The sequence below is a fragment of the Ptiloglossa arizonensis genome, chromosome 1 (assembly GCF_051014685.1).
Source record: "Ptiloglossa arizonensis isolate GNS036 chromosome 1, iyPtiAriz1_principal, whole genome shotgun sequence".
Classification (NCBI taxonomy): domain Eukaryota; kingdom Metazoa; phylum Arthropoda; class Insecta; order Hymenoptera; family Colletidae; genus Ptiloglossa; species Ptiloglossa arizonensis.
In genome coordinates, this window is record NC_135048.1 from 10,229,980 (window position 1) to 10,374,158 (window position 144,179).

At 38.3% G+C, this 144,179-nt stretch overlaps 1 protein-coding gene across 2 annotated transcripts; it reads left to right on the forward strand.

Moving 5' to 3' along the window:
• The first annotated feature begins 40,064 nt into the window (after positions 1–40,064).
• Positions 40,065–107,859, forward strand: LOC143153409 (uncharacterized). 2 transcript variants are annotated; one of them, XM_076324531.1, is made up of 9 exons: positions 40,065–40,473; positions 56,179–56,233; positions 64,114–64,353; positions 86,784–87,118; positions 89,160–89,363; positions 92,547–92,693; positions 102,200–102,414; positions 103,105–103,295; positions 104,870–107,859. In XM_076324531.1, the coding sequence occupies exons 1-9, from the start codon at positions 40,162–40,164 to the stop codon at positions 105,034–105,036; spliced, it is 1,866 nt and encodes a 621-aa protein (XP_076180646.1). In that variant the 5' UTR covers positions 40,065–40,161; the 3' UTR covers positions 105,037–107,859. The 2 variants fall into 2 exon arrangements, with proteins under 2 accessions (XP_076180646.1, XP_076180656.1); XM_076324541.1 differs by having other exon boundaries at positions 40,068–40,473; positions 103,105–103,286.
• Positions 107,860–144,179: the final 36,320 nt, after the last annotated feature.

Genomic DNA, 144,179 nt, shown 5'->3' on the forward strand with positions numbered 1-144,179 from the left:
ATCTTATTAAAAAGATTAATGTAATATTAAAACGTCGAGAGTCTCTCTCTCGTCCTCGAAACTGAGCTATGACAATCTCTGTTAAGTAGCTTCGTTAATAAAATAGTTTCCACTGTACGAATAAATGGAAAGGAACCACGACTCGAACTGAATATCCACGGAGTCGAAAAGGTATCATTCGGTCATAATTCTGGCGCACTCTTCATCGTGAAACCTCAGGGACCGATAACGAATTAACCCTGACAGTCACGATTAATCGTCCGGTTTCAGTATCAGTCTTATTCCGTGTACAACTGCATCGTTCACGATCCCACGGAGCCCTGATGCCCTTCCATTATGACGACGAGCTGGAGAAACGTTATCGTGGCTAATATCATCGATCCGGCCGGTTTACGTTTCGATTACTATGGCGCGGCTGAAGAGGGAACCAGTGCTGGCTGTCGCGGCCTAGCTGACGCATAACCGCAGTCTAGATGCACCCGTGCTCCGTCGCATCGGCGCGGCTAATTGAAATCTACGACTTTGAACTTCGCTGTCGCGGAGGGAGAGTGATATTAACGAGCGCGCATAATGCCCGCAGCGTGCCAATAACCGACGATTTGTCGCGCGATCGCTAATCACTGATTACGCGTGTCTCGGTTAACTGTGGCGCTAGTTCCTCCGGCTGATTTGTGCGCACGTTGCCGTTTCGATGCTTATTGGACCTAGCAAATCCTGTTCCCGTGGGTTAATGCGGTGTTTTTGGTACTTAGGGAGCTCGGTTGCGGAGAATTTCGAGGCGAGTTTACGCTAGTTTGGGCCGCGTTTATGTTTAGGACGGTTAAGTACGAAAGAATTCGTAGCCCGATTCCTGAGTACGGGCCATTAATTGATCGTACCTAGCGAGCTTCTGATAAGAGGATTTACTTACCGATGAATAGCTCTTTTCCGACAGGTATATTAAGAATTGATTATTAATTTAGTTGGTCGTATCTGATTGGTCTCTGATAATAAGACGATTCAGCTGCTGGTGTGGTAGCAGCACTTGGTCGGGTTTCAATTCTCTTTAGAAGTGGAATCTATTTTTAGGCTCGTAATTCACCGTTCGAAATATCGTATGTATTCAGTTACTTGTGTTTGTATGTTTGATACAATTTCGGAACAGTTGCGCGTTGGTGTTTCTTAATTCGTTTGCGTTTTCGATCGAGGTAATTCACACGAAGCCGAGACTTTTTAATTCGGAACCTGATGCAAAGTATCAACCGGATACAGTGTATTAATACACGATCGCTGGTATGTAATTCGTACTGGTGTACAATTTTGATAAATTTAAAACGATACAAAGAAAACAATCAGTTATTTTCGTGTAATTAAAGGCGGTTAATCGATTGGATAGTTCAGAGTTGGTTAGGGGTTTTTTTTTGGATTGAATGACAGATAACGAGTAAGATACCGTAACTCGTTAGTTGGACCTTTGATGAATTTGGGGTACCTAATTAGATCTTCAGTGTGATTAGGCTTCTAGTTAAATCTGTAGGGACTTGTGAGAACCTACCTGGACATCTACTAGGTCTAGACTCTCTATAATTAGGTACCTCTAAGGTGTCACATGTCTTTAATTACAGAGCAGATGGCAGGGAACGATGGATTCTAGTATTATATTATAATCAGGTCATGAAATGACAGTTTTAAAAACCATTAAGCAGCTCTTCTAGTATTGGAATACTAGAAAGTATTCTTATTGTTCTTTCAGACACTTCTGTAAAGTTTGAACTTATTCTGTTGCAATTCAATGATGTTCATCTTTCTTTTTGTATTTTTCATGTAATTAAAGGCGGTTAATCGATTGGATAGTTCAGAGTTGGTTAGGTTTTTTTGCAACCGCAGTATACACTATTCGAAAGTATTGGAATACTAGAAAGTATTCTTATTGTTCTTTCAGGTAAAGTTTGAACGTATTCTGTTACAATTCAACGATGTTCGTCGTTACTTTCGTTTTTCTAAGTACACCCGTGGAATTGTAACGTATCGTTTCAGGTTTCGATACTACTTGCGATATGCTTGATCCCATCGCTAAGTATGTCCACAACTGCATTCAACGCGTATACATTGACTGCATCGCGGCTGCGCTGAATAATTGGATTCTCAAAGTATGCAGTAGGTTCGCATCAGATGGTGACGCAGGTCATCGCGCATTTTTCGAACACCGAGTACATCGACCTGCTTGTGCCAGACGGTACACCGGGCGAGTGTAATTTGCAGACAATCCTTGCCGATGCGACGGTGGGGGGGAAAACTGTTTTTTCTTTTTTTTTTTTTTTTATTCGTCACCTTGCTGAATATACCGATGAGCTGAAAACACTGCGCACTTGGAACGAAAGTTACGAACCGTTTAAAATTTTGTTAGAGATTTTCTCGAAAGATTTAATTGTTTAGAAAATTTGGAAAATCTCGAATATCAACTGATATCCGTAATAAATAATCTTAAATGACAAGAAAACGTAGAATTTTGTATCTATGAAATAATTGTTGGAATACTTAGAAACGTTTTTCAAATATCAGACCTTCGAAGCTTTAAAAATTTGCTTTAGAGATTTTCTAGAGTTTTTAGTTACCTCGATTACTGACGAGTAGCGCACAATTAATTTTATTCAACGTATTTGAATTCCTCGTGTGACTCATCTTTTTAGAAATTTGTAAATCGTACTGTTAGATCGTTAGACCGATCTATCGCCAGATGATTATTATTTTACTTGCAATTCCGCTTGCGTTGCAATATTTCTTTACCGAGGCCGTTCCAGTTTCTTTCATTGTTTAAGGCACAAGCTTGCGAAGGCGTCGTTAAAAAATTCTGGACACAAAACGGTGTTTGCGTCTCGCTAGTCGGAAAATGGAAACGTTTCGTGCACTTTGCATTCGGTGACGCATGACGTCGTTACGTCAGGTCATTTGTTATGAATGCGGGTCTCCTGAATAATTGTTACACGTAAAATTTATGAAAATCGTCGCAGTGAATTATTATTAGATTATAACGTAGTCCTGTCTGCGCTGCACATTCGAAACATTTATTTAAAAAGGGTAAACATTATTGGACAGGTTGAACGATCAAATTTTACCGTAATAACAACAAGCGTCGTTATTATATTTGTTGAAAAAATTTAACATTATTGGCCCAATTTAAACGAACCGTTACTTTAATAATAATCAAATGTCACTAATATTCGTTACCGTTCTTCTCAGTTGTTCATAAAATTAAGAATTTTATTATAATTATCTTATTTTTAACAGTTAAGCGTATAATATATCTTATTTACGTATATTTTAAATTTGTTTAATTTTCTAAATACAAATTTTACGTTCAGAACACATCGAAACATTAATAATAAAAATAGTTTGTTTAAGAGTAATCATCAGTCGTTACTTGGTAAATTTTATTTAAAGCAAATTAATGTTCCCTCGATCGATTTGAAACCGTTTTGTTTCAATGTTAAATTAAGCCTCTGACGTTGTATGTATCTACTAGTACAGGTATGTACTGCGCGGAGCTGAGAAATTGACCTCTGAAAGGAATTATGAACCGTATTGGGTCAGATATTTTAGTCAGCTCTCGAAGACCTACGATTAAGTAAAACTTGCTCGATAATATTCACGTTCTACACATGGAACTAAATTTTCCTTAATACAGCAACCATCTTTCCAGCTCTCAACTATATAAATTGAGAGTCGTGCATGCATTCTCTCTCTCACACACACATACACACACACACATTGAGAATGAAACCGTGAGGCACCGACAGACGTTCCACCCACTTCTGTTGAAGATGCCAAGACTTCTGACAATGAGTCTCGACCTCAGCAGTTCTCACCTAACTAGCCACAGAAATAATGGGATAAATATTTGGACGTTGGTGTTTAACAATGGGATTAAGTGAAATATATACTCTTGACTATTGATCAATCTAAAACCTAACTTTCATTTGATTAGAATCGAGTAATATTCATAGAAATAAATTCTTCGTTACATATTACTTGAGATATACACTATTTCCTCGTTAAGTGATTGAATTCTTCCCTCGATAACTGAATCAGAGTCATTCTCCATCACTGCGTTTGTGTGCTAAAAGATCTATTGGTATCCGAGCTCCATGACTAAACAGGATTAGGTCTGATATGCGTTTATTAATTAAATCGAGAGAGAGTAGTAAACTTTTGGTGGTAGTTGCAAAGATTTAAAGCTAGGATGTACCTACCATAGAGTGTATTGGTAACTTTGAAGCAACGATATTGCCCCATGGATGAAATATTTTGAACTTTACTCGATAAGGGTGCAGCCAATTATTATTTTACTTTTGTTTCGTAAATTCTTTGAGTTGTTCCACACTATGAAGTCCCTTATTCATGGTCGTCAGGAAGGTTGCAGGTTCTCTAAAAGTATACCTTCATCTATACATAGATTCCTTTTGAAGTGAACTAGGTAACGATGTCACTTCAAAGTTACCATTATGTAAAATATAGGTGGTTCGAGATACAAAAGGTCAACTCCTGGGACAAATTGCTACCTTCTGGGTGTAATTAAACAGGAGGGATTCCGGTTCACGATTAGTTGGCTAAGGGATTCGAAAGTATATTTATCAGAACTTGAGATCCAGTAAGCATTGAAACTCTTGAAAGTAATATCTGAACCTCGTTAAATTTATCATTGGTTCCCATACCCCTAAATATGAATCTAATTCACGACTCTCTCTTCATTATTTTGGTCTACGTACTCGAGCAAACACTCCTGATGATCTATCGCTCGACGTGACAATTGAGTTCAAGTTGTTCCACAAATTTTTAACAAATTCAATTACCAATAAACGATTAATATTTAATTACAAATGGTAATTTCGTGAAACGTATCTTTTCCTCGTGTCGGTTAATCGTACCGGAGTTGAATTGTGATTTTGGTCCACATACTCGAGCAAACACTCCTGATGATCTATCGTTCGACGTGACAATTGAGTTCAAGTTGTTCCACAAATTTTTAACAAATACAATTACCAATAAGCGATTAATATTTAATTAAAAATGGTAATTTCGTGAAACGTATCTTTTCCTCGTGTCGGTTAATCGTACCGGAGTTGAACATCGAGGTGATACCTCGAAAACAAGTCGAACATTCGAGGAACGTTCTATTTCCGAATAACTTTCGGTACAGGTCCACCGGCGGTAAAAGTCGTAGAAAGCGAACGATTTTCCGTGCTCCTGGGGATCTTTTTAGCGATGACCAAGGTTTCTGCGAGCGACGAAAGTGAAAACACGTGGGCTTCCTGCAGTCGCAGCCGTCTACCCGTCTAATTATATCTTACTTTGTTTGAGTACAACGCACCTTTCGACACGCTGCCGCCACCTCTTCTCTTTCTTCGTTGACTCCCTCCCCACGCCATCTCCACAACCGTAGCTTGCAACCCTCCCTTGTAAATGGGAGCGATTGGAGCTTGGCCAAATCGAACGATCGTGCGTTAAATCAAACCGCGAATTAGGCAAATATCCGCTCGAAACGACGATTATGGCTTGGAGACGTGAGAATCATTGTGTGATTTGTGAACGGGGATCTCTCGATTCTTTTTTACCGCGCTTGTGAGTTGTTTACAAGTACCAGGAGATCGATTTTGATCCGGGTCAAAGAAATTGCGAAGTTGATACAGAGGGAGGAAATTTGCAGTTGCAATTGTTATCAGATACGGTAATTCCCGCTTTCAGGTGTCTCTATAGGTATCGTCGGTTCGCTTGAAAACGGGGTAGGTAGCGATTTTCATCTCGAAACAAGTCGATGGATCGTTTACTTTACATGAACGTAAACAATGGGACATACGATTCCATTACTTGAATCCGGGGTAATATATGACACTTCGAAGCAGGATTTTTGTAGCGAATAGAAAAAACTCGCGATTACTCGTGGAAGGTATTCAAGATTCTTTATTTTGGTATCCTTTCCAACTTGTTCATGAAGTGTCCTTGAAGGAATCTTCAGAAATTATATTAAGTAGGTAAATAGTTTGACGCAAGGCTTTCAAAGAGATACTCGGGGAGAATAAATAAGCAATTTTTGATGGTCAAATTTAACAAATGGAAATTCGTGTCGTTACGTATTCAATTAGAATTATTGTATGGAATTATTATATAAAAGCGGGTGTTCATGTTTCGAGGTCAAAATTACTTGCCTGATATTTAATTACAATCCATATGTAAAACATACTTAAAATTCTAGAAAAAGGGAATTATACATAAAGAGAACATGTAGTACCTGAATTCCCTATCTACGTTTGAGAAATTTACAAACCCTTCTTATAAAAAGAAATCCCAGTGTTTTAATCATATAGTGGATAATACATGGAAAAATAATGAGACTGAAGGTATGGCAGTTTGCCATACACATTATAGACAATTTCAGTATTAGTAACCTAGAACCACATTTTCTAAGAATGAAGAGTGTTGCCTCGTTAAGTGTTTGCGGTTTGAACCTCGATATTTGAGCGTATTTGTCGTCTCCATCACTGTATTCAGTCATTCAGTCACTCTTACTCTTTAACTGTATCTCAATCGCTCTCATTGTGGTTTACTTCAGTCTACACTGTATTTAGAGTCGAATCGTGTATATGTAGTTAATTCTTGTGAACTAACCTCGCCAACTGGATTGTCCTTAGAAAGGCTACAGTAACCTCCTTAGGATAGAGGTACGTAAAGTAAATGGTACCTCTGTTATCCAAGTCGTCAAAACTGATTCTAGTATTTTTTATTTTGAAGAATAAATACAGAAATTTTACCTCAGAATCTAACGATCACTAAGTACGAAAAAGATGTTAAACTAACCTAAAATTTCCGAATACTTTCGAATTACGGTTTGATAATGTTTAATCGTTAAATATATCATTATCTACAATAATATCATTGCAAATTTCGTGTGGATAACAATTGGAGTCTAACGATCTAGACTTATTCGAGACATTTCCGAATAAACAAATCCAAAGGATCGAAGTTCAGTCCACTGGTTGTCTATAGAAATAAATCTCTATTAGAGGTTTGAACGTATTTGATCAAATTAATAAAAACTAGTACCGTCGTCTTTATAATTATTCAGCACACATAATCTGCACCGTGTAAATTATAACATTTACAACTTTAAAGTAACGCATTTGCAGTCCCATATTTACGACACTTAATCGGCAAGATCATCACCACAGAATACACCGGTAAAGTTAGGTAGACCAGTCTAGGAACACCCTGTACACATAGACGTATTCGTGAACTTCACATACACTTCGGAGCACCGTTCGACGTTCACCAGGCCAGAGACAAGCGTCCGAGTCCATTGAACTGGTCCCAGCTGTTTCCCGTTTTATTAGAAAATCGTGTTGCACCGCGGTGTGTCCTGGTCAGCCAGGAGGATGCACCTGAGGACATCGCGGAACATCCTGCGCGACCTGCTTTCACCGTTTCGGGCCGCCACTGAAAAAAGCCGCCACTCTGTGACCCACTACCCTCGTGACTCAGATCCCTACCCCTGCGGAAAAAACGCGGATGATGAGACGGGACACGGAGGAGGGGTTCGAAGCGTTTAACGAGTTCGCCGCACGAACGCGAGGAATAAAATGAGCAGCTAATCGATAGCAGTTCATTGAGTTTCAGGCGTGCACGCGCGTCACGCCTCCCCCTCCGCGCTGGAAATTTATTGCTGCGTCTCCCCCCACCCCGCCGCGAGGATGCGGAGTCTACTTTCTCCTCCCGCTGGCCCTTCAATCGCTCCCGTCAGCCCCTGCGCCCCGCGTTTCACGGCGACCGATGCGCCGCTGACGCCGACGCGGTGCCGCGTTCCTCGCGCCGCTGACGCCGGATGACGCGGTTCCACCGGGAGGAGACCGGGGTAAGTCACGTGAGTTATCTTTTCGCGTTTCGCGCGACCGCCAGCGCGCATCTTACGTGCGCGCCAGTCGCCACGGTGACTCCAACCGGGTCGTCGCGGTTTAACGGCCAAGTTTCGTCATTTTTTTTATCGAATGATCCACTCCTTTTCTCCTTGTTGCGTTTTATTAAACGATTCGAGAACTCGAGTCTCATTAGGAATCGATTTCACGATGAACTCCAGTTTTACGGGAGTTTAGAGTCTAACGACGTTTTACGGGATTCTGGTCGTAGTATCTCAACAGTTGCTCGGGCGATTGACTTGAAATTGACTCGACTCGGAATGTTGCATAGTTTGATTTTTTAATCGATGCAGAAGAAAGAAAAGAAGCTGAAAAATTGAATATTTCTGATCAGTGAGACGCCGTTTTCTTAATTTTTGAAATTTATGACTTTACGGGGATAGAGAAACTAATCTCGATTAATGTAACGATGTTTTGATTTTTGTCCGTCAGATTAACATTTTACTTGAAATTTCCTTTTGTTTTTTTGTTATGAAAATAATATGTATTTCGTTGAATTACATTAGAGGACGTATGTGTTTGTTAATTTTTGTACTTCACGTTCAGACGTGATTATATGACTGGAAATTAGTTTTTTTTTTATTTTTATTTTTTGGTAGTATAAATGCCCTAGATTAATGAAGATGATACAACATGTTTTCCTTTCTTGTGGTTATTATTGATATTTTATGTTGTATCGTATTAGAAATACGTACTTGTCCGATTTACTCTGAATTTATACGCATCATCAGATTTTTATCCATTAGCACTTTGTTCAACTTTTTCCAATTTGTCAATCTGTTTTATTTTGTCCATTAATCTTCAGGTTACGTTTAAAAACAGCGCGTGGCTAGATATTTACATTCACTTGTACTCTGGTATGTTATAAACACTTTTTTATAGTTTGTTTAATTAAGATGTTATAAAAATAATAACAACGACGACGACGACGATAACAATACTGACGACGACATTGAGAACATTTCTATTTATTAATTTTTACCGTATCTTAAAATTTACATGTTTGTATTTTATTCTAATTTATTCTACCTATAATTTTAATAAATTCATTCACTAGTGACGATAATTGTAATAACATTCAAGCGACTTTTTGCAGAAATATTATTAAAAAGTTAGTATTTGTACGTAAACTTCTGTAAGAGATAGAACAAAGAGTTTTACAAACAAAAGAATGAAAATAATTTAAATGAATCAAATCGTATTTTAACCGTTGAACTTGTCAATTAGAATGCCGTTCAGTCGGTCAATCAACTTTTATATTTGACTTTTGTTCGACTTTGTTATTCACCGCGAAGTATAGTCATATTAACACTGTTTCTTGAGTTTGAAGTCTCGATAATTAGTATTATCTTTCTCTTGATGGTTTAACACGTGTAATGGTTCCTTTAATGGCAGTACATACTCCTTTGTAGACTTACGTCTAACACGAGCCACGTTACTGGTATGTGTTAACGAATTACATGATTCATTCATGCTACATTTCTGCTATAAAATGTACACGTACGTACGTTTATGTACTTCGCAATGGTACAATTTCAAATAAAGCTTGTAACACAGAATTATTCTGATCATTTCTAGATGTAATACAAGCACAAATTTGATCCTCGAGTTTTCTACTGGATATAAAACCGAAAAGTACACAGTAAATGAATTAAAATAAAAGAAGAAGAAAGAATATTTTTATCATCCAAAAATAATTCAAAATACGCAATATAGTTTTTCGTCCAATACTTCAATTTTAAAACTGTGTCAAGCACACTTGCCTAACTGATTAATATCTCTCTCTACAATTCGTCTCTTCGTCGATGTAAGAGATCGTTGCAGTCATCGTATCTAAGAACAATGGTATTGAGGTAAATTAGTGAGTTGGTACAATGCTGATATTTCTCCTTTTAAAAGTTTATTGTCACGTTTCGTCACCTATGGTCCACTTTGGATAAAGTTTTAGAATAACCTAAAATTATAAAATATGTTATCGTGAGAAAATATTCTTTTATTTAAAATTACTTGAAATTATTTTACTACCTTGTCGAGAACTACTGGAATTGATCCATTAGTGTCATTTACATGTGTTTATACTTGTGGGTGTTACCAATGGTTAAGATTTATTAGAATCTTACTGCGGTAATCAGAACGAATCGAAATTCTTTTCGTATCGATGCAACGAATTAATTCTTCCATTAAACGCATAACTACTTACTCGATTAACTCGATATTTAAATTGTATATGTACAACAACACTCTATCGTTCTACACACACACATTTTACTTCTACTTGTTTTTGAGAAGACTTTGAAAACTCTCGATTGTTTCTTCAAAATTTCCTTTTTTCCCCCTTTGAAACAATTCACCGTTTCTAAACCAATGAATATTTCCCAAAGTTCATAGGTGCATAACGACTTTCGTCCAGTTTCTAGAAATTCCAATTTCGTTCACTTCCGATCGTTGGAACCAAAGAAATCCATCCCGTTATCGTGCAACTAAGAAATTCGTGTGCCACGGTACAAAGACGTTTATATTTTCCGTATACGTCGATAGTTTTTCACGCAACTTGACAAAAGTATTGTGCAAAGTGTGTACTTTTAACGTACCTATGAATCATCTGTATTGGACTTCCGTGTCGTAGGAAAAAAAATACCGCCTTAAGCCACGCTCGAGCAACGCGTTGCGCGAAACGATGCGAGTATTCCGCGATTCGACGAGCCCGTGTCAGCTTCGAGGAGATCAGCGCGATTGATGAAGGAGACCTTGAATATGCCGGGGACGGTTCGTTAAACCAGGAATGTGTGGGACTTCGTTACGGTGTTCTGGTTCCATCACTAACGGCTGGAATCTCGCCAATGACTTAAGGCTGAGGAGCGGCTACAGGCGAAATCTCTCTTCTGGAAACTTTCATCTGGATCTCCTCTGTCAGAGTATTTAGCCTTGTTAATAAGTCAAGCTATGCTAATACTTCCCAGGTGTCCCTGCAGTTTTAGCAGGCCGTCTCTCCCTTCTATCTAGAAGGGATTTCGAACCAGCTGCGCATCTACTTGACAACAAAAGTATCCTAATCGAGAAAAAATGGATTTAGATTTTATTAGCGCGATTTAACGGCAGTTGGCCGAAGTTGATTTCGTCTGGATGATTACTTGAGTGGATTATTCCTTTATTGGATCGATGAAGTGTTGTTTATATTCCATGAATATTGATCGGCGTTCGTAAACTACTGTTACGCTTACCGATTCTTTGTACCGTACCACCTCGTTTATTGATCGAACCTCTCCCTCGATATACGAACCCGAGTCGTTTAACGTCACTGTTGTTTTCTTTTTCGCTTGCGTTCGATGTGTCCTTGAATTTTTGGTCGACTTGTCAACATCTCTTCAAAAAGTTTTTATTTTATGGTATAAATAATGGATGGACCCTCTGTTAGTATCAGTATTAGTATTGTAACCGCATTATGTGCGTTGTATTTAAATCAATGGACGAGGAATAAAATATCGTACCTTTTTGAAATCTCGAGAGAAACTTCAAACAGCTTCTTGTCTTACTTACTACTTAACAGCTGCCGGTGGAACATTAGTAGAACATAATTAATCGTTAATACGTGTAACAGTATTTATATAATTATTTTTTCGTTGATCACTTTGTTACTTTTTCCTACTGTCGTTCTTTTGTAACTTAATATTGCTTGGACAGCACACGTGCATTGCTTCGACACATGAATAATTTTTGAGCAAGACTCGTCAATTTAATGTCCCTTGAACAACACTGATTCGTTGTTTTTACATTTCAATCTCTTTGGACCGAGATTCACCATCTTAATATTACCTGAACAACAGTGATGCATTGCTTCGATACGTCATCACCTCAGAGGTCGCTTTCTCGCATCAATCTCGTTCTTCAGCAACTTCAATTCCGTCCCATTTTCCATGTCATCCTTACTCATGGCAACCAACTGCAGTTTGAAACGGCTCCATTCCCATCCAGCATTCCCATTACCGGAAGATAAACTCCTATAAAATCTCACTGCCGTTTTAAGGCTCCCCCTACCTAGATATTTCTTGGACTAGCAAGCCAATATCATTCTCCATTGCAACGTGTAACCCCTTTTGCAGACGGTGGTTGGTGTGGGACACGGTATTGCGTCATCGTTCATCCATTCCGCGAATTCTCGATGCTTGTTAAAATGTTCGACGGGATCGCTACCATTTATCGTTTCTTGCACTTGTTTAATCGTCACTCTTGCGTTTCGTTCATAGAATTCACATCTTTTTACATTTCTTCTTTCATCGAATATCCCGTCTCCCCTATCGTACTTTAATTTTCACATATACGTATTGTTCATTCTGAACATTAATTAATTATTATCTTTAGAATTTTAGTTCTTACGTTTCACTTTTTGGTATGGTTTTTAATTTTTTACGTTAGTCATCTGATCAAACGAATGGGGTTTATACATTGAAATTTTGCTTTAACGTTAATTTTTTTTTGGATACTTGAAAATTTTAATTAATACACGTGTGTATTAATATTCACAAGGAATTGTAAATAATGTGACGTGTATTTCTTTGTATCATATTGAATAGGTTATGTTTATTCGGTGGATAAATTCATCTAATTTGTATCTGAGAAAATTTAAGTTCGTCAGGGGTCTCGGGTGACCCCAGAAGTCAAAGAGGGTACAAGTCATCCTAGGATTAAGAAACAAAATCCTCGAATAGGAAAACAGAATAAGATATCCCATTTCTTCTTTCTTAATATTAATTTTTTTGGGGGGAAATTTTAATTAATACACGTGTGTATTAATATTCACAGGGAATTGTAAATAATGTGACGTGTATTTCTTTGTATCATATTGAACAGGTTATGTTTGTTCGGCGAATAAATTCATCTAATTTGTGCCTGAGAAAATTTAAGTTCGTCAGGGGTCTTGGGTGACCCCAGAAGTCAAAGGGAGTACAAGTCATCCTAGGATTAAGAAACAAAATCCTCGAATAGGAAAACAGGGAGTAAGATATACCGTCTCTTCTTCCTGTGGGGCGTGGGAGTAAAAACAAGCCCAGACGTCGACGTTTCTGAACCAGTAAAAGTTTAAGCCTCCCTCGTAACTCCGCGAGCTGTTATAGCGCCGCGACGCTGATCGTCCCGTGCAAACTGCCCCGCGATCGCGTCGTTTATACGACAGTTACCAGCGGTCTGGCGTGAACAGGTGCTTCAAAGACCTGTAACGAGTCGGCGTCACGGCGTGCGCAAAGACTTCAAAGAAAAGCGAGGATTCTGAGCACGCATTGTCACACGATGGTGGCAATTTGCACGTGTTTCTGTTGACGCCATCCGTTCACGACTTCCTTTGGATGAACTTGTTTCATCATGACTTAAGTTATTTCCACCATTGTTTTTATTCGTGCATGCACGAGCGATCGATCACAGAAGGCCACATACGTATGCGATTCTTATTACACGCGAGATTAAATTTGCCCAATTACTGAAAATTAAAATTGTTAAATTTATCTTTTTATCGTCACCAACGAATTCGCGGCGATTTCCCGATTGAAATGAATCCAAACACGACCACATTCGGATTAGTTTTAGTTGTACGTTTTTCGAATCAATTTTGAAAAATTTTGAAAAATTCGAGAAAAATAATCGAAACCAGGTCGTGTTTGTACTCATTTTAATCGGGAAAATCTCACAAATTCATTGGCGATACTCTTATGGAGGTATACCAAAAATATAAAAATTAACTGTTTTATCAATGAATAATTCATTCCGCGCGCAATAAAAATCCCTGTCGGCTATTTATTACAGATACTTATTTGTGGGGTACTCTTGTTTACTTCCCTCCGTCGGAGGGTTATAAAAAGGTCGATATTTGGAAAAATATTGCTACTTGTAAATATATAAAGGGATGCATCCATTATGCTTTTTTAGAAGAAGTTACATATCATTGTATATACGTGTTTGAAATTGAAGAGTAGTGTAGTCTTAGAAGGAATACGAATCCTATTGGTCGTTAATTTGACTCCTTTGCAACATATCAAAACGAGACATATAAATAGTGCCATCCAGTGTTGAGTTTAGGCATCTTTCTAATCCAGAACTACTGAGTCAGATGCTTTTTGGTATCCCTCAGAATTATTCTTTTCAGCCCCTAACTGTAGACATTTTCTACCTTTCAAACATAGCCAAAAACTAACGCGAAAGAACGAATCATTTCTAACGTGACTAACATCGTAAAAATGGCCTTGAGCAGCCAAATGAGTTCAACTTAACTACAGTTGAAGTAGGTGGGTTACTCTAACAGTTAGAACACTAAATAACGAACGTAAAACCGAGTATACAGTAGTGTCTCGGTTATTGATGAACTTTGTTGTTCGGAATTGCGATCAGGAGTCATCCCCATCACTGTTTGTGTTTCTTCGACTCGAGCGACAGCCATTTTCAAGAATATATACTTACGAAAACAAAACCCATTGTGTCCCATTCATTGGGATACAAGTGGCTTGGTAGTGGCTTGTTTGAGTTCGAGCAGTTCCGAAAAAAAAATTCCGTATCCGTGCTTCGCACATTGATAGTTCGCGGTCTCGATTTTCGAACATTATGCGAGGCCTTACTGTATTTTCGTAACGACCGCGCATACCAATTGCAATGTCGATAAATCGGCAGATTGTGCGTGGCTCCCGGTTACCGGTGTCCAACTTGCGCGTTCTCTCGAAAATTGGATCAGTTTTGGATGCATACGTATGAACTGCTAGGAGAAGTGGACCGAAGATGACGTGTTGGAATTTTTTAGAAAACTGATAACAGTTGAACTAGATGAATATCTTGGTGGAAATGTTCGCGTTACCGTCGGAGCTTTTACTCAGTTTCGATCCTCGTTTCGAGAAACTCGTTCGATAACCTAATAATTTAACCTACGCCCGAAGTGACTTCCACAAACGTTCCGACACCCCAGTACAAACAAACTGCGCGTAGAAAGAAGCTGTCGATTCTCGTGCTGGTCAAACAAGGTAAAAGCGTAACGCACAGCGGAGGACGAAAGTTCGAACAAGGGGGGGCCTCTCGTCCCAGGCAATTTCGTGCCCGCATGGGCAAACGTATTAGCTGGTTGATTGGTATTCCAAAGATCCTTAGTGTGGGAGAGTCGAAGTACTTTCCCTCCTTCCTTTCCCCGCTTCACGAGCCATAGGATCTTCATCACAGTGCCTGTTACGAATAAGCTCTTAATTCCTTGTAGGGTTCTTGACTCCCACTTCTGGCGTCTCTGGCTCTTTCTGCCCCTCCGTGCGTCCCGCTTCCTCCTCCTCTTTTCTCAATCCGACTCTCAGTTCTCTCCTACTGACTCTTCCTCCCTGTTCCCCCCTAACCTCCCCCCACGCGAGAGCCACCGTCGTCTCCCAGTTTCTTCGTCTAACTCCTCGACCCACTCACCCACCCACCCAACGAACTCCACCCCACCTTCTGCCGCCACTTTCTTGGCTTCTCTCGCTGTGCTTGTGCTCTTCTCTCTCCCGTTTTGCTCTTGTACGAAAGCCGACGTGGCCTGTACGCCCGTGCAGATGTGCCTAGCAGCGGTCTCGAGCGCACCGAGAGCAGGAACAACCCGCAGATAAGGATGATTCCTCGGGACACGTGGAACTATAAAGCTGCGTTTGAATTTTTCTCTCTGGAGAACTTCGAAAACCAACATTTTCGATTTATGTGAAACTTTGCAGGTAGCCTCGTGTGAATGCGTCTAGCAGCGGTCACGAGCACATCGAGAGCAGGAACATCACGATAATAAGGAAGATTCCTCGGGACACGTGGAACTATAAACCTGCGTTTGAATTTTTCTCTCTGGAGAACTTCGAAAACCAACATTTTCGATTTATGTGAAACTTTGCAGGTAGCCTTGTGTAAATGCGTCTAGCAGCGGTCACGAGCAACACCGAGAGCAGGAACTACACGCTAATAAGGACACTTCCTCGGGAGCGGTAAAACTTTGACTTGGCATTTAAATTTATTTCGTAATGGAACTTCGAAAATCGAAATTTTCGATTTATGTGAAACTTTGCAGGTAGCCTCGTGTGAATGCGTCTAGCAGCGGTCACGAGCACATCGAGAGCAGGAACATCACGATAATAAGGAAGATTCCTCGGGACACGTGAAACTATAAACCTGCGTTTGAGTTTTTCTCTCTGGAGAACTTCGAAAACCGAAATTTTCGATTTATGCGAAACTTTGCAGGTAGCCTCGTGTGAATGCGTCTAGCAGCGGTCACGAGCACCCGAGAACAAGAACAACTCGCTAATAAGGGTGCTTCCTCGGGACACGCAAAACTTTGACTCGGTGTTTAAATTTTTTTCGTAAGAGAACTTTGGAAATCTGAAATTTTTGATTTTTTTTTTAAACTTTTCAGGTTCTTAGGGGATTTCAAAAAGTGTAACGAACAGTTTTTTTTTGTATTAGTTGCAATTCAAAATATCCTTTGAAGATAGATAGGTGTTTCTCTATTTTACTGTACATATGTATAGTAGATAAACAGAAATGGTTGGAATAATAGTTTTGGTGGTTTTTTATTCTTTATAAAATTATGTAATTAAATATATAAAAATGTATTGTTTAAATCGATTGACCAATGTTTTTTTATTACACACTAGACAACACAGGGTTTTATTACTTGATTCGTGAGGCGGTCATTGTTCAGCTAATTTAGAACCAGAAATATCACACGAGAAGGAAGTAGTATTTCGAACAATACTAAAGACAATTGGGTTAATTCGACCGTTAGATGTTTATGATTTTCGACAATGGAAAAAATTGTTTATTAAATTCCATTTCGACAATGGAAAAATTCCATTAAATATAAAATATATAGAAAATAAATATTCGTTTATCAATCAAAAACAACAATGCATATGTGTGTATATTTTACACATATGATAAAATATATTATGTACAATATACTTCATTAACACTCTCTCTAATAATGATTGTAATACATTTTATATATTTTGCTAAAAAATAGTAAAGTTCAACGAAATTTTGTCACCATGTCTAAGTCAATTAGTAATATTGGAATAAATATCTTTGTCCACGTTATTCTTTATACTTTTATTTTATGTCGTCCGATGAAAATATACTTGATAACTGATAATGCATCGTTCGAAGTGCAACGGTACAAATATCGCATTATCCGATAAGTTTAATATGTTTGTATAATGAGATTGCGTACATATTTTTCAACGTGACGGAAAGTTTGTAATGTTTTAAAATAATAGTGATAGGGCATTTTCTTTTTTTTTTTTAATTCGAACAAGAAATTTTTATCAATTTAACGGCATAGTTTTAAAAACTGTAGAAAACTATTTTAGTTTTATTGCTACCATTTTTTATATTTACTACAGTTTCGAAGATACGTAAAGAGATAGGGAAATACCTACCTACTTTTATGGGGTGTTTGCACCTTGAAGGACCGAATTGCAGTCGATAAAAAAAGTGCTCGACACTTTCTTCGGGGTTCTCTACAAACTTGCTAAGTTTAAATAAAAACGGAATTTTCGAGTTATCGAAATTCTCTTGTCAGTTGGAACGAAATAGTAGGTTGTTAAAAAACTTGAGTCTATTTGAATAATTTAATATTCAAATACTTGAGTACTCTAATTATTCGTCGAATATTTAAGTCATCGAAATGCTTGAATATTCGGATACAGAAAAATTCGATAAGATCCAGTCGTAGTTGTTCTCAACCTTTTGTGGCGACAGTCCGAGGCACTTCATACTGAAACGATAACGTTAGCTGCTCCCTGACAATTCATTGTATTGCAAGATAAGTTATGTGAGGTTAGCAGATAGGGAACTAGATGTGCATTCTCGATACTGGACCGAGTGCCATTTTCTTTCGTTTTTACGTTACACACCCATTCTTTGTAAATCACCCAATAACTTACGCACAAGGATATTACCAACACCTCTGAGTCTACAATAGCTAAAGCTGTTCATCGTTATTCAATCAGAATTCATTACTCGTACAAACATCGTTCATTTTGTCGATTTTGTTCTCCTTGAATGGTAAGTGTATTCGATTAGAGTTTGTTCAATTTCAAGTGATCAATGTACTATAAGTCAAATGTCTTCGTTATATACTTTGATCAATGTGAGTCTTCGTTATGTATTTCGATCAACCTGAGTCAAATGTCTTTGTTATATACTTCGATAAATGTGAGTCAAATGTCTTCGTTATGTATTTTGATCTACGTGAGTCAAATGTCTTCGTTATATACTTCGATCGATGTGAGTCTTTGTTATATACTTCGATAAATGTGAGTCAAATGTCTTCGTTATATACTTCGATCAATGTGAGTCTTTGTTATATACTTCGATAAATGTGAGTCAAAAGTCTTCGGTATATACTTCGATAAATGTGAGTCAAATGTCTTCGTTATATACTTCGATCAATCTAAGTCAAATGTCTTCGTTATGTATTTCGATAAATGTGAGTCAAATGTCTTCGTTGTATACTTCGATACGACGTGTTTCCAAGTTCCTAGAGAAAATGATATTCTCGTATGGAAACATTAAACTGATCGTTTTAAAGCAGTGGAAGAAGCATACCGAAGTTTTTGGAATCGATACTGGAATGGTTGAAGTATTTGGAATGGGATTGATACTTGAACTCCACAGTTATTGAATTCGTAACGTACAGAGTAGACTGATAGTGCCTAGTTGATTAGCCTCTTCAGCGTTGAGCACCGTTGAGCAGTGCGCTGGGAAAAATTGATCCGACAGACACGTGGAACGACGTTTCGCAACTAGGAGTGCCGTAGGATTCGTTGCAGTGAAGGCTAAGTTGGAGTACTAAATTTGTGTTCGTAAGCGTGTAAAGCAGTATGCGTGTATGAAAGAGAAGGCGAACCGAAGGTAACGCAATGTGAATATAATTAGGAATATTTACACTTCAAACACTTTCCTAATTCTTTTTTAACACCGAATAACTGAGCTCGGATTAGAAGCTGTTTACACCTACGGGGTGTATAATTCTGCGTTTCGTTGCGTACCAATGCACTCTTTTATCGATCGAAGAGATAATACTTCTTACGTTTCTTTTTCTCCTTCTCAAATTATAAATACGAAAGCGCACCTAATGTCCGTGTCATCATTATCCGAGAAACGAAAATTTCGCTCGCGTCAGCCGACTCAACATCGCGTCCCTTCGGTCAGTATTATTCCCTGCACGGAGTTTGTCATTATCGGGATGATTAGTAACCCAGTTACTTTGGATAATCGTGTCAGAAGTCTTCGTGGAATAAATATTCAGAAAGTGCACATTCCAAACTGGGAAGAGATTCTCTTAAAAACTGCTCGAGACTGTTAACACACCAGGTTGAACGAGTCGGTGATCCAAAAGTTTCCTTTGTCCGTAACGAACTCCACACTTCTATATTCATTGAACGGGTAATAAATACAGTAAGTAAAGTCTAATAATCGAATAATTCGAGAAAATGAACTCCACCCTAATACGTTGGAAGTTAAAGCAGGACCTGTCGCCTAAATCAGATTCTCTTGGAAACTGGACCGAGTTTATAGACACTCGAGACTACGTAGTCGTCTATGGCAGGGTGGGTGGTGGGGGATGGGGTCTTGCAGTTTCTCTTGACTGTAATAAATTCCAGAATTCTACACAGTTCGTGCCAATCGGCTTTGCTCCTCCGTGTCAGAAGTTAAAGCAGGATGCTTCTGATGTTTGTCGAGGGGTTTCGCCCTCCTCGGTCCAGGAGTCTTTATTATCTTAAAAGACCCGGCCGGTCTTACATCTACTAAGAACGGATCGAATTCACCGCACGCAGATCCTTGATCGCTATCGATCGATAACAGCGGTGCAGCCCAAATCGCAACAACTCACTCGGCAGTTGTGTGTCCCTCTGGCAGCCAGAGACCTTATCTTATCTGACAGCCTTGCTGCGCTGGCTGCTCGTCCGTTTCGGCGCACAGCGGCTCGGTGGCTGGTTCGTGCGTGCACGTAAACTCGTCTCCCCCGCGCGGCTGGATTCCGTGTCCTCCCTCGACCAAGCAAAGCGGAGCGGAGGAGCGTGTATCGACCTCGCTCGGCCCAGTAGGTGTGGGTTCGGCCGAGAGCGGTCGGTTTGCTCACGCTTGGCAGCCTGGCGACTACGAGCCGCTTTTCTCTCTCACACACACACATACACACGCGCGCGCGCGTACACACGTACATAGAGAGAGAGAGAGTCCCTCTCTGTCTCTCCGTTTCTCTCTCTCCTTCTGGTTGTTCCTCTCCTTCTCTCCCCCTTTGGCTCTTCCTCTCTTGGCCGAGCCCTCGAAAAAATCCCCCAATGCCAGGGGAAATGGGGGCAAGAGTGGTCCTGTGGAGCGGCAGGAGGGGCGAGTCTAGCCGGGAGAGGACGCTGCCTCGAAAGGAGGAAGGAGAGTTACAGAGGCTTCCCTCCCTCCCTCCATCCGACCGTCCCTCCCGGCCTCCCTCTCCCCCGGCGCGCTACCTCTTCTTCGTCGTGGTCTTCTTCCTCCGCACGGTGTTCCTCCTTTCTTGCCCGAGATGCTCTCCTTCGCTCCCTCGCTGTTCGTCGACCCGTCTCCAGTCGTATTCCATTTAGCAGGGGCGCCGCTGGAACCGACGAACCATCATAGAATACCTTATAGCGAGCATGGCTGCCAATGCTGCCGGAGAAATAAAAAGGATCCATCCCCCCCCTCTTTCTTCGCGGCATGTCAAAATAAAACGGCCGAGCCCTCCTCCCGTCCCCCCCGCCGCCGCCTCCCTCGGTGGGTTTCTTTTCGCTTTTCACTCTCGGGCCGCGATCAACGGATCGCGGTAAGAGGAAAGAGGAGGACGCCTAGAAGCCGACTCGGGCCAGGTAGCCCGTGCCAGACGGAGACCACGGCTGTTTATCGGACTCTGGGAAACCGATTCCCCCCTCGAGGGCAATTAGCGAAGCACAAAACGGAGGTATCTCTCGATTTATGGATTGGACGCTGAGAACGGACCGGAGTCCCGTGCACGTTGCGATTCCTGTCCCGCTAAGTGTCCCCGATGGCTCAATCCCGACGACGCAGCACGAAACGCCTGCCTATCGATTATCGAAGACGGGCCAGTCGGCCCGATCGAGGGCTGTTCATCATTTCGATACGGCTACCGCGTTCCTGTGTCGAGTTCTAGGCAACGCTCCCTCCCGAAGTGTTAATAGACTCTCAGTGCTGCGACCCGAGCACACTGTTCACGCTTTTGTTGCTGGACGGTCCTTATTTCCCTCTTCAGCTACAGGTCAGTCGTGACCGATACTTTTTAAGTTGTTGCTTTTGAACACGATGACACGTAGGAGGATCATCTCTTAATCGACCGATTCCCATTTTGACGAAACTTGACAAATAGATGGAGCAGTGAAAAGCAAGTCATAGGTGACGCCATCGTGACTCCATTAGTTTGGATATATGACGCTTTTGAAAGATCATCGTCTAATCGAGTAATTCTAATTTTGAGGGAACTTGACAAATAGATGCAGTGAAAAGCAAGTCATAGGTAACGCCATCGTGACTCCGTTACTTTAGCTATATGATGCTTTTGTTATTTACGTCTTCTTCTACGGGTTAGTCATGGCCAATACTTGTTAGATTGCTGTTTTTAGATGAAATGACACAGAAAGATTAACGTCTAATCGATTAATTTTGACTTTTGACGAAACTTGACAAACAGATGTAGTGCAGAGCAAGTCATAGATGACGTCATCGTGACTCCATTAGTTTGGCCATATGACACTTTTGAAAGATCATCGTCTAATCGAGTAATTCTGATTTTGACGAAACTTGAGAAACAGATGCAGTGCAGAGCAAGTCATAGGTGACGCCATCGTGACTCCATTAGTTTGGCTATATGATGCTTTTGTTATTTACGTCTTCTTCTACGGATTAGTTATGGCCAATACTTGTTATATTGCTGTTTTTAGACGAGATGACACAGAAAGATTAACGTCTAATCGACTAATTTTGACTTTTGACGAAACTTGAGAAACAGATGCAGTACAGAGCAAGTCATAGGTGACGCCATCGTGACTCCATTAGTTTGGCTATATGATGCTTTTGTTATTTACGTCTTCTTCTACGGATTAGTTATGGCCAATACTTGTTATATTGCTGTTTTTAGACGAGATGACACAGAAAGATTAACGTCTAATCGACTAATTTTGACTTTTGACGAAACTTGAGAAACAGATGCAGTACAGAGCAAGTCATAGGTGACGCCATCGTGACTCCATTAGTTTGGCCATATGACATTTTTGAAAGATCAACGTCTAATCAACTAATTCTGATTTTGACGAAACTTGACAAACAGATGCAGTGCAGAGCAAGTCATAGGTGACGCCATCGTGACTCCATTAGTTTGGCTATATGATGCTTTTGTTATTTACGTCTTCTTCTACGGATTAGTTATGGCCAATACTTGTTATATTGCTGTTTTGAGACGAGATGACACAGAAAGATTAACGTCTAATCGACTAATTTTGACTTTTGACGAAACTTGACAAACAGATACAGTGCAGAGCGAGTCATAGATGACGTCATCGTGACTCCATTAGTTTGGCCATATGACACTTTTGAAAGATCAACGTCTAATCGACTAATTCTAATTTTGAGGGAACCTGACAAACAAATGGAGCAGTGAAAAGCAAGTCATATGTGACGCCATTGTGACTCCACTCAGTTTGGCTATACTTTTGTTGTCGAACACTTCTTATTTCCGTTTTCTTCTAATGGTTAGGTGTGACCGATACTTTTTAGATTACTGTTTTTAGACAAAATGACACATAAAAAAATCATGGCTTAATCGACTGCTTCTGATTTTGACGGAACATGACAAACAGATAGATCAGTGAAGAGCAAGTCATAGGTGACGTCATCGTGACTCCATTAGTTTGCCTACACGATTCTCGGAATTCAACGACACTTGGCAAACGTGTAGTACCTTCTGTTGTAATGTTGGACCGTTGTTTCTGCTCCATTGCGTAGATTTAATTCGTAGCCGATGCTATCGGATTGTTGTTTTCGGACGGAATAAAATTACAAGGGACATCGTCCAATTGACAAACTCTGATTTTAACGAAACTTGACGAACAAAGAGAGCACCGACAAAACAAATGACAGGTGACGCAACTGTGGCCAATCACATTGCTCTTTCACAAATTTTAGTTTGGCTACAACGACCCCGCTTATAACGTGATATTTTTATTCGCACCCTTACAACTCGTCAAAGACGAAATTTTCTCAGCCGGTATATTTCGAGATGGGTAACTCGGTAGATATTTCATCCACAATTGTGAGGATAGTTTTCGCCCGTTGAACATAAATAGTCGCCTATAAAGGAACTACGAGTCCAATATTCTTTATTACGACATCTGCGTGCCAAGTTCTATCCGAGATCGGAGGTTGTCCCGTACGGTTGATACACGCACGTTAAAGAAATTATTTATCGCAAACAATTCCAAGAGGAGTATTCACAAGGTTCTTATTTTTTTTTTTTTATCTCAGTTCTCGTTTATCGTCCGTAGAAACGAATCACTCGACAGACACAGACACCTTCGTTTCGTTCCGTATCGATTGTCAATTGTGTAATTCCGGCTTTCGAGATCCAACTTTTACCTTGGATTCAAATAACGGGATCACTCCCACCGTTGTTTATCCAGCGTGAGCGTCCAATAAGTGATCCTCCTTGGTTTCGATCCGAGATAAAAAATTGTTATCTACCCAGGCTTGTTTCTTGAAAGCGGGAACTGCTGCAATGTACTCGGACAAGTTGTAATGCACTCTATCGGTCTCGATTATGATCATCGCTGTACCATAGCCGTTTACGTATTCCACCGGGAGGTTGAGCAAAGGAGAGGGAAAAGGGAAAGCAAGGAAATCCGATAATCGGGAACCCTGGGAACGCGGCTCTCGAAGTCTGCCAGTGTTTGGGTATCAAACTTGAATCAACGTGCAGTTTTTTTTTTAACGATTTCCTGCTAGGAATTGTTTCGAGGGGAATAATGAATCCTAATGAAAAGTATATAAATTGAAACTGTCGGCACTCGTCTTACCTGGAATTGGCGCGATCGTGTTACAGGAGGATTCACTGTGGTACTCTGAATTGCACGTTAGACGTCGATGAACTTATCTACTCGGAGTCTCCCCTATCGAGTAACAAAGCAACCATTACGTTGAACAAATTAAGATCGGATCTATCGTCGGTTGAAAATTTTGAAAGTAGATCTAAACGCTACAGGCACGATAAGCTCGTGAACTGAAACGAGTCGCGAAGAATTCAGTGGATGGAGACATTAAAGAGAGCCAAGATAACCAACCGATAGTGTAACGTTGGGTATATCGTACCAACGATTGATTGTGTTTTAATCGTAGCCCGATAAGATATTATTTTTGGGGGAACTTCAAAGGATTACACGATGCCCGGTAAATCAAATATTTTGGAAGCTGAAATAGTTATTAACGTATACATAAATATACACTTGGTCAGGTGTTGTTACTCTACCCTGAATATACGCGAATTTCGCTCAAAATTAGATCGATGGATTTTCTCGTCGTACGAGGCATAACCTGATACACGGTGATTCCTGTTAGCAGTCATCGTCATGGCGAAATACATCTTCCTCTCAACGCTGGATACCGTTTTCTCGATCCACGTCCTGCTTTATTGACCTCGATCGCGATGCCTCGCGTCCCGTTATCACGCACCGGCTAAGGAATAAAAAAAAAAAAAAGAAAAAAGAAAGAAAGAGAGAAGTGCAACCGCTGATAATTAAAGAGAACCATCCTCTGCGGGTCTGATCTCTGGCAGCGTTCGCTTCTTTCTTTCTTTCTGTCGCGTTCCGAAGCGCAGACGGTATCAGCGAGGACGAGTACGTCGCGATCTCTTACTTTTCGAGGTCCCCACGTGTCACCGTTCCCCTCTTGTTTGGTCAAGCGGCTCAAGGACAGGCTGCTTCGCTCGTCGAGCACCGGAAACACGTGGCCAGTGTCTGAAAATGTAGCTGGGATGCCTTTTCTGAACAGTTCGGTAAGTTCTTCATCGACTCTGGTACGTCAACGTTTCACTATTAAGCTTCGATTATCATTTGGAGCGATTGTATAAATAAATCTCGTTCGTAGACTCACCTCTAGGTAAATTGGAATAGAATATCGTGTTGCTCGAAGTAATGGTATGCGAGCGATGAAGTAATAGTATTCGATTATTAGCAATTTGTTTAATCTCTCGTATTTTGTGATGTCTGGAATCCTGGATCTCTAAAACTCGACTTACTCGAGATTTTTAAGAGCTGGAAGGTTTCGAATAGATTCTTTTTCAATTGCTTTTCAATTCGACAAGTCTGGTTTATATTAGAAACTATCAAGAATTGCTTTCAATTTGAAACAATGTTAAAGTTATTCAGTCACTTGTAAATGGAAGTTAGACGCCATAGACTGCTTTCTAGAAATCGTAGAATAATGCCCATTGTCGGAGGAGGAAATTATAAATCGAAACCTTCCCTCACTTGTAGACACACTCCGAAATATGTACGTATTAATTAGTTAGAAACATGTTTACCTCCACTGCATAGAATGCAATCAATAACGAAAAAGTAACGCAGACGTTAAGAGCGCAGTAACAGTTCACAGGTAGAGCACATTTGGTATAATACACGGATGAGAAAATATCGAATAATTGAACGTGGATCGCATTCGAAGCACACGTTCTTGAAAATATTTATTCTCGTGTAAATCTATCGCAGACTTGTTACAACTTTCGTTTGTGATACATCACCACGTCGCCTATATCAAATAGCTCGTACGAATTTAATTTATCGAGCGGAGGTACATCGCGAGTAGTCGCAACTTCGTGTCGCAACGTTAACATAACTTAAGTAAGAACTATAGATCAAGTGTATCACAAGGAGTGTTGAAATCTAATGATACATGCTTGAATCCACTATAAACACTTTGAAGTCATTTTCTAATATAGTGTTGGATGGGTTTCACTGTGCACGAAGTTTAGAACTTAATCACAATCTTCAATTAAAGGAGTTACCTAACCCATGCTAATCTAGAGTCCCTCAGGTTTAGAATTACAGTCCTTTCTGTCAGGTTGTCACAGGCTCTGCCCCAGGCTTCTAACAACCTGACAAAGAGGTAGGTGCAATTTGATCATTGTTATCTCTCTGGTTTGCTCGTATTTGTATACATCAGGGACGAGAATCAGAAACAGTGAGAGCCGGCAAAACACAGGTAAGCATCAAGGCTTGAATTATTCGAATCATTTCTAGATATTCAAATGTTAAAAATAAACTTTGAATGTTCGAGCATTCGACCAGTATTAAGTATACTCTCTACGAAAAAGCTTTTTCTACAGTTGTAAATACAATATAGCGATTGCAAGAAGGAGTTGCTTACAATAGAAAAATATAAACGCGTTAATTTCTTTTTATTATTTAAACAAAAAGTTTCGTTAATAACATAAAAATTAGAAAGAAAAGAATAGTAAACGTAAAGAATTTGATTGATAAACCATGGCATGCTATTCAAGCACTACAAATAGTCAAACACTTGAACAATGCACAAAATATTCGAGCACTCAAGTATTCGAATTGTATTCCAATGGTCAAATATCCAAGTAATATTAAACTGGTATTCTAATAGTCAAGTATTTAAATGGTATTCGAGATATATTTGCTGAGAATTGAAATCGTTGACGTATTCAAGGGTTTAAGAACAGAAAAATTCTATCGAGTCCTAATTAATATAGTAAAAACAGTTCCAGAAAATATGTTGATAATTTTGTGACAACCTGACAGAGAGTATTCGATTTAAGTTGCCCGTATTATAGAATTCTGCGCGTAGAATTCTAAATTTCAACAAAGTCTCCACAAAGTAGAACACTCGTCCCATAGAATGAACGATCGTTAAACCGAATCGCAGTAACGACTGTACATGGGGTCTCGTTAACAGCGTTAACCAAAATGATCCAAAAGGCTTCGTGCGTTCGAACGCAGCCACACACCGTACCTATTACCAGCCTTCGAATCAATTAAACCTACCCCGGAAGTCCTTGGCATACCTTGCTGCCAACGATAAACGATGCTGCGATTATCAACCGACACATTTTACTTTCTCGCTGGTGGATTTCTACCGGCAATTCCTCCCGATATCTCGCGAATCACCCGTAGATCTTGGCTGGATGTAGGGTCAAGGGACGTCGGTTCTACTTTCAGCTAACGATTCCTCCATTTGCTCGAATCTATACGAACAAATCCACGCGAGGAAGATTGATGCAGACAGGCCCTGTCTGATTAAACCTTCGGTGTGTCTACGTTCTCTACCATTCGTACGTTTTGTTCTCCCTTTTGTTCTTGACTTCTATTGGGCCCCTGTCGTTCATTTAACAGCTCGCATTATATCATCGTTTTTCTTATATTCTGCACTTCATACATAGTCGACATTTAAGCGTAGCCATTCGTTGCCTTTATTAATTTGGTTCTCGTCTAATCCTCTCGTGTTGTATTCCTTATCTTCGAATTTCTTTACGTTTAGGTGTCCTTATCTCTTCCTCTCCTGTATATTCTGTACTTCATACATAGTAGACATTTAAGCGTAACCATCCGTTGCCTTTATTAATTTGGTTCTCGTCTAATCCTCTCGTGTTGTATTCCTAATCTTCGAATTTCTTTACGTTTAGGTGTCCTTATCCCTTCCTCTCCTGTACATTCTGCACTTCATACATAGTAGACATTTAAGCGTAACCATCCATTGCCTTTATTAATTTGGTTCTCGTCTAATCCTCTCGTGTTGTATTTCTTATATTCGAATTTCTTTACTTTTAGGTGTCCTTATCCCTTCCTCTCCTGTTCTCTAATTTTTCACATTTTGGGCACTTTTATCCATTCTACTACCTTAACGCGTATTTTCCTTGTTACGACATGCGAGTTTCTGGCTGGTCGTCGGACCACCAGTGTCACTGTCATTGTATACGAACGTTTCGTTAATTAATCTTCATTCGAGATCTCGAGTTTGCCTGGTTACTATTTTTCCTTATTGTCGTATATTTAATGTGCAATATATAATTGCAACAAGCGAAGCGGACAGGCTGTGCCTTAGAGGTAACAGTCATCTATCGATGTCGCTCCCTTCTATCAGTTCAGCTGTGTTGGAAGTGGATATGTAGGCCATTTTCGCTTCAGTCTTCTCACGACAGTGTGGTTGTTTCTAATCAGTGTTGGATATAGGGTTGGCGCTTATCTTGAACCCGTACATTTTTCCGAACTTTATTTTCGTCCGGTATCTCTTTCACCGAAGGCGATGCGTCTAGTTAGGCTTTCAACGATGTTCAAGGTAGCCGTATCAAATCTTGGGATAGGTTAGTCGTCTCGAAGTCCTACTAGGCAAACAACAGTCTTCGATGTAAAAATGATATTTATTGAAATTCCTGAAGACGATCAGGTGTCCCCCACAGGATCTCCATTTACCATCGTTAGAGCTCCATCGTGCACCAAACATGTTAGATCCGTGATCCAACTTTATATCAAAGATTGACATCAATGATAAGCAACCACGAAATTCTAACTAAACGTATCGTCTATTTCTGTCGTAAATAGGCCGTTAAAATTTCTTCCTCTACACTCTAACAATTTCCGTTTCCATTCCTCACTCGTCCAATATTTTTTAACTCTCCAACTTATTTAAACTTCTCGACTCTCGTTCTCTCATTGTCTCTCTCGTTCTTTCTTTTGCTCGGGTGTCTTCCCCACCCTGCCCCTCCCTCTACCCCGTCTATCCTTCTTTCTCCCTTGAACTCTCAGACTCCTAGTCTCCCGTTTCCTTGCCTTCTGCTCCCTCGTTGTCCCCCCTCCCCCCGTTTGTTCCCTCCTGCCCCCTCCGCCGTCCTCTGGCATAGAGGCGAGACAGGCCTCCTTCTCGCGGCGTGTACGCGTCATCGCCAAGTATAATATTCCCTTGGCAAGCCTTGCCTGGCTCCTCGTATCTCGCAGGCGAGTTCAGCTCGAGGGACCCTCGAGGTCCGTGACGCACGGAGAAAGGGGGTTGCCACCACTCGAAAACGAGGGTGAGCTCGGTTCCGCCGGTGGTAACCGCGTATCAGTCCTTTTTGGGGAAAATTTTTTCGAGACCATTGACTGCATAGCGTAGCGAGGCATCTTCATGAATTAATTCTGATTCAGAACGTTCCGTGGCCCCGTGAAAGGAGGTCTCCCTTTTCAATGAAATGGACAATGGCCCCGCGCAGCTCCAGATGTTATCTTCCCATTGGGATATGGGACTTTTAAATGCCACAACCTACTCCCGTCTTGGAATACTTTCGTGGCGACGACTTTATGCCGGGCTCTCGAGTCAACTGTAATTCGTGGTATTCGGGACCTTGATGCGCGCGTTTGTTACGAAGAATTTCAGGGGGGGCATCATTTGCACGATGCCTTTCCACGGATTTTCTGTTCGGGCTGTCGCGTTTACGTAAAGAGTGGACTTTACGTAATCTAAACTAGTGGTCGATCTAAAGAGTAAACGTTACGTAATTGAAACTAGTAATCTCTCTAAAGAGTAGACTTTACGTAATTAAAACTAGTAATCTATCTAAAGAGTAGACTTTACGTAATCGAGGCTAGTAGTCTATGTAAAGAGTAGACTTTACGTAATCGAGACTAGCAGTCTATCTAAAGAGTAGACTTTACGTAATCGTCACTAGTAGTTTATATAAAGAGTAGACTTTACGTAATCGAGACTAGCAGTCTATTTAAAGAGTAGACTTTATGTGATCTAAACTAGTAGTCTATCTAAAGAGTAGACTTTACGTAATCGAAAGTAGTAATCTATCTAAAGAGTAGACTTTACGTAATCGAAACTAGTAGTCGATCTACAGAGTAAACTTTACGTAATTGAAACTAGTAATCTATCTAAAGAGTAGACTTTACGTAATCGTCACTAGTAGTTTATATAAAGAGTAGATTTTACGTAATCGAAACTAGTAGTCGATCTACAGAGTAAACTTTACGTAATTGAAACTAGTAATCTATCTAAAGAGTAGACTTTACGTAATCGTCACTAGTAGTTTATATAAAGAGTAGATTTTACGTAATCGAAACACCCGTCTATATAAAGAGTAGATTTTACGTAATCGTCACTAGTAGTTTATATAAAGAGTAGACTTTACGTAATCGAGACTAGCAGTCTATTTAAAGAGTAGACTTTATGTGATCTAAACTAGTAGTCTATCTAAAGAGTAGACTTTACGTAATTGAAACTAGTAATCTATCTAAAGAGTAGACTTTACGTAATCGTCACTAGTAGTTTATATAAAGAGTAGATTTTACGTAATCGAAACACCAGTCTTTATAAAGAGTAGATTTTACGTAATCGTCACTAGTAGTTTATATAAAGAATAGATTTTACGTAATCGAAACACTTGTCTATATAAAGAGTAGACTTTACCTAATCGAAACTAGTAGTCTATTCAAAGAGTAGACTTTACGTAATCGAAACACCCGTATTATAAAAAGGGCTAGAACTTGTCACGCTATTCACATGTGAAGCTTCCCTACGGAACAAAAGAAACATTTTCCACGGCGAAGTTAGGTGCCTCATTTTGTGGCGCAAGGATCTCGACTATATCTTAAGATTTTCTTTTTACAAAAAATATTGCGGAGATTTTTATTTACAGAGCTTTTATTCGTATCCGTTCATTTATCTTAACCTCTTCTAGGACGATTAATTCGCGCGAGGGAAGAAAAAATTGGAATTGGTGACCCATGATGTTTATCGATCTTGAAACGATGTTGTATTATTGGAAAATTTAATTACGAATATTTGTTCACGATTACAATGGTTATGATACTATATTCAAATGGTGGGGAATATAAGTTTCATATTTGGCTTTAAATTTTGGTGTCCAAGGTCAATCCAAGGTATGATTGTACATTTACGAAGCGTATTTACGCTAGATACGAAAAATATTCACGACTTGGAAAATTTGGAAAAAAATGGCACTGCAACAAAATTTTCGTTACATTGTATACGATCTTTGATATTTTTTATGTCCACGAAACTAGAAGAGATGGATAACTCGTTTCGGGACAACTTGTGTATAAATATATGAAACGTGGAGGGGATTGTCCTCAGCCCTTGGTTACCAAACGAGTAAGATGAACTTTGCACGAATTCGGACTTTGAAATAGAAAGTGAGACGCGTGATGAGTAATACGCTCCGAAAAGAACTGCTAGAGCAACGTTATCGGTTGAGCAAACAGTGATTCACGACGAAAAGGCTGGTCGTCCAACAGTAGCTCGACCATACTTTGTACTCAGGAAGAAATATTAAAACCAAGGATTGATATAACTGGCACATAACACGATTTCACGTATGCGCTTGTCTTGGCTATTGCAACCCATGCGTCAGCTTCTTGGTGTCAATTAATGTGGCTCGATTAGGTGTGCGGAACAACGGTGCCGACGGAGAGCGCGTGTTACGCGCGGATGCGTTTAATAAGAATATTATACGTCTCGTTAGGAATTAGCACGGCGACCACTTTAATCGTCTCATCTGAGAGTTGCATCGGTGGTCACGGTGCGTTGCGTAAACACGTAAAGTTTAATTTATGAGAAACATTAATTCGGTGTCTCGGTAGATTGGAACGGTATTGCTTTTTAATATTTTCTGCAACGTTTATTGCGCGAGCGTACGAGACTCGAGATTTCGACTGTCGATCGTTAACAGATCCCTCTGTGTTGTTCGAGGGAGGTAGACTTTTCATGAACAATTTTCTACTTGGAATTCTAACGCAGTTCGATTCGAGTAGAATTCGAGGTCCAATTCAAATATTAGCTCGGTATAATTCAAGTCTTGGAATTCTAATGCAGTTCAATTCGAGTAGAATTCGAGGCCAATTCAAATATTAGCTCGGTATAATTCAAGTCTTGGAATTCTAACGCAGTTCAATTCGAGTAGAATTCGAGGTTCAATTTAAATATTAGCTCGGTATAATTCAAGTCTTGTAATTCTAACTCAGTTCAATTCGAGGTCCAATTTAAATATTAGCTCGGTATAATTCAAGTTTTGTAATTCTAACGCAGTTCAATTCGAGTAGCATTCGAGGTCCAATTCAGATATTAGCTCGATATAATTCAAGTCTTGTAATTTTAATGCAGTTCAATTCGAGTAGTATTCGAGGTCAATTCAAATATTAGCTCGGTATAATTCAAGTCTTGTAATTCTAACGCAGTTCAATTTGAGTAGAATTCGAGGTCCAATTCAAATATTAGCTCGGTATAATTCAAGTTTTGTAATTCTAATGCAGTTCAATTCGAGTAGAATTCGAGGCCAATTCTAATATTAGCTCCTTAATTCAAGTCTTGTAATTCTAACGCAGTTCAATTCGAGTAGAATTCGAGGTCCAATTTAAATATTACCTCGGTATAATTCAAGTTTTGTAATTCTAATGCAGTTCAATTCGAGTAGAATTCGAGGCCAATTCAAATATTAGCTCCTTAATTCAAGTCTTGTAATTCTAACGCAGTTCAATTCGAGTAGAATTCGAGGTTCAATTTAAATATTAGCTCGGTATAATTCAAGTTTTGTAATTCTAACGCAGTTTAATTCAAGTAGCATTCGAGGCCAATTCAAATATTAGCTCGGTATAATTCAAGTTTTGTAATTCTAACGCAATTCAATTTGAGTAGAATTCGGGGTCCAATTCAAATATTAGCTCGGTATAATTCAAGTCTTGGAATTCTAACGCAGTTCAATTTGAGTAGAATTCGAGATCCAATTCAAATATCAGCTCGGTATAATTCAAGACTTGTAATTCGAACGCAGTTCAATTCGAGTAGCATTCGAGGTCCAATTCAGATATTAGCTCTATATATTTCAAGTCTTGTAATTCTAACGCAGTTCAATTCGAGTAGAATTCGAGGTCCAATTCAAATATTAGTTTGGTATAATTCAAGTCGAGTTCAAAATTTAGCTTCTAATTCGAGCCAAGTTCCAGTGTTAACTCAGTCTAATTTCAGTCAAGTTCAAAATCTAGTTTATATGTTAACCCAATTCAATTTGAGCGGTGTTCAAAGTCTAGTTCAAATGCTAACTCATTCATGCTCGTAGCTGGAAAGAGGCAGTAATGTCTGCAAAGCATGGTACGGATGCACGAGATTGGAAAACGCGTGGGAAGGATTTAATAAATATCAGTTCGTGCGCTTCCTAGCTACGATTTAATATTAAATATAGCCTTTTTCCTTTAACAATTTGAATATCGTGTTGGAGACTTTTAGTAGCAACGCATAGAACATTCTACAAGTGTATTCTGAAGGAAAATTTGATTCAACTATATAAAAATGCCAGTTCGTTTGTTCGTGTTGTAATTTAAAGAGGTTTGGTAATTTTATAGAGGTTTGAAACCTTCTCATTTTTTAATCGTATAAAAATATTTTCACCTGTTCGAGTGTTCGTAACGTTATCTCGATCTAACGAGTAATAATTTCTTAATGAAATGCAAATAGCTATAGTTGCTATTGTAAACATGAATTGCTTACGAGAGATTATAAGTACTAAAGAGAACATAAAATAAAATCAGTGGAAGTATCCTGTTCAACGACTTGTAGATCATTCTCTTCATACCTGGAAGACCATCGCTGACTTAAACAAAAAATTTTATATTTATCGTATTTTTATCCCAATATGTGCACGCAGTTTTTGCAAGATGGAAGAAAATTTTTTATAAAACAACCACGACAGATGGAATTTGATCAGAAAGTCTATCCTTTGAATTTAATTAGTTCAACATTGAAAATTCAGGATAAAGATAAGTTCCTTAGAATAAAAATTAGAAAGCATTGTTGCTCCACGATTGAAGTCAAGGTTTGCCTGAGAATTCATAGTTGAGAAGGTCCAGACGATCGTCATTAATCGCTTCATCGTGTGTGTTTGAACGTTTCTCAGTCATCTGGAGTTCTCGTTAAACGTTAAGATCATCGTGGCCCTCGTGTGAAACTGACGAACAATATAAAGAAAAAGAGACACAACACTAGGAAGTACTCTTTTGCGCGAAAGTCATTCCAGCACGTCGAACGATTAAAATTGGAATTTCACGCAGAGGTCTCCCGGATTTCCATTAAAGGTTTATTAAAAAACTTCATCGTAGAGATTTCAATTTGGCCCATTTACGGCATTCGGCGAATAATTCCGGCCATGCTGGTGCAATAAACGAGTCGCGTTAGAAATCTAAAACTTTTTTGGATTTTCAAGATTCACGTGCGAATTCCACGAATATGTTAAATCGTAATTATGTAATTTTTGTCACCTGGTAAAGACTGATCTGTCGCATTTTTACTATAATGTTTCGACAAGTAGAAATACGATACACTAGGATAGTTTGTAACTAACAATTTACATAGTTGAAGTTTTGTTTCGAAAGATCATCGATAGATTAGGCTGTGGTTCTCCTTTGGTTATCTTTCTGGATCTAGAAATAAATTTAACTCGACTTGGACTCAAAATTTGTCAAAGAAAATATTCAACCTAGAGTTCTAATCTTTGTCGGAGTTAAGTTCAAATTCTTTTTCTAAAGTTCTGTGTAATTGAGATTAAGTACGACATTCAATTTTTGTAGCAACTCAATCTAATTCAAGTCAAGTACAAGCGTTGATTCGGTCTAATCCAAGTTAAATTCAAGTTCTGACTCAGTCCAATTGGTGAGTTCAACTGCTAACTTAGCCTAATTCAAGCTAAGTTTAAAGTCCAGCTTGTACTAACTCGGTCCAGTTAAAATCAAGTTCCGAGTCTGGTGTAAGTGCCAACATAATTTAACTTCAGTTTATTTAAAAGTCTAATTTGAGTCTTAATCCTGTTCAACTCGAATCGAGTTCCAAGACCACTACTTGTACTCCAATACGACTCAAGCTCAAAAGTCTCCAATTATTCTAATTAGACTGCAGCTTGATCCAATTTCTACTCCCAATTTGATCCGAATCTACTCAATCATTCGCCCAGTCCATCACCAAGTCTACAATTCCAAACTTCTAAATATCGTAGTCTTTACCTCTCAAACCTACACCATCGAGTCACTTGAACAGAAGTGTAGGAGATCCTTCGACAGAGTAGACTTTACATAATCGAAACACCGGTATTATTAAAAAAAAAAAAAAAAGAAAAAAGCCTAGGACTTGTAACGATCACTCTGTCCACACGTGAAGCTTTCCTACGTAACGAAAGAAACTTTTTTCACGGCGAAGTTAGGTGCCTCACCTTGTGTATTCGGTTACATGAATTTCTGTTCAAAGTTCGAGTAATACCGCAAAAGTAAAGTGCCGGATAAAACGATCGTTGCGAGAGTTGAATCACAGGTGGTCCGACAGAAAGGAAGCGAATTTCAGCGGGGTCCAATCGCGTAATCGTTTCGCGGATTGAAAGATCGCAAGGAAACGGGTCACGAAGAGTCCATACTCCCTGCTCGTGGCGCGAGACGCGACTGGAGAGAACGAATCGAACGCGTCTACGCGGCAGAACCGAATAGAGCAGGGCGCGTGCTCGAAACCGACGCTCTATTCTCTTCCTCTTTTTAGCCTCCTCGTCTCCCCGTGTTCTCCACCCCGGTGTCGAACGCCACGGATACTCGACCAGGTGATATATCTCACGCACGAGCACACCCGTCCCTGATATGGGTCTCGTCGTTCGTTGTCAAGTGATATCGGATGTACACGGCGCTCCTGCAGAAAGGGCTGGCCAAACTTTCCAATACATCCTATCGAGTGTAAAAACGAGAAACGTCATATAGAATAAGTGCTCCCTTCTTTGGGTCACAGATCCTTGTTGTTCTTGAGATCTTTATATTCTGAATCTTTTCGGCTTCGATGTCTGAAGCAGTTTGACGCTGTATAACAAACGTCTCGTATGTTTCTCGGTAGTCTTTGTAACAAAGACATTTCTTTGGATGAAAATATTTCAAAGATAGATACTAGTTTACAAATCTTACAAATTTTCATTGCTCTTGAGATCTTCATATTCTGAATCTTTTCGGCTTCGATGTCTGAAGCAGTTTGACGCTACGTAACAAACATCTTGTATGTTTCTCGGTAGTCTTTGTAACAAAGACATTTCTTTGGATGAAAATATTTCAAAGATAGATATTAGTTTACAAATCTTACAAATCTTCATTGCTCTTGAGATCTTTATATTCTGAATCTTTTCGGCTTCGATGTTTGAAGCAGTTTGACGCTACGTAACAGATGTTTCGTATGTCTCTCTGTAGTCTTTGTAACAAAGACATTGTTTGGATAAAAATATTTTAAAGATAGATATTAGTTTACAAATCCTCGTTGCTCTTGAGATTTTTATATTCTGATTCTTTTTGGTTTCAATGTTTGAAGCAGTTTGACGCTACATAACATTCGTCTTATAAGTCTTTCGGCAGTTTCTGTAACAGATCTAGTCATTGTTTAAACAAAACATTTTATAGCTACTAGTTTATTCGATCAGATGTTAGTTTCTTCGTAAGTGAAAATAATTACTCTCTGAATTATTTCGATGTTTGAAAGAGTATGATAACCTCGGCAAGGTAGGTCATATCTTTTCTGTGTTGTCGAACAATACTATTCGGATCTTTGAAAAATCTACGGGTACGTGGAACAATTTCTACTTGGATATATGAAACGGTTAGAAATCATTTGTCTTTTCGGTTCCAATGTTTGAAACAGTTTGATGCTACGTACCAAACGTCTCGAAAGCTTCTCAGTAGTCTCTGTAACAAACCTAGACATTGTTTAAATAATACTATTTTAAAGATAGGTATTAGTTTCATCAGATGATAGTTTTTCATCAGATGAATTATTTCGTTGTTTGAAACGGTATAGTAACCCTCTCGTGGCAGGTTCTATCTTCCTTATATTCAATACTGTATATCCTTATGCAGTATTACTTAGATATATGCAACATCTACAAGTATATGTACCAATTTCTCCACATATATAAAACAATTGGAAATCGTTCAGGTAGAAATAATGGGACAACCTCTATGAAATAAATTCTACCCATATACATGAAACGAATTCTCCCCGGATATATGAAACAAATTCTACCCGGTTATACGAAACGAATTCTACCTGGATACACAAAACGAGTGCATTCATTCTCTGGTCTACCACTCATTGCACAGAGCAAAATTCGGTGCAATTTCTTCATTGTTCGCTAAACGTAAACGTACCTTAACACGAGCGCCAATCAGCGACGCGAGAAGACGAAGAGGCACGACGCAACTAAACTTTTCCCTGTGTACGTCGAGGACAACGAAAAAAAAATAAAATAAAATAAAATAAAATAAATAAATAAAACGAGAAGTTGAACGAAAGATCCGGAGGCATGGCAGATCAAAGTGAAAGAACAGCTCGATTGAGTGAAAGAGAAAGATTGGACGCGTCGTGTGCGTACACGGGAACACGGTCGCACACGCGCTGCACCCCGGGAATAATGGACGTGTTACACGGCCGAGGATTCAGAGAAACACGGACGTTCTGCACGGACGAACGGCTCGACGGATGGACGGACAGACAAGCGAATGGGAGACTGTTACACCCAATTGTCCCTCGTTGTGCGGGGGTCAAGTAAGGTAGCCAACCGGCCACAGTGTGCACCGTTGTCATCCGTGACTGGTGCTGGATAAACTGCAGGCCGGCTCGAAAATACCGCGACAGCCTGGTGGGAAAATAACGACGTTACTTTACGATATCGTCATGCACGTCGCCCGGTCTAGTAGCTGGTGACGAACTGCTCTAGCTCACGGTGTCGTTCCCTAAGAGGAACAGTCTGCATTGACAGATTAGAATACGAGCTCGAAACGTCCTTATCGCGTCTAAGGTCCAATCGATCGAGGAATCGGCTCTATTAATAGAAGTTCCATGAACGAGGACCTCCACCCTCTACTGGAACTATTTGTGGACTCGTCTGTATTAGAGTATTTAAATAGTGATTCGAATATTCGAACACTTGATCATTCAAATAGTGATTCGAATATTCGAACACTTGATCATTCAAATAGTGATTCGAATATTCGAACACTTGATTATTCAAATAGTGATTCGAATATTCGAACACTTGATCATTCAAATAGTGATTCGAATATTCGAACACTTGATCATTCAAATAGTGATTCGAATATTCGAACACTTGATTATTCAAATAGTGATTCGAACACTTGATTACTCAAATAGTGATTCGAATATTCGAACACTTGATCATTCAAATAGTAATTCGAATATTCGAACACTTGATCATTCAAATAGTGATTCGAATATTCGAACACTTGATCATTCAAATAGTGATTCGAATATTCGAACACTTGATTACTCAAATAGTGATTCGAATATTCGAACACTTGATTATTTAAATACTATTCGAATGGTACTCTGATCAAATATCCGAATATTCGTGGTATTTGAGTAGTGAAAACTGGTCTATGAATCGAGCTCATTGAATTCGTCTTTTTGTCTCATGCTTCGTTTTCATTTAATATTAGAGTAATAGTATTCGAATATTCAAATATTCGAGTATCTATCGTGTACTCGAATCAGTCGAAGAATTCTGATCTTACTTTCTTCTGATCTTCTCTTTCTCTGTTGATTCGCTTCTAGCGAAGTATTACGAACGTTTTATTAATTTATATTTATCGAGCAACATTGTCGGGTATTTAGTTATTATCGAAAGCAATGGACGATGCTTGAATCGAAGAACAACGAATAATATTTTATTCGAGAGCTTGTTTCCCAAAGAAACTTTCTTTCAGTTTGCATATCAAGTGTATTAATGGATTCAATGTTCAAAATTTTATTCGTAAAAGTAAAGATTCGTGCGATATGTTCGAAACCATCGCTACTTTCGTTAAAAATGAGGAATCCGAGTCGTGGACCGAAACAGTAAGAAGGGGAGTTGAAGAGTTCCCTTCAACAGGGCAACTAGTGGAAGGTCTCCCAAGTCGTTTGTTGGTTGACTCGACCTTAGGTTCCTTTCATTGAGAATCCTTTTTAGACGATGATCTTTGAGATGTTTCGTCGCGATTTTCATCTTCATTGTATTTCTGTTTTAATGTTTCTAATGGAAAATATTGATCGAATAGACTCGACTCGTTAGGAATTTCATCCTAAGAGGCACTTAGGTGTCCATTACTTACTATAATTGATTATCCATTACACAAATACCTTTAATTTATTTCGTGAATGATTTATAAAATATTAAGAAACTTCGATTGAGAAATTTCGAGAGTGACCAGGTTCGTTTGCATTATTGCGTATACCTACACATAGTTTGACTGTACTGTAGTCTGATGCACGACTATGAACATCAAACTTTTCACTTGATTGTAAATTATACCAATTTCCCCATGACGTCAGCTGAGAACAACGAATTAATATCACGAACGACGTAAATCTGCACCCACAGGTAGTGACGGATTTAAGAGGTTTTGAAAAATTCTAAATTTAGAATCACAATCTTCGTCAATATTCAGTTAATATTAAACAAGAAACAAAATGAATGAAAAAGTCAAACGAATTGAGCTTTTTCGTTTTTGAAAAATTCCTTCTTCTAAATTTCCTAACCGTTATACGACCGAATACAAAATTAAGTAAAATTGAAACTAATAAAGCCTTTATTCAATAAATTAGAGTAAATACCAAGAAGAATTGTATAAAAATAAATTTCTATTCAAATTAATCGTTCCAAATACTATAATAATATAATATATTATATTGTTACAAATAATATAATTTCCAATGGAAAATAATTCTTTCAATCCAAAACGTTCTTATTTCGTATATTTACTTAACGTGAAAATACTAGTTCTGTAATCATTTCAGAGCCTCTTCGATTTAAACTAAAATAAAGAATTGTAAATGCCGAAGAATATCGCCTCGCAGAATTTCAATTCGAGAAATTAATTTCAAGCGAAACCATCGATTCGATTCAACGTTACTCGCGAACATTTTTATTCGTCCATAGTAGCCAAGTCGGATCACTATTTTCAGACCAACACCGTTACCAGTGGAAAGTTTTCTACGCCCGTATCTTTGACTCGCTCCAAGAGGACGAGACAATCATTATCACCGGTGTGGCGCAATTAATTGGCGATCACTGAGTCCACCGCTGCTGATAAGTCGATTCCTCTGGTTTTATTTCTCCCGGTCGTTCTGGTCTTCTCCGTCGACAGCACCGCCTCCAATGTCGCCGTCGTCTCTCCTCCTGGCCTTCCCTTTTTTGTGGCCGCACACGTGTGAGGTTATCCCGTCGATGGTGACCCCGGCGTACACTCCTCCTACTCCGCGGCTGCTTTTCAGATCAGAAGAGCTCCGACAATCATCGCTGGTCCCCCTGACGCAACCTGTAACGCGCCGCTTTAGAGTATTCGTCTCCGATGACGTCAGACCGGAGCTACTCCTTTCCTCATCGCGCGTCTTGCTCGTGTACAACGACGAATACGCTCCAAAACGAGTACGACGATTGATATCCTTGGCCAGGATACACCAACTGGCGGTGGGTACATCACATTGTTTCTTTTCGTCGCGAGTCCGATGGTGGTTTGCACGACTTATATGGCGATCATACACGTCAAGGTATTAGAATTTTTGCTCCGAAATTATCTAGTTTTTTTTTTGAAAAAAATACTATATTTAACACTGGGGTTAACAGTTACGAGTTAGAGCTATTCGAGTTACTCGATATTCGAATATTTCATAGGTATTCGAATAGTGGGAGTATAAACTTCGAATATTCTGCTGCTCGAATATTCGAATTGTATTCGTTGAATATTCGAATTGTATTCGTTGAATATTCGAATTGTATTCGTTGAATACACGAATTGTATTCGTTGAATATTCGAATTGTATTCATTGAATATTCGAATTGTATCTGTTGAATATTCGAATTGTATTCGTTGAATATTCGAGTTGTATTCGTTGAATACACGAATTGTTTTCGTTGAATATTCGAATTGTATTCGTTGAATATTCGAATTGTATTCGTTGAATATTCGAATTGTATTCGTTGAATATTCGAATTGTATTCGTTGAATATTCGAGTTGTATTCGTCGAATACACGAATTGTATTCGTTGAATACACGAATTGTATTCGTTGAATATTCGAATTGTATTCGTTGAATATTTGAATTGTATTCGTTGAATATTCGAATTGTATTCGTTGAATATTCGAATTGTATTCGTTGAATATTCGAATTGTATTCGTTGAATATTCGAATTGTATTCGTTGAATACACGAATTGTATTCGTTGAATATTCGAATTGTATTCGTTGAATATTCGAATTGTATTCGTTGAATATTCGAATCACTAAATCGACGAATTTAAAGAACTTGGTTCGTAATTTGCATCGTTGGAGTGGGGATATTCGTGTACAATGATCGTGCAAGTAGCATGTGCTATTTATATACATTGAATATATGCGAATATAAACGAAAAGTATACAAAATATTCACGGACAGTGTATATTTAGGATCCGTTTTGCAATTGTTGCGGTATATCGTAGTTAAAGTTAGAGTAAATAAATAATTAATAAACATTTATTCTAAACATCACTGCTATCAGTTTGCGACGTTTGTGAAGATTAATTTATATTTAGAACCTGACATTTTTACGCAAGATATTACACTCTTAGCTATTGAAAAGCGAAGCCATACTTGCTCTGTGATTTTGTGTAAGCTGTGAACTACACATGTAACATGTATCACGTTTTTGTAAAGCAATTTTCGATTCATTCTTGCTTTGATCACGTATGGCGCTGCATCTTTACGAGCAAAAGATTTCTTTCTTTGTTAACATTAGATAATATATATATATATATGATATGTACAATCGAATTGATAAATTGTGTTATAGTCGCATGAACGTTTCCTTCGGTAAATGACGTTTGGTTATTTCATTTTCGCACAGTTTTTCTAGCTTTAAATTTGCTAAGTATGAACTACTACTAGTAGTTTAGTTAGTAGTTTCATTTACGAAAATCTATACGTAAGAGTTTGCTACATTTTCTCTGATATTTTGTATACTTGAATCATAACGTACATCTAACTAACTTTTTCGTAGCTTTTATTCATCCAGAATAGTGATTTATATATTCTGTCACGAATCAGCTGCTTTCTCGACATTCTTTGTGCGCATAGAAATATTATGTTGAAATAATTGACATTTTTATTCGCACTTTATATTTTTCTTTCAAATTCTGCGATAAATATTTTTTTCATCGCTTTCGTCGATAATAAAATTGAAATTGTCGTGGATACAACTTTGTATCAATGTTTTCCAACTTTTCAGAACTTTCAACTTTTTTAACAAAATTGATAACACTTTAATACGTTTTATTCTTCGTACAAGTCGCGTTACAGCTACGAATGTACAATTGAACTATTTGAGCTGTCACATCTAACTTAGGGTTGTTTTGCAAACATATAGTTTGATGTGGTCTGTAGCTGATATTGACTACGTTCTATTGTTATCGACACAATACAACAATGATGTCAGAGTTTATCGACAGACGATTATAAACCAATTTGACGAGATAAATACTTCACGTAAGTACCAAATATACATACGCACATGAGAAAGCATATTCTCTTAAGTATAAAAATGCAAAGCATGTTGTGCAAAATATGTAACATAAACAACGCATTTTTATCATCTTCTAATTACATAATAAATTTCTATCTTGGTTTCATTACTTTATATTCATTCTATAAAAATGTGTACTTGTATAAACGTTTGCAGTCTACGCATTACACAATTAAAATATTATAAATATCCACACAATATTCGAGTAGTCGTGTATTCGATTAGATTTTTATTACAATTCCTCAAATATTCGAATCACCGAAGTGTTCGAATATTCGAATGCAGAGAAACTCGACAAGTGTCCCAACCTTAGCTATGATCAAATTGGATAATTAAAAATAAATCTGTAAATATAATTTTGAAAAGTATCTCACATTTAACACACAGCACTACGCTACTTAATTCAGTTGTTCCAATTTATACACAGTTCGTTCCGTGTCAAGTATCCCCGAGGTTTGCATTCCTGGACAACTGAACTGTCTCGAGTATGTGATAATTAGCATATCTGCGGTAAATTATCCAGCACACCTTTCTTGAGCCATAATCGTATTACCATATAGACGTTCAGTATTTAACCATATCGATTTTCAGCACTTTCTACGATAGACAACACATGTACACCCAAACGTATCTACGTAAATTAAAACGTATAAAATTCATCAGAAAAAAAGTCCTATCGGAGAATCACTGAGATTACATTCAGTATAATATTAATTTCCGTATAATTAAATTAAACGAGATCACCTGCGACCGGTGTTTCCATCCATGTTCAATATTCTCTGTGTCAGGTACTGGTACCTCTCTTAACCGGAACCGTAAAAATTGAAACGTTCGATCAATGAGGACCAATTTGGTATCAATCGAACACGGTGCGACAAATGATAAAAATCGCTTGGACGAAGACCAGGGAAAAGAAAATGTCCATGTGCAAGGACGTAGCGTCGTTTCTGCTGTAATTACCGGCGACCTTGAGACCCGTTCACCGTTCGAGTCTCCGTGTATTTAGAGGCCGCCGGATTTGGTAGGCAAATGAGCCGAAATTGAGAGCCGCTCGCGCGGTTTGACGAAGAGCCAGAACAACAGGGAAGGATAGAAAGACCGGAGTCACTGATAGACGCTCCGTCCCAGTCAAAACAGACGATCCTGAAATCACCGGTAGGCCACAATCATTTCCCCATTATCCAGAAAAGTGGCCAGAAGATTTAACTAATTCAGCCACTCTAGTGACCGTTGTAATGGCCCAGGTTCCTCTACTTCTCGACCAATCCCGACGCAATCGCTGCAGGCTCTAAGCAAACTGTGACTTTTCGTGGACAATTTACGACCGTGGCTGTTCTAGGTGCAAAAGTTGCGGTGTCATTGCCGCAAATATTTTCAGAATGTTACCGAAACACACCAATATGGTAATCTTACGTAGATTACGTTTGATGGATAAACGGTAAGACTGAAAATTAATCCTCGAGATTGCAGGGAATTGTTACTTTGTGACGAGAGACACTTCTTCACTTTACTATTGGTTGTCGTGATATTGTTATTATCTGTGATAAAATAGAATTTTTAATGTAGGTAGTAATCTTGGTGGAAAGAGTGTTACTATTCGGTTATTGTGTATAGATTGTACGTGGAAAAGTTACTGCGTTATAAGTCCACGAGACGTCGTTAGGTACGGGCAGTTTAGATACGGAAATCGTATTTTATATTTAATTATTTATTGAATGGAGAAGCCAGTAGAAGGTATTGGTAGATGCGGTAGGATGTTATTAGAAATAGGGTAAAGTAAATACGTTAGTAGATGCAGCAGGGGATTAAAAACAATATTTAAATGCACGGTGCAATAAGGAAATTATTAGCTGCAGACGTAACGTAAAAAGATATTACGTATATGTTTGAAATAGGAGAGGCACTGGGTACAGAATTTATCGAAGAAACCGATATGCTTCCAATATTTGAATATTCGAGTAGAATTATTAGAGCATTGTTTAGTCGAAGAGCTACTAGTTAGTCGAATATGATTATTCAATTATCATTATTCGTGTATCATTATACGAATATTATTTTCCTTCACCGAAAGAATCTTTCCTATAACTAGAAACATAGCGAATAATGTAAATACATTTGTTGTTGCTCACAAAAATTGAAATGTTGTATAGAATATCGTGAAAATAAAACACAATTTTTTTAGAGTGATCGATGCATAAAATATTTAAAAAATGTACCACTTAAATTATATTTCAACAGTTCGATATTCAAATAATATTGGAATAGTATTAGAATAGTCGAGTATTTGAATAATATTAGAATAGTTTTGGAATAGTTATGTATTTGAATAATATTGGAATAGTTATGTATTTGAATAATATTGGAATAGTATTAGAACAGCTATGTATTCGAATAATATTAGAATAGTATTATAATACTCAAGTACTCTAATGATATTGATGTAATGTTGGGATACTCGAGTATTTTAAAATATCAGAGTAGTATCAAAATACTCAAATATTCTAATATTTGAATGATGTTTGACTACTCGAGTATTCGAATAGTATTAAACTACTCAAGCATTCGAATAGTATTAATCTACTCAAGCATTCGACTAGTATTAATCTACTTATACATTCGAAAAGTATCAAACTACTCAAGAATTCGAATAGTATTAAACTACTCAAGCATTCAAATAGTATTAATCTACTCGAGCATTCGAATAGTATTAATCTACTCAAGCATTCGACTAGTATTAATCTACTTATGCATTCGAAAAGTATTAAACTACTCAAGAATTCGAATAGTATTAAACTACTCAAGCATTCAAATAGTATTAATCTACTCAAGAATTTCAATAGTATTAAACTACTCAAACATTCGAAAAGTATGAAACTACTCAACCTTTAGAATAGTATTAAACTACTCAAGCATTCGAACAGTATTAATCTACTCAAGAATTTCAATAGTATTAAACTACCCAAACATTCGAAAAGTATTAAACTACTCAACCTTTAGATTAGTACTAAACTGCTCAAAAATTCGAATAGTATTAAAATACTCAAGTTTTCGAACAGTATCCGAGAATTCGAGTATGAGAACAGTACTCGAACAGTGTTCGCAGTCTATTCAAACCACCGGTGTTCGAATATTCGAGTACCAAATACGTATTCAATTACGAAAAGCTTGAAAAAGTAGTCACCAAAGCTCGATAAAAGTGACGAAATAATAAGAATAAAATGAAGAAGTAACAGGAGACACCGGGAACTCGTCGTCGAGTTCACTAACGCGTCGAAAGATCCGCTTGTGTCGCAGCTTCTAGTAAACAAGTGGTTGCGCACGCCGTTCGAACTCCGCCATTCTAGTAACAATCCCTCATTTCCCTGCAGAATTTCCGGTCAGCGGCGATAGCTCTCGGGCGCTGATCGGCTAGCGATCGCCGGGGTCAATAAAAATTCAGAGCACGCGGTCGACGCAAAGCGGGCGCGGACGGTCGCGTGACTTCGGCGCACAATTCATCGTGTCCATCCACGGCGCTCAAGACAAAAGGCAATCGTCTGAGCCGATCTCGCGGACTGTCCGACCGGTTGCCGACCGCTGATTGGTCGGACACCGGCTACTGGACCCGGTTGACCCCTAACCCCGGCAACTCGCTCGGCTTTATCGTCTGGAATTGCCGTGTTGGTGGCGAGTTGGTACAACAACGCACACGCGTCCCCGCGCTTTATGAGCCGCGTACCCGCACGTGGGAGCGGAATTCTGTGCTGAGCGACAAACAATTGCCGCCAAGTGGCTTAATTGCAGCCAACTAAACAAATGTTCCAACCGTATCTCCCTGGCCTGGCTCTACCCTGGGCCCAGGGGGCAATTTCTTTCTCTATAGGCCTGGTTCCAGGTCCTTGGCGAAGACAGTTTGAGGTTCTGGACTTGACTACTTTCGGTGCCCTCTGACGACTCGCGCGCGAAATTGTTGATTTTTCTCCGAACGACAACACCCAGGCGCGACAATTGGACGACACGTTGAACAATGATAAACCGTGAAACGTCCACGCTGTTAATCGCACGTGATAAATGGAAATCGTTGGTAAGAAAACGTTGAAACCTCCACGTTCACAGTGAACGCGCGTGGAAGAGGGAAACTGGACGTTGTTCTGTCGTAGGTATACCTCATCAGCGAGGCTCTATTTTGAGCGTTGTACCGACAACTGCCGGAACCAGGTGCTTTCTTTCTAGTGAATGTGATTTAAATAGGATTAGGTCAACGTCTCGTATCCAACTCTTGAGCAAGCCTGATTCGTTTCTCCAGTTTATTCGGTGACGCATCAATTGCTACTGAAAGGAAGTCAACCGGCGATACGAAATTATTTCCACCGTGGTTAATTCCAACAACTTGGGTGATTCGATCGCAACGTTCCTTCCTCGTGAACACGGGGCACTTCGTACAGCAACACAGGCCACTCCGAGAACAGCGAAATCTAATAACCGTTTAAAAAGCATTCATCCTTTCTGGACACGGAGTACTTTATCACGGTCCTCGGTGTATTTTAACATCACTCGTCACCTAACGAAGAACAATCTAGTATCGTTCTAAATACCATTCGGTTAAGTGTTATCTAGCATCGGATATGTATCTTGAGAGCAGAATCGATTAAAATCCAATAACCGGTCGGAAAACCGTTCGTTCCTCGTGAACTTATCGCTCTCAAAGGTGAATTTCGGTATTACTCATTACCCAAATAGAACATCCGGGACGATCCAACGTTCGTTCCGAACGTCCCCGAAATACTTCTCGTTGTGCGATTCGGTGGATGTTGAAAATTGGGTACGGACCTTGGGAGCGGTGAAATCCAATAATCGTTGAAAAAAAAAAGGAAAAAAAAAGAAAAAGGGACACGCTCGGAAGAAACGAGGCTAAATTGCAGAAGCACAAAACCATGTAGTCCAGCACGGTAGACCACAGGCTTGTTTCGTCTCCTGGAACGCTCCTCCCAGGACTCCTGGCGGCCGTCTCATGAAATCATTAACTCGACAGTTCCTTCTGGCGTTAAACGACGCAGGGACGAGCCAGTACACCGGCTCTTCCCCTCATTTTTCTCCGGTGGTTCTTGTTGCCGGCCTCGAAGACGAGCACCGCTCCCGGCTCGTTTCTCATTTGGCGCCGTGTGCGTCGTCGTAGGTGTATACGGCCGACTGGTCGCGCGCTCAGCGAGATTCCCATTTATCAGGGTACATCCGCCGGAAGTGGGGCGGCCCGTGCGTAGGTGAGACGAGGAGAAAGAGAGAAGGTGGACAGCCGCGAGAGAGAAAGCCAGAGGACATTGTTCATTAGTACCTACGACCTCAGGATACCTCAGGCCTCTCGTGACATGATTTACGAGTCGGTTTAGGACCGGGAATCGACCACAGGGTGGAATCGAGCGTGCCTTTCTGCGGATTTTCGGGGACCCGTGGCTCGAACGAGACCCGGTACCCTGCGAAGACAACCTTCCTACGGTTCTTGTATTTTGTAACTACGGCCACGTCGGGGGACTATTGTTTGCCAATAACAGATGGCCAGCCTAACACTCGGGTGTCGGTGCTCAACGCGTTGAAACGGGGGAATTCTTCTTCCCTCAACTTTCAGTCAATCGAGTTAACGTCTTTGGATATATGATCGTCATCAGCACTGTTGTTCAGTGTGTTCACCAATTCACGAAGTTTACGTATATGTAGGTATCGCTGTATTTACGTGTTTTGGAGTAGAGATGTTTTTTATCGTTTCGATATATCATTTCGACAAATCTCGGTTGGAACGAAAGGAGAGTGAGGTGGTTGTCTCTCAATTTCGTCGTTTTACTTAGAGTAATATCAATATTAGCGTAATTCGTAGACGTGTGAGTGTCGATCAGACGTGGTAAATGTTTCTCGCAGTGTTGGGTTGTAAATTACGATCAAGTTGCAGGACCTTTCACTTTGCTTTCTCTGCAGTATATCGTGTCTTCGTGAACTTGAACTTGTATTTTTATAAAATCGTTAAACAAAAGTGAACGAGTAACTTGAAATCGGTTGGTCTTTGGATTTATGTGGATAAATTCTCAAATGTTTAAAGAGCATGTAATCGAAGATCGAGTTAGAATTTCTTACATTTTTCATCGTTCGAGTCGAACGCTCGAAGTTTATTGCTGTTGTCGTTATTATTATTACTGTACATTCATCGTCAGAAAGATAGCAAAATCTTTCAATTATGCATACTGACAATTGTACACCTTGATTCGAAATTTCGATCATTCCATGCTGTTATTATAAAATGGTTAAATTAATAAAGTGGTAAAACGAAATAAGTTTCTTACGAAAATTTGAAAATTTTACCAACATCGAATTGAAATTTTTTAGAAGAATGAACATCTAAAATGTATTAAATTGTGTGGGTTGTAAATTTTCCAGTTAGTCTTCGTTAAATTCCATATTGTAATTAGGTTACAACCAAGACTGCTTTTTCACCTACGAATCGCCAATTATAGATTCATGCGAAAATACGAGAGAGAGAGAGGAGTGGAGAACGAGTCGAACGCTATGGTGGGGATAGACCTCAGTGGCCTCGAACGGCCACCATAGTACTTCGTCGCGCTACATAAATGAAAATCAGTGTAAATTACTTAAAAGTCGTACGTTCTTAATTAAAAGTATTAAAATCTCGTAATCGTTGAGTTGTTCGATTTCTGAATATTCTCTGCAAGCGAACTTCTCGTTTTACCCTCTTATTATGTAAAATCGTACAGACACGACTCGTTCGTATGAGTGTCCAATTTTTTTCCTAAAAATCTGTTCGCTTCGTATTTCCCGGGTCCCTATGAATTTCAATCACGGTTGTCGCAGCCGAGGCGTGTCGCGGATATTGAATTAATTAAACTTCTGAAACGAATTACTCTTGTTGAGAAATGCTTCTGGCTGATCGATTGAACAACGTAACCGGTTATGCTTATTGCTGGTAGCGGACGAGTCGCGAGAAAGTTGAACATAAATTGCTCCTAATTTTTTGACACACAATATTTGATAGCGAAACTATTTATATTTATCATTTTCTGAGGGAGGAATAGAAAACCGACAGGTTAACAACCGATGGGCGTATTATGTTTGTGTTGACTTTTCGTAATGGGAGATTTCCAGTACACGATTATTGTTCCTATATATAGTTCTGTGTTTTATTATTTTGCGTAAGGTGCGAGCAATTATATTAATTGTAGTAATTTGCAGCTACTATTATAAATCGTAATACGTGAAAATCTGTATAATAATCATCAATCAATTTCTTGCGTTACTTTTTATGAACTTGATAATAGTAATAAAGTTTTTTGTCTTTGTGATCTAATATGGTTCTTATGCGGTAAGATGTAACAGAGATAAGATTAATTTATCGATCACTGAAAAAATTAAAGTGACTATTATCACGCTTTAAGCTGATTCATAAATTAATGGAAAAAACAATCTATTATAATATGGATGATAGGAGGATTGAAAATTAATTTTAAATTGAAAATGTATAAAATGATAATTATGTAAATTTTCTAGAAACGTGCATTCTTCGGTATCTCTACGTTTAAACTATAATATTCCATTAAAATATATTCCGAAGAATATTGAAACCTTTCGCAAGCGTGTAAAATGTAAAACAATGTTACCTTCTTCACTGAAGACAAGAATTCATTTAATTTTGAAGTTTAACCATTGATAAATAATTTACAGATACATTTAAGATTAAAATCGAACGATTTAACGAAGTGAATTTTTAAGATTCGAAACGTATTATATTAAAATTCGAACCAACTCATTTATACTATTTTTAATGTTTGTAATTCTAGTAGGATAAATATTGAAAAGTTGGATCCACATAATAGAAGGTCTTTGTAGTCCTGTGATTATTTTTAGAAGACTCTGCAGTCTAAACGTGATGAGAATTTCATTGCGGAAACAGGAAACGGACGTCGGGGATCGAAAACGTATCGATAGGTAGCTGGAAACGGGTTATATTAAATTCTTAATGAAAGATTCTTAAAGTACCTCGCGATAGATGTTGAAGCTGTAACGCAAGATTGAAGATGCACGTTTCTAGTCAATAAATTCCACCGATTATTAAAACAGAGTCTGCACACGGTACTCCATGCCCTATGGGTCATATCAAAATCAACTGGCCGCTCAAGGCAACTGTAGTGCTATCCCCACCATACCATCTGTCTATCTCGCCACTCTAATCGTCGCTTCTTCGTGCAACCTACAGACATACATAATCTATCTCATAAAATGACAAACTGGTATGGCATGAAATTAGAAAGGGGAACTTTTTAATGAAAATACTCGTGTCAATGATCCTTATTTGATATTGAAGATAATTTATATACTGTATTATTTATAGTACATTAGTAAGTTTTGTGTGTGTATTTGTTGAAAATCTATGGCTCGAAGAATCTGACGAGACAAGAAATTCAGAAAGCTTTATTTTATCACCAGAAATAGAAATTTAATGCTTCGATTAATAGTTAGAAATTTTTAAATACTATAGTGTAGTTACTTATTTTTAAATACTATAATTAAACAGTTCGTGCAGAGTTTTTTGATAAATTGCATTTTGAATTTTTTGATCATTAATGCGTAACGTGCATCCTGCAAAGGACTGTTTTCCTAAACATTCAGGTGTTCAAATTTGTACAAAAGGTACCGATTAAAAAAAAGTAACTCTGTCACTAACACTGACTAAAATCTGTCACTATTGGTCAGAAAAATTCAAGTTTTAGCAAATCCTGACGAGACTTTGAACTTTTCTGGACTACAAACTGGATAATAGCTTTTAAATACCCGAAATTTGGTATTCGGTAGCGTTGTTCTAATCACATGCTAAATCCTATTCAATCTATTGACCAAGATCAATGGTTCGAAGAAATAAGTCGTTCCAGCTACTGCAGCTGCAAAAGTAAGATTTCTCTGTAAATCTTCGCTGCTTGGCTCGCTCCACGGTTACCTTATCTTCAATTGTCTTACATAAGTTTCTCTGGGTATGACGGCCCAGTACAATAACGTATAGAACAGAAAGCAACCTGTAACTACTGATTAGATCATCGTTTCAGGTGTACAGACTGATCAATTCTGACTCGTAGAAACCAAAGGTCCTATGTAACAGCATCTATCTCGGTTTACATCCCAATAACAGCGCAGTTGGGCTAACCTCATCGTGACATTACGTGTCATTAACTTAATCGACAGGTGTTTATTTTATTTGTATCGTGAAATCAGCAGAGTTCTAACAGACTTTTGAATCGAATTGTTTATCTTGTACTGGACTATTTCTCTTGTCCTGAATTGTATTATTCCTCTCAGTTTAAGTTTGACTTAGGTCTGGGTTAGGTGTATTTCTTCTGTCCTGGACTATTTTTCTTGCCCTGAATTGTATTAGTTCTCTTAGTTTAGGTTTGAGTTAGGTCTGGGTTAGGTGTATTTCTTCTGTCCTGGACTATTTTTCTTGCCCTGAATTGTATTCTTCTTCTTAGTTTTAGGTTAGTTTTAGGTTTCAGGTTGCGTTAGGTCTGGGTTAGATCTATTTTTCTCGTTCTGGACTACTTCTCTTCCCCTGAATCGTATTATTCCTCTTAGTTTTAAGTCTGGGTTAGGTCTGGGTTAGGTCTGGGTTAGGTCTATTTCTCTTGTCCCGAATCGTATTACTCCTCTTAGTTTTAAGTCTTGGTTAGGTCTATTTCTCTTCTCTATAATCGTATTACTCCTCTTAGTTTTAGGTCTGGGTTAGGTCTATTTCTCTTGTCTGGAATCGTATTACTCCTCTTAGTTTTAAGTCTTGGTTAGGTCTATTTCTCTTCTCTATAATCGTATTACTCCTCTTAGTTTTAGGTCTGGGTTAGGTCTATTTCTCTCGTCCCGAATCGTACTGTTCCTCTTAGTTTCGGTTCTTGTTCAGAGACTACACGTAATTCTCAAACGAGGCGTCGTGTCTTCACGGATCCTTGTGTCCCCGAATTTCGTTCAGCCGTTTCAATCCCTGAACGGTTGTCCATGTCGCGCACGGCACGGTCGGAAATTCCTTGGTTACATCACCGGCGCTTTTTGCGCGGCTCAAGCGCGGTATGCGCGTACAAGTCGACCGCTCGTCGTCCTACAACACCGCCGGACAAAGTTGCGGCCGGTATCAATTGGCCGTGCTCTCCTCGCCGTGTATACCGGTCGACCTTCTGCAGTTGCAACACGTGACCTGACACAGATAGGAGAGTCACAGTCGGTCCGTCGGGCCAGGCATTGCTTGCACACACGCCTTGCGAAACCGAGCGTACGTTTCATCGGGGAACCCTGCTGACAAAGGGAGGACCAACGAATTTCGTACATCGGCGTTGACCTCATGATTCTAGAACCAGCTCTCCGACAGAACAATACCACGATCCGAGATTATCCCGATCCTTGGGTGATGGTGCATTGCTTTAGGATTAGGACTAACGACCACTCGTATTTTAGCGCGGTGGGCTGACTTTGCAAAATCCTATGGTCATTCCTAAGCGTGAAACGATGAGACACCTGACAGATGCAGGATACCGCCTATTCGTGGCCTTTGGAATATTTTCCACAGCTTTATACTGCGCAATCAAAAAGAGCTCTTGTTTGGTAATAGGTATACTTTTTAACGACGAGAAAGAGAGAGAGAGAGAGAGAAAGAGTCATACCGGTACGGTGTACAGAGAGACATTATAACGAGAAACTTTAAACGACAGGTACTACAAAATCAATTTCGTGAAGTTATTGGTGTAAGTATACAAAGTCTGTTAGTTTCTGCCGCATTATCGCCATTAGGTTTACACGGATCACGTAATTGAATTAATAACGTGGCTTTAAATCAAATCGAGTTTATCGCGCGAGATTTAATGTCATCTTAATCATAAATCTACACTCGGTAATCAATGGCTGAACGTTCTATCCCGACGTGGCCTTTTAAAGTTTCCGCGATCAATTACTAGTCCATGGTGTTAAATATATCGCAAGCGACATCGGGAATTAATAAAATATGGTATTAAATAATTACTTAATACGGTATAATATTCTTTTACTGAAAGATTGATTATATATACTTTGAATCAAAGAAACTCTAATCTTATAGACAGATGACTTTTAGCGCATGGTTCTTCTCCTATTATCCATCGTTACACTTAGGATTCACTGTTTTTCACAAGTCTACGACAAATGATCAATAACATTCGTGGAGATTTACTAATCGTAGATTCCTTTATTTATCAAATTTGAAAGTTTCTCTGTGCTGCTGTAGTTGTACCACGTCTCGAGTATACCAAACTCTGTTATCGTATTCTCTGTTATTTCCTGTTGCTGTAAATCCGACATACGGAGATCTCTGCGAACTGATCGAAAATCGGATACACTTCTGATCGTTTCTATGGAAGAGGTACCGTTTTGTTCCAGGAATTGAGCCTTCTTTTTATCTCCGTCGTCAAGGATGTTGCCCCGCAAGGAAATATTCCTTTCGGAGCAGGAAGACGGTCGCGATCTCCAGTGATATCAATGCCTGGGCGGTTTCAAAGTTGCTTTCGGTTTTCCTGCGAAGAGCGAGCTAGCCGGGTTACGCTATTGATCCGGCATTCTCGACGTGCCTCGATCCCGTCTCCCATAGCACGTCGTCGAGCCGAGGCGTAAGTAATTTGCGTTCAGACGAACCGCAAGCCGCTGGCAGCTCTCGATCCGGGACAATAAAGTCCACGGCCATTCCGTGGGTGTACGGAAAGTCTGTCGGTGTGTTTTTCTGTGGCGCAATCGCAAAGACAATCGCGACTCCATGAAACGAGTCGGACACCGTGTGCACGGTTGACCGCGGGATTGATAAGTTTGTCTGACTTGCGGTGTCTTCATTTTTCTATAAACTAGGACTGTGAGGATTGGAGTCTCTTAGTTGGAGTTCTCTAGGATGTGGTACTGGGCATATTTTGTATTTGCAATGAATAGGTTTGCACAGTTCCTGTTAGATCTTTTGAGAATTAGGAAGAAAGATTTTTGATAAGTTTGTCTGATTTGTGGTGCCTTGATTTTTCTATAAACTAGCACTGTGAGGATTGGAGTCTCTTAGTTGGAGTTACCCAGGATATGGTACTGGGCATATTTTGTATTTGCAATGAATAGGTTTGCACAGTTCCCTTTATATCATTTGGGAATTAGTGATGAGGGCTAGAAAGGAAGATTTTTGATAAGTTTGTTTAAATTGTGGTGTCTTAATTTTTCAATAAACTGGCATATTTTGTATTTGCAATGAATAGGGTTACATCGTTCCTGTTAGATCTTTTGGGAATTAAGGATTAGGGCTAGAAAGGAAGATTTTTTATAAGTTTGTTTGACTTGTGATTCCTTGATTTTTCAATAAACTAGCACTTGAGGATTGAAGTCACCTAGTTGAAGTTCCCCAGTATATGGTACTGGGCATATTTTGTATTTGCAATGAATAGGGTTGCATCATTCCTGTTAGATCTTTTGGGAATTAGGGATGAGAACTAGGAAGAAAGATTTTTGATAAGTTTGTCTGACTTGTGATGCCTTGATTGTTCAATAAACTAGGACTTGAGGATTAAAGTCATCTAGTTGGAGTTCCCCAGTATATGGCACTGGGCATATTTTGTATTTGCAATGAATAGAGCAGCATTTTTGTTAGATCTTTTAGAAATTGGAGCTACCCAAGAGAGACAAGTCCTTCATGTCATTGATTTAGTTGAAATTTTGCACGTTTGTAAATTTAGTTATCCAGTTGAAGAAAATGTAGCATTATAAGGGCAACTGCTCGATAACTTTTGAGATATTTGTGATTAGTGATTTATTATTGTCCTAAGTACGGATTTATTTCAAATAATTACCGAGTACCGTTACGGTTTAGCGGGAATATTCGAAGATTCCGAAAAGCCCGTCATTGTTAAATTAATTATAATGGTTTAATTAATTTAATTCCTATAATTTATAAAATTAATTAAACAAAATTTTAATGGTTTCCCTTAATGGTATAATCTACTGTTACCAATTTGTAGAATATTCTACAAAATTATACAATGCAAAACTGTTGCGATAATGCAGTATAAAATTGGCCATCGTTAATACGATTAACAACGATTGACTTAACGGATTAAAATTAATTACAGGTTAGAAAGATATGTGACATAAAACAAGAGCGATTGGAAACAAACAATAATGTGAATTACGAAACAACACGATTCGAATTCGTGCATTTTGTTTTCATTGTTCTTTCTTAATAAACGTAATTGGTCGAGTAAGCCATGAGAATGGTTTATTTAATCCTTTACAGGTTGGCGGTTTTCAAAACCTTTAGTAAATCATTATAGTCGGAACAAAATCAACTGACTGCTCAGGGTCACCGATAGACTATCCCCTCCCTTCAGCCTCCCCACCACCTTATCTCTTGTCCCCATGCGCAAACGTGCAAGTCCTCCATCTCTGCAATATGGAAACACGGTAGTACGTCATAAGAGTGGGGGTCGTGTTGGCACGATACGCATAGGGACAAGTGGCTTTGAGCGACCAGTTGATCCCGTCTCAAACAGTGCTTCTCGCGCAAGAAAATCGTCTATATAACCTGGATCTAACAACGCGTTCAATCTTGTTGCAGGAAAACATCTCAACGCCGGAACCAGCCGACATATCGGAGGAGGATCACTATTCGAGTAAGCAAAACTTTCCATCACCCATTTTCGTAAACCTAGTCGTTTCTCTGTTCCCCTCACGAGGGATCGAACCTCGCTCCCGTTTGGAATTGCGAGAATAATATTTCGTGACCCTTGGGCCATCTTTTTGTATCGTGTATCGAAGCTCTATGATTTTTCATTTGAAAAGAGTGGGGGAAACTTTGAAAATAGAGTGTATCTTTTTTCATATAAATTCTCAAAGAGTGGAGATTGAACCGTACGGTAATCGACAATGTTTAAAATATTATTCGATATTAAGACTTACGGAAAATCTTAAACAAGTCAAAGTTTCGGGAGATTTTACACTTCTGTGGATCTTGCTACTATATCATGAAGGATTTGAAATCTTAAATGCCTCGATGGCCTAGAAATTCTTGAAAGTTTTGCAAACTTGATAGTCTTGGAAGTCCTGAAAGTTTTAATAGCCACCTGGAATTAAATCCGTGCTTCCACGGTTGACAATGGTGACGTTATCGGTTGTGTTAGTACTTTTCATTGGCGGTCAGTGACATTCACACTTCGGTAAAGTTGAATCTTCTTCCTGGAGCCACTGGTCATGAACACTGAGCTGTTCCATGAAACCAGTCTAAAATGTTTCGAATAGCGTGTTTTGAACGTTCGAGTATTTTTCTCCATACGATGCAGCCTTGTTTGCATCAAACATCAGAATGTACATTTGCTGTGACGTTAGATCAGTTTTTTGTACACATGGATCGTCAGTAGATATATATTTTTAATTCCTGATTTCTACATTTCGTTTTACATTATGCATTTTATCTTTTTATACCATTTTATCTATTTGTTCTGTATCTCCTTTAAGTTAGTATTCTTACTATCCCTTCTCCCCTTATTTCTACTCTTTTTGCAAATTGACATCTTTACACTACCATCCAGATAGTGAATGATAACCCTACTTTACACGTGGGTTCAAGTCACAGCTCAATATAAGAATGGTCAACTCCTGAAAATTGTCTACCTTCCCCGGATAACTAGCCAAGAGCTGTACTGTATCCTATCATCTGAGCAAATACAACTGTATCTGTTTAATATATATGTTTAATATTAGGCTGGTGTTTATAATTACATAAATATAGTTCTACATTAAGATGAAAATAAAACTCGAGTCTCGTTTAAGAGTCCAAGTGAGACATGACTGCATATCGGTGTAAAAAACCCTCCCAGTTTCTTTGTAATAGTTTTTATAATTAAAGTTCGTTGATACCGGAAAAAACACACAAAACCAGATTAAACCAACTTGAACATGTTTGAATTAGTTGCGGTCAGTTCACAGTGAAACTTTTTTTAACATTGGACAGAGAAAGTACCTGAAAGTCTTTGAAGTTTGAATCGGTTATAATTAATTCATAATTCAAGTTCTGTTGACATTCGAAAGAAAAATCACTGGAACCAGTATAAACCAGTTTGAACCGGTTTGAGTTAGTCGAAGTCAGTTTATAGTGCAAAAATACATGAAATCAACTTGAACAGACTTGAGTCAGATACAATCGATTCGTAATAAAATTTCAAAGTTACTGAAAAGAGAAATCACACGGAACCAACGTGAACTAGTTTGAACCGGTTTGAGGTAAATTTCTAATGCAAGAATGGATGGAATCGGTCTGAACCGATTTGAGTTAGTCGCAGTCGGTTTGTAATGCAAATTTTATTGATATCGGAGAGAGAGAGAGAGAGAGAAAGATCGCATGGAACCAGTTTGAACTAGTTGGAACCAGTTTGAATTAGTTTCTTCTCTGCCATTTATAATATGTGCAAAAATTGGATTTTGCCTGCATACAGAAAGCTTGTCGAAACTTCATCCCGTGTTCGTCAGTAACCTCAGCAACAGACTATCGAGGGACCCCGCCGTTTCAGCCAAAGCGTTCAACGTGGTGTTCGTTGTCCTTTGGACGAGGTCGGGTCGCGTCGCGTCCGTTTCGGGAATTTGACCCAAATTCAATGGCGGCGTCGCGTTTCTGCATTATTGAACGGGCTGAATGATTTAGACGTCACGTCGTTCCCGTCACCCGCCAACTTTATCCGGTTGCTAATAAATCTCTCTCCGCTTTCGTTTTGGCGCGGCTCGAGTGCTCTTCTACGTGTCACTGCTAACTCTCTCGCTCGGATGAATCGACGCTGCAACCGGAGGGAAATCTGGAGAGCAACGAGCTACTGAGCCGATCACGACTGAGTTTCGTGGCAAAGACCGGTGACGGGGTGGTTATCGATCATCCGTGATGACGCATTTTGACTTACGGTGATCCCCGCTTTCAAGTGACTGTTTTTACACCCGAATTCAAGCTACCGAAGTCATCCTTTCACTGTTTATGTTCACGCAGTACGGGCAATTCATTTTTATCGGCGTCGGTTGAACAGTAAAATTGTTACCCCGCTTTCAAGTATCTTGGCGGTAGCGATTTGAACACTCGAAAGCGGGGAATTGTTAACAATTTGGAAATTGTCTCGATAAACGCAGTGATGGTGATATTTCTCAGCCAAGGATTAAGATATTGATTTTTTAATCATTATTCGAACAGTTCATCATTTATTACTATCGTAGGTTAGGTTATGTTCGAGTTAAGCGAAGGTTATATTTCGTTTGAATTAAGCGAAGGTTAGATTTCGTTCGAGTTAAATCATTCTAAATGTGTGTTAAAATAATATTCAATTATTGTTCGAATAGTTAATATTTTGTTATTGTCTGGTTAGTTATATTCGAGCTAGATGTGTATTAGAGCAGCCTATCTCTTGTTTAATAGTTTTAGTATTGGCTTTATTTATTAAAGATATTTTCGTACAATTAGATGAGCCATTGAAATGGAAATGTCCGATTGTTGTGTCAATAGTTTGATCGATTTACCAGGTTATTGATATATCAGAAGTTATTGATGTAGTCCAACTTAGCGCACCTTAGTCCGATCAGTCATGACGATAGATCTACTCTATTATTTGAGCGAAATTGTTTCAATAACTTAATTATTAGAATTTCTCGTTAGGTGTTTGGTTAATTTAACTCCAGCTCGCTATCATTAAAACTTTGCATTCCCTAAATTTGTCTTGCATTGGTGACTGAAACGATCGTTCGAAGTTTGTTCTAGTGTTATTACTTATCCGATGACTATATAAATTCACAAATACACAGGGTGTAAACGAAGTATAGGTATAAACTGAGTAAGTCTCTATTAAACACGTATCTGAATAGTAATATTTTCAGATATATATTTAAATTTATCGTTTGAATATAAACCAGTTTAATAAATAAATTCAACAATATCGATATTTTCTCGTACGAATTCACACGTTGTACAACGATCTGGTTATCTCGTGCTCGGTATGTAACTAATAGATGACATCAAAGTGAACATATCCCACAACACGAGTTACTTGTCTTTCACTTTCAGAAGTAAACAAAATTCACAGTTTCACTAATCTCGGTATTTTCAACCAATCTTTGCTTCGTGTTTCTCATTTTTCTACCTTTAGAAAAGCTAAAAAATACATTTGAAATTCCCAGTACCGTGTCATGTGTCTATTAAAATTTGTTTATTTCTTTCCACGTACCTCCAAAGTTTCCACCTACGATATTCATATACCTTGTGTACAATATTTACTATTTCTCGTTCAGTCAGGACAATCGAGTCCAATTCGCGATTGTTCAATTTTCGACTAACCGATTCTACTGTACCAACGGTTAGTAGCAACGTATTTGTGAAAAACGTTGATAAAAGCGACCTGGGCGCCGTCCGCGTTACGATTGACCAATGTATTTATTAACATGCACCGACACTTCAACCTCGTAATCTCGTTACCGCGGCCTCTTACATGAAAGAGCGAGACGCACTCGCGTCTTGCGCACGATGACGTTGCCTCGCGGTTCTGAGAATCGAGCGATTAATTAGACGAAGATCTTCGCGCCGCCATTGCGTCCTCCTTCGAGCTGATCTCGTAGCTTTTCGATCAGATGATTTCATTCTTTGCACGTTTGTGTCTCATCGTACGACAGACTCTCCGTTACAGATAAATTCAAGTATTTCACGAACAAAAAATACGTGTCGTCGATCGACGCTCCGTAAGTTCCAATTTTTAAATTGTCTCGCGACCTCTGTTCGTCCTTTAGCTGTGTTTTATCAATGGGAAATTTAATACGGAATATTTCTTCGCGATTTCAACGATTACTTACCGGTATTTACAAGAATTAAACCGAGAAATTTGATCACGAGTATTTCTTCGCCCTCTACGCAAATATTTATCTTTAGCACGCGATGAAATAGAAACGAAATTGGAAAGTATATTTCTTCTCTTTTCAGCCCTATGCACACTGAAAGAATCGTGACAAATCTTATAATATGTGTATCGCACATAGTATTGCCATTGATACTCTTGTTTTACATTGATCAGACTGCCTTCGAATAGAACCAAATAAATAAATAAATGTAATTAACCCTCTCGGTTTCGATCGACGTGTGTACATTTGCCGCCGAAAGTACGCGAAACTCGATCAATTGTTACTTGGAATCGACTGTCGAAGCAGAGCGATTTCACGGCAGGTTCAATGAGTCTGCCAGCGCCAAAATCTTTCAGCAGGAAATTTCACGCGGAACTTGTTCGCCTTCCGCTGTCGGACATGAGAGTCTTTACTCATACGAGACGAAACGGGATCGATAATCGAGTGCGTACACAATCGAGATAGGGTCGTACCCATTGGGCATGAGGTTTTAATTGACACTCGACGAACTCACTGTCGCACTCGTACCCCGCGTTTACCGCGCCCCTATTGCGCTTCCTTTATGCAATTCGCGTAACACACCTCGATTTTTATTGTTGCTCATCGGAGACACCGAGAGAACGTAACGATCAACGAATCGTCCAATTTCAAGGTGAAACGCGGAGTGAAAATTAAGATAGTACGTATAGATAATTTCGTTTGAAGATTGCTGCGAAATTGTACCGTATCGTTTATTTATTTTCCAAAAGTACGTTTTATGGTAATCACTTCGAGCTTGAAAATTCAACGTCAATCCACTGTTCAGTTATCCCTTGTTTAAGCGAGAAAATGCTTCGTCTTTCGGGTAAATAAATTCCACTTTAATTACGTTTCTTGGTTGTAATATACTTGTGAATAATAGTTCGTGAAACCGCGTTTAATTTTGTTTGTCGAAGACAATTTTGTTTTGATTATGAACAATACACTGTACTTGCTCCGGAGACCTTCAGAAACCTACGGTCGAAAGCGTTGAACGATAAATTACTCGTTGCAATTGGTGAAGAAAATTTACACTCGTTTACCATAGGTGATAACACGTAACTGCGGGGAAATTTCATAGTCCGAGATAAAAAGTAAATTACGTCAAATGGTATAAATATTCATCTCGAATTCGTTCGAAAACCTGTTATACGAAATAATTTCAAACACTTCGTGGGTTCGAGCTAACAACCTGTTTTGTAATCTTCGCAGCTGCTAACGCAACGGCCGTTTGTCCTTTCTCGCACGGTGTAACACCGATTCGATTCAAAACGATTGAAACTTTTCATCGATGAATTTACAGTTCACACGTTCCCCGAGCTTTCCTTCTTAAGTATAAACAAACGCTTCGAACTGCTTCTGAGAACGCTAGTTTCGAGCTACGATTCCATTTACGTACGTCTGATCGAAAGATGAGCGTATGCGTCGCTGGTTAAAATTATTCGGAATTTTGTCCAGTTTTCCAGAACACGGTAGTCCATCAAAAACCGTTCGAGTCATTCGATCGGTTTTTGTTCGTGGTTGAAACGAATGCAGTGACGATTGAATGAAATTCCGGACACACGGTAGCGCGCGATCGGTGACGAAACTGTTAACGTATCTGTATTTTCGTGCGAACGAACTGGAGAATTCGACGAATGTCGGTGAATTTCGATAGTTGGACCTGTTGCGTCGTCGAACGTGAACCGTTTGAAGACGGGAACGTTGATCGATCGACGTACGAGGCAACGTTGACGGTAGTAAGGAACTCTCGTATGAGTAATGACTCTGTTGAACATCTGGCATTGGCTTCACGAATTGGTATCAACTCGAAGTAATGCAATCGGTGCCATAAAAATGTTGAAGTCACTTGTGGCTTAGCAAAGACGGTGGAGGCTGAGATATACGATAGTGAGACTTAAAGACCACGCCTTTTTCAAGCGAATGATCTTCGAAATAAAAACAAGTGGAGATTGTCGAATGAATAGTTCCCGTATAACACTTTCTACTGAAAATAAGTGACTTTGAAGATCTATAAGTAAAGATACTTTGATGCTCGAAGAGGAACGATAATATACGGTAACTCCCGGATAACTGAACAATTGTCACCTTTGACGAGTGGAAGTGGATCTCTATTATACATTATTTTCACGAGAATATTATCAATGAACTGGCGCGGAGAATGAGTTCAAACATGATAGTGTTCAGACTGTTTTAAAGTATGGGTGTTTGGTGCACGGTGTCTGCGATCCTGTCATTCGAAGTATGCGAGGTCGGTCGAATGAGGGCGTGTATAGATTCAGTTTTATCGGTGAAACATCGCCAATTCGTTTGCAATTACCTCGCGAGGATATAACTAAAGAATAAAAAAATAAAAAGTTTCAATACTTCGAAAGTATCGAAGAATATATCATTCGGGAGGATGTTCAAAAATTACTGGGTACGTGAAATATAATGAAATAAACCTGAAAGAGTCGAATACGATTAATTAATCAATAGCGATAGCTACAGATTTAGATTAATACCAGTGTATGGTACGTATTAAAATAAATTCTATTTTATGGTGAAAAGCAATTTTGAACAAGAAACATTCACGCTAAAAATACTTCTTGGATACTGACTGATAGTTTGTTGGAATATAGTCTGATCTTATCTAATTTTCGGTTTCCACCACCCGGAAACTAATTTCGATAAAAAAAGATCCATATGAGAAAAATAATCGCGCGTACGAAAGTATCTCTGAACTAAATTTGGCAAAGTACGAACAGCTGCTAAGATATTGAAACGTACACCGATAACTTCGTATCGTTTCTTTCATAAATTTCTTTAAGTTCTCGAATATTTCTAGAGCATTTCCAGTAGCAGTAGAAAATAGAAATATGTCAACGAAATAGTAGTAAATAAGCCATGATGTATCATAACTCATTCACATCGAACTACATCACCCAGAATCTCTGTAACCCTTATCGCTACATCACACCCACGACTGTCCAATTAACAACGAATAGAAAGCACCAATCGCTGGAACACAGTAGAACCTCGATAATTGCAATTGAACGGAACTAAAAGTTCCAGCAAATTTCGAGAATAACCGATCCAGTAAGGATCCCTGCATACGGTTTACTACCTGTTACTTCTGCATCCAACTTCACTCGTTACTAAACGACACTGTCCTCTCTGTCTGAAACGTCCCCTCCGATCGAAACGTCACCAGTTCTCGAGCGATCGTCCCTTCGATGAAACGCAAAGGGCGAGGTTCTCGTGCGATTATCGAGGTTTCACTACACTGGTCAACGGGGTCCACGTTCACTCCTTCTCTCGCGTACAGTTCCTTTCAATAAAAATAATTTGTCCTCGTTTCACAAAAGTCGCCTTAAACCACGTCCAGTAATAAACGCGATCGAAACGTTGATTATCGATCGACACACGGATAATTGCATATTTGTCTCACGGTAAATACCACGTAAACAATATCAATAGCACCACGTCCAAGCGAACCCCATGTAAAATCGCACCACCACAAACCGTAGTCACCGCTCTGGTTCGCTGGACCGGAAGTGAGCCCGATTCTCCCCTCCATTGGCATCATTCACCGTGTTAATCATGCCCTGAAACCAATTGGCACTTTTAATTTCGGCAGGCGCGCTCATGAAAGACGCGGATAAGCTGAAGCTGATGCTGCTCGCGTGGAATTATAATCTTCAACAGCAGGCTCAGGCTCAGGCTCAGGCCCAGGCCCAGGTACAGGCACAGGCGGCCAACGCGGCCCTCTCGCCAAATAACTCCTCGACAACCACGGCCACCACCGTTGGCACACCTGTCACCAGTCAATCGGCTATTTCCACGGCAAACAACACCATTAACAACTCCACACTTACAGGTAACGCCTTATCTTCATCGATCGACAGAATTTCCGGGCCATCGTCGTTTTTTAACGCTTCCACGACCGGGGATCGTGTTTTTAACCGCTCAGGGGTTTGCTTTAACGATTGGTCGCACTGTTGGTAGATGGAAACGACGTGGTTTTCGTTGCGGGCTGTACAGACGGTATTCGAGTATTTTACACCGGCATGAATAGTAGGGGAATTTAGTTTTCTTTTTCTTTTTTTTTTTTTTCGTTTTTTTTTTCTCTTCGTCAAGGTATTTCGTCGTAAATATTTTTGTTATCGTTTGTTGCGGTGTAGTACACTTAGACGTTGAAGTATCTGGTCGTTAACCCTAGGAGGGATTCCGGGGTCTCAACCGACCCTCACGTATTTCTAGATTACGTGTAACTTGTTTTGCTTTTGGGCGATTGTTAAACGTATTACCAGCGTGTATATCGTTACGTTACGTTAAAGATTCGATACACAAGGAATGGAAATATTGTTGCGTACCGCTTAACGAATTAGTATTTACAGGTATCGATAATCCGAATGCGGAAGACTGTAATGACATCTGTTTCCGACATACACTGCATTTGTATATAATTGATACACCCACGAGTATCGTATTGGAGAGAATTTTAATACGAATTGAACGTGAAACTGTTCAGTGACTTGTAAACGCGTACTACATGGAACATTTATCGTAAAAATTCTAAAGTATCCGGTACTCGAGAACGATCTCCAAAGAAGTCTCGGTATTCGTCTTTGCTTTTTTACAAGAGGAAAGTAACAAAATCGACGCGTTTCCTACTTATCCTCTGTATCGTTTCAGTGGAGAAGTTTCGTAGTATTGTTAACTTCTGAAGAACGTGAGGAACGTTTATGAACGAAAGTTAATCGTTTCGTTCGTGTTACGCTCGGCAACGCGTACCTTGGCACGAGACAGGATCCTTCGCGTCGACGTGGCTCCGCTGACGAAATCCCGAGCACAGCCTGGAAGGATCCCTGTCACGGCGGACGCGTAAACGCGGAGACTTCAATGCTCAACTTTCGCGTCCTTCTCCAACGACGAGTGAATTGCAGGTTTCGCGGGGCCAAGGTGTACTGGCTATTTAGCTCGCGCGAGTTTTGTCGTCGCGCACGACATGACTAATGGACCGTCGGCTCGTGACGCGCGCGTAGGAAATTCGGAGTACGCCTTCTTTGGTCCTCGGAACCGAGCGCGAGCCGAGCCGATTCGGTGACGCGTAACCACCGTGTTAATCGATCGTGATTAACGCCACCAATTAACACCGCGGTGTCTCCATCGCGTCGGTGCATCCGCGCGCTCTATCGCAAACAATTGTAAACGCAATCGACAAATTTGATTCGAAATTTTTCACGGTGACAAATTTTTCGCGGGAAACCTTTCTTTAGCGATACATTTAATTCGATGTTTTTTTATGGTAACAAATTTAGTTTGAACGTGTTTATGGTAACAAATTTGCTTTGGACGTGTTTATGGTAACTAATTCGATTTGGACGTGTTTATGGTAACAAATTCGATTTGGACGTGTTTATGGTAACAAATTCGATTCGAAGTTTTTTTTAGGGTAATGAATTTTATTTGAAACTTTTTGAATTGTATATGTGTGGAGGATTAAAGTAATTCTTCTTCGAATTTTGATTTGTATCGGTTTAGTATCAGGGTAGAAGGAACAGTTTGGGAGTTAGTAATTGTTTGGAGTAAAATTTGTTTTATTACGATAGAGATCTGTAAATGAGAAAAGAATGTGTATATTATAGTTCTTGTTGCTTTTACTATGGTTTTATTTATTTATTCTTATTTGTTCGCTATGTTTAAAATCTTTCTTTGTAAATAAGTGGGCAGAAAAAAAATCCCTGAAATTTGTAATAATAATTTAACGTCAGAAATGTGAATTCTTGTCAAGATTCAAACATATTGTGTTTCCATTTGAAAACTACTCAGTGATGATTAAAAATTTGCTCGACAGTTTCACCAACAAAAAAGCGAATGAACCGAACAATATGCCTCCGAAAACACTTAAACCTCGATAAAGTTTTCCAATATTACCAATGTTTTTAAAAATCAGTTATCATGCTCCGTGTACTGCACACTGTACAACAATCTCGATCCTCGAATTCGTTTATAACATACATAAATTTAAAAGAAATTTCGACTCACCTTTGCCAAATACCAACCGTTTCCTCGTATTCGAATAAATAAATAAATTTATCATTTCCTACGTCGTTCGAAAAGTTCACTTCGTAACGCGCAGGAAATTTTTTTTCGAAATTCCGTATCCCCCCCTAAATACCAAACCAGAAGTATCCATTATAATTATAGCCGTTACGACGAACGAGACGGATACTCGCCGTTTGTTCGACCAACTAAATAAATTTATACGCGCGAGCCGTACGGAGTTTAATCCCGTCGTACGTCAGGACACGCCCTTTGCTTTTTCTTCTTTTTCGCTGTCCACAGCGCTAAAAGTGGTTCAGTTAGGCAAAGTTGCGGAAGGATAATTCACCGTTGCCCTCTGTCCCCACCTCCAACCTATCTTCCTTAGCGGCAGCTATTCGAAACTGGTTTCGAAGCGGGCCTCTGCATCTCGGACGTGATCATTGCGTAATGAACCAGCCGGCGAAGACGCGATGGTACGCGCGCAACCAGACCTGCGGATCGTCCAATCTCTCGGCTCCCCCCACTCCCCTCCCCCACACGGCTTCCCCCACTCTGTCGACCCACGACGCTGACGGCGATGACCAGCGAGGACTTCGCGTCTGATGCGGGACTCCACGTTCGCCCGTTCCCGAACGCGCGTTTCGCAAATCGATTTCGCGATAAACGCACGTTCGTCGGTTTACGATCGCGGCAGAAAATTTGCCAGGAAAATGGCGGACCATATTTCTCGGTGGTTTACCGTTGTTCCGCTTCGCTTTACCGTCTTTCTATCCTCTTTACGTTGCCTCTTTGGAGCCCGTTAATTGAAACGTTCAACGCTCGCCGTGTTCGAAGGTTCGTAACGCGTTTCAGTCTTTTTTCCTTTCCCGGTTGTTTTTCACCACGGGCGAGGGAAGTGGCGGCAGATAGCGGGGAATTGTGATTCGTTGATAACGACTGCGAATGACTGCGCCAATGGGCAACAATTGCACTCACAAGTCTCGTTTTCAGCTTTGGAAATCGCTATCCGATTCTAACGAATTTTTTCAATTGTTTCGTTAGGGTTTCAAAATAGACAGAGACTAACGAATTATAATTATAAACATGTGCATTCGTGGTATATAGATATTGGGGATGTAACGATAATTTTGGAGAGATTTGAATAGTTTATTCAAATTGGGTGTTGAGTAATAGATGAATTGTTGTATATGGAATCCAGATTCCTAGGAATAGATTTGTTGTTATTAGTTTTATTTTCAATTATGTGGAACAATTTTGAAAACATGCTTTTTTAGTCATTCTTTTTATTATCAATCAAATTTATTCTACATGCATTGCAGAAGATAGAGTCAATGGATTGCTTGTGAACCGATGTAGATGTCGAGTTTTGTTAATGATTTATAGATTTCTGTTTTTATTTATCTAGTATATATGTGTATACCTGCATACTGAATATTGATTATGATGTCACGAGTTAGTATTTCTTTCTCAGTAAAAAATGAATAGTTTTCTGAATTCCGAACGGACTGATACCAAGTTTTTAGATAAAATTTGTAACTTTTGTTTTAAATTAAAAAACTATGTTTTTCCAAATTAGAAACGAACTGTGTGCAAAATTTCATAATAAGAAGTTAACGCCATTTTAAGTTAGGAACCAATATTTCTTTGAATCGAAAGTTTGAAATATGAATTTTTAATACGAAATACATAATTTTGTGTAAATTTACTCGTAAATTATTTCTCGTACAATCGTCGATGAAAGTTTACCATTTTCATAGAAGGCTTTTTCTCAGATTCATTAGACTGAAACTTACTTAGAAAATGAGTAAATTTTCTCTCTCTCTCTATATATATATATATATTAAGAAATAAACTTATATAATCTTTGTCTAGCAATTATTTTTTACAAATGAATTTTGAAAAAAGCTACTCGAATACTTCTTCCGACATCAAAGAAGTAATTTCCACAACACGATGAATAAATCTCCGTCCCGTCATCGTGCGGTTATCTAGATTTTTAATCAGTTAATATGCTCCTTACCATGCTCAAGATGCGCCTTAACGGTAAAGAATCTTTCTTCGGTGATGTTTGCCAAAGAGAACACGTATTGCATGGTAGATGCTCCTTTCGAGCGATGGCCAAAGCTGATTTTACACAACAAAAGCAATTTTCTTTTATGGTTTTAATTTCTTCATGATTGTTCCGACGTAATTCTACGTTTCTTCCGCAGAGTGATCATAACACTGTATGGTGATTTAGATGCAAGCTTGTTATGCAAAAGTAAGAATAATTTTCAAACACAATTGTCGTTTCAAGTGAAATATTCAAACTTGTAATGAGTCTCAATCTTGTAATGTAAGATCGTGTTCACTTTTATAACTATTTGAAGTTTTTTTTAGTAAAGACAATTAACACGAAATGACTGAGAAGAATATTTTTATACGCGAAACTCGTTTGGTCGAGATTGTGTCGTATTGGTAAATAATTCAATTATCGATGTTCGTTCTTGAATTAGACTAAAGGTCTATCATAGATAATTCCAGCTTTTGTTTTTATTGTCTCCGTTTCGGAGAAATATTCAAATTAATTAAATTCAACCAAGTACTGCTATTACGAGTGTAATGAACGTCAAAAATGGCATCGAGGATTTATGAATCGTAATTACAACCAGTCCGCGTAATAACTTGTAGAAACGTTGAGAAGTTGATGGTAATCACTTATTAACATATCACAACTTAATTTTCCTGTTAAGGTGTCATTTATCATCCTCCAATTCTCTTCTCTTCAAATTTAAATACTACTTCGATTTTCCCCTCCTGAAGTAACATTTATCATTCTCGAATACTTTATCCGCGAAGTTTTTGGGGTATTTCGTATTGTGTTCCAAAATTCATTTATGGAATACAAATGTGAAATACCGCTCCAATTATTTCAACCGTATTTCGCGAAAGTCACGAACCAAGCTTCCAAAAATTATTTTCGTCGTGTTACCATTTATCATTCTCGAATTTATTTCTCTCGAAGTACGCGGCGTTTATTAATGATCCATGGAAAATTGATCCAGGTGAAACGCCGAACTCTCGAAAGAAAAAATTCGAAAGAGCGTGCCGGGGCAATAGAAACACGCGGATCATTCCGTCATCGTAAATGTCACTGACCATTAGGCGAGGGATCGTCTGTTTTTCAGAAAGGTGAATTCTCACGGGAGATTCAAAACTGAGATACGGTTCACAGATGAAAGTTCATGCACGTTTTCCCAGCGATCTTTTCAGCGCGATCCAGACACGGAATGGAAGGCCTTTATCGGGAAATCGATTTTACGAAACGTTTTTAGTCGAAAAGTCGCCGACTGGGAAGCTTGAACGAAAATCATTCCGCTCGTGGCGAAAGATATCTCAGCCTGTTACGTAAAATTCGAATAATCGTCGAAAGGAATCTCTAGCTGTGGTGAACAATGGTCTTTGATTTCATTTATGGGGTCGAAACTACTTTAATAACGAAAGAGTACCAACGAGACAATTGCAACGAGTTTTCAGAAATGGTCGTAAATAATAATTTATTGGACATACGAGTCGAAAAACGGAAGAATATGGAAAAATAATAATACTGGTATAAAAATCATACTACGATGCTGGCAAAAATTGTGAATATTTAGCTTGTGATGACGGAGAGGTATGTGTAAATTTAATAAATCGTATGAAAAATAAAAATAGATTTTAGAGAATGAGATTTGCACGTGTACTACTTTGAATTTTTCTTTTGCACACATTTGTTGACACAGAAAAAGAATAAGCTACTACGTACGTGTACCATAAATACTTATGAAAATCCAAGTGTTTAAAATACGTTAAAATGAAATACTCGTTGAACACTTTACGTTTCATTTACTAATACACAAGCTATAAAATAAATAGAAACGATCCTAAATTGTTGGCCCTCTGTTGCAGAATTTTCAAAAATGTTGTATTCAGCACCATGTATTTCTTTGAAATGTATCGTATTATCATCTACTGCGTATGTACACTCGTATTATTATATTTAACTGTAACAGCACAACGTACGTAACTGCGAATGGACATTAGTTACTTTCAACAAAATTAGAAGGTTTTCTATCGTTCGTCTAAGCAACGCGAACACACCATTTGGCAAATGAATTCCACACTCGTTCATTTTCCACGGTGAAAATAATTTTAGGAGCGTCGACGATTTTTCATCGCGTTCGTGAATATCGAAATTCCGAATCTCGCCGTTCGCAGAACTGGCAGTCGACTTCGCGATAGGGAATCTTCGCTTTAATGACCAATGACATTTACGAAAGTAACGCGAAGAAACGTCTGCTGCGAGGCGAATCGTATCTCCAGCGATTTTCCTATATTGCTGTTAGTTTATTTCGCCACGAATACTTTCGTTTTCTCGTCATGGATGTATGCACATGTCGTGAGGCGATTTTCGGATAAGGCGAATCTTGATAAGTACCCACGGCAGTGAATCAATGTCGAAATGTCGCATTTGCATGTCGGAGTATCATGGAAGCATCGTACGTTTTACAACGGGTTGTAATTCATGGCTGAGGAAATTTTAATATCGAAATTAAACCTCTTCGGGGACCGTTTCGTTCGAAGCGAAGAAGAAATCTAATTTACGTTGAACCGCGTTATCAAACATATGACAATATTATCACGTTGCATTATTAGAAATATTAATCACGATTATTTATTCGCAATTACGATAACACGAGCTTTTCTTCTTTTCCTCTTCGTTATCAAACGATAAATGCACAGGAGTCTTGCATTTCATCGTTAAGAATACTCTTTTTGATTTTTAACAATATAATTTACTATACCTTCGAGTTTACGTACCTTTAAAAAGAAATAGTATTTAATTTGAGAAACAAATATATTTATATATAAGGTAACTGCAGGTTGGCTAGAACCATCGACAAATGGAGAAAACTTTCAAAACATAAAAATCGTATAGTAATTAGGATAGGAACATAACGTTTGTTTTAAGTCAAGAAGACACTCCTGTTTTTTTTTACAATTTTGGTGGTTGCATTCTTATTACAATATTTAAACATTACGAGTAGGTTTAGTATACCTCTAGCAGACCTGACTCGTGAAATCAAAAACTTAACGTTCCATCAGGATCATTATCTCAACAATCCTATTGTCACAGCAGTATTGACTAGTCTGTACAAAACCACGACTTTCAAATTATTTTAATACATCTTCCTAGTCCCATGTTCGACAATGTTCTGTGTAATACTCAACGAAGAAGGTATCTTTCGGTTACTCGCTACGAGAAGAATTAGTATATACCTAATAGACCTAGTTAACGATCCCAGAAATTCGATAGTTCATTAGAATGCTCGAGAATCTCAATATAGCCACAATATTGACCAGCCTGTGCAGACTCAAGACTTTTCAATTCTCTCAATTTATCTTCTCAGTCCTGTAAACGACACTACGTAACATTTACGCGAAGAAATCTCCGAGTAGCATTGATATACCTAACTAATGAAATCAGAAACTTATCAACCCATCAGGATCCTGGAGATCCTCAAAAATCCCAATATCGCCACAATGACGAGCAGGCTTTAACCTTATGTTTCGGTGAAATTTTGATCTAAATCTCCTCCACGTATCTTTCCGGTCTCTCGAATAACAGTATACCCCATAACGTACAACGTATCTCCCATTTGACGCGGCATACGCCTATTATACCCAGCCAGTGATAAGTACAACCAACTAATGAAATAAGAAACTTATCAACCCATCGGGATCCCGTAGATCCTCAAAAAACCGAGTATCGCCGCAATGTCGAGCAAGCCGTGTAAACCCAAGGTTGTTTCTCGGTCAAGTTTTAATCTAAATCTCTTCCAGGTATCTTCCTGGCCTCTCGAATAACAGTATACCGCGTAGCATTCAACGTATCTCTCGTTTGACGCGCCATAGGTATACCTATTATACCCAGCCAGTGATCTCGGAAACTTGATGGGCCATCGTGTCCCCAAGAATCCCAATATCGCTACAACGTTGACCAAGACGGTGCGGACCCGAGACTTCCGAATTCCTTGAACATTCACGATCTCCGTGAACTCCCTGGCGACGTTCTACCGTGTAACAGTCCACCGACAAGATAAAACATTCTCGTTCGCACAACACGGTGGTGTTCCGTGGCTGGTTCGCCGGTTAGCCGTGGGCGTGCGCCAGCTCGTCCGTGAATTTTGTTGCACGGCCGCGCGTACCGGCTAGAAAAAGAGGAAGTCGCCGGGGCCGGGTATTAGTTTCCTTTTGCGGGAAGCGGCTGAAAGAATGAGGAGGACGAACTGCCGGGTGGGGTGGCGGCGACTGATTTCAGGTTCAGGCCGGCCAGCGAGTTCAGAAACGACGCTGGCGGGATTGGGTTTGGTAACCGGCTTTCTAGCCAACCTAGCCGGGTTATCGCGTATCCCCTGGCCCCCTCTGCTGCTTTTGCAACGCCGGCATCCGCTCGCCGGAGGCCAGGAACCCTCCGTGCACGTAGTACCGTACCCCGTGCACTCGTACATGCTGCATGTACATTCGGCTCAAACGTGTTATGTCATCCTGTAAGTAATGTGGCCTCTCTAACTGCGGACTCCAAGTGCGAGTAAATAATTTTCTGTTAATGCTCGCCTCTCGGGATCACTCTGCTCGACTTTCCCCCGGATTTTATATTTTTCTGCGATTTTCATTTCTCGCGGTCTTTCATTCGGTTAATTATACGTATATGGGGTTCTGGGTAGTTCGATTTAATTAAATTGTTACTGAAACGAATTGAAAGTTATTTGAAAATTTGATCACTGAAATTTTGGTTGACTTTTGTCCAGTTTCACGGGGATTTTATATTTTTCTTCGATTTTCATTTCTCGCCATCTTTCATTCGGTTAATTATACGTATATGGGGTTCTGGGTAGTTCGATTTAATTAAATTGTTACTGAAACGAATTGAAAGTTATTTGAAAATTTGATCACTGAAATCTTGGTTGACTTTCGTTGAGTTTCACGAGGATTTCATATATTCTTCAACTTTTGTCTGGGTAATTTGATTTATGTACAGTGGATTTGTATTTTTAAATTGTAACTGAAACGAATTAAAAGTAATTTGAAAATTTGATCACTGTTATCTTGGTTGACTTTTGTCGAGTTTCATGGGGATTTTGTATATTCTTCAATACTGGAATCCGATATCTCTGTACATTTAACTCTCACGATCTTTAATTCGGTTAATTATACGTATATGGTGTATCTGGATAGTTTGATTTGGTTTATGTACAGTGGATTGGTATTTTTAAATTGTTACTGAAACGAATTGAAAGTAATTTGAAAATTTGATCACTGAAATCTTGGTTGACTTTTGTCGTGTTTCACGGGGATTTTATATATTTTTTAATTTTTGAAGGTGTCTGGGTAATTTGATTTATGTACAGTGGATTGGTATTTTTAAATTGTTACTGAAACGAATTGAAAGTAATTTGAAAATTTGATCACTGAAATCTTGGTTGACTTTGGTCGAGTTTCACGGGGATTTTATATATTTTTCAATTATTGAATCCGATATCTTTGTACATTTAACTTTCACGATCTTCAATTCGGTTAATTATACCTATATGGTGTATCTGGGTAGTTTGATTTGGTTTATGTACAGTGGATTGGTATTTTTAAATTGTAACCAAAACGAATTGAAAGTAATTTGAAAATTTGATCACTGAAATCTTGGTTGACTTTGGTCGGGTTTCACGGGGATTTGAAATGTTCTCCAATTTGAAATTCGATATTTTTGTAAATTTAAATTTATTAGAACATAATTCGGCGAATTTCACGTATGGAGTATTTCAATGGGCTATACAAGGAAGCGGTATTTTAGAATTGTAACTGAAATGAATGAAAAGTAACCGAAAATTCTGATCTCTGATATCCTACCCCATTTTTCCAGCGACTTTTTTTATCCCCATTTGATGAAATACTTTCGAATTGAAATAAAGCCAACTAGAGATATTTATCGTTTACACTTTTTTGAATTCCTCTGGGAAAACAGTGGGTCGTGCGGAGCAACACTGTCGTCGTATCTCTGCAAAAAGATTCATCAAGAGAACGTATCTTTAACAGAATTTCTTTACCATGTATTTTATCTCTGACAAGTTGAGTGACTTGAACATAATTTCCAAGGCAGTTCCTGATCGGTTGCAGTCAAGTCCTGCTCAACAGCAATTCATAAACCGCCTTCGTTGATTCACTCATCAAACTCTTTTAACTCATCTTCGGGTCTAATCTGTAGGACCCCAGAAGATCGGTAGAATTAACAATACAATCCACAATTGAACAGAAAGTAGTTATTATTAAACGAATATACGTCATTTGCTATGTAAAGTTGCTATTTATAATCGACAACGCCATTTTCCTAATAAAGATAAAATTTGATTATGAATCAAAGGTGAAACAAATTTGTTTCAAACGAATCTAGATTGTTAGAAACAAGCTTTTGCAAGTACTCTCCTTCAATCCTCAGTATTATAAATCTCTCTTTAATTTAAATAAACTTTTTCAAATCAATCTAGATTATTAGAAGCAAGATTCTAATGTTGCAACTAACCTCCTTCAACTCTCAATGTTATAGATCTACCTTTACTAATTCAAAGAAAACTCCAAATTGTCGCATTTGCGTTCGTTCTCTAGAATCTTTATTTTATTATTCTAGATTTTACAACTAACCTCCTTCAACCTTCAACATTACAGATCTACCTTTACTAATTCAAAGAAAACTCCAAATTATCGCATTTGCGTTCGTTCTCTGGAATCTTTATTTTATTATTCTAGATTTTACAACTAACCTCCTTCAACCTTCAACATTACAGATCTACCTTTACTAATTCAAAGAAAACTCCAAATTATCGTATTTGCGTTCGTTCTCTAGAATCTTTATTTCATTATCCTAGATTTTACAACTAACCTCTTCCAACCTACAATATTATCCACCTCGTCAGTATCCTTCCCCTAGAATCTTTATTACATTTTTCTAAATTTTACAACCTCCTTCGACTCTCAACGTTACAAATCCACCTCTCTCTAATTTGAACAAAGCTCCCAACAGTCTCACCCGCGTTCTCTTCCCCAAGAATATTTATTTTACCACGAAGAAAAATTCAACGAACACCGTTGCGTGTGTCCAAACCGAGAAATCTTTTCCCTGACCAGGGACAAGAGTGGTAGGGGGGTAGGAGTCTCCATCGCGTTCCCCATGCCCACGAATTGTTTGAACCGAGTGTACAGGCGCAAGAACCAAGGTGCAGCAACCTCGAAGCCGCTTGAACTAGGGAGGAAGAGAGAAGGAGAGCCGGTGCTGCGCCGCCTCCTGGACGCAAGGGTCCAGTTTCCTGGGTCGTCTACTCGCGCGTTCAGTTACTGGTTCTACCGGAATCTTCCTGGAAGCGTGTGTGCGATCGTTGAACGCAGAATTAGAATCGACGACGTAGGGTGGCCGATTACCCGGCGTCTGACTTTCTACTCGGCGGGGATTTTCCTCGACGACGTCTCTTCAAAATTCAGTCTGGTTGGTAACCTAGCCGGACTTCTCGGTTCCTTGCACTCCGCCGAGTAAACATTTTTCCAACCGGTGGCATTCGAAGTTTTATTATTCGATCATTAGTCTTATTCTTCGTTCAATCTTGAACGCATAGAGCGACTTTTGAACGGCTGGTTAGACCACTTCTCTCACATTCAACGTTCAAGTACACACCGGTATAGGGAATCTTCCCAGGGAAAGGGTTGGGCCACTTCTCTCGTTCAATAACTCCCACTTGGCTTTTCTTCTATGAAGCTAAACTCGAGTTCTTCGCGAAATTTTCACCAGCTTGGTAACGAAGATTTTGGGTCAGTTCTTGTTCCGTTCTTGTTCAGTAGTTAGGATTTTAACGTAATTTACGGAATGTACACTGGCAGGTATTATTCGAGTATTAATTTCTTCAACGGTGCAAACATAGGTGGCGTTATAATCTTAGTATAATAATTTCCGTAAAGATACTTGAATAGCGAATCCGTGGACGCTTTATATACTGTATTTGCAAACAACACGAACACACGTTCGTTTAAAATTGTAGTCTCCGACAGGCGATGGAACAGTGACAATTCGTGATCAAGTACAATATTTTCACGTTAAAACCTTGAAATTTGATGTAATTTCACCGAAATTTTCATCGAACAATATTGACAAAAACGAGGAACAATGATCAGGCAACAGAACATTACTGAATTAGATTAAGTAATTACCTTATTATCGGTGAATTCGACGCGATCTTTCATCTTCCATTTCTTTTTTTTGTTTCATTCTCTTTAATTGCAACATTTGGTAAGAAAATGATATTTGTAAAATTTCAGAACGATTGGACAACGAGAACCCACGTCAATCTAGAATATAATTGTATTGTACTGTTTAAGAAGTATCGACGAATATTTTTAAATAAAAACATAAATTCATTGGTATATGTGAATAACGTTCGCGTATTCTAAGAATATATTCAAGATCTTGGAATTTCGGGTTTACCTCGTGCAACGTAGTGCCCGAATCGCGGCGCTACGTGACTTAGCTACCTGAGGTACCATAATCCAGCCACCTATTCAGCGACCCTTCCAGGTAAGTTTCTCCCTCTGGAAGGACAGGACCCTTATACCGTTACAAAGAAACTTTTACCTGACCGTCCATAGCAACAGTAAGCGTCTCCTATTTAGTCATCGTTCAGAGTTCGAGGTGTGCATTTCGTAGAGTATTCTTCAAAGAAAGAGTGAATTTCAACAAAAAATGGAGACGAAAAATTTCGAACGAATACTATACATTCGTTGAAGAGGACGAAGAGAAGTATATTTCCGGAACGAAGCTTCCCAATAACGGACAATTATTACGTTCATTGTTTTACGATATACGAAAAGTGAAATTGGATCTTAGAACAAGTGGATCGTGATCAAAGAAGTGGAAGTTTTTCTCGAAATCTCGTATCACTCGAAAACAAATTTGCAACAGCGTTAAGAAACGATCGGTGTTGCGTGTGTAAAGCTTATGAATTTATAATTTGAAAGAGTTAATTGTTAAACGAAATTCTATTTCACGTGTTCAACCTTTGTACAGAATGTACCGTAAGATTATGGTTGTGAAGCTTTTCGAAGAAATTTTTGAAAATTGAAAATATTAATAAATTCGGCGTGCGTTGCAACGATTTTGTAAATGCCAAATCGAGTCGCAAAGAATTAGAGAAGTGGAGTTTCTCGATTCTTTGGACGATCTTTTTTCGACGTAGCTCGTGAGGATGCGTTGACTATGATTAGACTCGAGGTGGACAGACTTTTCCTTTTAAATCGAAGAAAAAAGAAAACGTCTGGATCGATGATCGAGGCGAGTAGAAGTTTAACGAAAAAGGAACAGAGGGAAGCGAGTCGAGAGGAAGCCGAAGAGCTACGGAAAAAGCGATTTGAGACGGATGTACAAGGTACGGTACATTTGCTAACGTAAATTTTTATTTTTATTTATTTGTAGATTTGCGGTAAATCCTGTTACGTCGCCGCCATCGTGTTAGGAGAAGGAGAGCGCACGGTGTAAATTTTATAGGATCTGGACTCACCTATTGCTCCTACGATACACTAATCGTGAACGGAGATGAAATTTGATAGTTTTATTTTGTGAATGAAATGATTGGAACTGATACTTTTACGTAAACGAAATATTACAAGAGATACGATGTAAATATCAGAGGATTCAGAAATATATGTTTATAGCACAGAAGGTGAATTAAGAACATACCAAGACGAGTAAAAAGTGTACTGTAAACGTACATGTCTTGTATACCTTGGTTTTCGAATTATGCATGAACGAAGAATATGTTCAAAGTGTCCCCCTTGGTTCTACGATATTTTTATTTGTAAGTTATTTAAAATCTAACGTGTGTACAACTGAGTCAGAAGTGTCTTATGAACGTATAATTTGAAAGAGTTAATTGTTAAACGAAATTCTATTTTACGTGTTCAACACTGCCTTTGTACAGAATGTACCATAAGATTATGGTTTGTGAAGCTTTTCAATGAAATTTTTGAAAATTGCAACCGTACATTGGGATGGAAAATGTTAATAAATTTGATTAGCGAAAAACACGTATAGAGGTAGTCTGTTGTCACTTATGAGAGAAAAGATGCACTTTTGGGGTTTGTGGTAATGGAGAAATGTATTGATAAAGAACGATTAGTAAGTATGTCAATTGTTGTAAAATTGGGAGTTGGTAGATGAAGATTTAGAGCGATTTGTTGCAATACATTTACAAATATGGAAAGATAGCAGGGTTCTTGTGTTATTTTGGGGCAAATGGTTGGGTGAGATTTATTATACTTTTCCTGTTGTCACCATGTATATGAAGTATTCTTGAGAAGTGTAGATGCATATTTGAAGCAGAAGTATCTAAATCTACAGCTCTTGAAATTCCTGTATTCAAAACATTTTTCAGACAGGTACACAAGATGTTTATATACGTGTAAAATTTTTGGAAATAAATTTAAAATTAAACTTTTGTTTAAACATGTTAAAAAAAACAACCAAGAGGTGATTATACAGAATTCATCTAACTTATGGTTATTTTTCTTGGAGGAACTTATTCTGGAAGAAATAGCTTTTGTGTGTTTGAAGCTTTCCACCATACTATATGAATGACAACAACCATATATATGTATAAAAAAAACATGTTTCTATTCGGTGAAGAATTTTTATCAATAAAAGGAGAAATCGTAGGAGTGAAAGATTCATTATATTGTTAACTAATTTATGTATTACAGCTTGGTTCAGTACTTCGAACTTTGTAATGGTACCACATCAGAACTACACGTGCCAAAGAATGCAGCTTTATGTTATTTTAATAGATATATTATACCATGTTGTTATTTATTTATTATATTGTTTTTTCTTTTCATTTTTTATTATATATTTTTCACCTTGACATAAGTTAAGTTTTAAGAATATTCTTTTAACCTCGATATAAATATTTAATAGTTACTTATATAATTATTTGATACGTAACATGTATGCTACTTATACAATACAAAGGTTTTGTAATTAATTATATAATTAGAAGAAAATAACTGTGATATAACTGTAAATAAATAATATTAAATAGATTATGACCTCTCTAACTGCCTACAGTTTCTTGACTCCTCCATTATATACTATGTCATAACACTTATAATTCATTGATCTTATTAGTATATTTTAGAATAAATACACAAATATTATTCATATATATAATTACAAAATTGTGCGTTTATTTAAAACTATTCGTTGATATTTCTTAAATAGTACAGTATAATTATATCCTAAATTGATATGAAATTTTCCACATATTATTTTCTTACCAAATGTTAAGAGAGATATTATAATTCAAGAGAGTAAAAAAAAATGTTAACTTTTATAACAAAAGGCCCTCGTAATGTATATGCATCTGTAAAATAAGATTGGTTATTTAAGTGGGCTACATGCAATCTCACAGCGTAAGATTTTAATAAAATTGTATTTGTATCTTTTCATCGTTGAAGGAGATGAAGTTTATCTACGATTTATTCTATCTCGAGTAACAAATATGTTGAGTTGCTTGAGCAAAGCTAATGTTCAGCCTACTTTTGCATTCGAAACTGTGAATAAATACTCTCAGATGTTGGACAGGTGAAAATGACTAACGTTAGTCAAGCAATGGAGGTTTAAAAACTTCGTGTACGTACAGTAAATGATTACAAGGTGAACTTAGGATCAACCGTAGGAGGTAGGATAAATGGCATAATAAACCTGATACTGGTTAATATTTGATTACAATTTATGTTCAAGATACGTAAAGCAATCAGCAATAAACTTTTAACTGTTCCTTTTCTACTTGTCTTATTTTTTAAGTATACGAATGAAACGAGTGGATCGGGCTTCCAGAACAAGAAACATTAATTACACTCATCATCTACGCCTAGATTAACACTGGTTAACTAGGTCCATGAAAGTTTACCAGATTTTCTGAACTCTCTTTTTGGGCGATCTATTCGCTCGGTTTGTTACGTATCCATTCTTAGTTCTACTGTTTCTAGGTCATATCAGTAAATAACTCATGAATAAGTAGCTATGGGTTAGATTACAATGAAACTTGGGTTCGATCCAAATATATTTCATTGTTTCAAGCTACGTAGTTATCATTCACACCTAGACCAACTCTGGTCAGATGATTAGGTCCATGATAGTTTACAAAGATCCCCGAATCGTTCGGTTAGGCTGTAATTTATCGTACATCCATTTCCAGTTCTACTGTCCCTAAGTCGTATTACCCGACCAGATAACTCATGAATAATTGGGTTAGGATTAGGTGAGATTTGGGTTAAATACAAGATTATCTATTTTCGTTTCAGATATTGTAGTCATTACCCAGAGCAAGACCAACTCTACTTATCCAGATTCGTAAAACTTTCCTGAAGCTTTCTCGTTTGGTTGGTTAATTCTATTGCCCTTAAGTTGTACTATCTGGCCAGCTAACTCTTCACCTACAGGTAGAACAACTCTAATCGTCTAGGTTCACGAAGCTTTACCAGGTTTCCTGAAGCCTTTGCGTTGGTTAGCAATCTGATTGCTCGTTTTGTTCTGTATCTGCGTATCTCTTATTAACTGACATAACTCATGAATAATTGGATTAGAATCAGGCGAGATTTCCGTTGAATCCAAGTTTACCTTCGTTTTAGATTACGCACTCGTTCCAATTTCGAAATTGCATCGCGTGGTAGAGAGTCTAGGGTTCATCTTTTCTAATCGAGACTCTAAGGAGGCAAAAGTCCGTGAGCAGCCTTTTTACGGTTCCCCTGCGGCACTCCCTACTCACGATCCGCAACACTTCGTGGGTTCACGTGTAGCCTCTTGCCGGTCAGACTTGTACCTGTCCTCGCCGATATGCTCGTGAAAGCACCTTTGCCGTACATTCTCTCCTGGGATCGTGACGATGGAACAGCGTGCCTTTTTCTTGCTCCTCGTGGAAGGGATCTACTTAGACTTATTACGGGTTTTGGAAACAGGTCGGCCTTTTTGCGCGGCGGAAAGGATACGTTCCTAAGCGACGCGTCGATTCGCCGCTGGAAATACTGCCGTAACAACAGGGGTCCGTATTCGGGATCGTGTGCAACTTAGGGCTGGCTCTACCATTCTCTGTATTCGAATATTTGAACACTTCGGTGATTCCAAACTGCGGCGAATTGAATTCGAATACTCGAGTATTCGAATATTCTACGCACGAATGACTGGATACTCGAGTATTCGAATATTCTATGCACGAATAATTGGATACTCGAGTATTCGAATATTCCATGCACGAATGACTGGATACTCGAGTATTCGAATATTCTATGCATGAATAATTGGATACTCGAGTATTCGAATATTCTATGCACGAATAATTGGATACTCGAGTATTCGAATATTCTATGCACGAATGACTGGATACTCGAGTATTCGAATATTCTAGGCACGAATAATTGGATACTCGAGTATTCGAATATTCTAGGCACGAATGACTGGATACTCGAGTATTCGAATATTCTATGCACGAATAATTGGATACTCGAGTATTCGAATATTCTACGCACGAATGATTGGATACTCGAGTATTCGAATATTCTATGCACGAATGACTGGATACTCGAGTATTCGAATATTCTATGCACGAATGACTGGATACTCGAGTATTCGAATATTCTATGCACGAATGACTGGATACTCGAGTATTCGAATATTCTAGGCACGAATAATTGGATACTCGAGTATTCGAATATTCTAGGCACGAATGACTGGATACTCGAGTATTCGAATATTCTATGCACGAATGATTGGAAACTCGAGTATTCGAATATTCTATGCATTCCTCGAATCATTGGATAATTCAGTAGTCGGATATTTTATACACTGATCGAATAATTCGATACTCGAGTACTTGAACAATCTATGCTCTGATCGAATGATTGTATACTCGAGTTTTCGGATACTCTACGTATTGATCGAATAATAGGATACTCAAGTATTCGAATATTATGTGGATTGATCGAATCATTGGATACTCGAGTATTCGAATATTCTATGCACGAATGACTGGATACTGGAGTATTCGAATATTCTATGCACGAATGATTGGATATTCGGGTATTCGAATACTCTATGCATTCCTCGAATCATTGGATAATTCAGTATTCGGATATTTTATGCACTGATCGAATAATTCGATACTCGAGTACTTGAACAAGCTATGCTCTAATCGAATGATTGTATACTCGAGTATTCGGATACTCTATACATAGATCGAGTAGCTGGATACTCATAGTATGTGTATAGTGCTGTGTATAGTACTTATAGTATTCGAATAGTGCAATTTCGACTAAAAAATGAAGTTCTTTAAATTCATCGTCCTATTTTTAAACTCTACTTTTATTTCAAACATTTTATCAGCGACATTTTAAATAATTTTTCGACAAAGAGAAACTAACATGTTCACATGTTTCGGTAGTAACCTACCATCTTTTTCAAACGACTATTTTTCCAGCAGTATGGAAGACTCTTCCAACTGTAGAATAATTATATTCGAATACTCAAATATTTGAATAACGATATTCAAACAGTTTCAGTGCTAGGCTCAACGTGTGAATCCTGCGAGTTGAAAGTTTTAACATATTGTATTGGTTGGTCTCGGTCAATATTATCGAGATAAGTGCGATCCACGGTATACTAATTTGACGCGATGGGAACTGATGCTTCCAAATAATATGCACCTGTGAACGAGGAAGACGAGTTATCTTGTAGCTTGGAAACGACTTTGTAATGGACTTAACGGGTTAACTCGAAGTTGGTAACCACGCTCGTTTGGGAACCGTTAAGATATCCTCTGGTTCTTGCTACCGGTACGACAACGTTGTACTTCACGATGTTTCTGTGTTTTCATACGTACGTTTTTTCAATAAAGTTAAAGACCAATGTTATCCTGAAAACGTAGGTAATCCTGTAAGGAATAGATTCGTCTTGTGGAAAAGTTAGCTGTGTTTCCACAATTCATTTCTCTAGTTTTCCAAATTACCATCGATAGCCTGCATCTAGCCTAGTTGCGGCAGAACTTTTCTTAGAATATTTTCTTGTCTCCGCAAGCGAAGGCCAACAAGAGTACAGAGAACTATGAACAAATTTGATTAGATCATCACTTGATACACGGCGTCCATATAAGTACGAGTCTTCTGAATTTTCATAAGAAACAAGAGACCCCTAAGTACTCAACTATAAACGTCTAGCTATATTTAATCATCCGTCGCCTCATACTCTACTTCACAATATTAAATGTTATAATTCCTTAAGACACTTTCCAGGCCATGCATTGATAATAATTGCCTTTAATGTTAATATTAATTTCTTAAGACACTTTGCACGCCATGCATTGATAATGGCTATCTTTGACATTAATTGATATAATTTAATGGGACGTTAAATTTCCAAATCGGTGAACTACCTGTGATAGCTCTACTGAACTGTACATTGCAAACTTGTCGGTGAAATAAAAGGAAGATGTTAGGAAAATGAAGTGTTTCGAATGGATCAAATCGGTGCAAAGTATTCTGAACAAAGAATTAACAAATCTCCTTAATAATAGATTTTCTTTTCTAAATAACTAACGCAAATTTCTAAGCAATCGTGTTCGCGGTATTATTTCCTCTTGCACGTGACAGCAACTCAGGATCATTTGTTCTGTCGCATCTGTATTATAAATTGAGATAACTAATGCCAACAGCATGTTTACCCTCGGATACCAGCACGATGAAGTTCTTACGAAATGCTACTCCTTCGATCATCCCTAATCAGCAGCGTCACGCGATCTGAAAGTAGCTCGCGTTCATCGTTATTATATTCGTAACATAAATACCACCCACGTGCTCGTTGTTTCATAGCGTATCCAACCAGTGAATAGTTTTCAATCTGACCGTGGGAAGATGGAGTTGTCCTTTCCTTTTGTGGTTAGGAATTGAGGTGAACTACCCTATTGGGTTTTTGGGGTTAAGGTGTGTTCGTTTTTATAGTTCGGAGATAGCAAGCCTTAGGATTCTCAAGAATAAACCATTTTGTAGAGCACATAGAAACGAGGAATTATATTTTCAATAGAAATAATTACATTTAGTACAAACAATTGTACTTTGAACTCAATTTTTACTCTCAAGGGGACTCTCAATTTCCACAAAGTTTCGACTTCAGCTGATTGTCACACGCAGAGGAGTAAAATTACGTTAGGTTAGATCAGCATAGAATAGACAGTTGTTGTGAATCGGTAATTTATTAGAAAATTTGCTTCCAGATTGTTAGTCTCGTTTTATTCGTGTTACAGAATATTACATAGTCATAACGATTCAAATTTTCTGAAACTCGTCGTTCGAAAATGGTCGTTTGTCAAATTTATGTTGCTACTGGTTTCAAATAATAAATTAACTGTTCACTTATCGATGGATGATTCAAATGTTGCAACACTTTCGCGATTATGTTATTACCAGTGAACGCCGTTTTATTGATTTATTTAGCAAGCAGGGATGAAGTTACGAAGAAAGTTGCGGATCGACAGATGCGACTAAGTTCCATGGGAAGCCGAGAAGTTATTTGAATTGTCTTCGCGGCCAGGCGCAACAAGTTGACAGACGCTGTTCCAGATACAGAAAAACTTTACGATGTAATATCGAGTTACGCAACTCGGTTGGTGCGTTGTTGTGAATGCGAAATGGGACGTTCCGTTTCACGGTTTGGTGTAATTCGTTGGCGTGAAAGAAATTATTTTAATGAAAGAGTGTTGTTCGCGTTCGGAAGCTGTTGTTTATTCTATGAACGAAACTGTATTTTCTGTTGGGTATACCACTTTTTTTTCTACGGACGTAACTAAAGAAGAATTAATTTGCACTTACAATTGGAATCGATGTAGATTTATGCAGATATGTGCAATGATTATTACGCGTGTAATAATCATTAATGTATAGTTAATTATATTCTATATACTTAGTTCGATACCATTATTAGTATTTCAATTTTTTGTCCGGTTGATATTACATACTGGTGTTTCATCAAATATGAAACATTGTTGGCATAGCAATCAGAAGTTGTGGCTATTATGTGAACAATGAATATTTGAAATTATACATTGTAGCTAAAAGCGATAATATATATTAAAGTATTTGTCTAATAATATTGTCATCGAGTTTTATTCTCTATGTGTAAAATAAACAATTTACAGTCCGTATCGAGATATTCCATGATTTCCTGATTTCTAAGACGGTCTACTCCAGGATATCTAATGTTCGCGATTGGTGAAAGTGCGATTGGCGCCCTAGGTGGCGCTACAGTTATCTAGGTGGCACTATAGTTATCTAAGTGGCACTACAGTTATCTAGGGGTCGCTGCAGTTACCTATGGAACGTTGTAGCTATCTAGGGGGTTTTATAGTTACTTAGAAAAGAACTGTATTTATCTAAGGGGCGTTGCGATAATCATTTGAAATTTATTTTTAAAAACTGGACATCACGCGACATGGGTTCTCGGACACATATTTACAATATTACCTTTCCAATGTAACCTATTATTAATTACACATATTAGGGAACACTGGAGATCAGTTTATGAAATCGAGATGTATCGAGAAGATTTAAAACTCAGTCCCCGGATCCTTTCAATCGTTCTGAAATTGTCAAGAATTTCATACAAAATTTCAAAAACAAATATTCTTCGCACGTTATTGTACCTACTTTTCTGATTAACCATAATCACGATCTTTAATTCTCCAGTCTCACGAAACGTACTCTAATCCATTCAATCGTTCCGAAATTGCCAAGTATTTTATACAAACTTTCAAAAACAAATATTCTTCACACGTTATTGTACCTACTTCTCTGATTAACCATAATCACGATCTTTAATTTTCCAATCTGACGAAACGTATTCTAATCCATTCAATCGCTCTGAAATTGTCAAGTATTTTATACCAACTTTCAAAAACAAATATTCTTCAAACGTTATTGTACCTACTTCTCTGAGTAACCATAATCACATCTGTCGTCTTTAATTCTCTATTCTCACGAAACGTATTCTAATCCATTCAATCGTTCCGAAATTGCCAAGTGTTTTATACCAACTTTCAAAAACAAATATTCTTCACACGTTATTGTACCTACTTCTCTGATTAACCATAATCACGATCTTTGATTTTCCAGACTCACGAAACGGCTCCTCGGATTTAGTAGACATGCCTGCTGGAACCGTTCCTAATTTGGGCGCTGTGGCCGGAGTTGGCAGCGAGGACATGGCATCCTTGTGGGCTTCGTATGCCATGGGACTGAAGAAGACGCCGCCGCCGGGTTCGTCAACGACGCCCTCGCGATCGGACCGCGATCGCGAGTCCAGTCCACCGGGCGGCGAAGGGACGGGGAGTGCTCACGACGAGACTAGCAGCAGCGGCAATAAAGAGGACGAGGACGACGACGACGAGGATGCCGACGAGAGACTGGATCCCAGACATCATGACCCGGAGCGTCTGAAGGCTTTCAATGTGAGTGCAAGTTTTACATAATTCTCGCGGTCGGTTTCTTTTTCGGAACGGAGAGATATTGAAAGGGGAGGAAACACCTTGGCTATGAGCAAGTATCCTGAAGTTACGATTCGAGTTTCATAGAGTATCCTTGAAAACTGTAATCGAATAGTTACTGTACAAGTATAGCAAGATTTTGGTAAAAGGAACGAATATACTTGTTCAGCGTAGAATATTTATCAAGTATCGTGAAGTTACGATTCGAGTTTCATATAGTATCGTTAAGTATCGTTGTAAACTGTAATCGAATAGTTAGTGTACAAGTGTACCAAGATTTGGGCAAAAGAAACAAATATACTTGTTCAGCGTAGAATATTTATCAAGTATCGTGAAGTTACGATTCGAGTTTCATATAGTATCGTTAAGTATCGTTGAAAACTGTAATCGAATAGTTAGTGTACAAGTGTACCAAGATTTGGATAAAAGGAACGAATATATTTGTTCAGTATAGAATATTCGTTAAGTATCGTGAAGTTACGATTTGAGTTTCATAGAGTATCGTTAAGTATCGTTGAAAACTGTAATCGAATAGTTAGTGTACAAGTATACCAAGATTTGGGTAAAAGAAACAAATATACTTGCTCAGCGTAGAATATTCATTAAGTATCCTGAAGTTACGATTTGAGTTTCATAGAGTATCGTTGAAAACTGTAATCGAATAGTTACTGTACAAGTATAGCAAGATTAGGATAAAAGGAACGAATATACTTGTTCAGCGTAGAATATTCATTAATACGTAAGATCTTCATTAGGGATGCAGGATGAAGAATCGAATAGAGTAAAATAAGTTTGGAAACCTTGTGAGATTTTTGTCCATTCTTACGATTGAATTTCAATAATGTTTATTTACTCAGATTTGACACAGTTCTAACATAGATCTAAATTAGACTTATCATTTAAATCATATCGAATTAAACCGGGCCTATCGAACCTAACATAGACGTAAACCTACTTACTAGGTGTCTTCTTCCAGAGTGGAATTAGACATTGGAACAACTTCAAATTATCCGGTATAATACTCGAAGTATTTTAAACTATACTAGTTCCCTGTGTCCATAAGCAACAGTTAAACAACTGTCGTTCAATCGGGTCAGAATACTACTTGCAACGTAGTTTATCCCATGATTAACATTCGCTCAAACTTGGAGAGTAGTTTCATCTATTACATGTCTTTCTTCGACACGAATACATACATCGATGAGTCCACTGTTAAAACCAGACCGAGACTATCACTCTTCCAACCTATCCCCCCGTTGTCCACTTCCAATTTGTATTATTGTTCCCAACTGTTGAAAGTTCCAAGAAAACGACACACTCCCTCTACCTCCAATATCCCCCCGATCACCAACCCAGATTATTCGATCCTCTGATCCTCCGAACAGCGTTACATAAGGACTCAGAACCAAGCAGAATCTCTTGAGAGTGTTCTGCACCATTCGCTGATACTTGTATCGATTTAATTGCCCCCCAATGAACGTCCCGGGGAAGGCGCAACACCTGAAACTGATCCCGTATCCAAGCGCTGTAGCCATTTCCTTCCAGGCTGGTTACGTTAAACCGGAAATGGCGAGTTTATTGCGGCTGCCATTACTGGCGGCAACCGCGTAAAAGTGTACGAACTTGTTCGCGCGTTCACCAACAGGAAGGAAACAGCCTAAGAGAAAACGGGCAGCGGCTGCGATCCAATGAAAGCTGATCCGGCCAGTGTCGGACTTTCCCCGAAAAGGCGTTAATTGTCGTAAAATTTTACGAAGCCGATGTCGACAGCGTTGCTCTCAGCCGCGGTTGTTTCCTCCCTATTCCGCCTCCATCGCGGAACCTGAAATCCAACCAGGGTCCGCAGATGACCGTGAGCCAGCGAGCATCTCCTTTATTAATTACAATTAGTTTAATAGAGGCCCCGTGCGCCCCCCACCACAGTGAAATTCTTAATTCCGCCGGCAGCGAAGTGTACGGGCTCGTTTAATTCATTCCGCGGCGGTCCGTCCGCGTCCCCTTACAGATGTTCGTCAGGCTGTTCGTTGACGAGAACCTGGACCGCATCGTGCCGATCTCGAAGCAGCCGAAGGAGAAGATACAGGCGATCATCGACAGCTGCACCAGGCAGTTCCCAGAGTTCGCCGAGAGGGCCAGGAAGAGAATCAGAACGTACCTGAAGAGCTGTCGGAGGAACAAACGTGGCAGGGAGGGTGCACCCTGGGACGCGGTGAGTTCACGTTTCACTGAACCGTGGAGTTTGTTAGCTACTAGGACCTTTGGCTCTCGCTACACGAGACTCATAGCGTGGAGATCTACGCGCGTATAGTTCACTCGAGTACCGTGAGATGCCACTAGCTCAGCCTCTAGCTATGTCTGCGTGCAACGTACAAGGGAACTGTCCTAAGTGCAACGCTCACTTTTTAACGAGCTTTGCACAGCGATCAAAATCCTGGGGATCGCGATTACGAGGTTTTTGGGCGTGGATGGTGGACAAGTCGGATGATATTTAAGATTCAAGTTTCAATACGTGTTCACCTGTCGCGAATAATCTTCGTATCGGTTACGATGTGGTACAATTAGATACTCCGGTGTTTTCTTTTACGGGGTGACTTTTACAGGTCAGTTTGTTTTCAAGCAAATTTTATCTTCGATCCTCGTCTGACTTTGTTGTTACGATCGGGTGATTTTACGTTGTTGTTGAATAGGTGACGCGCACAGGAACACTGACGATCACGTCACTGTCACTGTTGCGAAGTTTGCTTATTGTACGACAGATACCATTCGAAAGTTTCACCTGAAATATCGTTTCAACTATCAACCGACTGCACCCGAAACGGTATATCATTATCTTCAGCGTCTCGTGCTCTATCGCTATGCAAAAGCTCGTTAAAAAGTGAGCATTACACTCGGGGATCCGTAAGCGTCTCCACTAGTGGACCCATTAGGGACATCCTCTTATTAGTTGCGTGTCTGTTAGACAAGACCTCGCTTAGCTGAAGGCATTACTAAGGCGGCGTTAAAAGTTCCGACGAATAGGGTCCGCATTCCTTTCAGAACTAAACAACTCGGCTTCATGCTGTACATAGAGTACGAGGAGAGCTTTGTCGTACATTTGTGTTTAATATAATTTTTCCAGGTATTGTTTGTCACGCTTTGTACACTTCGCATTGAAACCAGGTGTCAACATTTCTTTTTTTCGCTTTTTCTCGGGCACTGCAGCAATCGACTTTTCGAACTTGTATACAGGGTTTTCAAAAATCAGCGACCGAACTTTGGTATATAAACAACGTGACGTAGTGTATAGGGATCGCATAAACATTTATCCAGAAGTATCTTCTTTCCAAGTTGTAACTAGTTTAAGTTGCACATTTCAGACAACGTTTGAAGCAAACTCATCGAGCAAAGAGACCACGTTGAGTTTAATTAATACGGTATCATTCTTGATATTAATCATTGTCCAACTATGACTCTTTAGATTTCACTATTCTATTTCAACGATAGTAGAAGATGTTTAAATGTTGCACAGTTTATTCGAACGATGAAAGTTTTCCAATAATGTACATCTTTCGAGGTTTGTAACGTGGAAAGGAAAGTTTATGAAACTACAGTGAGTAGGTTACGTTTCTTGAATCTGAGTAGTCATTTTAGAAACACCTTGTATAGATTTGGATCTTGTGTCTTCAATATTTCTGTGCAATGTATGAGGATTTTGTTTAATCAGTATTTTTGAGTGACTACGTTATCTCGTCATCTGGGATATGAATTATTCTCCAACTTAAACCTGTCATTTTTTAAATCTTTTAAACATTTTTTGGCGATATTTTTTAGCGGATAATCTATATTTAAATGTGTAGAATAATCACGTTTCAGTTTACACGATATTATCTTCGTTTTATTCAATATTCAGCATATACTGAAACTTTTGATATTTCATTCTGTGTATAGAAACCGTTCTTGATTAAATTAGCAGATATTTGAATCTATTTTTTATATCAGCGTACGACAAAACTTTCCTAACTCGTTATGTATATTAGATCAGAGGAATATAGTGAGATTCTAATAACACTAACGTGTCACACTTGAGTGCAGGGTGTCCAGAGCTCAAAGACATACTTTTTGAATACCAGTTTGATATGTTAAGAAAATAGACATTGAATTATTGCTCGAACTCCTGTTGAGTAACAATAGACACATTCGTCTATACCATTTTATACACAACCAAGTATGTCTGAAGTGGTTCATTATATTTTTTCCACTCTACAGATCTGAACATTTTACAGTCGAACATTCGTGATTTAAAGAAGACTGAAACGAACAAGTTCGAGCATGTTGCTTAGAATAGCGTCACCTAGAAATCTCATTCACCTTGGCCCAGAAGTATCATGCGTCGCAAATGTGACCGATCTGTTCTGTTGATGTTGATTTCTTCTCGAAGACAGTCAAAATTTATTCATATTTACATTCGTTTTATTCGTACGTTCGTCTCTTTAAGTATCTTAATTAAAATGAATGAAAGAGTGTCTCCAATTTTGGTTAGTTTGAACATATTGGTAATACTAGAATATTATTCATTGAAACGTAAAGTTTATCATCTTATCACGAAATATTCCCCATTTGTGTAGTGTCAATATCGCGCTGGTTCGTTTCAGTAACTGTTTTTGGTCAAGTAGAGTAGTTTGAGAGGTGGGTATTGACACGACCGAGATTTCCAGGACTAGTGGAGTACCTGAATACTGATGATGCGACGCCATTGTACCTAGATTCGTCAAAGCCTAATTACACATAATAGTGTATAACGAAGCTGGTTACACTGGAGTTTCGGGCACCTTGCCGTACCGATTTTTCAGATACAGATGCTAAAATGGTTAAAATGATCGAACAGAAATAATTCTTCGACTTTGTTTTCTTCATCCATCCACTGACAATTATAATTGACATCTTGTTTAGCATTTCGTGCAATTCGACCTTATTAAGAACGAAATCGTTCCAATTAAGAAGAATATTCAGATACGGTCCGAACTGTCGATCGAGGGAGTTAAAATTTATTTAAATTTCATAAATTCTCTAACTTTTCATCAATACCGAGCGTAACTACGAGAATCTGAAATCTTCGAGAGAACAGGGTACACTCTCGATCGTCGTATCGCAAAATTTGTAAAAACGATTGAAACGCAATTTCTTTGAATAGTTCTCTCGTAGTGTATAAAAATTTGTAAAACAATTCGATTCAACGATTGCAGAGTTACGAAGAGTCTCGACTCGTCGACAGTGTATATCTCGTACGCTGTCAGAAACGTTTTCTGTGAACCGTGACACGTCGATCCGCGCGAGCCCAAAAAATTCCCGAGGTCTGAGTCAAATTCGAGCTTTCGGTATGCGACGATCACGTGACGCAGGCATTTCTTTTTAGGCAAGGCCCACTCCGGCACACTTGACCTCCGTGCAGGCTGAGCAAATTTTGGCAACCGCCTGCGAAAATGAGAGCGACAACGCGAAACGCATGAGAGTCGGTCTGGAGCCTGTCTCACAGCCTATGCCAACTCTTCCGGCCGCAACGGTGAGTAAAATTAGAATGAAAAGAGCACGAACGTCGCCTTCGTTCCTGCGAATCGAGCTTTGTGATTTCGTATTTGGTTGTCTTTTGATACGATCTCCTGATCGTTAGATCGCGCTTGATACCAAGAGAAAATAATATTTCTACGGAACACGCATTTTTGAATAGAATTTCTTCGAAATTGTTACATTCTTTGGTACGGTTCGAGTTACTCCCGTCGATATACTGGGTGCTCAGTATAAATTGATCGAAAGTACGTATTATAATTAAGAGGGGGATATTACGAGGTGAATAGTGTTCGTTTAGAGGTGGTAGCACCGAGGACATTTGAAGGTTAATTTTCTTTTCTTTAATGGAATAATTAGGCGATATTAGATTTTATGATATTGCAATTCTTTGATATTGTATCTTCAATGAAATAATTTTACAGTAGAATTCGATAGGGTGATGAAGTTTGAGAATGAAAGTATCAAGGTACAACGTGCAACTTAAACTTAATTTTCGAGATATTTAGCTTTGAATATTGTATCCATAGCACGTCGACGGTTTTGTAAACAATTTAGTAGCTGTATGTATCAGTAATTATAAATTTTTGGATAGATGTAGCTTGGAAATTTCAGATTTGAACATTTTATTTAAAAGAATGAAGTTGACCTTCAGAGATCCTTGGTGCTTTCATTTACAAATTTCCGAAAGGTTTGATTATAACATTTTTGTCGAAATTTTTTATATTTTTCAAATGTCGAAAATAATTCAATTAATCACCATTGTAAGATCACTTGTATATTGCTTAGAAAGCTAAGTAAATATAAATGATTGGTATAAACAACATTTAATAATGTATTCTAAATTTACCAATTATGAAACTAAACGTAAAGGAACACTTTACTTTGAAATTTTTGCTACGAAAATTAGGACACAACAATGATTATCGATATACTTTCAATCAATGGTAAACCGTTTATTATAAATGCACAATGTAAGAAATCAAGTGACTTGATACTGCAAAACTACTTATATTTGTTATGCGTGGACGTGACAATAAATTCAACGAAAGTTCATAACCGTGTGTGAGGATTGCTTAAAGTTTAGAATAATACACATCCTTTGCAACGCTTTGTGTACTTAATCGATAAAATTTTCGAACCTAAACGTCAAAGATGATGTGTTGATTGTGTTAACGATGTAATCAAAATATAAAAATTAAAAATTTAAAAATGAAGAATTTCATTGTATTATATTTTATCAAATATGATGGTTATTTCTTGTAAATTTGAGTGACTTTTTCGTGCCTTCTTAAACATTAATAAAAATCATTAATGGTATTCTAATGTTAGATTCATAATATTTCAATGGTATCACGCTTGTCTCATGTTTATAACATGACAAATATAACATCGACAAAATTTATAATAGTTCATCAAAGAAGAAACAGATGTAGAGATTATCGTGTCAACATTTATAACCCCTATATGCACTATATAATCAAAAATATAAATTCAGTTTCTGAAGATGATTCGAAAACGTTTAATAATAAATTGCTCGACCTAAATGACGATGTCTCAATGAAATAAATGTGTTCAATGTTGTGTTCGCGATACTAGATTTCACATACGTATGTAAGCAGTATTACGATAGTATCGATACTGCGCTCATTTTTGCTGTAACTGAGACATATCGGTAAAGATATCAAATTGGTATCGAATCTATTTGACATTTCCATGTTTGATAAAAAGTTACTCGATACGCAGTAACAGTTTACCAATTTTTAATTCGTCGGTGTTCCCGTCGCTGTATAAATTTCCTAAAAATAAATACAAAATTCGTGATGGGAACAAAGATAATAATAGACAACTTCTATAAATTCAAAAATAAAAAGCCACTTCGTATCGGACTATAATTACACTTACTTACAAAGGTAAATATTTTACAAAAAAGCAACAATCTCGTTACGCAATCTATGCTGCTAAAAAAAAAAACCTCAGAACGAAACATATAACATTTCGAGGTAAAAAAACACCCAAAATTATCTTTCAAATATCGTCAACTGTATTTACCCGAAAGAGCTTGTTCAACGTAGGATCAAGATGGCGGACGTAATTACATCGTCCCTCGTTTCGAGGTTAATTTCGGTAACGTTCTCACGTCGGTGAAACGATTTGTCGTACGATCGCCGAGACTCGGTCCAAAAAATCGCGAAGGACTCTGTTATTGTTTATAAAACGTGGAGCGTTGAAATCGAAATAACTGACACGAAGTGGTGGGCTTCGTGTTTCGCGAGGGGATCCCGAACCGGCTCCTGACGCAACACCGTGGACGATAAAGTTTTCCGTAAACTGGTGGCTCTGGCCATAAAATTATCGTGCGTAGAAATCCGAACGACGCGGCTCTTGCGCAACGCTTCAAAGCGTGATATGTGAAACGAAGCTAGGATTGATATAGGTACACAGAGAGGCCGGTGATAACCCGCGGGTCGCGCACCTCTCCCACTCTGATGCAATGCGCGCACACACTGACCACGTTCCACGCGTGCCGCTGGAACGACGGAAAAATCGAAATATGTATTCTACGGGCAGGAGTCGTCAACAAGCTTCGGACCGATTGCGTGCCACAATACGACGGACCCGTATGAAATTTCGCTTAAATTCTAGCCGCAAATAGCTGACTCGAGGTATTTCCGTTGAAGGGGTGATCCCTCGTTCACGAGAACGAACATCTACGCGCACCAGGTTGCCATTTTTTTTTTTTCTTCTTTTTTAGAAAATCCAGTTCAAAATTCCAGGTGACCAAGGTTTCATATCTGTGCCTTGATAGAATCTAGATTCAATAGCGAAAAAAGAAACATTGGAGCCCGTGTGATGGAAGGATTCTCAGTTACAGCTGCGTTTCCGTTGTAGCGGTTCATCTTCGCGAAAAGGGGATTGTAAAAGTGATCGATACTGTTGCACGAAAATCTTTCACGAGTGTTTCTACTGTACGAGATTAGACAGTTTATCGTACGTGACATCTCGAACGCTCGAGTCGAATAATGGATCGAAAATGGGTATTTCGTTTGGAAGAAATTTGTTTTAGAATTTTGAGTTCGTTGTTTTCAGAACTCTGAGCAAATTCTCACGGTTTGTACGAATGTAGACGGTTGCGTCTTTAATTTTAAACACAGGTGTGAGTCGTTTAGGTGAGTTGACGTTTAAAATATAAATGGTACAAGAGTACGTTGAAACTTCGTCGTCTATCGCCTTGGATACTTTAGTCTCTTTCTAAACAAAAGCCTAGGAGTACAAAATACAACTTAACTGTTTTTACATTCGGTCCAAAATTTGTATAGTCGTTTAGTTATCATTTTTCACATGTCCAGACCCTTGTGTACGTAGTACAAAAATATTCTACATATTTCAGTTCTAATAAACCAGTCATTCTATTTTCATGTCGTTTTACCTCGTAACGATCTTGGAAGAATCACCGTGACAGGTGTGGAAATATTTTCATATTTTATAATCGACAGTTGTAATAGATTTCAGCTTTCTCGCATTAATCATTTTCACGCGTCCACAACAATGTTTAAAATAGGCCAAGACTAGAGTGGCTATATGTAGTCACCTTATCTAAGCCTAACGTGCACCCTTTGACCAGGGAAACTGCGCGTTGAAACGATCGGGCGTTGTATTCCACCATTAAACATATTTTACGTGGACTTTCGGTTTTTAATCAAACCAAATAAAATTATTTTATGTGGTCGTTACATTTTAACTGGTCTTTCGCATAGCGTACAACTTTGTCGATGAACATCCTCTAATACTCTCTGGCAGCACCTAAAGTTGCTAGATTATAGTTAAGCAACAAAGTTAAGACATCGTCTGATACTCTGTGCAAACACTAAGAGTTCCTAGATCATAACCAAATAACGAATATCCAGCATCCATTGATACTCTCTAGAAGCATCGAGAATTCGAGCTAAACTCAGTGACATGTAGTATTTCATTCTTTAAAAGCACCAAGAGTTGCCAAGCAATACACTTAAAGAATCTTCCAGTAGTCTGTACAAACACCAAGAGATACTAGATCATAACCAAATAACGAATATTCAGCATCCATTGATACTCTCTAGAAGCATCGAGAATTCGAGCTAAACTCAGTGACATGTAGTATTTCATTCTTTAAAAGCACCAAGAGTTGCCAAGCAATACACTTAAAGAATCTTCCAGTAGTCTGTACAAACACCAAGAGATACTAGATCATAACCAAATAACCAATATCCAGCATTCATTGATACTTTCTAGAAGCATCGAGAATTGTTTGATCTAGACTCAGTGACATGTAGTATTTCATTCTTTAAAAGCACCAAGAATTGCCGATCAACGAACATAAAGAATCTTTCAATAGTAGTCTGTATAAATCCCAAGAGTTGTTCGATCTTGGCCCAGTAACATTTAACATTCGACACTCTCTAAAAGCACCAAGAGTTGCTAGCTTCTATCTATAAAATAAACTTCAAGAATCCATTGATAGTCTCTAAAAGCATCGAGAATTGTTTGATCTAGACTCAGTGACACGTAGTATTTCATTCTTTAAAAGCACCAAGAATTTCCAATCAACGAACTTAAAGAATCTTCCAATGGTAGTCTGTACAAACATCAAAAGTTGTTCGATCTTGGCTCAATAACATTTAACATTCGACACTCTCTAAAAGCACCAAGAGTTGCTAGCATCTATCCGTACAATAAACTTGGAGTATCCTCCGCAACTCCCTACGAACACCAAGAATTTGTAGGTCATAGTGACGAACGTCTCAGCGTCCCTTGATGTATACTCGTGAAGCACCGAGCAAAGATCAGCACCGAGTAAAGGTAGATCATATCCGATGAAGGAACGTGACTATATTGCGGCTTGACGTCACACGAGGCGGCAAGTAGACGACGGAACTCGTGCACGTAGAATCAACTCCAGATCCTTGTATACCCCAGGGTATTGAACTAGGTTGCGAACAGGCTCCATAAGCTGGGAACGTACACGCATCGTCGTCCTGATCGCGGATCCCTAGGTATCCATAGTTTGTTTAGCTTGATCGCGGTTATGGAATTTTCCGATGGTTTCAAGTACCGGTGCGTAATCGTCCGCGTTGGCTCGGTGTACCGGTGTCGTTGGCACACCTAATCCTCCCTCTGACCTCTTGAATGCTGCTGGTCTGCTCGCCGCTCTCCCTGTTTCTCGGCTCCGGAGTCGAGAAGCTAGAAGTTGGTCTCTCGTTTCGATTTATCTACGTTGAAAATCCCTACCGAGGAGGACCGCGCGATACAGGCAGCTCGGAGGGACAGAGAGGGAAGGAGAGACCGATAACCTCTCCGGCGACCTAAACCTAACCCATTAAGGAGAAGACCGGGGTTCGTGCACGGACGCGGCTATCTGCCGTGGCCACCTATATAATTGACGTCAACGCACACTGCTCGCCTTTCATAAAAACACCTCCCTACATCCGTTCTCCTCTCTCTTGACGATTTCATTCCTCCGTGCACGCCGTTAGTGCTACCACCCCGCCCCCGGGCAGCGGTGCGCCCCTCTCGTCTGGGGCCGTCGTTCTTTCTCGATTTCGTTCCTCCCCTTTCTTTCTGCCGGGCTCTCCTCTCTTTCCTCGAATTAATTTTCTTGGCCGCGAGAGCTTACTCACGCCTCGACGTCCCTGCCCGCCACATCTGGCCGCCTCTCGGTTTCTCTCTCTCTTCGCGTTCACCTTCCTGGCTTTTTTGCCGGCGGTTTTTCTCAGCCTATTCACATCCACTCTCACGGTAGGTGACCAGGCTGCCGAGTAGACACCGAGGATGATCGCGGCGCGAACCGATGCGGGGGATCGTTTGTTCGCCGGAGGATCGGTGGTCTGTTCACGGTCCGTGGGCTCATGACACGTGGTGCTTTGGTGACTGTGTTCTCTTCGAATATCCGCGGACAATCGAGCCCGACGAACGTCAGTGACGAGTTACGCGCCAGTTCTAGTGAACATCGTACGACGCGGTTGAGTGTTCACTCCAGTGAGTGTGCCCGCGCGCGATGAGTTGAAGCTCCACCACGGAGGGAACGGAACGACATGTTACTGTGACTGGAACGGTGAAACGGAACCGAGGGTTTAAACATGAGGAAAAAGAATCTGAGGGTAGTCCACAAGCAGGTGTACGATCGCGCCCAGATTCAGCAGGTACATCCGGAGGGATCCAGTACACGGCCACGTGCTCTCTTCTCTCTCTCTCTCTCTCTCTCTCTCTCTCTCTCTATCTATCTCTCTATCATGATGTTCGCCTTTTCCCGAGATACTTGGACCAGCTCTCGCGGAGAACCTCGCTAAACCAATTCTCGATCACCACTGCCCGGAAATTGGGTCAGAATGCTTAAAAAATGTGTACTGCGAGATAGTTGCTTTTCGCGTGTGGGCGTGGTGGGGGAATCCAACCAGCCGGCCAATCAGCGGAGGCAGTAAAATGTAACGATTATGATCCATTTACCGAGCGATCCAAAAGTTCTGCCGCGGCTGAGACCTGAATAGATTCGCCTTCAATCGATTTGCCAGCGAAACATTCTCGTTTGGTCAACGATGTGTTTGCTAACTGTCGACGAACGATCAATTTCTGTTGATCTTGGACTTTTTAAAACGGTGATCTTGAATTCGGTTCCTCGAATTTTAGTTTCCTTCGATCGAATCGGAGAATTCGATAAGGATCATTTTCGCGCGATTTTGCACGCTTCTTTTTTATCGATTTCGCGAGTCTTACAGGTTAGCTAACCTAAAAATCGATTCCTCGAGAGGGAATTTTTAGTAAAAATGGTAACGTTGTACGAAATATGAAATGTAAATACGTGAATCGTTACATCGGTTGATTACTCACAGTATGTGCGGTACAATGATGGAGTTTGAATTATTAGAAGAATCAATGTGTACCAGGTTTAGGGAAGTGAATCTTTTCAGTCGATATATAGAATTATTTGTGACGATAAAATAGTTTGGTTAGTTTTGTTAGATGAAAATCGAGAAATTCAAAGTTTAAAAGCTCTTTCAAATACTAGTTTCACGAAGTCTTCGTTTTAGAATAATTTATTTTTAATATATATCGTCCAAAAGCCTAGGAAATGAAAATCTGTCAGCTGGAGGATGAATGGAGAAGGTGCAATAGATCTTTCTATTTTAATACATTGAACTTTTAGATTGTTATTCTTGAGGTTTGAAGTCTTACGTGATCTTATACAATCGGACTTCGTCTATTCACTAATGCAAGTCCTTTCGTTAATCTTAAATGTATTTCTTAGTTACAAATCATAAATACGATCATCAGTACCTTTTTTAGTGTAGTAACGGTTTCGACACATGTTGTGCCTATTTCTCTTCATTCATTAGACCCTTTTCAATTGTTGAATAAAATCCATTTTCCTTTGCAAGTAATTTCAAAAGCGGATTTTTTATTCTTATGGAACAACAAAACGACTATCTCCACACGTTCGAGCGTTTGAATGTCTGTCAATTATTACGAGATCCATCTCCTTCACTGTATCAACCTGTACCAAGTGATGAACCAACAATGACTAACATTGGTTTATAACATTTACATATTTATTTGTATAACCGTCTCTCGTACAGATTTACATGGATTATTTTCAACAATTTCATTCGAAATATCGTCATTTACAGGACACATCGTGTATTATACCGCGAAATTTAAACTTCAAAAACACATTTAATGCCTACCAATCTAATTGTAATATCAATTTATAAATTGATTAGTTAGAACAAGCAATTTATTATTTTACATTTTTTATCTATGGTTTTTAGTTAGCCTTGTAAATAAATAAAAGCATTAAAGGGTAATCAACCTATATAATGTTTTTTACAAATGAGGAATTTGCGATTATTAGCATTTTAAATTGTGAGAACAATCTTTATATCGACATAAATAGTGACTAATAACGATGTATCATATGGCACATATGTATAAATATATAAAGTTATCTTACGGGCTGTAGGTTAACATTAAAATTAAAACGTGTCGTTAAACTATATCTAAATATACTTATAATATGTACAAAAATAAACATCGGTATCTGGAAATGAATAATTGAAAATTGATCCGACTAATCAGTTTGCACATTGTTTTTATACAACGAGCAACAATTACTTATTTCAAAGTGTAATGTTTCTAACAATGAATATTTTCTGAATTATTAATCGCGAGTCTAAAAGTTTATGGACTTATTTACTATTAACATAGTATCGAAATTAAGAAATCAAAAAATATCACTTACTTTTATAGGAAAATCAGGATGCTAAAGTTGAACATGCCAAGATTGCAAATTCCAATATTAAAAATTTTTTTTTGTTAGATTCAAGTGTAACTTCCACAACACTTATCGCAACACATATTTATGTAAAGATCTTTCCAAAACATTTATTCAATTTTATCTTTTAATAATAAAAGACTCAACAGCCAAGAGAAGAAATATCGAAAGTAAAAGCTTTCGAAAGTTTTTTTTATTTAAATATTAACAGATTGGTGATTCCTCTACTGTAAATTTTATAGGATTTTTATAACCATTTAATTATTGATAAAGATTTGAAAACGTATCTTCGGTACCAGTCGAGAAATATTTGTAAATTTATACAGAAAAAAACCTTCATCACCCAAACAGTTCCCCATTAATATTACCATTAATATTACCATTAAGGATAAAGAACATACGAGTGAAAAATTATATTACTCGACAATTGTAACACTTACATTTATGCAAAGATCTTTTCAAAACATTATCTATCAATACTAAAAGATTCAGTAGCCAACAGGAAAAATGTCGAAAGTAAAAGCTTTCGAAAGCTTTCTTTATTTAAATATTAACAGATTAGTGATCCCTTTACTGTAAATTTTAGGGGATTTTTATAACCACTTAATTACTGATAAAAATTTGAAAACGTATCTTCGGTACCAGTCGAGAAATATTTGTGAACTTATACAGAAAAAAACCTTCATCACCCAAACAGTTCCCCATTAATATTACCATTAATATTACCATTAAGGATAAAGAACATACGAGTGAAAAATTATATTTCTCGACAATTGTAACACTCACATTTATGCAAAGATCTTTTCAAAACATTATCTATCAATACTAAAAGATTCAGTAGTCAAGAGAAAAAATGTCGAAAATAAAAGCTTTCGAAAGTTTTTTTTATTTAAATATTAACAGATTAGTGCTCCCTTTACTGTAAATTTTAGGGGATTTTTATAACCACTTAATTACTGATAAAAATTTGAAAATGTATCTTCGGTACCAGTCGAGAAATATTTGTGAACTTATACAGAAAAAAACCTTCATCACCCAAACAGTTCCCCATTAATATTGCCATTAATATTACCATTAAGGATAAAGAACATACGAGTGAAAAATTGTATCACCTGAGTGAGCATCAAAACACGAAGGCTCATCGATTCTCAATCGGCAATTTAAAGCGGATAGGTACTAAAATCGTGATCTGGTTGCAGCAAACGGACGTCCGGTCAAGTTTGGAGCATTTCTCGAGTACACCGGTGAAATCACTTCCGGGCAAAAGGGAGGATACACCACCGACATCGCTAACGTCCCTGGCGCCGTTAACCAGTTTGGCGAACTTACCAAGCAGCACCCTCTCTTCTACACCCCTATCTCTCGCGCCAGCGTCGAAGCTGCTCACACCAGCGGACAACAAGAGTCTCATGAGGTCAGTCCGATGAACTAACTTTAAACCAGACTTGAACAATTTCTATCCGAGTAATAAGTAACGGTAACTGTGAAAGATTTTCCGAATTGCGCGTTACCGATCAAATTTTCGAAACAACAGCCATTACTCGAAGGAATCCACTTTGGTAAATAGTAGGGGTGATGACGAAAATTCTAAGAATACTCGAAAATAAACTTTCGTGTACAAAGTGACTGAAATCTCCTCGACGGATCTTCAAAGTAATTCCTTGTCAATGATTCTCGCTTCCAAGTGACGAAATCGCGATTGGTCCGGTTGCAAAAAAAAAAAAAAAAAAAAAAAAAAAAAGAGCGATTTTTATATCAGGGACGGCTTGGGCGAGCCTCGTAAATCGTAACGAAAAGCGAGCTAAAATCGGAATCTTTGTAATTAAACATTGATAAAGAACTCGTGCGAGACTACGCGCCGAATCGGGGTTCAGTTGGTAGAAAAATTACGCACTCCTCTCGTAATCAATTCTCCGCACGTTCATTTTCGCTCCGTGATCTCCCATTCACCGATTCGGAGTAACAACGAAGTAGTCACCGATAAAGCGTCGCGTACCCGGTCAAAGATCACGAAACGAAAAGTGAGAGAACTGGAGGCGGAACCGGGCGGAGCTAATCAATGCTACACCTTATCGTTAACACGAATCTCGTTCGCGTTTTTCAGCCAGGCGACGATAGTCAGCTCGTCGGCCGTTAATGGTGTTGCCAGCGGCGGTGCACCCACGGCGATGTACAGACCGAACTTCAGTCAGGCGTTTCAGCGTGCAGGACCAACGACAGTGCCGCCAACCCTGTCGGCAGGACTGTATCCAACGCAGAGCTTCACATCGGGCCTTCTGAGCAACGGTACACAAAGTAATATTGCTTATCGGTGTCCTTATAAGTTTTCCTACGCTGCGTTAGCTCAGTTTCGTTTTCTTTCGCCTGCGCGTACACTCGCTCCGAACGACTCCCGATTGGTAGAATGTTCATCGCTAATCTCGTTCCACCAATCGGAAGAAGAATAGAGGGAATTACGCGAACCGAGTGTTCACGCTGCTCAAATGCTTCCCGCTGAGACCGAACCATCCCCACTCCTTCGTCTGGGTGCGCGCGAGTCACGTGCTGCGTAACACGGATGCGCAGTTGTCCGATGTAACAGCTCGAGTCCCATCAGTCGAGATATTTTATTTCGCGAACTTTTTATTCATCCATCGTACAGATATTTGATCCTGTATCGTTTTTAACAGGAAGATACTTTAATACGTTACAGTTTCTTGCAAGTTTACGTTATCTAGTTCCTTGAAGTTCTCCAAAATATATTCCGAGAAGAAACGTATACTTTGGGAAATTAATTTTGAATGAAAAATGTTCTGATATGGGTTCGATGTTTCACGAAATATAGTTTGAGTACAATTTTTTATTCGAGAGTTGTTTCTTTCTTGTAGTATAGAAGAAAAAGATAGTATAATACAATTTGTTATGAAATATTAAGATGCTTTCATTGATTTTTAGATTTCTAATAAGATATTCTATTCTGAAAATTAATTATAAAATTCGAAGTAGTTTTTGTTTCCTTCAGAATTATCTTACGTAACCTCGACCGCTTCGTTAGTTGCCCCAATTTTTGTTAATTAAAATTGATATCATCTAATCTGTGCTCATCATGAAAATTGTACGTGACTATTTAGTATGTGACTAAACATTTGTTTGAGATGTGTATTAAGTGTAATGCATTCTGTGATTAATAATATTAGTATTTATTAACACGTTTCATTATTTATGTCTGCTTACAACTGTCGTACTTTGCAGTTTCTTCAGCAATTTTTACTAATTAAAATATACACATTGACTCGAATAATAATCCTTAAATTTACAAAGAAATTTGTTATAATTTGTAACTTTATTAGTTATTTTCAATTTTGTAACAATGTACGGACAGTGCTTCTAAATTGTATCGATGAAAATGTCATGTATTTAACCCTTTCCACTCGAGAGGCGATCCTCGATCGCCACATAATTCGCTGTACTTTCTCCAATTCGGAAAACCATCGTGATTTGGAATTGAAATTAAAATTCAATTACCCCTTTCTTGTAAGATGTAAACATATCTATACGAAATGTTGAAATGAAAATATTCCGTTTTAAATTAATTACACGATTCGAAGGATTTCATCGAGGTACTAGTTTCCGGTAGCAGAGAAGCTTCGAGTGTAAAAAATTAAAGTAACATATTTTGTTATAAAAAAAGAAAGTTCAACCGTTGATTTAAAACAATATTTTTCCTATTCGAAATAATAATTTCTTGTTCTATTTGCGCTGTTCCCAAGTAGTTGGTTCCCTGTAGAGGACGTAACTGCAAATCTCGACAACATGTGCTTAGAAAGTCGCTTGAAACTGTCTCGATGAAGAGAGTCTAACCTAACCTCTAACCCTGATTGTTCTTCCAGGACCGACGGATCTGAGCATGAAGAACACAAAGCCTCTTCTGAGCCACAAGCTGAACGCGACGGAAATGACCGCCGTCAGACAATTGATCACTGGATACCGAGAATCCGCCGCGTTTCTTCTGAGGTCCGCCGACGAACTCGAACAATTGTTGCTCCAGCAACCATAGAGCTACGTTTACGTAGCCAGTGGCCAGCAGCTCGGCTCGTAAAGCCTTCCCGGGCGAGTAGCGTACACGCTGTGTAAACGTGAGCACAGCGGCTGCCCCGATATTAAGATCGGGAGACTTCAACGCCAGCACGAACGAAGCTCGCTTAACTACCGCAACGTTGATATTACCGACGGTCGGTAACGAGTTTCTATTATCCTTCAACGGGAAACACAGCCCCGTGACCACCACGTCGATCCACGGAACCGGCGGACACTGCGAAACGAACGAAACTTACCCCGAGAAACCGAAAGCTGGAGTTTTCCATTCCGAGAAACCGAGAGCTCTTCCACTGGGGGCTCTCGGAGGGATCGCGCGGGAGAATCCGTTATTTCGAATCACCGGCCACGCGGCAACACGGTGGGGAATTTTGTCTTAGAGAACAGAGTTCTACGCGTCACGATCGCTAAGGCGCGGAGTTCTTAGGGCTAGATTTAAGGTAACTATTCAAACAGGGTGTACATAAAGAGGATTTACAGATATTTACTTAACTACCGATAAGCTTAAGCTTAACAGACGAGACGGCGTGTGTGGCGTGCGTGTGAGTGTGCGTGTGAGAGGCTTTGACGGAGAGCGGCCCGGCGGGAGAGTTGATCGTTGCTCAAAAGTATTTGGCACCTTCTAGAGGGTCCTGCGAGCCGCGCGAGTACCCGATCGCAACGACCACGTATATGTTCAAAGTAGACGTTTCTGTTTTTTCTACTCAAAACATGCAGCTCTGAGTAACCACGCGATCGTTGTTTCCCCGACGATGTATATACGGTTGATCGTGAGAAACGACCGTCCGCGTTTCTCGTGAATTGGTGGGGGATTGAACGAGGAACGTGGATGAGACGAGGGTAGTCTGGAAACGCGATGGAGAACGCTGCGGTCACACGTGTACATAGAGACATACATACGTACGCATACGTTCGCGCGTAGACATATGTATATAAATAGGTCGCAGGACAAGATGGCTTTTTTTTTTTTTTTGTTTTTTCTACTGGCGGCGCGCCAGTGAGGAAACGATGAGTTAATTGATAATTAATTGTACACTGACCGGGCCACTGTCGCCCGGTGCAGAGCATAGTACTTGAATTGTGCAGATTGCGTGGAAGATCGTGGCTGCAGGTACAAAGGGAGGTACAGTTCTGTTCGACGAGTCAAAGAGAAACGATGGAATGGATTTACACGAGGCTTCTGTTTATAAGAAATAGGCCTTTACAGACACTCCGAGTGAACTGGGCTCGTTGAGCACACCGAGTTCTAAATTGGATAGATTTTGTGTGGAGAAGTCGTTGATCTTATTTTATTCTATTTCTTGGAGATCACCAGTTATTTTGTATTTTCGTTCTATGTAGATTAAGAAATTTGTAACGAAAAAGAAAGTTTTTATTTGTTTGACAATTTTAACAAAATTTATCCTAACGACTACGGAATTGTTTTTCCGATGTAAATTAAGAGTTCAAATTTCGTACTTTTGTTTTTAATTATTGTTTTATTTCTACATCGGTACTTAAAAATTTCCTTCAATTCTTCTTTGATACAATAACGATGAAACGTAAGTAAAAATACAGGATACCAAAATAAATACGCGCGAGGGTCTTGTATAGAAAATGAATACATGTTCTATTTATATAAACGGCAATTTTATAATTTAGTGTACGAGCACTAGTTTCTTTAAATTATAAACAAGAATATTAAACAATCAGTGTAGTCTAAACATTTGAAAATATTAAATCTATTAAGGAACAGTATTCCTTCAGGATGTTTTTTTTTTTTTAACAAACACCGTAAATTCCTTAAAAAATTTGTATCATTACTTCTTATGTTAATACTGCTCATGAGACGAAGATTACATGAAAACTCTCGATTCACGCAATGCAGTCGAGCGATTCTCATAGTTCTTTTACAGACTATGGAAGAAATAAATTTTTCCAACGGAGATAGAATTTCAGAATTTCTTTCCAAAGAACTGCTGAAAGCCACGATCCTCGACCCAAGGTTTGCACATTTATCGGGACCATCTTGTCACGATCGGACAATACGTTGAAACCGTATTTGTGGTCTCCGGACGCATCACTGTGTTACCAAAGAACACTGATTATTATTATACGATAATATACGTAGCGCTATATATACACGCGTTCATTTCTTCCTCTCTTCTTTTTCTTCTTTTTTTTCTCTCTCTTTTTTTTTTTTTAGTGATTTCTTTTTTAAGGTGATACTATCGTTCTCATTGGACCAAGAAGTCATTCTAACCTATTTAACCCGTACGAAAAACTAAAAAGCACACGACAGGGGTCGCGCCACACCGATATCTTCCGCCATAGATCAATTTCATCGATTTTTATTGATTACGTGTCGTCGTAATTGTAATAATTATCGCGTCTTATTATCGCTATTACCATTTATATTATATTATATTATATCATATTATTGTCACTACGATTATTGGTTCTCACGAACCGAGGGGAAGAAGGGTTGTCACCCCTTTCGTCGAGACTGGTTTTTCGCGAAACAGTTATCGCGCGTTGATTCTATTCTGTCGTTGTTTTGTACATAGTTTATACACGTCGTCGTATCACGATACGAAGAGAAAGGATAAAAAAGGAAACTGTGGATACACGAGTTTCTTTTAACGATATATGAAGAAAGAATATTATTATTATAATAATTATTATATACAGTATGGCCAGTTTGAGTGTATACACGCAACTTTTTCATCAACTACGGCATATGCAAATAAATGTTGTTCATATAAAAATTGTTGACTTGGTGTGGGAAATATAACATTAAACTGGAGCACTTTGTGAGACTTTTACTCGCTGAGATTTCAACGTCACCTTCATTCTCTTAAATGGACTCGTATATTTTCATTACACCCATCCTATTGCGTACTCAAACGCATTAAGATAAATGAATAATCAATTGGACATTTTCATAAAGTATGCATCACGCGGAACAACTGAATTGACCTACGGAGCTCTGATTGGGAATCTTTTTATTTATAAAGAATCGCATTATCGGAATAGAAATATATTAAAACTGATCACTGACAATGTGCATGCTGTTGCGATTATCGAGACTCGAGTGATTAAATAAACAAAATAATTACAAAAGGTATATAAATTGGAGCATCGAGCAACAATTCGATCACTTTTTATTACAATATTTTCCATTGTTCAATTATCTCTCAATCATTTTCTATAGCTTTCGTGATTTTATCAATTATTTGGCAACTCTGTCTGCAAAGACCCATCGATGAACGTAAACACGAATGTAGATCCATTCGCTTGTACTTGAACACAATTAATTAAAACAGTTCGATACCCGTCGCCAATGTTCACAGACCTGTCCCGTAAATTGTCGTTCAAAAGTACACGATCTTTGCCGCGTTAATTTCATCTGAAAATGGACCACAAGATACGTGTAATCGAAACGTACGGTTTCATTTTAAAACAATTGAAACGACACTGAAATCTCTACCGATCTCGTAGAATATCGATGCCCGATGTTATATTTCCCTTCCTCGAAATAAATAATTCCCACAGAAGCGATGCTCTTCGTATCCTCGACAGATTGAAAATAAATTGCGGGTGCACGCTTTGACCGGACACACTATATATGTATCGTATTGTGTGTATATACTGTATGCGATTGTAAAATATGTTCACGCGGAAGATCGATGGCCGTGGTCGCCACGACCGAGCTCGAGAACACAGAGAAACATTCCACCGGTATAGGAGGGAGGACGGTTAGGAAAAAGAAAGGGTTGACGAACAGCTGTCCGATTGTTTTCGAAACGAACGACTTCTCACCTGGCCCCATTGCACGAAGTCATGCTTCCTTTTTCCTTTTCCGTTTCGCGACCGTTTTCACCGTTCGTGGTCGCGTACCGTACTTGTCTCTCGATCAATGAAAGTAACCGTGAAAAGCGTATCCCGTCGGTCGGCGATCGCTTCGTTCAGATATCTCTAGCGATGGGCGTATTACTAATTTCCAAGCAATTCGATCGCACGAAGATCCGAATCGATTCGAATCACGTTGTTCGTAAACCGCAGGTGTCTTGAAATTTCTCGTGACTGTTCGTAGTCTCTAGAGCAACACGAACGACTCGGGAAGTTCGAAATGTCTCGAACGTCTTGAAAGTTTCGAATACCTTGAGAATACTTGAAATCCTTAAGGACCTCGAAGAACGCGAACAGTTTGAAAACGTTAATCGTTTCGAAAAATGTTGAGAGTCGCGAAGTCTTGGTAGGTTTGAAAGTAGAATTCTGAAAGATCGTGAAAGTTCACCGAGTCTTGAAGGTCTGGTAGACAAATATGTTAAGTTAACCCAAGGGTAACCATACTTGTTGCTTATACCATCTATCATTTACCGTTGGTCCAATCAAGCGTTTAAACGAAGCTGTCCAAATTTCGTGTAATTTATTCCACCGACACACTGGTCGTTGTACACATCGTCATCAATCAACCTCTAACAGGAATATGTGATTTCCTTTTAAGAGGTTCGCGAGCATATTAAGTTCGTGCAATGTTAACCTCCTACTCGAGACACAGTTTGACCTTTAAACTAATTAGTATTTTGCTGGATCTTTTGGGAATTAATTTCGAACGCAAATCACCTGTACGAATAATCGCGTTTCTGTTCGAATTGGTGTTGCCACGTGCAGGTAACATAATAAAAGGTTATAGATTTTATAAGGGATGATTCTGTTCTGTGTCCTAATTTATTCTCAAAGGCCAATGGTAACAATTCTTGGCCTCTTTTCGGCCTCTTCGATAATAATTTCTTTGTCTGTAACTGTTTCCAAGATGACTTCTGAAAAAGATAGTTTCATGACTCGTTGATAACAGATATAGTTACTAACACTCTTACTTAGATACGATTACTTTATTTGTTTATTCTAAATTACAAATTACAAATGAGAAGTTTCAGGCATTTTAAAAAGGGACCAAGCATTTCTAAGAGTAAGATGAAAATCAAATTTCTGTTTCACATTGCCCCCTGTATTTTTATATAACAATTGAATTCTTTTCAAGCGTATAGCTATTGACATCTCCTCGGATAACGAATTTTATTTCTATTTGAATCGAACTCGATCAACTTACAACTCAAGTAGACGAAGATTATTATTTACAATGGTTTCAGGAGAACAATGGATAATCTGAGTGTTTTAAAAATGACGAAAGAAACTATTAAATATCAATTAAAAGTATATTCAATTTATGCTTTATTCTCATATTTTATTATTCAATGAATAAATGGTAGCGTGATTAAATTGCTATTATATCAAAAGTACACGAAGGAACAGTGTTTAAAATATTATTAATTTGACAATGATAAAGTATAGTATGATTTGATTATGGTAGAACTATATTCTTCTATTACTTAGGTAACGAGAAAGTCTTACTTAAGTTGATATCAGGATTAAGTTCTTTGTCAACTTCCTGTCATCAAGGATCTGTAGCACAGTCTTCTGTACCGTATCTAGTTTCGTTGATACAGTACCGTCCTTCAAGTTGTCGTTACAATTTCTGCCTCGTTAGCTGTCTCACAATTACCCCCACTATTCGACTGTACCTCGTACTCACAATCAGTGTTTCTCATTCTCGACCCCAACGTGTTCAATATCTGGAACACCTACCTGTCCTTCAACTTGTCGCGTTTCCTGCCTGCTCTTAACGTTCTACGACGTATTAAGACTTTCAATGGATCGAAGATACTCGAACCTAAATGAAACCCTTCAAAATCATTCGAAACTTTCAAAACCCAAGTTTCGACCTATCGAAGTTTTGGGCACGTGTTCGAAACGATTCGAAGTTGTTTCAAGAGCTCGTCACTGAATGTCTCGTTCGTGAAATCTGGATTGCCGTGTATGCTGCCGTTGTCTAGTTAATCGATCGAATATCGTGATTCGGTATAGTGCAATAGTCTTTACACACTTGGTACTCTTTCCTTTTCTCTCTCTTTTTCTCTCTCTCTCTCTCTTTCTCCCTCTTTCTCTCTCTCTCTCTTTCTCTTTCTACTTCTATTTCTCTTTCTCTTTCTCTGCGCGTATAAAGTAGATTTCGCTTCGCGGCACCGTGGAACGCCTCCTTTCATTCGAACGTCTCCTCTTCGCGAATGTAATAACCATTAGGATCGTCGTATCTTACAGACTAGTTATACCGCATTAGATGTATCTCCGAGACTTGTACACATGTTCCGTGTGTAATGGAACCGCGTGCACCTGCACGAACACACCACAAGAATTCTGTTTCGCATCACGGTTTCTGAAGCTAGTCGCGTTGACCAGTTCCGAACTGAACTGAGCTACACACGAATTGGAAGGTGCGGGTCAATTTTGACCCGCGTGGACGATTGAGCAAAGTTTGAAAGATTGTTTCGGTAAACGTTCCGAGAACGAAACTGTTCGACAAGGTCCAGTAACGATAATTGTAAAATGGAAACTTTTCAAAATTATTTCGTTCGGTAACGGTTGAGAAGTGGACCTACGTCATGGTTAAAAGTTGTACGTTTGTTTAAATTACTGTGAAATATTGAATCGCGTTTACATTAATTCAAGCTGAACACGTACCGTTGTCCTAATTTGTATCGTTACGAACGCCATTTATTCGATTCGGTTGGTTCAACGTTAATAATTTCGATAGAATCAGAGCTCAGATATTAATTACGAAACGTTCGATTCGAACGAGTCAGCGACTGGCTGAATCCTCCGCAATTCCATCTGACGGTGATCACTGAAAGAGAAACCAAATTCGATGGAAGCCTCTTCAAGGTGAATCGGAACGATGATTTCGAGAGTCGACCGAATCGTTTCTACGAAAATCGAGCATCGATTCCACGATACGCTGATAATAGATCGAAAGGAAAAGGGACTGACGAAGAAGGTGACGAGAAACTCCGATGGATGAAACACACGAATATACATGCTCTTCATTCAATCAGAACGAAATAATTTCTATTGTAGCCATTTAGAGCATTATTCATAAACGTCTTAGAGCCACTTCGAGAACCTTTGGATAATTTCTTTAATAAAAATATGCGTGAGATAGTATAACCTAGGATAGAGATAAATCGATATTCTACAATAACGAACTTAAAAATTGTTAGAATATTCGTGGTGAGAAACGGGAAAATGATTATTATATAATAAATATTGTTATGCAATGTGTAGACCAAATGCGATAAAATGGTTAATAATCGTATATATATACATTTTTTTTATCAAACGAATATTATAATATACTTATTTATAAGGTTGTTCCTACCTATATGCACGAATTTGAATTAGAAAATTATCGGAAGAAAAACACAAAACGTCGTGTTTTGAAGCTCGACTCTTGTGTGCAAAAGCCAATTATAATACAGACACGAGATCGGCATTGGAATAATTGAAATTTAGGGAATGATAAATATTTACATTTTAACCAGAGGCGATTCATCGATTTAGAGTAACGAAATCGATAAATCGATCGCGATCCACATGTAATGGTGGACTACTCGTTAGATCTGACATTATACGATTGTGCGCTGAACGGAAATGTAATCAATCGGCCAACCAGCGGGCTGCTCCACAAAGAGACGAGTGCTGATTGGTCAATCGGAGAAGCAAGCTGCACGGAGCCAATTGTCGTAACGAACGATCTAACTTGATACGAACGCGCGAAATTTGAGACGAGGAAGTGAATAAATTGAAAATGTACAATACGAAGTATTAAGAGAACATGCTTATAAATGTAATATACGATTATTGTTCGATTTACGTTTAGAAAATACCTTCTTTAGCTTGTCAAAAGTATATGTATAATTATTATGAATGTAGATATAAGGTTGGTTGTATTTGTTACCTAATTGTAAAAGCTGTAATATTTTATCGGATACAGTGACATTTGAAATATTGTTTATCCATTTCTTATTAATAGGGAGTATCATAAAATGTTTTTTCCTCTTGAAAATACGTCAGCTCTATTTTCAATAAGTTGGAAAATTACTGTTGTTGATCGCAGGTATTAGAATTATTACAGACTGTAGAAATATGATTTTTCAAAGTGCTGACTATACGCGGAACAATTTTATTCGAAATTATAAAAAGTATTGCTGTTGGTTACGTTACTTTGCAACATTGGGCAATATTTTTTGATAAGTCGTTGAAATTTTTTTTGTAACACTTTTGTTAAAAATTGTGCAACTTATGTTGTTGGTTAACAAATGTATATGTATACGGTTATTAATTATTTTATCGCATTTGGACTACGTACTGCGTAACGATATTTAATGTATCTACTCGTATAACAATTATTTTCCCATTTCTCACCGAGAATATTCGAACGATTTGTAAATTCATTATTGTATTGTACCGATTTATTCCTATTCTAAAATATACTCCTCGTATATTTTTTTTAACGATAAAATTATCCGAAGAGAGCCCTCACATTGGTCAGAAACGTTTAAAAGTAATGCTCCGAAGGCTAAAATAAAAATGTTTTATTCCGATGCATGTATTTTATTTTCATTTTCGTACATATACACGTACTGATTATACGTATATACATATATTGTGTATGTATTTATATTTTTCGTTCGATCGTCCACAAACACGTGGAGACACCTTCGAAAACGTGTCCGTATCTTGTTTGTCTACACGGGGTGCAGTTCTAACACCGTTCAATGTAATCGCGAATTGATGTATATTGATTATAGATATAAATATAAAAAAAAAAAAAGAAAAGAATATGTATTTGTTCCTGAGAAAGAAATAATAAGAGTAGCACTACCGTAACATTAATATTGATAGTAACGATAAAGATAATTTGATGGTACATACTTTCTTATAAGTAACCTTATACATTACTACGATTATTGTAGAGTTGGTACGGTCTTTGATGATGCCTTGCCTGTAAATGTAACGTTAAATGAAAAAAATCTTATTACCTTGTAAATGTTTTACCAAATATAATCGATTATTCAACTTATAATCAGGACTCTCTTTCTAATCTCCCTTCCTCTTCTTTAAGAAAATAAAATAAAATAAAAAGAGTAATATACATCATTTTGATTGACAGAGAAAATGAAGATTTTATGAAAAATACTTCTCTGTCACTTATCTTGTAATACACTATAAATAATAAATAATTTTAACAAATACATTATTAACCAATAATGTACATTAGTAACTAATCGCTAATAAACATTCAAATATTTAGATTTGACATTGTATGTTCTTAAAAATATCGTTAATAGTTACCTAATAATAATTAGCAAGGTTTCTCCAATGAAAATAAATCCGAACAAGATCTTATTCGGATTATTTGTTATTATTTAAAATTGAGAAGTTTTTTAACATGATTTTGATAACACGTAATTAAAAACAGTCCAAACATGGTCGAGTTTGAAGACATCTTTGTCGGGAAAGTCTTACCAATTGATTGATAATACTCTCGTGTAGATATAATTAAAAATATAAAAAGACAGATTTTCATTACCAGATAACTACTGTTATTTTACCTTATGCGAGTCTCTTGACGTCAATCAAACATAAAAATGTCTACTTCTTGGGCAAAAACACTTCCATTCCTATTTAACTGAAAAGGAGCAAAGGAAATGCAGATATTTCAATACTTTTATGTTACTAAATAATCCTAGATTTTTAACGATAATTCTAATTTCCTATTTACGGCTTGTATAATTATATTTACTTCGAAAATAATTCAAAACGTACGAATCGAAATGCGATAATAAAACTAGCACGTTTAAAACCGATAATTAGATATTATGTACTCTTTATATCCATAAAATGTACCAATAACACGAGTTACGAAGGTTACAAATTATCTGGAATATCTACTGGTATGGTATTTATGCTCAGAACACCCTGTATATTCGAACGTACGCATAATCAGCGCCTTAAAAGCGACGAACAAGCAGCCGGATAATGTATTATGTACACATGGTATCGAACGAAATGGAAAGTCGAATGAGACCCGCACGAGATCACGATCTTAGTTCGATTGTGAAATAAGAGCTGCCCACGAGCATGGTTCGGAGCAACAAACGAAAGTAACATCGGACCGGCTCTTTTATTTGCTACGTAGCAGAGCAGGTCTTAAATTATTCGACGTACAAAATAAGGAGTGATATTCCGGACAATGAATCATTTGAATTGCTGCATATCGTTACAGAAACAAATTAGAAAAAGTAAACTTACCGCGTGTCATGATCAAAGAAATTATTTTTAAACGAGATAAGTTCTTATTTAAGTTGATTTTCGTTGTAAAGTCGTGTGTTGAGTCGAATTTAGGTATTATTCAAATAAAAATGCACAGTCGCACATATGCCTCGTGAATTTTCGGAATTGATTTTCTAAAGTACACATTGAAAAAAAGAAAATATATAAAGTATCTTATACATATAATTAAATTATTAATTTAATTTAATTTAATTTAATTTAATTTAATTTAATTTAATTTAATTTAATTTAATTTTGGTAACGGTTGAAATTTAAACTTACTTTAAACTTACTTTAAATTTCATTGCTTACGATAGTGTATTAATCCATCAAGTACCAGTGATCTATTTACAGAACATTCCAAAAACATATGTTTAAAGACTTTCAAATTTATTCGAATATCGTATGATTTTTAATGTACGAAATTTAAACCTGAATAAAGTGCATTGTAAATTTCTGTAATTCTTTTTAACATATTTTATGAACAAAAAAAATGTTAAATTCACCAATAACATCCTCGAGTTTTCTAATTGAGAATATGATACATATTTTACATAATTCTTGTTTTTAAATGCAAAAAAAAAAAATGTTTCGACTATTATTATTTTATTTCTACATAAAGAACGCGTTCTATTCAGTATTACATGGAAAACAAATATTAATTATTGAAAAAATTCAAGTTCGGTGCTGAATAAGTTCTTAAATAATTTGTCAATGTCACCCCACATTTTCTATTTATTTTTACACAAAGAACCCTTTTCAATTTTACCACAAACCCCACTACGTCCTCTACAATCCAATAATTCGTATCTCTCCGAAACGCAAGCTCCCCAAAATTAACAATAATCGTCTAAAAAAGGTAAAATGGGGACGATCGCGATAAAAATCTCTACTGAAAAAATGAAAGATACCGATAAAGCGACAATCGGTGCTGAATAAGTACATAAATAATTGTGAACGTCACCCCACACTTTTTATTCACTTTTACACGAAGTACCATTTCCAAATTTACCACAAATCCCACGAAAATCTGCCCAAAAAATGGAAAATACCGATAAAGCGATAATCGGTACTGAATAAGTTCGTAAACAATTGTCAACGTCACTCCACATTTTTTATTCACTTTTACACGAAGTATCATTTCCAAATTTACCACAAATCCCACCAAAATTTACCCAAAAAGTGAAAAATACCGATAAAGCGATAATCAGTACTGAATAAGTTCATAAACAATTGTCAACGTCACCCCACATTTTTTATTAACTTTCACAGTGAAATACCCCTTCCAATTTTACCACAAATTCCACAACGTCCTCCACAATCCAATAATTCGTGTCTCTCTGAGAAGCAAGCTCCCCAAAGTCGACAATAATCGTCCAAGAAAGGTAAAAGGGGGGGACTTAAAAAATTTCTGCCGAAAAGATGAAAGATACCGATAAAGCAATAATCGCGGGCGGCTTGAGTTTCGCAGACTCGGAGGCGGCGACCTCTGAAACGAGCAGCTCCAGTCACCGATCAGCCGTTGCCAATTATACCAATTACGACGTCCAATCAGCGCGCATATCGCACCAACTGAAAGGCGAAACTGCTCATTAAATCCGGTTTTAATGCCCTTCCACCGTGTCTCGTAATGGGATGGACTCATCGTTGGCCTCTCTGCCGCGAAATAGGGAACGTTGCCCGTCCCCCGCTGGGTCCAGCGAGGTTGCCAGGGTCATTCGATTCAAAGGAAGGTCACGTCAAGGTCATAGACTCACCACCCAACGATTACAACGCGCGATTTTGCCCGTATCTCGGGACCGGTGGCCTCTGCCTAGCTACGGGCTTCGCTTTCGTCGAACGAACGCGCTGAAATACCTTGTTCAGCCACCGTGTACGATTATTCTTTCATTAGGCCGTATTTGCGTCCTTGGCGTAGGCGTCTTGCATCGAGAAACACGTATAGCTTGACCCTTGCCGCGGGCGATTCTAACCTCTTCGTCGATCAATGCACTCCGTGCGGGGAACGCCTATGATCGTTTCGCGAATATGCTTAGCGAATACGACTGCCGTATTTCCGCACACGGCGCGTGCTGATCGTTCGAATCGCCAGATCATGGAACGAGCGGTTTTCATACGAGACGGAATCGAGAATTATTTTTATCGTATCGATTCCTTGGTATTCGAGATCGGTGCACGTGTCACTCCGCGGTGGATTATATGTTTTTAGAATGTTTTACGTAAATTATTTTTGGATTTATCCGGTTTTTACTTATTTGTATCGTTAGCGTATTTGTATGGACATTTTTTCTATATATATGTATGGATTTACATTGTGAGCGAATAGCGATAGATAGGAGATAATAGAATTAAATTATGTTCTTTTTTTTAATTTTTCGTTCTGCATTTAGGTAACTCCTTTGATTTGTTTGTTGGAATACGTGGATTCTACACGATGAATGTATTCTTTAATAAACAAGGAGGACTAAACGATTATATTCATATGTACGTACGAATTTTTTTTCGTTTATTTTCAACTTTCAAAAATCACTGAAATATTAAGTCTGTATCATTTTTTCAAATATTTGTACTTAGATTTGATCAAACAAAATTTGGCCATACGAATGGGAAGTGTTGTACGAATAAAAGTTTGCTGTTCAAACCGAGAAACAAATTAACTTATTTATGTGTAATAATTTTTTTTCGATACGTTTGTAAGAATATGATTAATAGAATTTACGCGTTTCTCGATACGAAGATTCTATCATTTGAAACGTTCTGTTCAAAAGATTATCATCGTCCTTATGAATTAGCTAAGTAAAGGTTTATATTGTACAATTGACAGAGTATAAGCTTATTTCGTAGAGTTGCATAGATTTATATTATATCGTTGGCTATTGGTTTACATTGTACAACTATCAGATTATATAGTCAGTTACGTTCATACTATACATTTGGACTATTATAGGTTAGATTCATATTACACTATACTTAGACTAGGCGTATCTTTATCCTATAGTTAGGTTATTTTTGCACCACGTTTATATTGTATACTTCACCAAATGTAGACTATGTTTATACTCTATCGTTAGCTAAGTTCATACTATACATTTAGACTATTATAGATTAGATTCATATTACACCTTTGGCTACACTTAGACTAGTCTTATCTTTATCCTATAGTTAGGTTATTTTTGCACCACGTTTATATTGTACACTTTACCAAATGTAGACTATGTTTGTACTCTATCCTTAGCTAAGTTCATACTATACATTTGGACTATTATAGATTAGATTCATATTACACCTTTGACTACATTTAGACTAGGCTTATCTTTATCCTATAGTTAGGTTATGTTTGCACCACGTTTATATTGTACACTTTACCAAATGTAGACTATGTTTATACTCTATCCTTAGCTAAGTTCATACTATACATTTGGACTATTATAGATTAGATTCATATTACACCTTTGACTACATTCAGACTAGTCTTACCTGCATCGTACAGTTAGGTTACGTTAGTACTAGGTTCAAACTGTACACTTGATCAGATTTAGGTTGCAAATGGAAGATTTCAGAAGAAAGATCCTTGAATCCCTACCGCTATTGGAGAAAGGCATCTGAGAATTGTCGATAAATCTCAAGTGGGGCGTTGTGGGGAGAGGGGGTGAAGCGGAGAGGGGTGTAAGTAAGACGGAGGGTTTCTGTCGTTTTATTTCCGCAGCCCGGTCGAATGATTTATACGACATCGTGGACGATCCTCGAACTTTCACCTTCTCTGAAGAATATCCCTTTCAGAGGAATTACGCCGTACCACAGAAATAAATCCAACCTTTTTACGACGAATTTAAACGAATTGAAATTACTCGGTACCGAACGTTGACTGTTAATGGAAACACGCGGCCGCAATTATCCTTTCCTCGCGTGAATTTTTCATTCATTTTTACAAGTACCCTTCAATCGTTTCAGTTGGAACACTCGTGTGCTTGTTTCGAGAGCTCGTTCCGAGTCGTGCAAAAGGAGTCGAACACATAGAGACTGAACGGGGTCCCGACAAATGCGCAATATTTAAAAAATACTACAACGAGACATTCGCAAAGAGCATTCAAAAGAGAACTTACGGATACGCTTCAAACGTTGAGCGAATAAAGAACGTTACGTAAATAAAAGATCGCTCTTAGGACTAAAATATGAATTAACCTATTTACATTCATTGGTCATAGAGAACAACTTCAGAATTTTGATGCTTTCGAATAAATATTTTTAAGAAAACATAATAACTTGTTGGTTACAAAAGCAGACGACTCTACGATCATTTTAAATCTTCCATATTTCGGATATGAAAATTCTGCACTGAAAGAATATAATTATTTACATTCGATACTATTTTTCGTAATAGTAGGATCAGCAGAAATTGTGCTCAAATTTGTTCAAGTGTCCTGTTTAAAAATATGTCAACATCTCTCTTAATATTGTATAAGTTGGCTAGCTTGATCAGCTATGTTCAAGTTTATGTTCCATACTTGTCTAGGTTTACCTTATCATTTTACGTGATAGCAGGATTAGTATAAATTACTCTCAAATTTGATCAAGTGTCCTCTTTAAAAATGTAACAACAATCTCTCTCGATATTGCACAAGTTGGCTAGCTTGATCAGCTATATTCAGGTTTATGTTCCACACTTGTCTAGGTTTACTTTATCATTTTGCGTGATAACAGGATTAGAAAAAGTTACTCTCAAATTTCTTCAAGTGTTCTCTTAAAAAGGAATCAACATCTCTCTCAATATTGCACAAGTTGGCCAGCCTGGTCAGCTATATTCAGGTTTATGTTCCACGCTTGTCTAGGTTTACCTTATCATTTTGCGTGATAGCAGGATTAGAAAAAGTTACTCTCAAATTTCTTCAAATGTTCTCTTAAAAAATGTATCAACATTTCTCTCAATATTACACAAGTTGGCTAGCTTGGTCAGCTATATTCAGGTTTATGTTCCACGCTTGTCTAGGTTTACCTTATCATTTTGCGTGATAGCAGGATTAGAAAAAGTTACTCTCAAATTTCTTCAAATGTTCTCTTAAAAAATGTACCAACATTTCTCTCAATATTACACAAGTTGGCTAGCTTGGTCAGCTATATTCAGGTTTATGTTCCACGCTAGTCCAGGTATAGCTTATCATACCATTTCGCGTAGGCAAGGAGCTCCTAGAAGACTTCTCCTATTACCACTCGTCTTTGCCAGATCCACACCGGTCACCGGTCCTTATAGCCTCTCGCGATTTCCTCGAGTATCGTTCTGGCTCACCGAAGGACTATCAAGTGCAAGATTCACTTTCGAGTCACGTACAGGCGTACATCATTCGAGCGCACCTTGACCGCAACAGGATCAGAGCCGTGTAAACGAAGCCTTAACCTAGGCAGAGCAAACAGCAGGTAACGCCGGGGGCCGAAATGAAAGAGAACGTGAACGCAAATACGACGTAAATCACGGCACGCACAAGAAATCAGTCGAACCGCCGATCGAATATCGGGCTACAGACCGTATCAATAACCCCAATCACCGGGTTGTTAGATACCGTGGCCGGCCCCTAACGATGCAATTAGGGCAGGTGGGAGTGCTCGAATTAGGCATGATAAATGTCAGGAACGCCCCCGCGTGGCGTCGTTTTTCTCGCAATCAGAGGCCAACGAATTTATTCGGATCGCTGCCGCGATAAACCGACGCTAGCCGCGTCATTAATCCTCTGTCGCGGCTGTAATAAGCCCTTAATCTTCCCGCGAGCCGGCTACCAACTAGCGACTACGATCCACCGATCCCCGTTCGGCGAGTATTCCGCAAATTTCTGTGCTCTCACGCGGTCAACCGCGGTATTTACGGCTAGAAAGACACTTTCCGCGTCGTGGCGATTAATAAAGCTAATTAATGCGGTTAATAAATATCGTCTGGAACGCGTTAAATCATGCCGAAGGTCGACCACCGTCGTGGACGCGCCTGAAGGCTCCCGGAGATCCTGGGATACCGTACCCCGAGCACCAATGCCGATGGAATCCTTTTTTTTTTTTATCCTTTTCTATTCTTTTTTTTTTTATTTATTTATTTATTTTCATTCGCGATCCGTTCGAGTCTTTTCTTTCTTTCTTTTTTTTTTGGTTCGTTTCCATCTTCTTGGTTATACGAACTCGGTAGGTTGTGGTACAGCCCTGTTTCGATGAATCGGTGCGTGGTTCGCGAAACTCTCGAGCTTGCCAATGTGCGGGGACGCTGTTTCTTTATTTGGGACAAATTTTGTCTCGCGTGCGGTTCCTAGCGTTTCTTGGACACGAGTCTCGGCGTTATCTCGGGTACACTGTGATTTGGATTGTGAACGTGTTAACGGAGAGAAGAGTTTTGTTGTTTTTATTATATCGACGTGAGAGTGTTTTAATCGGGTCTGTGGGGTTCTTACGGTGGTAACGATAGCAAAGACGAATACAGTTGAATGATTTTGCGTTACACGAGTAACTTGTAACTCGTCGAGAACAGAATGTGAAATAATGTGCAAATAATTTCACGGGGAACACTGAAATATTTTCATTATTTTTGGTTTTTTCGAAAAACTCTTTGGGACACAGTTGCATTGTTTGAAGGGACATGTGTAACGGTAAGGTTATTTTTTTTACGAAAATTTAAGGTCACTGATGTTTTTTTTTAATTCGTAATCTATATTCTTTTCCATATCCTTGTAGAGTAGGAAAAAATTAATTCAACGAGCTTATAAACCATGCAGAGTCGATCATTCAATATTGGAAAACTGATATTAGATAATATGAGGTCAGTAAGAAAGTTTTAATGTTTTTTTGTTGCTTCAATTCAAATGTTCATAACGTCATTGTTGTTTGTACGATTTAGGTAATTTTGGTATTAGTCGAAAGCTAGTATTTCAACGTTTTGATTTTTAAGAAGAAGGTGTGTTTAATCATTATATTTTCAGAAATCGGAGTATACGATAAACTAAGAAAAGCTTCATTTGAGATTCATAAAAATTTGCCTTTCGTCTTTGGACCATCTAAAATTAATGTGCATACGGTCCAAAGATGTTTTGAAAAATTCAGATCAGGTGACACGTCTTAACGTTGTTAAGAAAAAGTGTTACGAAAAGATGTTTCACATAGAAATTGTACGATATCGAAGAGAATCTACGATGCTGAAATGATTTTCAAAGTAACTTGTTTGTTTACGAAATATGAAAGTGACCTTTAATTTTTTTAATGGAATGTGGACTTGAATATATACACTATTGGTCAACGAAAAACCCTCACTGTGTTGATGTGTGATGACATTTTGAGAAATCAAATAATTAGACCCTACTTTGTTGGATGACAGGTCCTATGACAGGTTGAAAATATTCAACATTTTTAACAGAGACCTTGCCCGTTTTTACGGAAGAGGTATCATTAAGTATTCGTGCAATAATGCGGTACAAACATGATGACTACCTTACACATTTTGCACGGCAATTGAGAGTAGTACTACAAACGCTGTTTTGTGACCAGTGGATTGGTCGTGGTAGATGGTTCTTGTGGGCACCACGATCTCCGGGCTTGACACCGTTAGATTATTTCCTATGGAGTACACTAAAAAGCAAAGTTTACTGTAAATCACCAGTGACAGTAGAAGACACGACGAACAAAATTATTGGAACGTGTACATTTACTACAAAGACAATTGTATCTGCTATGGTATCATTAATCAACAGATTGGGTAAGTGTATTAAAGTCAAAGGGCATTATTTTGTAGATTTTTCAAATCAAACTTTGTTACATTTACTCATATATTTTTTCAATGGTTATTTTACCGAAGATTTAGCATCCGAGGAAGAGAAGAGCAAAATGTGATAATAATTCTTTAATAAATTACTTTTCCTTTTAGAAGCAAGTTATAATACAGAATGTAGAATTACTCGATGTTGATGTATATATAACAAGATAAATAAAAGTACGAAACAAGTTGCACAAATTTACATTTCAATCATTTGAAATGTCCAAACGCCAACATTTTTTCTTCCACGATAACGATGACATGTTTCATAAAAGAAATTCGCCGCGTTTGCAAATTTAAAAGTAATGTATTTTCTTGAAACGTAATTTTAAGAAAAGTTACTTTCGAGTTTTTCCTACGACTGCACTTTTGGAAAACATTAAAATTTCCGCCTGATCTTGAATGTGAAGATTCTCGACAAGATTCGCTAAAAGTTTGTCTCTGAGCGTTGAAAATTGACGCTCAGTTTATCGTTTGGCAGCCGATAACTGCAGCTGCAATATCGATCGCGTGAATATCGAGGAAACTTTTTATTTATATTTCCTACCTCGCCTCATTGGATCGACTATAAATTTCATTCACTTTACCTTATACTGACACGAGAAAGGTGTTAAGAAGTCACGAACATGTGGCCTCTGTGACATGGAATCGTTCCGTCGTTGGGGCAAGTGACTCCGTTCATGTTACTCCCTCTACTCAGACTTGCGCGGTTCTTGGCTGCGCAACATGGATGCGCAGAATCATTACGTTGCCGACCGCGTAACGGAACGGCTCTAACGTTCCGAAGTACGTAACTATACTCGAACTGCGCCAGGTTATCCGAGTATCGGACAAGAGTGCAATGTACTGTTAATAGTTCAACGACATTTAAAGTTTAAAGTAGATTACGAACTAAAATACTAACTACACTCGAGTATAGTAAGTATGTAACTATACTCGAACTGCGACAAGTTACCCGAAATAACAATGTAGTGTTAATAGTTCAACGACATTTAAAGTTTAAAGTAGATTACGAACTAAAATACTAACTACACTCGAGTATAGTAAGTATGTAACTATACTCGAACTGCGACAAGTTACCCGAAATAACAATGTAGTGTTAATAGTTCAACGACATTTAAAGTTTAAAGTAGATTTCGAACTAAAATAATTATTTAGTTTCACAGTGATGTTTCTTAATTTAAATATTTATTGCGGTATTTCAATTAGTTGTCATCCTCTTCAAATAAGATGATAAAATAATAAAAAATATAACTAAAGGAAAGTATAATTTTATGTATTAAGAATTCCCGTACAAAACAAGCTGTACGGAATAGTTTGTTATTATTTTGATATATGCTACGTATTAAAAGTACAAAAATATTTATTACAATACATATTTCGATGTTAAATATTCGTGTACGTGTTCGCACAATTTAAGCATACTATTAAAAATATAGGTTAGTTTAGTTATTTCTCAAAAAGCCATGGTGTTTAATAAACAGTAGTTTAGTTAGAGATTAATAATTATTTAAACTTCAAATGTCGTGGAGTTATTGATAGAACATTGTTATATGATAACGATTCAAGCGAATCATTATAAATAGGTTAGCTTGAGTTAAATGTTTCAGTCGCTCCATCACGCGGTTCTGTAGCATGGTGATCCTGCGCAACTATATTGCGCAATCGTCAAGCGCTTTAATGCGTAAAACCATGAAGCATACTGAGAAGAAGAAGGGGTATATCTGAGCCTCTTGTCCTTAATCCAGAATGAATTCGCATCACCAATCGTGCAACTCGTAAAATTTAATTAACGTGATCGATATTCTGTGAAATACAATTTTACATTGACTCATCGAGAAAAAAATAGACTAACAATAAGCCACACTTTTCCTCTGCCTCTGAAACAGAATATACATTGATATTATCCTTACAAGAAGTGTAACGTATTCGTGTTATAAAATTTCTGTCAGCGAAAAGAATCTTCGAACAGTAATTCCCGCTTTCAAGTTACAAAATCGAAACTACCAATATACTCGAAACCGGGGTAACTACTGATCTATATCTTGAACTGTGATCCTAAAAATAGACGAGTCTCGTAATCGAACCGAAAATAAATATTAAAAGCCACGATTTTACAATCTCAAAGACCTGGAATTATCAGTAAGTTGGAACGTCGAATGGAACTCCTACGTGAAAACTGAATAGAAAATGAACCCGTGCGATAGAACACGTTCTAGAATTGAAATCTCGTTATTCGTTTAAACGAACATTTCATCAAGACAGAGTCGATTCGAAAGATACACGACCGCAAATGTTCACCGGGTACAGGTTCGTTCGTTTAGCATTTCAGAATCCACGAATGCGTACCGTGCAAACTCGCGTTGCATATCGTTCGGTTTCTGTGCTCAGATGCAGAGACAGCTGAACATTTTTCACGTAGCGCCGTAAACAGGAAGGGCGAGAACGAGTCGTTGTTAATTATCGATCAATCGCGATTATGCGAATCGCCGCCGGGTACGGACTGCGCGCTTTTGTATCATCCCAGCAATATCAGAGACGGTCTATCGGGCCGTGGTGAATAGGATGCACTAGGAAGTGCGCGTTGTCCTGACAAATGAGATTAATCGGCACCAAATACGGCGGCGGGTTATTGCACCCGCGATTAAAGCCCGTTAATAAAACACCAAGGCAAATCGGTTCGCGCTCGCCGGAATGTGAAAGTAGATAAGTCTGCTGGCCGGCTACCGTCTCATTATCGAATTCACTCTTAATTGAGATTGGTTTCGTTAACGCGTTCGCAGCTGGACCAGTTCCGCGAACCGATACCAGGCCCTATTGAAATGTCATTATCATTATCAACAAGTTGGAATAGAAGTCCAATTAGGAGGTCGTAACTGGAATCTGGCTTCTCCGTGTCTTCCCGTTGAGATTCATAGATCGTTGCCAATGTAAATAATTATTCTTGGGTTACGAAGTGAAGAGTAATTGAGTTAGATCCATGAATAGGTCTATGATAAATTAGGACCGGGTTAGGTCTATAACGATTAAGTTTGGGTTTCGAAGAGATGAGCAATGGTTTGTGTTAGTTCTATGAATAGGTCTGTGATAAGTGAGATCCAGGTTAGGTCCACACCAGTTAAGTTTAGATTTCGAAGTGGAAAGCAATGGTTTGAGTTAGTTCTATGAATAGGTTTATGATAAGTTAGATCCGGGTTAGGTCTATACTAGTTAGATTCAGGTTTCGAAGTGAAAAGTAATGATCTGAATTAGGTCTATGATAAATTAGGACCGGGTTGGGTCTGCACCAGTTAAATTTAGGTTTCGAAGTGAAAAGCAATGGTTTGAATTAGTTCTATAAATAGATATATAGTAAGTTAGATCCAGGTTAGGTCTATATTAGTTAAGGTTAGGTTTCCAAATGAAAAGCAATGGTCTGAGTTAGTTCTATAAATAGGTATATAGTAAGTTAGATCCGGGTTAGGTCTACACTAGTTAGATTCAGGTTTTGAAATGAAAAGTAACGGTCTAGGTTAGATCTATTAATAGATCTATGATAAATTAAGACCGGGTTAGGTCTACACCAATTAGATTTACGTTTCGAAGTGAAAAGTAATTGTCTGAGTTAGCTCTATGAATATGTCTCCGATACCTTAGGTCCAATTTAGGTAAATATCGGTTAGATTTGTGATACGTCCACGTTAAATTAGGTCTCAGATGAAGTAACGCTAAATGTAATCCCATATTAACGTATATTGGAGAGTATCGAAGGTATAACAAAAAATATGTCTTACGTTAGCTCAGATCTGTGCCTAATTACGTCCCGAGTCAGGTGTATGTAACATCACGCGGATGTTAGATTTGGGTCGTGCCTCGGGAAAAAGTATCAAAGAAGTGATACAACTCGTGTGCATCGTGCGTTGTAAACCAAGAATCAACGATAACAAGCCCTAATTCTAGAGTACTCGCGTACCTTTAAAGAACTCAGTCGCAAACGTTCGTTTCCTCCGTCTACGTGACTCTTTTTCATCCCGGCTAGTAGAACGCTGAACCCTAACCACCTATTTCAGTAATCCCTCTGTATAAATCACCGCTTTCGCGAGTGTCCGGTGGAAGTCACGCTAATACAAATATCAAAAATCCAGATGTCCGCGGGGCAGAAAAGAAACGGTTCGATTTTTATCGTCCCGTCAGCTCGCGGACAGTGGTCTCGTTGCGTGAAGCATCACCGTCCGGGGCGTCGTAAATCAAGATGACCGATTCGAGGAGGTCCTTAACGCGGTGTCTGCGACCTTCTCGCACGCTCCCTCGACTCGGCGAAATAATCGAGCACGTTTCTGCGTTCCATGTACACACGGGAGCGGCGAGAGAGGATGCTGGCGATGGTGGCCCCTTGGGCGGGGTGAGTGCATTGTACAGTTAGGATTTCGAGGAGGCGAGTGGCATAATGAGCGAAACGTGCTGCCTCCTGGCCTGCGATTCTCGGCCGCCGGTATATTTTCATCGAGATTTCGAAAATCTCGTTTCACAGCCGGCCGCGGTGAAACCAGTTTCGACGTATCCGAAAAATGCCGCGAATTAATTGTTCGAAAAACACCGCAAGGCCGCTGACCGGATCGACCAGTCCCAATCGCATGCGCAGTGGAAAACGCAGCTGTTCAGGAATTTCTAACGAGCGAGCAGCGAGCAGCGTGAGAACAGGGTCGAAGGATTTTCCGACCAGTAATCCTTGAGTCCAGCGTTATCAGTGTTCGTAATCAGCTGTCAGGATTCGAAACGAGGTTCCACGATACGTGCCAATTCCGCGCTACTTTTCTGCCTCAATTTCCAGCCACTGATTTAGTGACACAGTGACAAGCAGTTTAGCGGGGCAAAAGTAAAAGTGAATTTAGCTCCGAGACCTGACTCGGTGTATCGGTGAGATTGCGAAGGAATTGTTCATAGAGAGACGATGTACTCGGTTAGATATTGTGCACGGGGAGCGAAGGATGCGAGTCAACGATAGCTGGCTGATTCGTAAAGCAATCGTTCTGGCCGTTTATTTAGGGTGACGAATGTTTACCAGAGGGTGAATCCTTCCGAACAATAGGCTACCAGGAGATGCCCGAGAGTAGATACTCGAGCTTAGACTGAGAAATCGATTGCGTTCGTTCGACACTTGTTGACGCATAGAAACATCAACGGACCCGACAACTTAATTAACCAATCATTGCGAGGATAATCAAGTGTCTGTTAATCAACTAGGATGTAATAAGGGGCTCTTGATTACTTCCGAGACGATCGGCTTCAAGACGACGAGGGTCGTGCAAAGAGAAGGAAAAGAAGCGATGGGTATCAGCAGTCACATTTCCGATATCGTGACGCTGGGCGTCTTTGGAATATGTTCGTAAATAGACAATGACTATTACGATTCGATCGAGTGTAAAACTATTTTGCGTTTCGAGACAAATTCGTTGGAAAAAGTGTTAAGGGAACTTGAGACGAATGTGTAGATATTCAGTTGAGTATTATTGTATAAATTTAGTCTGGCTGGAACATCTCGATACCTTGATTTTGCAATGGCAATACAAAATTCGGTCCGTGATGTGTCAATTTGTACAGGAAGTGATTTCAAAAATATCGAGTACGAGTCACCTCGATTAATGAAATTTAAAAAAGATCTTTTCAAATATCTGTACAAGGAAGGGCAAAGATTATCACCTCTTTGACTAATATTTTTAGTAATTTTACTACATGTGGGATTTGAATGAAGTATAGCTAATTTTGTCTGCTATTTTCTACATGCCAAGTTATATGAAAATTAACTCTGTTATAAAGTCGAAAACTGTAGTTGAAGATCAATTTAACACAAAGTGTAACAAACTGTGTTTTAAGAACAGTATCTGCAAGAAGTGTCTAGTGTGACTTTACGGAAAGACTTATGATCATTGTCTGAGGCTCAGTTTAATAAGTCAATTATAAAAAGTCACTTTCAACATTTACGTCTCCCACACGTCGCTACTTCTCAATCGTCGAGGTAATTAACACGGTGACTGTCAGGTACGAGTTAAGCCGTAGCTTAGGTAGGGTACGAACTGTCAGCGGACGCCACCTACGAGATAATAATGGATAGTAAGCGTTCGAACGAAGAATAAAAATCAGTATGCATTAGAGAACTGAATGTATAATCATGGAAAGATAGAATGAATAACAAGGTATCTCGTAGCTGGCGCCTGTGCAAAACGAGGCGTTGGGAATCGTTTCATCCCACAGTATTACGGCAGTAAACGTGTTGAGGTGTCAGAGTTCTGGATTGCAACTCGGTTATTTAAATTCTACACGGTTCTTTTTATACACAATATTTTCAGATCTGACTATCCAGTCTCCCTAATTCTGATTTAGTCCAAATAGTAGTTGTGTAAACCTAGAAAAACTAAGCGCTACAGTTACATTTGGTATTAAAATTCTAACAGGGTGATTTTTTTTTACACGATATCCTAAATGTTGATCATCCAACCCTCGTTATTAAGCCTAATTCTGTTCAAACAGTTCAGATTCGCGAGAGAGATATTGCTCAATAATGTGAAACCAGATACATTGATAGTGAACCAGATACATTATTCAAATCCTCCACAGTGCTTTTTGCATTCAATATCCTGTAATTCAAACATTTGATAACTCTAACCCCAATTTCATTTGGAACACACTTGTGTACACACAAAAACCATAGTATCGATCATAGTAAGTTCCAGCCCTATGATCATCATTATTAATTATTCAAATCCTCCAAAGTGCCATTTGCATGCAATATCCTGAAATTCAAACATCCCATATCTCTAACCCTAATTTTGTTTGGAACACACTTGTGTACACCTGGAAAACATATCATCTTAAGTTTTGGCCCTCCGATTATCATTCTCAATCCTAATCCCGTTCAAGAAGTACCTATCTGCACCTAGTAAAGCTAGATGTCGCTCAGTAACGCAAAATCAAATGCGTAGAATGACGCACTAAATCAATTATTCAAATCCTTCGAAGTGCCTTTTGCAATACCCTAGAATCTCTGACCCTAATTTCCTTTGGAACACACTTGTGTACACCTGGAAAATATAGTATCCTAGGTTTTGTCCCTTCGACTATTATTCTCAATCCTAATCCCGTTCAAGAAGTACCCATCTAGTAAAGCTAGATGTCAATTATTCAGATACTCCAGAGTGCCTTTTGCATGCAATATCCTGGCATTCAAATCACCAATATCTCTAACCCTAATTTCGTCTGGATCACACTTGTGTACACCCAAAAAACATTACATCCTAAGTTTCGGCCCTCTAATCGCCACTATCAATTATTCAAATCCTCCTGGCATTCAAACCACCAATATCTTTAACCCTAATTCCATCTAGATCACACTTGTGTACACCCAAAAAGTATAACATTCTAAGTTTCAGCTCTTTAATCATCACTATCAATTATTCAGATCCTCCAGAGTGGCTTTTGCATGCAATATCCTAGCATTCAAACCACCAATATTTCTAACCCTAATTTCATCTAGATCACACTAGTGTACATCCAGAAAGCATAACATCCTAAGTTTGAGCTCTCTAATCGTTAAGATCAATTACTCAGATCCTCCAGAATGCCTTTTGCATGCAATATCCTGGCATTCAAATCACCAATATCTCTAACCCTAATTTTGTCTGGATCACAATTGTATATACCCAAAAAGCATAACATCCTAAGTTTCAGCTCTCTAATCATCACTATCAATTATTCAGATCCTCCAGAGTGCCTTTTGGATGCACTATCCTGGCATTCAAACCACCAATATCCCTAACCCTAATTTCATTACGCTCATCCTAAATTTTTCCCCTTCGATAATCATTCTCAATCCTAATCCCGTTGAAGAAGTACCTATCCGCAGCCAGTGAAGCCAGATGTCGCCCAATAACGCGAAACCAAATGCGTAGAATGGCGAACCTCGAGAAACACGCGGCGTGCCGCTTTCGCCAGCGTTTGCCCCAGAGGGGAGAGACTAGTTTCGTCGTTGACAATGCCAATTCCTAAACGAACGAGCGTGGGCAGGGTAATTGCGTACAGCGAAATCCTCCGTCGGAATGTCGCAAAGCGTCGTCACGCCCGCGCAGGGATTCTCATCGAGGACAAGCGGCCGCAACGATTATCGGGATCCTCGGGACAAGCTCTAACGAGCATTGCGTAACCACGGGGGCTCATTAGCACGTCGGGGATCCATTCCTACGCCTCAGCGAGCCGACTGACTGACTGACTGACTTAGTGACTCCGTCCGGAACGAGGAGACCCGAACACGTTGCGAAACCGTTGCGCTTACCAATTATGCGAACGATTCATTGTTGGCCGCGCTTCCGCGTGGAAAGATGTTTCGAAAACTTCCCAGCGGATCACCAGGATTGCGCGGAACATGGCGAAAGACGCCCATTCTCATTCACGAACGGTCGTGAGGATTCTCAGACCGTTGCCAAACCGTCAGACGTTGAACAAAGGGCTCGTTTTCTACTCTTCCCCGGTTTCGGGGTAACGGAGAGGACTCTGTCGAAAAGGGAGAGTCCTTGGTCCGTTGTTCGTTGCACGTGGAGAACGGACAGGTGGGACGCGATAACAATACCCAAGGTCCGTGTTGGCGCAAACGATTTGAATTTGTGACAGGGACGACGCGACCTGTGACCGAGCTTTGAGAATTGAGGACGTTTGGGTAAGGTCGCTTTGACGTTTTCTAGACGAAATTGAGCGCGCGTGAACGCGAAAACGAGGTTTACGGTTTGTACTAAACGCGACGGATAAATGCTCGGTACGAAACGGAAGAAATCGTGGTACAGACGTAGCAATTTTCAATCGTGAAATCTTCAATGGTTCGAGTATGGGATTGAATAGTAAAACAGAATTAACGATTCCGGAGTTAGTTGAGATTCGAGAGACTCGAGTGGAGTCAAGGATAGAGAAACAGAGACGGAGAAGATTCAGTGGCATAGAGTTCATAGTGTGTATCTTATACAGGGTGTCTCAATGTCACTTAACTCTTACAACACAGACTATTTGAGTGACTGCGGAGAAGACCACGCTCGGGTCCAAACGGACCCGTAATTTGATCTTTCTGACACAAATATTTCGAAACGATTCTACTATTTTATCCTACTTTTCTTAATTTCCAAAAGAATTCTATTAATAGATCGGTACAGAAGTCTCCATGGGTCCGAGAAGACCCAGGTGTGATTCGACGAAATTGAATACTTTTCCACGAGGAAGAAAAATGTACATCGATCGGTCACAAGTTTGAAATAGAAAAGATAGGTGCAGCTTGGAACGTGTATCGTTCTAAAAAGTTCAACTTTGCTTTATGACAATTTCTTCTATTTCCAAGTGTTTCGAAAGTGTAACTCGTCGTCTCGCAAGACACCCTGTATAGTATTCTCGACCCGGCTAGGTGTCCTCAGCCCGGCGAGTAGCTTTCTTGCACTCGTAACGTTCTCGTAACCAGTGAATCTATTTCCAGTACCTCACCAGATGATTACTATCTGAACCGTTTTCCCATTCTTCGAACGCTTTGGTTACTTCCCAGAGGTCCTCCGCGAAGAAACGCTATTCCTTCGCAGCGTCTAGTCGAATCCTTGCTCCAAATTGCTACATTTTCGCCAAAAACAAAGCACTCCAGAAATAGCATTGATACGAAGCGAAGTAACAGTTGCTTTAAAGCAACCCAATGAAAGATTGAGCTGAGACTTTCTTATTTCGTTCCATTTCACGTCGAAATGAAGTGAATATCATATGATATTCATGAATGATATCAATAATAATATCAAGTGAATATTATTGAGTTGTTCGGAAAGTCATTTCGTTTTCCAAAATGGAGAATGTATAATATAATAAAATGTTCGTACACTTTAAAAAAATCGTGTTTCATTTTCACAAAAAAAAAAGAAAAAATGAAATGACTTTCCGAATAATAAAATAAATATTCCATAAATATTTTAAATTTCTCGTGTCCAAATTTTCAATCAATACGCTATGTACACCACTTTTTGATATATGGTGTCTCCTAACTCATTGTTACCAAACGAAAGCATTGTTACCACGTAACTATAACCAATTCTTTCCATATTTTCAAATTCACCGAGAACGTTCACTATTAATGTCTACCAAACAAATACTGAACAACGTATCAACATCGTTAAGCTTCGAACTTGAACTTTGTATTCTCTGTACTTTCTCCCTTGGTCATTCTTCTCGAACACTATCATCGATAACTTAGGTCGGTTACTTCTGGGACTGTCCACATGTTTTCTTACTCCAACAGTTTCTCTCTCTCTACGGATTTTCGTATTGTTGACGAGTAATTTCCAAAAGAATTCTATTAGATCGGTACAGAGGTCTCCATGGGTCCGAAAAGACCCAGGTGTGATTTGACGAAGTTTAACACACTTTCACGAGGAAGAAAAGGTACATCGATCGGTCACAAGTTTGAAATAGAAAAGATAGTTGCAGCTTGGAACGTGTATCGTTCTAAAAATTTCAATTTTGCATTATGACAATTTCTTCTATTTCCAAGCGTGTCCCGATATCAGAACGAAGCTAGATTCTACTCTGGGGGAGAGTTACTAAATTGTTCTTGCTGGACAAATTCTAAAGACTCTTGAAAGAAAGAAAAAAACTCAGGGATAGTCTGCTCCTTCGTTTATAGTAGTAGAATTTTCGGTGGTAGGGTTCAAACGAGACCGTACGAGCTATTAACCCTTTGCACTCGAAGCGTTTTTGCTACCTGAAACTGGCGCCTCGATGAAATCTTTTAAATCGGAAAAATTCATACGCAATGGAACATTTTTCTTTCAATACTTGACGTACATATGTTTACATCTTAAAAGAGTGTAATACCTAATTTCCAATTACAATTTCAAGTAACGAAATTTTCCCGAATTGGAAGAAGTACACTGAATTGTGACCGAGAGTCTCCTCTCGAGTTCAAAGGGTTAAAACTGTTGTACAGTTCAGATTACAATATCTAGTTTATTATAATATGCAGGGATCTCGCGTATCTAGTAGTATAGTTATTGTATATATAAGAACATAAAGTTCGAAAAAATGCGTATACAGTGATATGTCTTGATGTGAACGACAATGTCGTGTGGTCTTTCTGACTCTGGACTTGGAACTCGAGTAAAAAGAAAAACCAAAAGAAAACGGCCAAACCGTTGACCACGTTGACAGTTCTTAAAACTGACATCGACATGTCACCCTTAAGATCGTTGTTCCATTCGTTCCAACAAAACATTGAAGTGCTCGACAATTTCTTTGGATGATCATCGATTGAAATTACGCGAGTTAGAGTACACGCTGACGAACGCGTCCCACCTATCCCGTTTCCGAAACTCGCCTAAAACGTGACGCCCGAGTAGAGTCCAAGGCAAGCGACGTCCCACACCCGTAAATCGTGTCGCCGGCTCTCGTTCGCGTGTTATCTGACCGTTCGGAGAAACTGCACGCGGAATATGGAGCACTTACCCTGATCACCGTAACGGCGGACCACTTAGTCTGGGTAACGACCGACCCAGGGCATCATCAAGCCGTCCGGCAAGCGTACACGCTTCGGTTGGCGACCTTTACGCCATGGGACCACGGTGTTCCATTTGCCGGGAGATTGAAATTCCGTTCGTAGCTCGGATTGCAGGGACGGTGACTGGACGGTTTCGCGACTCTCCTCCGGTCGGGCATTCAGCTGCCTCTGAAAGCATTCGAATGTAATGGCGAGCTAACGACTGTATCTGCAATTCATCGGGCCGGCTTAATTGCGTATCGTGCGCGGCGTCGACGTTCGCGGAATAATTCATACGCGTTTAAGGCCCCAGCCGCTTTCCGAGTTTACGTATTTTTGCGCCGTTGACGCGGTTTCAGACGGGTCACGAGATCATCTCCTTTGGTATACTCCATCGCGGTGCACGTAAACAGTAACACGCTACTTTCGCGAATACGGTCCCGATTTTACCATCCACGATACCGATTATTAAACGTGGTTATCGAGGGACGGGGGTGGGGGCGAATGCAAATATAGAAAAAGAGGAAACGAGCGTGGTATCGAGATTAAAATGAAACCTAACCTCAATATACGTGCACAGTTGGTGGAAGAATCTCTACTGCAACACGGTACCTCGGGAACACGGTTTGGATATTATTATTATTATTATTATTGAACGTGTTTATTATGCATAGGTGGAGAGTACACGAGTATAAATAAATAAAAACAAGATGTACGTGCATGCGCGAGATGGTCAATTTATGAAAATGTTGAAACCTAACCTCCCGATACAACGGGGCGTAAAAATTGCTATGGTTATTATTGTTATAGTTATTATTATTATTATTAGCATCATCGTTACCATTATCATCATCATTATCATCATCATCATCATCATAATCATCATCTTCGTCGTCGTCATCGTCTTTGTCATCGTTATTATTATTATCGTTAAAGGCTTTTGTTAGTCAAGCTTTCAGTTATAGATAAATGAATGTAAAAACGAAAATTACACATATAAGTGCGCACAAAGCGGGAGGTAACTGAAACACTGTTGTTAAAAGTTAATTTCAATTTCGTTAAAATGTAGCATTCAATGTTATTACAATCTAATCTCGATATATAACATGGTAGACAAATTGTAACAACCCTCTTTTTACACGATAGAGAAACACGATTTTGATATTATTATTATTATGATTATATAAAAACAAGAAATACATAAGCGCGTAAGAGGACAGTCGTAGTTAAAAAACTATTGTCAAAACCTAATTTCGCTGCAATCTAATCACTTTCGTCAAACTGAGCAATTTATATTAAATTGCTCGATGTGAGAATAAATGTTTGTAGAAAATTAAAGTATCGTGTAGTGTGTAGAAAATTAAAAGTTGTCTGCATTTCCATCGCTATTTTTTATATCGATACTCGGCTGAATTTGTTTCTAAAGTATTAGAGAATTTCGCGTAATGTGTGTGGGCGTTAAATGCGTATAATGGATGAGTTGTTTGATGAGAATGAGAGAACCGCTAATTTCTGATTTCCAAGAAAATTCATTAAGAGCCGGACAGGTTGTAAAGGATGTAGGGAGAGCGTTTGAAAATCCGGTGGTCAGGTGCAGATAAAGTTCTCGTGTACCGTTAATAAGAATGTTTGTTATTACCAATCTATTTTGATTTCGATATTTTAAGGATATGCAAGCACGTAGAAGACACATTAAAAATGAGAATTTAATACATTTTTATTTAAATTACACAATTTATATAAATCTTATTTATGTACATTTATACGAACCCCTGCAATCGAATAAACATAAATCTTGTTTCGGTATTAATAAAATGTCTAAAATTGAATGATTCGAAACTGGTAAACCAATCGAAAGCTGGAGATAAAGCTAGAGACAAATCGTTAGTACCACTAATTAGAATTATGAGACATCTGAAAATGAAAAATATTGTAAAGGATTTATAAATTGTTGGTGCTGTAATAAGTGAAAATATTAAAGTACATCGTGCATGAAATTTGCTACTGAAAAAGATTCAAATATTCGTAAAACGTGAAACTTAATTTTAGCGGACGAATGATCTAAGAAATGTAATTATATGGACAAGTTCAAACAACGAAAATTGGTGCCATTTAAATGGCTAGCCTCGTGGCTAAAAATAACGACCAAGTATCATTTTTGAAAAAATACAAATGCTTAAGGGAATCGACTGGCTGACGAAGAATTCTTAACTATGAAATAAATTAAAAAAATTGATCACGGTTAAGTAAAAGTTAGACTCGAAGATCATAAGCTACATAAATCATCGTGGAAGCGTCCTACACAAATGATTCAAGCTTAGAACCAGAAACATTATGGTTACAGCATGTAATTATAGGCATACTATTACGTTTAGCAGATTGCCACAGCGAACCACGCCTCTTAATTTCTCTTTCAATTACAATTCTGAATGGAATAATCGATACGTGCTTCCAGAAGCGAAAAGACAAAGGGTGTATGCATGTATATTTCTCAAAGAGTCAACACATCGAATATAACGATGCCTAGACAGTAGCTGGGACTATGACATTACCACGCATTGAAATCACTCAAGCGGCATTTATAGTAACACACTGACGGGAAGCTGATTTAATAAAGTATTATCTACTCACCGTTTAAAATTTTTTACAATTTACACACTTTTCACCTAATATGTTATCTCCTTACAATAATCACGTTTTTATCACCTTATAATATTTATTTTGATCCATTTGACCAAAAGCAAAGACTTCACTTTCGACATGATATTTTTTAAAAATAATCAACTACTTGATCTTTGTATTTTTACTCTCTACATATGCAAATGGTAATTCGAGTAGAGTTTTTTCTTAATTTATTGGTGTTTTAGAGCTCTTCGGCCTTATATACAAGGTCAAAACGTCGTAATAAATAAAAACTTGCGAACCAACTCGAATATAAAATCTTTTATATTTAAGACACTGCTATTACATTATTCCACACATTACCGAAAACCATTGTCAATTACTTCTATTATACATCGACAAAAATATAATCCTTCTAATGTAAATTAAGAACGATTATATAGTACAAAGAGGATCTATTCATAAGATTAAAAACCTTTCGTCCTAAATATACGATACTTGGACTAAACTTACAATCAACACTCGTGTTAATATTTCATACATGATTTTATTAAATGAAAAATATCCCCAAGACCGATCACAAATCATTGCACATCTCGTTGCACGATTCACGGATTCTTATTCTCTTAAATATTAAACTTTCAGGTTTTCTATTTCCAAAATCGATATTTTTTATTCATCCCACGAGGCTAATCGATTATTCGAGCCACAACCAGTTCAGAGTATCAAATACTGGACGCACTTCCGCCTCTGCGGAACGAATTCTAGTATTATCGAGGCGAATAAAAGAATCGTTGCTCCTAATCTGAACTATTTTCGGTCGCGTGTCATTAATACTAAATGCTCGCGACGTCTCGCATTAACTGGTCTGTCAGCCGGATTGAGATTAATTGGCCGGCCTGTAAGCGCAATTGCAACGACCGAGGCGGCGTTTTATCTACATAGTACGTAGCCTGGCCACGAGGTGTACGTGAAAACAGCCTTTAAAGGAACGCGTACGATATGCTTGGGTGCGCGTACGAATCGTTGGCGAATAATGACGCAGTGAAACTGGCAACGCGTGGAGCAACAGCTCCCAGAAATAACGCGGTATCGCGTGTACAAATTAGCAAAGGAATTGGATCACGTGACTGCGGTTGCATATAAACGGAGGAGGATGCAGGTGATTGACAAAAACGATACCTCGTTACCACTTTGAATATTTCGAGCTTCGAGCACTGGACTCGGATACGAATTATGTCAACGGTTTGACCTTTGTAAACCGGAAGTCGCCAACGCGAGTCGAGATACACGATTTTACGATACGCTGCGACTGGATTTAACTACGGTGACACTCGTTTTCGAGGCTCAATTTTTAGCCCGGATTCAAGCACGCTGGAATCGTTAACGAGGATTCTTATCCCTTCTCATTTATTATCTTCACGTTGTGCGTGAAATGAATAAATCATTTCTATTGACTTCGGTTCGAGATATATACCCACCCCGCTTTCAAGGAGATTTTTGTTTCTCAGCGATGGGAAGTATTTTACGTGTATTTTTAATCACGATTTTTAGCATTTATGTAATGTATATTTAAAGGAATCGAGGGTAGAAAATGGAAAATGGTTGGTGGAAGTTGTAAGAACATGATTTATCAGATTTTCGTGCAACTATGAGAGAAAGATCGGAATTTTTTTTAGTAGCACACGGTGAGACTTTCATGAAATAAAACTGAATAATTAAATCTAACTTTATTGTGAGAATTTTTTATGCTTACGAGAATATCTAACACTTTATGAAATATCTACTATTTACTGAATAATTAAACTTATATAAGTCTTAGTTGTACAGTTTCTCTACTTTTATGTAATTTTTCTTTCACCTTTCCCATTTGTTATCTTATATTTTCCAAAAGATCGTATAACGAAAAGTATGCAATCGTGTTTACATTTAATTAATTCCAAAGGTGCAGTCATCGTTACGATTATTAAACATATTCTTATGTCAGTCGATTCAGTCTCCTTAATAGATAGATCAGAAGTACTTCGTTTTAAATGACAAACACGTTCATTTGCGAATAATTAAATACTTGAATATACTTATATTAATCAGATCACTTAATTAAACCTACCGTTCAATTTATTCGTTACTTCTCACGTTGAAAATAACGTTAATTTCTCGGTAATTTCTTACCTGATCAAAACTTCAATTTGCAATGCAATGAACTTTGTAAAAACATTTCCTTCGAGTCGTCATCTGTAACATCGTTCGTTACTGGAAGTTTCTTCGCAAATAGTAATTAAAAACGGGAACAAACTTGTATCTTTAAAAATTCACTTCGGACTAAGGAGATTTATCAAGTGCAGGTCAGACCTCTATCGAAGTAGATTTCGGTGCGTGCGTGCGCAGACATACTTTAACCACTTTCTTACCGCGCAACATTTATGAATAGTGCAACAGATCGTGATTCAGTGCGTCGTTTCCACGGGATGACTCAATCACCGTGAGTCGCGAGCAATCTTTTAGGTTTACGACGAGCAATCCTGCTCTCAGATCGATTCAGTGACTGCCATATAGTTCAATTTCACCGTTGCAGTAGACCAATGTGATCGAAGAGACAATCACACGTTGCGAGCGAACACCATAGATTTTTATTCAGAACCAATTGGAAACTATAAAGCCCTGAATTAAGTTTTACAGTACGCTTTGAGATTGACAACGAACTGCCAAGTTAATACTGGGTAATAATTTCAAATTGTGCAAAGTTCAACCAGACGATTGACACTACCACTGAAATAGTTTTTTCGAAAAAAATTAATTTACACGTGTCCTCAGCTTCCAATTTTATCTACCCTGCGAATATTATTTTTACAAAATTGTTTTTGTATAAAATATTTCTAATAAAAAGAAAAAATATATACGTTTACCTCCTTCGTTTGATGTTTGGATTTTTCAATCAACAGAAACAAATCTTATAAGAAATATCTATAGAAAAGCAATCCGATTGGCTTTAATTTGGTGATATTTTTACTCAAAGTTTACATTATTGCTTTATCAAACACTCAACCACTTTCATCTTCAACATTTTTTCTATAATCATTTGCTTTTTTCTTACATTGAATTTTGTAACTATTTTTCCAATACTTCGAGGGTAAATTTCGGTCCTCGAGTTTCGTAAAAATCGAAAGTCACCAATCGTAAACGTTATTGCTTCGTCAAAAATTCAACCACTTTCATCCTCAACATTTTTTCTATAATCATTTGCTTTTTTCTTACATTTTATTGAATTTTGTAACTATTTTTCCAATACTTCGAGGGTAAATTTCGGTCCTCGAGTTTCGTAAAAATCGGAAGTCACCAATCGGAAACGTTATTACTTTGTCAAAAATTCAACCACTTTCATCCTCAACATTTTTTCTATAATCATTCGCTTTTTTCTTATATCTTATTCAATTTTGTAGCTATTCTTCCGAAAACTACGAGGGTAAATTTCGTTCCTCGAGTTTCGTAAAAATCGAAAGTCACCAATCGTAAACGTTATTGCTTCGTCAAAAATTCAACCACTTTCATCCTCAACATTTTTTCTATAATCATTCGCTTTTTTCTTACATCTTATTCAATTTTGTAGCTATTTTTCCGAAAACTACGAGGGTAAATTTCGTTCCTCGAGTTTCGTAAAAATCGGAAGTCACCAATCGGACGATGTTTGTTTCTCGTCGGATCGAAACCTACGGTTCATATCACACGACAATTTCACGACGATACAATAGTGGGAGTATTCACAGAAGCCTCATTGAAAATTTCATCACACTAAATACCAGCAGTTTATCAGTTCCCATCGCGCAGTTTCTCAAAGCTGCTGCGATCCATTTTCCAGGACCGATCCTTGTTCCTTTCAGCTGCTCAATGACGCGTTACAATGCCAGCTCGCGTTTAACGATCCCGACAATAGCTTTCACTTTGTTTCACCATTTCCCTTTGAAGTTCCCGAAGACAAAACACGCCGCCATTTCCTGTTACAGTTTCGGTCGCCGTAAAAACCACTTTCATATTCAAGAAGACCAGAGACCGCCATTGTGGCTGGACAGGAATCAGATTATCGCGACGATCGCGATCGTTATTGGTGCTGGAGATGGCCGATTGCGGGAATAATAGGATTCTGAATGAATAAATTGGCGTGGAACCGCAACTTGTGGGATACTTCGTTTCTTCTGTCTTTGGTAAAGTGATCGCGGTAGGCACAGCCTCGTTGGCATACCTGTTGTTCGTTTCGATTGGTATCACGATTTCTGACGTAAGTGTTGATAAGGTTCCATCGAGGTAGGTATCTTGAAATGTTTATACATCTATTATATACTCGAACAAAACAAGATTTAATTCTGATAAGGGAGTGTGGAAATGAAATGGAGCCTGATAGGAAACTGTATTAATAATAGAAATGGTTGGTAATGATAAATGTAAAACAATTTAATAACTTGATTTTTGTGTAGAGTTTACATTATGAAAATATATTGTTAAGATAAGATACACAAACTTTGCTGTTTACAATTTGTTTCATCATTTTATCACTTCAGTGGATGATATTTTTTTTTATGTTCTTTTTGTTTTTAATTAGTTAACTTTACGATAGTAAATGTTCGTATTGATTACTTCGGTTACATTTTTTTTTATTTCGTGTATTTTACATTATTTTATAATGTATTTGATTTGATGAATCTCTGCTCCAAAACGAAACTAAAGACTGAGGGTGTTTCACAGGTTTTGTTTAATTCGCCTGAAAGCATACATCGTTTCCGTTTTTAGTAACATGGTGTAAGTTATGCGAAGATATTTTTAATTATTTTTACTGGTGTAAGCGCATGTCGGAATAATGTGCAGAAAAGAATTGAACGGAACCAGAGTTTTAATTAAACCGTTACTGGTGCGAAAATAATTGGAATTTGCAATTCGTTAGATTACTGATAACGTGGATTTCTCCCAATTAAGTTTAACTTAAATCAACCGAATTTCGATTCGCCTGTCGATTTCTTGGGAACTGAAACTTGGTCTGATACTTTCTAGGAAATGGGCGAAATGAACAAAAAATGATAAATTCAACACGTTATTACATTGTGGTACGAAACGGTCTTAATTTATACTTTTTATTTGCAATCTAAAAGAAAGTAAGTCTTTCTAAAAATTTCTTGAATGTGAAATGATTTCTGAATAAACTGAACATGTTTAAAATTACTAGATGTTTCATAACTGATCAGTAAGTAATTTACAGGTAGCACCTTTCTACAAAATATTATTTCCAGTTTTTAATACAACATTTTCTTACACAACATAGATACTTACAAACCATTATTTAATGAAACCTGACATAAATATTGTATTTAATAAAAACAATGATTAAATTAAATGGTGAATTAAGAAGGATATTTTACATGTAATATAAAATAAAATTTTAATCTTATTAATATATGAAACATTAGAAATTAGTTTCACATTGATTTATCTAACTCGAACTAATTTATACATTTGTATACCATCAATTTCCAATTAATTAGTACTTAATTCCTAATTCATTGAAACAATTGAATTCGCTAACGCCGATGATGAAAAGCTGTATTTATTTCCTTAATTGAAAAACTGATGGATCTTAATTATTTGTACAACAAAGTGCTATTGATGATATATGCATTCTAAAATTGGTGAAAGCGGATTCTACGACGTGCCGAAACGTTGATTTCGTTCCGCCGAATAAAGTGGACTTTATTGAAACATAAAGTATAAAAAGCATCTCATCGGTAGTTATATAAACGAACGAACGCGAACATTTCATAAAATGTTCTCGTAACGGAACTACCGACCGTAACTCGCAAAATATTTCAACATTCTTGTCGGACTAAAGCGAATATTGTTACAAGTCTTAAATATCTTGAAAATCGTGGAAAGTTCGTTGGAAAACTCGAAATCCTGAAAATCTTGGAGATGTCGAAACTTTTTAAAATGTAGAAGGCTTTCAATTTCAAAAGATTTTGAAATTTAATTTAATTGCAATGTACTGGCATTGTTTCTAATAGAAAACATTTCGAGCATTTTTTAAGTAAAAATTACTTTATAAGTAATTTAGAAACTGTTAACTTTTGACCAGACACAGTTTACTACTACTTTATTCACTGTTCTCTATTTTTGATATTTCTATATCTAGATATTTCATATATGTTTTTTTATTAAAAAAAAAAACAGAATAATAAGTTACAGTAGGTACTATAAATTTATTGTGCAACTATTGTTAACATTCCCATATTACTTTCTGGTTTTCTCGAGTAGTATATTTTCTAACGTTTTCGACTTTATATTGCGATTTACCTTAACATAATTAATCTATGTAAATATTTATATAAAAAAAAAAAAAAACAAGAAAAGAAAAAGCATTAGTGTAAAAGTTGATTTTAACAATTCTACAAGTGATTTTCAACATTCGAACTAGTCCTTCTTCCTTTGTTTATCATTTTCAATTACTTCAAAATTCTTAAAAAAAAAATGATCGGTTAAGTGAAACCACCGAAAACCATCCCTAAATTGTAAGTCCAAAAGTATCAGTCTTTTAATTACTACACTCCAATATACCCAAACATGAGTAACAATATTACTCTAGACACTTAAATTAAAGAAAATACCAAGAGTATAAATTTAACAATTTTCGTAGACAATTGACTAAATCTTACCTAAGAAACAAATTATATTATCAGTTCACCATACATTCCATTCCCACTACAAATCAATTCAACAACCTAAAAGTTAAACAAATACAATAATTCAAAATTCAATTTCTCAACCCTTCGCTCCACAATACTCTCATAAAAACCTATCTCCTTCGATCGGTTAACAAATGCCCAAATAAAAATTCAATTACCTACATTTCAGCGATACATTTCCACGCGTTGGAAAAATGTTTCTATTTATATATCTACATCCGTGTAAAAATCGTTCCCGGTGTATTTCGCCT

What these genes read in the sequence shown, in the direction of transcription:
- LOC143153409 (XM_076324531.1), top strand. Translation starts at nt 40,162, where the DNA reads ATGTCGCCGTCGTCTCTCCTCCTGGCCTTCCCTTTTTTGTGGCCGCAC. An exon ending in AGCGTCTGAAGGCTTTCAAT is followed by an intron (nt 87,119 to 89,159) that starts GTGAGTGCAAGT and finishes GTCCCCTTACAG; the next exon opens with ATGTTCGTCAGGCTGTTCGT. An exon ending in CAACTCTTCCGGCCGCAACG is followed by an intron (nt 92,694 to 102,199) that starts GTGAGTAAAATT and finishes ATCTGGTTGCAG; the next exon opens with CAAACGGACGTCCGGTCAAG.